Raw genomic sequence first — 121,896 nt, forward strand, 5'->3', positions numbered from 1 at the left:
CGAGTAAGCATCAGCTGGTAATCGACTGTTGTGGATATCACAGCCAACCCCAATCTAGCCCTCACTTGGGGGGGTAATTTTAACCCCCAGGAACGGGTGGGTTGGGGGCGGGCGGGAGGTTAAACTAACAGCTTTTTGGAGCGGGACCGCATCCCAGCTCCAACGTGTCCACTTCCGAATTTGACCCAGGCGTGTTTGTATTCGCGCGCAGACACCAGGAAATCCCACCCCCACTTAAAGTCGGTGGGCCGATACTCAAAAGGGCAATGTACCTCATTGAAATAGTTGAAGTACTTTATTCTTTGTGTATTGCAAAAGTTAAATGAATTTAACCTTACCTGTTCAGGTTTCCAAACACTTCCGATTCACGTCAGGTGAAAGCAGGCGGGAAGGGCCGGATCCATGAGGTGAGGGCCTTTATTGCGCTGCTTGTGGGTCCGGAGGAGCAGGAGTGCTTCATCCAGGCCCAACAAGCTCACCTGGTGCAACACCCCCCCACTCCAATGCTGGACCCCCTGATCCCGATGCTGGCTGACCCCACCCCACCACCCCCAATCCTGATCCTGGTAGCAACCCTCCCCGATTCTGATGCTGGCTGACCCCTCCCCACCCCCCCAACCCAGCCTGTCAATCTGGCTACCTGGTGCGTGAAAAACCCGGAAACACAAATACTCACCTTCAATTGAGTTGCGATCTCAGGTTGCAGTGCACTCATTGGGCTTCTGGGTTCCCCACGCGAATATCTAGGGACGGGCTGGGTTCCTGACTTCAAGTTAAAATCATGCCCCTGATGTCCACATACACACACTTTCCAGCAGGGATAACTGGGAAGCAGTTTCTAACGATAGAGCAGTAGATGCGAGAGAAGGGAAAAATTAGACAGTGTTCCCATTTTTGATCACTGTCTAGTAATTTCCCCTGGAAACTGCATATGATCGCTCACTATCCAGACTCACGCACAGAGAATAGCCCCTTGAACCATGTGCTTCTGTACGTCACTGAAGTGACTACTGACTCATGTGTGAGTCTAGACAGTGAATCACTGCTTACAGGAGAGGGAGGCGGAGGTGGGGAAAGGGTGTATTATACACTGTACTTCAAACATGTGGCCACACCACAAGACGATCTTCTCAAACTTGGCAGTAGGGAAACAGACTAAATATAAACACTCACAGAAAATGATAACAATCACAGACACTTTCATTGAGTCTGAATACTACAGATCTTATCTTAATTTTTTTCAGTTTTTTATGTGATGGTTTATCAGTTGCTTTGCTATCTGTTACGTTGTTATGATGTGGAGATGCCATTCTTCATGGCTGAGCCTAGATAGTGGTTGTCAGCAGGCTGTTCAACCACCGAGAGCATCATAGTTGATCCTGATTCTGATCTCACCCGACATTGACACACATGGTATGAGTGTTGGTATCAGTTACTGGACAGTCAAGAGGAGCTAGAAGCTTGGAGACAAGGGGTAAACATGGAAAAGAAATTTCAAATAATTTTCAAATAATTTCCACATCGTTCACCTGAGGAAGGAGGTAGCCTCCGAAAGCTTGTGAATTTAAAATAAAATTGCTGGACTATAACTTGGTGTCGTAAAATTGTTTACAATTGTTACGTTGTTGAAAGATTTGCTTCTTTCTTGCCTCCTCTCCAAAAGGTGTGGCTGGGTTCTCACAGGCAGGGTTGCAGTCTGGTATCTTGCCCAAGAGGCCATTCTTCATGGCTGAGCCTAGATAGTGGTTGTCAGCAGGCTGTTCAACCACCGAGAGCATCGTAGTTGATCCTGATTCTGATCTCACCCGACATTGACACACATGGTATGAGTGTTGGTATCAGTTACTGGACAGTCAAGAGGAGCTAGAAGCTTGGAGACGAGGGGTAAACATGGAAAAGAAATTTCAAATAATTTTCAATAGCTGCTTCATTTCCATTCTCAGCTTGGCATACCAGTGAATCTAATACAGCAGAACTCCCATAGCCATATAGGGCGTGGTGATTTTCTGCACTATATTTGCAGCTGTGCGGATGGTATCATGAACATACGAATAGGCTTCCATTGTGTGGGGGTACTTGGTGGTGTATTAATGAGACAGTGTAAGTAATTTATAAATTTATATATGCATACTTTATATTTGTGAATTTTTGATTAACCAAAGTGATGGAAGTTAGTACTGGAAAATGGAACACTTTTCCATTTTAGTCAGCATTAAGCAATCCCAGTAAGCCAGTTTGTAAGGTTCTCTATACTCTGCGGGCAATCAAAGCTCACCCCAACAAGGAGTTGACACCTTTGTAAGGGGAGGGCAAAAATTGTAGAGGGAAAATAAACAGTGTCCATACCGATTTGGGTTGTAAAAACTTGAGAAAACATCATATGTAGTGGTTAATTATAGACAATGGACCAAATGGCCTGTTTCTGTGCTGTAAATTCTGTGAAATTCTATGTAATTCAAACATTTAACATTTTTTCACCGAATTGAGAACTGACTGTAATCTGATGATAATTAAATGCATTCTTAATATAATCTTGAACAAGTTTCACAAGACTGGACCGTGACATTTTTGGAAATGGGTGCAGTGTATCTGTTTAGATCAACTCTGATAAGATCACATCCTGCTTAAAGTTATATGAGTGTATAACACTATTTTTATCCACTGCAATTCTAAGATCAAATGCTACTTAAGCTGAAAATAGATAAGAAGTTTTAATGCAAGCATCAGTCTCTGCCTTTCTTCCTGTACAACTATCACTAGTATTCTGTGAGCCATTTTGTTTTTTTTGGAAACCTCACTTAATTATTCCTTTTATTCTTCCCTTATTCTGTCTTTCCTTCTTATTTGTGCTTCTTTACCTTCTTCTCTCTCTTTCTCTCTCACCCCATGCTGCTGTTCCACAGCTTCAAAAGCACTCAAAGGTTAACACCACCACCCTGCCTCATGTGTCAAAGGCTGCGGAGAAGTGTTCTAGTCAGCGACATAGAAAATTCCCATCCTGAGCTACTGGACTGACAACAAACGGGGCCGTCAACGCAGCTGCATAAATTTGAAGGATTTAAATAAAACTGACAGAGAATAAGACTCACAGCCAAATTTATAGCACAAAATCGTCCACAAGCGTTGCCAGCGCCTGAGCAGGAATGAATGAACAGTCGTGCTCACAGGCAGATTGAAATCAGGCGCTTAAGTCAGTCTGGAAAACCTTCCTTAGTGAGGGCAACAGCTATTCTTAAAACAAAACGAAAAAAACTTTGGACCAATTCTGGGGGGAAAAAAACTGAACGGGGGTGAAATTATAAGTGGGCGGGGACGCAAAACAGGCGGAATTGCATCGGTCAACCGTTATATGCCCACCTGATACTCAGTTCTATTGCATGTTGTCAGTTCCTATATCAACATCATGGAATCATAGAATCGTTGCAGCACAGAAGGAGGCCATTCAGCCCATCGAGCTTCTGCCGGCTCTTTGTAAGAGCAATCCAGTTAGTCCTGCGCCCCCGCTCTTTCCCTGTAACCCTGCAAATGTTTTCCCTTCAAATATTTATCCAATTCCTTTTTGAAAGCCATGATTGAATCTGCTTCCATCGCCCTTTCAGGCAGCGCATTCCAGATCATAACTACTCGCTGGGTAAAAAAGTTTTCCCTCACGTCGCCTTTGAGTCTTTTACCAATCACCTTTATTATAGTTTTATTTATGCTGCACTGTTTTTGCTATATTAAATGTGCCTGCCATGTAACAGTACAAAGAAGTTTTTAAAAAAATCTACATACAATGAATAATAACAAGTCCCTGTCAGTGAATTTAAAATACTAATTAAATCACTGGGTGCTGATGTTCATAAACTTAAGTGATGCTCTTATGCTTTATGACACCATAGAAATGCTTCATTGAAGTACTACCCTAGTGTTTCACTGTGGCTGCCAGCCATCTGTTCATCTGTATTTAATTTGTACTGCAAACTCTTAATTTTATTTTTCATATTTTACGATAACTGAGAATATGTACCACAGTGGCTCTCAGAGATGAAACAGAGAATGGGGATATATATTCAATTCTAGCCTTAAATATGGTAAAATTTGTTCAAAACAGGTTAGTCATTTGAATAGATTCTTTCTATTTTATGTATTGTTTTTACATTTTATAAATTGAAGCATACACATGGTGTGAGCAATAACGCCATGAGATAGTTGTCTGATGTACATGGCTTACAGCTTTATTCTGAATAAAATAACAACCTAACTGCGACTGCAGTTGAAAAAAAAAATCAAAGAGCTGCTCAGAATCAGTGAGAGCCAGCTGTAACTATAGCAACCGGGGTCTAATAACTGCACTTGTTCATTGTCTTTTATTCTTGCATAGAGTGAAGTACTATCATATCAGACCAATTTTTAATAAAGGTACACAAAATTGGACTCATATATTGCACAAATAGAACATTGCAAAGAAACTTACTGAATATGTGTGAAAGAGACTTGCATACCTAACTCATGACTTCATGTCCAAGGTCCAGGACCAATCTGTGAGGTGAATATTTAGCAAAAAGGGATAACAGTGGAGGGAGGGAGGGCTCCAACCTATACTAACCTGTTGCTCAGTTCCCTGGAATGAGAGTCAGCTCACATGGGTGTGCCTATTTGCCAAAGCCTTTTATATAAAGAGCTTTATGAAGCAATTGACACTGAGTAAGTCTAGTGCATGGCAATGGCTTGGATGTCTAGAACACCAAGGTGGCTGACACATCTGCCACTTTTCTCCATGGCCTCACCCAACTCTACCTTTGCACTTCTGCAATCTACCCCAGCCTTATGACCGTGCCCTCAAGTCCTCTGATTCTGGCCTTCTGTACTTTCCCCAACCCCTCCGATCCATCAATGGTGGCAGAGCCACTAGCTGGTTCACCCTGCTTCCTTGAACTCCCTCCTCTCCCCTATTGCTCTCCTATTGTTTAAAAGACTCCTTAAAACTCATCTCTTCAATCAAGTCTTTGGTCACATCTCTTAACTTCCCTACAAAGACTCAATGTCCATTCTTTTCTTCCTCTATGAAGTATCTTGGGACATTTTTCGACATTAAAGGCACTATATAAATCCAAGTTGTTGTTATTGCTTCGGTCTTCCTGCCATACTAAAGGCAAATGTCTGTCATATATCTGGAGGAAACTCTGAGGTGTGGGACGACAATTGCTGAAAGGCATTTCTCAGAGGCAAAGTGTGTGAACACATGCTCGTATATCCAGGGTTAGGCCCCGACCTTGATTGTGTCACAGAAGGACAACAGTTATTGCTGATCATTGCACCTCCCACTGGTGAAAGCATCATTCAATGGGGTATCTTATGTGTCCACCGTGTAGTCAGAAAGATGATGGCAATTTTGCACTACTCATGGGGAGTCTTGCCCAACAGTAGCAAATGCATGGTAAACACTCTTTTGGTGGTCAGTTGATAAGAAATAAGGATTGCTCAAAAACGAATCTAAAAATGTGGCATCTTAGCTGAAACATGACAGCCTGTAACAGGAAAAAGTGGCAAAAGATCATTCACAATGGCACGACAAAGCTCAAAGCCATATCCAGCTAGCCAAATAAAAAAGAACCCAAAAGAAATCAAGGAAAGATCAGCCCCTAGGACAATCTGACATCCAATGTCCTGTGTGTGTTAAAATATTCCTCACCAAAATTGGACTTTACAGTCAGAACCCAGAACCTGTATTTAATTGGAGATGGATCATAGGTTGTTGTCATTGACAACAATGGACAAACCATCATCATCAACATCAACCATGCATATCAGAAATTCAGGGCGTGTGTAGCATGCAATTTTTCAATGTGCTCTACTTGTGGGTCAGGCTATCAGTCACTAGCATGAAGCTGGAAAAATATCCCTGCACGATCCACTTACCAAGGGCTCAAATCACTGCTTGTCTGGTGTCTACTGACCAACGAATGACTACTCTCCTTGGTGGGAGGTAAGCAGGATCTCTTTCATGTCTTGATGGCTCCTAGAGGACATTTCTGGTGACGGGAAATTGGAACTGAGTCATTCTTAAGTAGCAAACTCCATTATCCAATATGTGAGCCAGGCAGGTCCACTGACGTCCGGTACACAGTAGATGATTGATGGGACCCAGAGGGGTAGACCTGTTGGGTTTTGCAGTCTTCCAGATAACCTTCCAAGCCAAATCCCCAATGGGTAGGGACAAGCAATGGGAAACTAACCAATGCCCTGTGCTGGTTTTCTGCACTTAGGTAAGTTGGTGTATCTCTATGAGGAGAGCATATGCACTCCATATCGGGCAAATTGAATCTCTATTTAGGAGAATTTCTCAGTGTAGTGGTGGGTTTTCATCCATGTCAGACATTTGACCAAAAAAAAAATCCAGGACCAGACAACTTGGACGGGATTTTCCATGCTACAACCGCCTGATTTCAAAGCAGGAAATGGGCCAGCCACCACTTCCAGGATCTTCTGCTGGAAGTGATGGCCGGTGTAAAATAAGCTCACCATATTTGGTTATATTCACTTGATCGGATATTAGTGGGAATATGTCATCCAAGTATTTTCCTTCATTATAATCTTAGCAACACTGGCCATCAGAAATGCCATAGTGTTCCTGGTATCCAACATTGCTACGGCAGGGGAGGGGAGGTTTAAAAATTAAAGGGCTGCATTTTCTAGAGCGACTAATTGCACATGGGAAAGGATGAGATTTAAATTTTTTTTTTAAAATACACTTTTTTAATCTTCTGCTGGCACCATTGGCCACACCACAGTGTAGCCACCACAGCCAATTTCTATCTCCCAACCTGAGGTGGGTGATCTGGTAGCAGTGGAAATACAACCAGGAATCTGCCAAAAAGCCCACCCTGCCATCGATCTGGTGGGATTCCCACAGGATTGGAAAATCTAGACCCTTGTCCCTTTCGTGTGAAAGTAGTTGTATGATCAGAAGAGTGAAAGCAGGAAGGCCTTCCCTTGAATATATTCAGGGAAGTTTTCCAACTTGGTGCTCCCGGCACAGGCTTGGAGCATATATTGGGAAACTGTGTACCCCCAGCTTGTGATTCTTCGTCCATTAATTGTACTGACCGGAAAATCATTGGCTGGGGAGTGTAAAATTTCCTGATGTGTGTCCCTGGTGTGCACTGGGAATGCCGAAAATCTCCCTATTCAATCTACTGCTAACAATCGTCATCTATACTCAGAAGTATAAAGAATTTCCTGTCCCCACCCCAATTTTTACTCATTAACAGAACCTGTCTGGTGTGGAAATTCCTATGTGTGATATTTTGAAGGAATTGGTTAACATATTTGAGTAAAATTTCAGCTTGCTATTTTACTGAGAATGTCAACTGGTTTAAAATAGATAGTTTAATGACCATGTTAAAATAGAGAACAGAGGAAATTTCACGTTCACGGTCATAAAACAATTCTTCTAATCGTTCAACAAACTGGTGACAGCTTTTATATTTGCCATTTAAAAACCCTTCATGGTTTGTAGAAGCGTCAAAAGATTTGTATTGTGATTAGATTTAGATGGTCTGTCCAGACTTTGCCGGAATGGAGTGCACTGATCGGGGAGTTCACTTTGTGTCCACAGAAACAAAATTCCCACTTTAATGGAATTGTGTGTATGTCATTTTTCATTGTAATACCTTCTTTACAAATATGCTGTGATTTCCCCAGAGAGAAAGAGAAACACCAAGGAGGATGTGAAACATGCTACTATTAGTTTCACTTTAATCAGTTCAGTAAAATGATTGCAGAATTTGGATTATGTTCTCTTCAGGGGAATACCAAACATGAAAAGAGATTGAGCAAACTGGATAGTTTCTAAACACTTTTTTGTAACAAATAGCAGAAGCCAAAGAATACAGTATTTGTTGTGTTACAGTTGTAACAGTAGAGAGTGTCAGTAATGCAGTAGAAACTGCTTAGTGGGATTGCCTTTGGGAATTCCCATTCTAATCACACTGTGTTCATGTGATTATTCCACTAATTGTGAAATGTGTGGCTAGAAACCACTTTCTCATGTGGCAGTCACAGCCTCTTGACTCCGACTGAATGTGATGATCTGGATTGGTTTTGATCGCCTGAAGGGGTCGGAGAGGAATATTTCAGAATTTTCTTCCCCTTACTGGCCCTGGGTTTTTTTCTGGTTTCTATTTTGCATCTCGCAGAAGATCACATTGCTGCAGGGGGGTAGGAAGTGTCTAGCCAAGGTGCTCCAGGCATCATGAGTGTGGGGTAGGTCAGACAGGCTAGTCTTTTCCTGCCCTTCATTTTCAAATGTGAATTTTTTGCACCAACTGCAATAGTTTTGTTGATAGCAGTTCCTCCATATTATGAAAAATGTATACACGGGTTTTACTGCATTTGGTCAGATTACAACCATTGCAGACATAAAGCAGTGGGTCTCACTAACCCAGCTTGCTAGAACTCTACTGTAAATGAATTCCCAGGGTGATAATATAAAATTCAACACTCTTTGTTTTGTTCTTATCGTAGGTTTTCTGCTATTACTTGGAGAAAATTAAATCCTGTGACTTAAAAGCATCCAAAAGTAAGGAGTCAAGGAGAGGAGGGAAGAGAAGAAAACTGCTAAGACAAGAAAATAAAAGAATCTAAATGCAATACAGGCCAGGAGGGTCCTAAGTTCAATGCTGGATCTTTACTCCTTACCAGGGCTATAGTAAAATATGAAACTAGGATAGTCTAAGAGAAATACTCCAGATGGGGAGTTTTAGCAAGGGACTTACAGAATGAGTTAGATTAAATACATAACTGGGTGGAACAGTGGCAGATGAAATTTAGTATGGACAAGGGCAATAGGAACAATATTGGGTGCTGAAATAGCTAAGGGTAAAGTTGAAATAGATCTAAGGGTGACTAATGTGTCCATTCACCTTGGAGCAGCAATCAGTAAAACAAATAGAACACTAAGCTATAAAGCTGAAGCAGATGATTACAAGTTGATGAGGTCATGCTAAAACTGTACAGTGGTCTAGTCAGACCACACCTTGATTACTGTGTACAGTCTGGTCACCATGACACAAGGGAGACATTCAAGCCCTAAGAGAGTGCAGGGAAGAGCCACAAGATTCACCCTTAGCACCTGAGTTATGAGGAAAGACGGGAGAAACTGGATTCTCAGCATCGAAAGAGGTGTCTGATAGGGGATCCCGAAGAGGCACATAAGATAGTTAATAGAAATGAAAGGCAAATCAGGAACAATACTTCAAATTACAGGACAACAAAGGAGTACAACTTCAAACTAATGAATTGCAAATTGAAGACTATCAAGAAATTCTTCTTCACACAAAAGAGTGATCAACACATGAGATAGACTTCCAGGAAGGATAGTGTAGACAAGTCTCTGGACTCATTTAAGAAATAGCTGTGAATGGGGGGACTGTATGTTGTTTCCCAATGGATGAGCCAGGATAGGCCTTCCTCATCTGTGTCTATCTTTTGATCTCACCTGCTTCAGTTGCCCAGGGTTACCTGCTCCTGATTGCATTCCCACAGCCCCTGCTGACAGAATGTGTGTGTGGATATTGGGATCGACAGGATCAGGCTTGGCTGTGTTGGCCTCACCCTTTTCAATAAAATAGCCCGGCAACGCTTACTGTCATGGCCACTTGGGTGAGGTACTGGAAGATCCTCATCACTCATGGAACCAGTAACGAGTCACTGCTTTCAGGAGATGAGGAAAGGGGAGAAAAGTGGGGCAGATATTGGTAAGAGAAATAAAAATGCTGTATTCTGGTGTTGCTCCCAATGTAAAAGTTCGACATATATACTTTCAGATGTCTGCTACGTACAGTATTAATGTTGAAAACTGCACCAATAATCAAAAATTGAATAGATTTCTGAGATTTCTAAAACTTTCTTGTAATGCAGAAAATAAAGTAATTAATTAGAAACCAAAGTTGCAAATAGATTTTGCAGAATCCAACAGATTGGGTACTACATGGGCCCAGTTCTAATTAGCGGCACTGGCATGGTATAAATAGTTATTTATGCCAATCAACTGCACATATAATTTATGTAATTGAAAGAATTGCTACCAAGTAGCTGATCATACTGTATATTCATTCAGATACCTACATGCATGATAAATAGCATTCAAACCACAAGTGCCACTTGGATCCCACTTACCTGTCACTGTCTTTATTACTGTCTATTGATGCATTTGTCCCAAAGCCGGCAGTGGGCTCTAGCATTTGAAGGGAAGGGCATGCTTTGAACATTGATTGCATTTCCTTGCAAAATGGACTTTGTTTCTATGATTGCAGGACAGCTTTTGACAGTGTTATGACTTGATAACATTACTTAAAGAGAGGCTACATTTGTATCTTCTTGAATTAAATGTTTCCTGCTTATCTGCCAGTAGACTTCCTCTCATTGTAAGCTTATACCAATTATTCCTTCTAGAATTTTGGTTCTGGCTTCAGCTTTTAATATACTGACTCTTCCTCTCTTACACAGTTTCCAGTGTTGTTTTGCTTCCTCAGCTCCATCCTTAGTGCCGACCATTGGAATTTAAAGCTCTCAACATCTATGTGACAGCAGCAGAATAAATGATGTATTGAGCACACTGGACTATATTCTGCACTCAAGTGCAATGGTGCATTATATATTCTGTTAAGTACTAGGTCTTCCAATATAATGTTCCTCTCTCTCTATCTCTCTTTCAGGGTCTCATGTACCTTCCATTTTATGTTCTCATGCCCATGTATAACAATTATATTTTTTTCAGTTTTCTCCCTCCTCTCCTGATGGTACTTTGCAAGGTTACAGTTTCCTGGGCCTTACAGTACCTTGCTCAAGTGGCTATTCTTCATTGACCGAGAATGCCATCAGGCTGTTTTGTTGCGGAGGGGATTACACCTTTTGCTTTATGTTCAGAATATAGCCTAGTATGCTAGCTGGGGTTCAATACATCATTTATCCTTTTGCTGTCACTTCACAGAGCTTTAACTTCCAATGGTCAGCATTAAGGATGAAGCTGAGAAGGTGTAACAACACTGGAATGTGTGTAAGAAAAGAAGAGTCAGTATATTAAAAGCTGAAGTCTGAACATAAATCCTATTAGGAATAATTATGTTTTCACCCAAATCCTGTACACACACACTTTCCAGCAGAAGCCTCTTGGATATCAATTAGGGGTTGAAACACTAGCTGGTTTTTCCCCTCCCTAGCCCAGGGCGAATTTACCACCCCAACTGAGATCCATTAACTGTTGTGATCACTATTACCACTCTACTCTAGCTACCAAATTCTAGGACAACAATCCTAAAGACCAAGCCTGATGTTACCTCTCACAAGCTCATAATCGGCACTCTGTAATCTTCAGTTCACAGCTAAACCCTACCTGATCACAGTATGTGTGACCAGAATCTACTAGGACCATTTCACACTATGTCATCATCCTGATCACTCCATATCTTCACAGCATCTCACCAATGGTGAAATGGAATAAAAAACATATATATAAATATTTACGGTTTGTTTTAGCTGTCAAGACTATGATCGATATACTATAATAAATAAAATATAGGATAGGTGAGCAGTGAAAATCCACTTATGACTCAGTCAATATAATTCACTTGTGATTGAGGTACTGTTGTTATGTAGTCTGTTGCTCAGTGATTTGTATGCCATAATTCACTGCTTCTAAGTAACATGCAATTATATCTGCCATTATGTAGCTCAGTTAGTAGCCTCTGAATCAGAAGTTCATGGGTTCAAGTCCAATTCCAGGGACTTGAGCACAAAATCCAGGCTGACACTCCAGTGCAGTACTGAGGGAGTGCTGCACTGTCGGAGGTGCCGTCTTTTGGATGAGACGTTAAACTGAGGCCTCTCAGGTGGGCGTAAAAGATCCCATGGCACTATTCCGAAGAAGAGCAGGGGAGTTCTCCCCAGTGTCCTGGTCAATATTTATCCCTCACCTAAAAACAGGTTATCTAGTCATTGCTGTTTGTGGGACCTTGCTGCACACAAACTGGCTGCTGCGTTTCCTATATTACAACAGTGACTACACTTCAAAAGTACTTCAATGACTGTAAAGCACCTTGGAATGTCCTGAGGTCATGTAAGGCACTATATAAATGCAAGTCTGTCTTTCTTTCTATTGTCTCATTCCTAGCTAAATGAATCATTAAATGCTTAAAACCAATGCTTTAGTAATACTCTACAGAATGTGTTTTTCTACAGATTTGGTCCCAATGAAATTGGTTACAATGATGCAATTAAATTTGTTTCAGTGTTTTGTGCAGATCAAATCAGAGTTTAGTCCATTTGTGGAAATAATGTTCATAAAGAAGTCAAATTGTCTTGAACCAACTTTTTACTGCCATTAATTAAAGTAGAAAAAGCGAGTCAGACAAAATAGCTTCAAAAGGGAATTGGATATATTCTTGAAAAGGAAAATTTTTCAGGACGATGGGGAAGAGCAGGTGAGTGGGACTAATTGGATATCTCATTCACGAGCCGCACAGGCACAATGGGCAAAATGGCCGCCTTCTGTGCTGTACGATTCTAAAAATTTACATCTGGATAGAACGCAATCTCCTACTTGAGAACAAAAATGAAAACCACAGCACCACAATTCCTTTGATGTTGCACTTTATGGAGTGAACTTGTGCTGTTGTGATCCTAAGGGAAAAAAAAAAGGCTTCTATACCTGAGCTGCAATACTTCTCCGGCAAGAGAGGAATAAAACTGTATGGCAAAAAAATCAGACAGAACATCATTTATTGCTAAAGGCTTCAATGACTTGTACTCAACTGACGTACGGACTGCCAGCTTAGTTATGTAACTTGGTACAGAGAAACCTTGCATGCAGAGGACCACATGACATTGGCTGTTTGATGAACAGCAGTGGAGATGATAACAAACCAGCATGCCATAATTGTATGTTATTCAATGTGCTTTACTTGGATTCTGGCAACACAACAGAAGATTAATGTCAGGCACATGATGGTTGGAGGCAGAATACACAGATATGAAAGCACAGCCATTACCAGATAAACAAATACGATGCATTATCCCGAGTCCTTGTGTTTCGAAAAAATACAATTTTCATCCATTAATAATAGATTTTTGTAATCGATTTAAGACTAAAGTAATTGGCAGCGTTGCCACTACAGGCCAGCATCTTGCTAAGATACTAATGACAGGTGGTTTGTGTTGGAATACTTCAGGTCCATAGAGAATCCAAACCTTCTATAACAACACGTGCTTTTACTTGCAAGGGATATCATGCATGCAATTAAAATAATGTATAAAAAGTGACAAAAATAAGTAATGACTAAGCACTGTTTTATAATTATATTAAAGGTGAACTTAAATACTAGGCAAATGCACTGTGGTATGGTGCAGTACAAAGCCATGAAGGCAGAAGGTCATAAGCTCAATCCCTGGTTATTGCAGAGTTTTTTATTCATTCATGGGATGTGGGTGTCACTAGCAAGGCCAGCATTTATTGCCCATCCCTAATTGCCCTTGAGAAGGTGGTGGTGAGCCGCCTTCTTGAACCGCTGCAGTCCGTGTGGTGAAGGTTCTCCCACAGTGCTATTAGGGAGGGAGTTCCAGGATTTTGACCCAGCGATGATGAAGGAACGGCGATATATTTCCAAGTCGGCATGGTGTGTGACTTGGAGGGGAACGTTCAGGTGGTGTTGTTCCCATGTGCCTGCTGCCCTTGTCCTTCTAGGTGGTAGAATTTGTGGGTTTGAGAGGTGCTGTCGAAGAAGCGTTGGCGAGTTGCTGCAGTGCATCCTGTGAATGGTACACACTGCAGCCACTGTGCGCCGGTGGTGAAGGGAGTGAATGTTTAGGGTGGTGGATGGGGTGCCAATCAAGCAGGCTGCTTTGTCCTGGATGGTGTCGAGCTTCTTGAGTGTTGTTGGAGCTGCACTCATCCAGGCAAGTGGAGAGTATTCCATCACACTCCTGACCTGTGCTTTGTAGATGGTGGTAAGGCTTTGGGGTGTCAGGAGGTGAGTCACTCGCTGCAGAATGCCCAGCCTCTGACCTGCTCTTGTAGCCACAGTATTTATGTGGCTGGTCCAGATAAGTTTCTGGTCAATGGTGACCCCCAGGATGTTGACGGTGGAGGATTCGGCGATGGTAATGCCACTGAATGTCAAGGGGAGGTGGTTAGATTCTCTCTTGTTGGAGATGGTCATTGCCTGGCACTTGTGTGGTGCGAATATTACTTGCCACTTATCAGCCCAAGCCTGGATGTTGTCCAGGTCTTGCTGCATGCGGGCATGGACTGCTTCATTATCTGAAGGGTTGTGAATGGAACTGAACACTGTGCAATCATCAGCGAACATCCCCATTTTTGACCTTATGATGGAGGGAAGGTCATTGATGAAGCAGCTGAAGATGGTTGGGCCTAGGACACTGCCTTGAGGAACTCCTGCAGCAATGTCCTGGGACTAAGATGATTGGCCTCCAACAACCACTACCATCTTCCTTTGTGCTAGGCATGACTCCAGCCACTGGAGAGTTTTCCCCCGATTCCCATTGACTTCAATTTTACTAGTGATCTGATCTCAGCTATGCAGCAGCATTGATGCTGTGTGGTGCTCTGGGCTAGGGTGAGGAAAAATCAATCCCTATGCTGATTGCTATCCAGTGAACTTGTGTGTGTGTGTATGCGTGTGTGTGTATATATACAAGATTTGGCTTAGCTTTGATGCCTTCCACTATCAAGTAGCTTGCAGAAACTCGGGGCAGAATTTTCCAAAGGTACTGGAAGGCTGCTGAGGCCTGTGAAGTGTACCCCAGCAAGGTACTGGATAGCTGTTAGGGATCTCTGGAAATGTAACCCAACAAGAGTTCAGGAAAGGAGGAGAGAAAATTAGAGGGGAAAAAGACTAAAGAATGAACTTGAACCCAAATTAACACCACTTAAAAATATAAAAACAACAGTTTCAAATTCTTTCTCAAACAGAATTTTGGACCAGAAATTATAACATTATTTCTAGACGCATACAAGAGTGATAACATCATAGTACATTTCTGGTTGTGCAACTAATCCTTCTGTTCATTCCTTTTGGAACTCAACAAATCTGTACAGGATACTGAGCAGTAGAATAGTGACGATTGTAGCACAGTTCTGTCACAGCTTTTGTGTACAGTTTATGAAGCTGGCATGGTATTCCTCCTCTCCATGTGGAACATATGCTGTTCAGAGTATGGTCTATGTCGTTTTGATTGTTGCCATCACAGAGTGTTGTTGCTGGAAGCGGAGTTTCCTGCCAGATAAGGACCTGGAACCCTGAGAATGACCTGCTGTGAAAATTCAGCTGATACTTTACCTCAACGGCTGCTGTGGTAAAAAAACTTAACTGGGCAAAAATGCTCCCTTTTCCGCCCCCCCCCCCCCCCCCCGCCCGCCCCCCTTTCTCCTCCTCTTCTGAAGCACTTGTGCAGAGATACAGATCTATGGGCACTGGCAACCTTATGGTATCTCACTCAATTGCAAAGCTGTTAGCATTAGTTGTGATGAGTTTTGTTAGTTCTCAACTGAGTGACTGGAGGTGCTTTTATATTAGTACATTGCAGCTGGCAGCAAACGCTCCGCTATCAGCTACACTTGTAAATATAAATATCCTGGCCCCTCATAGTTCCAGCACCAGTAGAGACCCACCTTCTCATGGGGACTTGTGCACTGTTATTAAATTCATTTGTTCTTCTTCTGGCTTACTAAACATGCAGAATTGGTCTAGCGCATTTGATGCCCTGATGTAAATAGCCTCAAAGCTGCCCATTGAAATGCTTATTCTAAAATAGATAGCTGTAAAGATATCATTATGGACATTTCTTTATACTTAGATGTCCTATGGGTTTACAGACACAACACCAAGTGAGATAAAGTAAACCGCAGCCAATAAATCATAATTTAACTATAAAAATAATTATCTGTATATTAAATAACCACTGCACCATTTTTGTCCAATACTAACAAATTTTTTTTGTACAGAATACCTCTGCACTTTTTTTGGGATTTTTTGTTAGCAGCATGTTGAAGCCTCTCATTCATGTTCCACCCCAGAAGGGAAGATGTTTGGATGGCCCGTTACAAAGACATATCTTGTCAATTGATTACACAACAACATTGTGAAAAAGACTGTGGTCAAGACTACAGCTGTTTAAAGATGTGAGTCCCAACTTTAGTTCTGGGCAACAGACCTTCCTTAAAGCATGGGGAAAGTCCAAAACAAGCCAGGCATGGGAAAACTACATTGCTGGACTAGGTGATAGGCCTACTTGTCAGGAAAGATGGCAGCTTTTCCCTTCGACAGCGTTTTACCACTTGGGGACTTGCTGCCTATGGAGGTACCTGTGAAAAGCTCCTCTTCATGTGGATTGTGGGTGCTGTCTCATTTGCTTCATGTGTTGTTGGTGAAGTCAAGTCTGCCAATGGTCATCAGTGCCAGATGGCTCATGCTGATTTCAGATGCAGAGTTTAATAAAACATATCTATGAGATACTTATGTAGCTAGATACCTAAATACTACTGTGTTTTTATGAGCCACAATGCAAGACGTAGTTAGAATTTAAATGTGTGAGTACTTAAACAGTGATAGGAAAATAATACCCTTGCTTTGTAGGAAATAATTATTTCCATTTGTCTACTATAATTATGCTAATGTGAGTGGAACAACTGTGTAATGAGTGTAAAATTCACAAGAATGATTAAATACAGCAGGCGTAAGTTAACAGTACAAAATAGTAACCATTATCATTGTATTGTTGGATGATATCATGAACTTTTGCAGATCAGATATAATAAACCATCTTTTAAAACACTGAGATCAACAGCCCAAAAGTAATGCCTCCCCTTTCTTTTTATAACAGCTAAGTGTATAAGAAATATATTGATCAAAATGATTATAATATTTCATTGGTTATATCTGTCTGTGACATGAGTTTTGATTAAGTTTAAAGGCTATTGATAATTAGTAAAGTAATAATATAAGAAAAAAATGAATAGAAAATTGTGGAACGCATAAAAATAATTTCATGACTGGCATTGAGAAGGTATAAGAAAGGATCATTAAAGCCAAGAAATTGCTACAATCACTTTCTTCTCTCTGTTAATAAATGCAAATATGCTGGTTTCTAATCTAAAAGGAGCACTGTTGTCAGGAGTGAATGAATGAATGAATTAGGGGCTAATTCAGGGGTAGAGAATGCCAGTCACCATGCAAATCTAGTATAATTTCTGCAGTTATGTTTTAAAAAGATTGCAAAACATTTTCATTGTGAAAACAGGGCTTGAAGTTATGGTTGGAGGGAGACCAGTTCAGGTCTTTGAAATGCTGACAGCCATAGATGATGTAGATAGATGTAGGCTGTTTGAATTGGACTGAGAGTTTAGAACTGGAGGATGCAGGTTTAAAATTAACAAGCCTCAAGCGAAACTAGGGGTTACAGGATGTTTTCCCTGAAAGGAGAGTGGAATTGTGGAACAGATTCTCAGAAAAAGCATTGGATGCAGTGCTATTTTACTCCTTCAAGTAAGAAGCTGGACAAATAATGAATTGAGAATGGGATTGGAGATTATAGCCTATTGGATAGATGGGATGATGATCATGGGAGTGTTGTCATAGAGGGTAACAGCCAGGATTGAATAGTGGAAAGGTGGGAATTGATAAATATTCTATAGTTTCCTTGACTACCTTTGGAGATTAGGAAATATTTGTGCAGAACATTCCTTTGAGAGATTAAATAAGTGGGATAGAGTCCATGATAGGGTTGATTATACATCATCTGCGGAAGGAGTGGCCTTGGTGGGCTGAATAATTTTTCCTCTTTCCATGCTTTCTTATGGTTTTATGTTCTTAACCTTGATTGTTTGGATGAACAGTTTGTTAAAGAATATTTGAATGGGACTGAGAGTGTATTAATTGAGCACTAGTTCATTCATTAACTATTTTCTCCTATTTCTTTTGAAAGGTATTTGTATTGTTTTATTTTATTTCACATTAGGTCTCCCATGCATGATTCCCAAGTTGAGTGAGCAGCTAACCCCCACTCAGACCACTGTCAAAGTCATGAAATTGCACAATAGTGGTCCAGGGTAGCTAATTCTTTATTTTTCCCTGGACGATGAGGTATTCAGTTGTGAGGGACACTGTAAATGAGCCCAATTCTCTCCTTATCTAGTCTCTCCACATCTGCACAGCCAATAGGAATTAACATATAGCAAACAAAAGCAGGAACCATGGCTTCTTACAGTTTCCCCTCCCTAGAATGGTGATGCTGAGTGCAATTGGAGGGACTGCATTACTGCCTTAGCTGAGGTTGGCTGGTGTCATAGGTCAGAGATGGAACTTGGGACCTTTAAAGTCTGTATGGTGGAAGGGCAAAATTAAGGGTACAAGAAATAGCTAAAATTTAAGGAAACAACTTAACGAGAGACTGAAGGTTGCTGTGAATTTTTAGGTTAGGTATAATAAATAGAGAAAAACACATTTCAATGTGAGTCAATATGTAATGCTGTTTGGCAACACAAGGTTTACAGTATAAACCCTATTCGCCTGTATTTTATGTCTTATTATGCTTTTTCATACTGTAACCTACAACTAGAGCAATTAATTGTGCCAATACTTCTGAGATTGTCCTCAATTTGGCCAAATCCGATTTCTCTCCTCTAGTTTGATATTGATGGTCAACGTTCTTGGTGGTCATCTCTGGCTGCCAATGAGGCTCTTCGATTTGTAACAAGGGTAAATGGCCAACCTACCTACCTGTTGCCATGTACTAATGGTACGATTTCACTGGTCATAATTACAATTTTTCTCCATAGCAGATTGTGTACAGGACAGTCAGAAATCCATACAGGAAATCCATCTCAGAAGGTAGCGCAAAGTGGGTGGTATCGAATCGGCTGCCCGTTATACGCCCAGTTCCATTTACTTCAATGAAACCGAATATCAGGTGGGGCATATAACGGGTGGCAGATTTGATACCCCCCGCTTTGCACGACTGCCCGAGACAAATTTCTACCCTTGTGAGTCTTACAGTGATGGAAAGCAATTGCTACAATCAGCTAAGAAGACAATTTTATTTTGAGCAAGTTCTTTGGTTGTATTTACATTATGTAGTAAAGCAGTCAGGTTGCAGCCAGAAACAACTGTAACGAGGACAGATGTTTCATGAGTTGGACCCTAGCAGCTGGTGAAAGCAGATTACTTGTAGTGGAGGCTACACTCTACCAGGCACCATTACATCCCGAGCCAAGATTGGTTATCTCAGTATTGGCAGGACATTGCATCTTTAATAATTTTCACACTTATTAATATATTTACAGCTGAAAGCAACTCTGAATGAACTCCCATCACAATAAATAAATCCTTAAGGTGAAAAAGGAAATTATTAATATATTTTTAATGTCTTATTTATTTATTCACATACTTTCCCAAATCAGAATAACTCTGAATTGCCATAATAATAAATCCTTGAACCTGTAAAAACATAAGAAAAGTCTGGGTTAAGAAAGGGCTGATTTTTCTCTGCTTTGTGCTGCGGATATGCCTATTTCTCAGGCACAAATTAAAGTAAAGGAAAAACATGGAGAGATCTAAGGTGCTGGGCTTCCGGGGGTTTCCCTGCGTTGGGGCAGATCACTTCCACTTGGATCAGGTGAAAGTATTCAAATGGCATTGTAATGAGGCAGGAATGATGTCAACTTGCCTCCTGCCTCATTTTCCTGGGTTTAAACAGGACTGGTCTGGCAGACACCCAGAAGCCAACTTGCCCATTGCAAGTGAGCCTTTGACATTGTGATTAGCCTTTTCAGATTGGTGGATCTGAAAGAGAGTTGCCAGCAACCTCTTCCCATCTCTAAACAGATACATTTCTAGGGAGAGCAAGGAGTATGTGTGAGGCAGGAGGCCTTCTGGCTTCTGGTTTTGGACAGCAGCCAGTGGCCATTGAAGAAGACTGTAGCAGCAGTCCACCTTCATTCCCCAATTTTGGGTGCAAGGTCCTTCCGAGGGGCATTCCTATTATGGGGAAATGTTAGGACCACGATTAATGACCTGAACCACAAATTCAGATAGGTTTAGGTTCTGGACTTGCTTGGGGCGGGGGGGGGGGGGGGAGAGGAGCTCTTCCATTATGGCATCTAATTGTACTGTGAATAACCCTAATGTTTTTCACCTCTTTTATCTTGCTTGGTCGATTATTCCAAGCATTTATCACTCTTTGAGCAGGAGGTGGGAAAGGGAAATTATTTTTGAGACACACATACTGTGTATATGAGTAATATGTATGTCTGCATGTATGTATATGTATCTCAACAATCCAGAGTCCTTGTCCCTTTAACAGTCACGTGACGCGGACTGCCTGCTCCCGCTGAGTATTGGAGCGGAGCGGTGACGTCAGCGGGTTCTCGCCCTGGGCTGCTGGATGCGGAGCGCGAGCGAGCGAGCGAGCGGCCGGCCGCCATTTTAGCGATTGAGCCCGGCAGTGGGAGAGGGATCGGCAGCATGAATTTTATCAGATGTAAACTCTCCGCCTCGTTAGCTTGGCTCTTGCTGACCGTTTTAAGCGGCGTTTCAGCCGGGAAAGGTGAGGATGATTCCCGTTTCTGTGATTAATCACAGTGTTGGGAGAGAGGGTTTATTTTTTTTTTCTCCTTCTTCTTCTCCATCATCTCGTCCCTCTTTTTTGTGCGGCTGGTGTTTTGCTCTCTCTCCTGGCTCCGGCCATGTTCTTGTGGATGCTTTGGGTGTTGATGCTGAGGAGCAAAGGATGGTTTCTTTTAATTTTTGTCAAGATTCTGTGGACACATAGTATTTTTAAACAAAATGTTTTAATTTATTTTAGTTGGGATGAGGAATCCTTCCCTCCCCCCATTCTCCATCGGGATGAGGGAAAGGGGCATCTAGCCAGTCGTAGATTTATTTTTAATTAAAACGTTTCATCCAGCACAGGAATCCGCCCGCCTTCCAGAAAATACTTGGAAAATATTTGTGTCTTTATTTTTTTTCTGCGCCGCTTGGTTATGTGCCTGATGATCGGAGATGCGCTGTGAGGGGAAGCGATCTTGCCTGCCTGCATCTGATTTTAAAATTTAAAACAACTGCGTTTTCAAATGTTTTGGAGGCGTGTAAATTTAAAATTGATTTGAAACGTGTTCTGTTTCCTTGGATGGATCTCACCTTTAAATGTTTCTTAGCGTGTAGTTTTTTCACTGTGGGTTGGTTCTAGGGTTAGCAAAGGGCTAGGCTTTGTTTTTATATAGATCCAAATGACGTTACTTAAAACTGCAGTAGCAGTGTATATTAATCTTAAATATTCATGGTAATTATAGGATTTTCTGTCTCCCGATGGATTTCCAGTCTACCGTTGAATAAACGCTCCACATTTATTTTTTGCCATTCCCTCCTCCAAAAAAAATGTTTCCCCCTTAAATTAAGGAGTTCTGTTAAAAAATCTCCGTTCTCATTTTGCATAGTGCAACAGTACTGCACCAACGTAACATTTTAATCTTGTTTAAATAATTTAAACACGAAGCCTATGCCTTTGCCTTTGACCTTTTTATGAAGAAAAGTTTTTTTTCGTTATTTTGAGAACTTGAACGCAGCTGCAAGAATTAAAAATGGTTCTGTTCTCTTTGCAGTGTTGGTCATTAAGTTTTCTAAGACTTATTGATAAATGACCAAGTCATCCAGACTTTGAAAATGCTTAATGGCTCATATTAAATATTGATTATCCTTTTAAAGCACAAAAGTAGACGCATTGCAGGTTCTTTGATCTGTACCGTTGTTACTTGATGTAGTTTAATGAAATGATTAAATACTAAAATTTTCATGTTGAAATAAGTATCTGACTTGCAAATTCAATTATTTTGAGGAATTAGTGCATGTAGCAGATATATCGTGGATGCTTCTTACTGAGATACTGCAATTGAAATATTCACTGCGTTGGTGTCTTTAATTATAATTAGATGCTGCATTCTAATAGAGCCTGGGTATTAAACTTAATGAATTTACAGTCAGCTTCTCGCTCTCTGAAACATTCTTGATGAAATCTGAGTTTTTCCATAAGTACTTGTGCTAAAGAATACAATTCTGCTGCACCCCTCTTTTTGTATTAGAGTATTTTTATTTCAATGAGGAATGTTGATGACATCAACTGCTTGGAAGGAGTTGCTGAGCTCCACAATGTCAAGGAAGCTGAAGTAACAGTGAAGAAATCATTATTAACCCAGGATGTTCTAATCTTGTAATTTCAAATGTTAAATCTGCTTCACATTAATGAACTCAGTGACTTTTAGTTTTGCCCCTTTCCACAATGCCATCACATTTGCTGTTGTCGCAGAGGAATTCCTGAAAAGCAATAGATAAAATTTAATGGTTGTTGAAGATAACTTGTGTTCCATAGAAAAGGGGATATTGATGCTGAGAGCCGCCTGTTATAGATGAAGTTTTTAGTTCTCAATTCTTATAAATGCTAAATGATAGACATCTGATATGGTTCAGTATTTTCTGGGCACATTGAAGATTGTGAATTGAGTGGTGAAAAATCTGGTCATTGTACGAAAAGACAATTGAACAAGTTTAAACTATTGTGTTTTGGACAGCATCAAGTAGTATAGATCGATACTTGAATTTGTACAAAATGCCTACTAAATAGCAAAAACCTGTTTCCCGGCTAATTGAGGTTTAAAAGTGTACTTTTCTTTGACTTCATGTCCAAATGGAACCGAATATTCAAACTATCATAATTTGTAGTATCGTAATTTTCTTTTGGAATGGTGGCCTGGTTAATGCTTTTGTTTAGGGTGATTTAAGATTCCATTCATTATGCAGAGCATTTCAGGAATTTAAAAAGTCTGTTACTGATTGCATACAACAGTGTATAAACCATGGTGCTAGATTGAAAAGAGCTAACCTATTTTGTACCATGTTACAAGATTTGTTTTGACTAGATGATTGAGATGCTCAGTCACAAGAAAAAGCTGCTTTTGCTTTAAAATGTCTTCATTTGTGGTCTTCACTATTTCACTCTTGCTTTATACATGGTTAGTGAGAGGGGGAGAATCATCTCAGAATTTACTTTGCTCATATCTCTCCTGTAAAATTCCTTTTCCTGCAATATGTTTCATTTCTTTACCCTATATTTTGCAGTGTCCATGGTCAGATGTTTATCTTTTCACTGTAGATAATAGTGAATGATTGCCAACAGCTATAAAGAATGCTTCCATTCTTTGAAGTGGATTGGTTTCTTTTGCTACAGATGCCTCCCATAGAATTGCTACTTGCCGAAAAGATCTGCACGAGATTGATAAGTCTATTGTAAGTTTTTTTTATTAGTGCATTAAGTTCTAAAATAATCCAGATTGGTTGTATAATACTCCCAGGTTACAGGGGTGTGTCTTTTTATTTTACCCTGATCTTGTACTAATCCTAAACAAATGTTGTAAAAGTATTTATTAGAGATCCACTGGGAAACCTGGAATAAGCTTTATATTGCATTTCTCTCTTTTTTGATGAGACCTGTGAAAATCTGCTCCTGTAGTTCCAGTATTTAGTGGACTGTAAATTTGCCTGCAAGAGCACAGGTTACACATTCAAAAGCAATATAGTATATAAGATGACTTCTACTTTTGTAACTGATCTGGAACCCAGATATATTTGACTAATCAAATTTTTTGCTGTTCTGGCTTTGTATTTAAGCATTTGATCTTCAACATCTACAATGACACTTACCAATTGCTCTACTTCCACAATGACACAAAACAATTCCTCTACTTAAAGCTGCTGGAGACAAATGTAAAAGAAATGAAGTGAATTTTGTTTTGGATCATCTTAGTGTGAACAAAATGTTACACAATGCATTAACAAAATTAACTACTTTCATTGCCAAGTGACATAGTATAATTTATCCTAAGGTCACTCATTTTCAGTGTTTTAGTCACAAGAAAGATGCAGAATGTTATCCCATGGATTAGTAGGATGCAGGTTTGTATCTGGCTGCTTATATAGTAAATTTCTGATCTTGGTTGTACCCTCATAGCAACAAGTGATTTGAGGTCAAGTGCGAGGGAAAATGAGGTGTGGGATGTAATGAGATGCCTATGAAGAAGTCATTATTTTTTAAGATGGGGAGGGAGGCTGAATTGTGCAATCTATTTATTAAAAATCTTGCATTTGTGTGCACTTCCTGTCAGCTTTTTCCATTATAAATTCCTATGTCCACATTTATAAGAGAAACTTCCAAAGCAACATGTCATTTTGTAATTACACCCTCTCCATCTCTCTTTCTCCCCCCCCCCCCCCCCCCCCCCAAATGATATCACCACTGGTAAGAGAGTATGATCACCGCATGGCAAGTTTACATACAGTTCCCATTATAAATAGGGACTGATTTACGTCTGTGCACCCTAGTCAAAATATCCTTTGGCCTCCAACTCTGCTTCACCTGAAGATTTCATTTGATCTTGATTCCCTATATGCAACTAGTGAATGTGTAAATTTTTAGGACTACTCTAGGAAGACCATGAGAAGCCTTGTGTGGTGGAGTTCGAAGTTGCCATATCTTTTGCAGTCTAGGTCTCAATTCAGTTCGGAAGATTGTCTGTCTGCTGGTTGTCAGTGAATGAGCCTGGACAGTTGCTGAAGTACATAACATTGAATTGACAATCTCACTCTAGTACTTGTTGATGTGGAGGGAGAAAATTAATCTATTATGGAGATAAGGCGGAGGAGCGGGACTAGCTGGATTGCCCCTTCATAGAGCTGGCGTGGACTCGATGGGCCGAATGGCCTCCTTTGTGCTGTAACCTTTCTATGATTCTACTCTGATGTATTGCTTTGTTGGAGCAGCATTGGAGGCCTTTATCTGACTTGGTGCTTGTCCGATGCTGACATTTGATCCAAATGTTGTAAGATGTTCCATTTCTCTTCTTGCCCCCTTTCCCTAACCACCGATTATGGATATAGAATAAATTCTCCCAGAAAGTTCAGTAGAGTGTCATGGTATGTTGGAGCAGCTGATTCTGATTGATGCTGTGCTTTGACCTGCAATTGGTGCATGTAACAAAAAAAAATTGTGGTTGCCCTGTAGTCTATATTTGCAACAGTTATCTTGCGTTTACTAATCACGATACTGGGCTTTGTCTTAAGATAACAAGTATCTTCAAGCCTGGTTTAACTATTATATTGGTTTTACAGAAAGGAAGTCAGAAGTTGGATACTTAATACAGATTATGCTACCTTATCTTCACTCTTTGTAAGCTTCCAAGGTCAAGGCATGTGCAAAAATCAATATATAAGTCCCCTTTTATTAAATTTAATATTTCTATCCATTTTGTAGTATACAGTGCGGAGCTGAGATTGTATTCTCAATTTCATACTACAATTATGTGATTTTTGATTTTACACCAAAGTGGTTAGGGATTCAAATGTTTGGTTAATATTCGAAACAAATTAATGTGATTTCATCAGCTCACAAGAACATAGTTGGGTTTATGTATCGGATTTTGCATTGATAGTGGGAAAATGTGCGAATAACCTTTTTAATTTATCAACATTTTAATGAGTTAAATTGCTAATATTCAACAGCCTTGTGAGAAGAAACTGAAAACCATATGGAAAATTGAGGGTTAGAATTTTAATCACCATTTAAAAATATGACAAGTCCTATATTCTCCAGCATTACTTTCTGAAGAAGGCTTAAATTTTTCAAATCGCAAGTTTATCTGACTTCGTTTAGGTTTGTGTGAAGAATCACATTCAATAAGTCAAACTATTCTATATAATTTGTAGAGGAGACTGAATAGAATGCATAATGTTTGGCACTTGGTATGACATTGAGTTTTGCTAGCTCATATAAATGAATTTTTAACAAAATATTCTTAAAGCATTATGGACTAATTCTGGAATGTTCTATCCCTAAAATCTTTAGGGTGGATGTCATTTTTCATGTTTTTGTTTGATTCCAGTATGTTGAAGTACAGCTCTTTTGACAACCCAAAACTGGCAATCAAATTTCAGTTTTTGACTCTTGAAAATCTTAATTTGTCTATAACTATTTTGTCCAATAGAAAGCAAACCTCTGATGAATTATCATCATCTGGTCATTAATGTCATTATTTTAGAATCCTGGGTTTTGAATATTCCATTGGGGTACCAATGCAGCTTCATAATGCTGATGCAATTCATGTTGGTTGTTAATTGTGGTTGGTTTGAATGAGAGGTTGAGTTCTTCAACAAAAAAATTATTTTGGGAGGAAGAGCTTGTGGCCTGCTGCCAGAAATTACTTTTATCAATTTTTTTTGAACAGATATAAAATGCATATTTTTCTAAATTGAGTAAACCAGCAAAGTAACTTGCCATTTGATTTTGAGGAGAAATGGTATATATTCAGTTTGGGAAAAACGTTCTTTAAATTTTCTTTCTGTGATAGATGAGATGGCAAATTGTTCAGAAGCTTCTATGTAACTAGCAGCTAGGATCCAGAATTTTTGTAAAAAGTGAATCTCATGCTCATTCTAGAATTACTAAAACTTGAAAAATAAACTTTTCTGTATCTTTCACTCATCTGAAAGTGTTGGCTTTTGCTGGGTAGCCTCTCACAACTAACCCAAGTAGTCATTCTTCATATGTGAGTCTAGACAATGGGCGTCTGCAGGCTGTTCTATTGTAGCTGAGCCTGATCCTATTCTCGCCAGAGGCACACATGGCTCTTTCTAATGAGGGTCAGTAGGTAACAATCATAAACGGGAACCCGAGCTGATATTTAAAAAATTATTTTCTCCCTCCGAGCTGGGGTGCTGGGACCAATTGTGCACTAACTTATGCCCTGACTAAGACCAGTTAACCCTGCATAGACTGGATCAAACCTCGGACCTTCTGGGTTTTAGTGCATTACTCACAAACTAATTGGGGAAGCTTAAGAAATAACTAAATTGAATATAATAAATATTTGTGGCGAGTCATTATAAGCAGTATAAATTTAACATAAGAAATCCACATGTCTTTTGATTAATACTCTTTCCATCAGTCTTTCCTTATTATTGCTTGGCCTCAGAATTTACTGGTAACTTTTACTTTTGATTTCGATGTGACAAATAAGAACTCATTATATTGTCAAGGCTCTTCTAAACTTGCCAAAATATCTTAGTTCTCTCATTGTATATCCCAGGTATTAATAAAGGCTTTTATTATTACCTTCCCAAAGGTTTTCTCCAGAGACTTGATTTTGATCGAATTATCTGCATAATTTTATTATCTTGGATTACTCCAACTTCTAGCAAAATGCCTGCCAGTAGATAATCTGCCATGTTGTACATGAGGTAGTAGTCAAGAGTGTGTTGGATGTTTATAATCTTGTTGGCTACAATAGACATCTGGTTCCAAATTCTCAAATAGTTATGACACAAGAACAATGGAGGACTGCATTGGTGGGTGATTGTTAAAGGCATTACCCAGTGTAGCACTAGATAAACCGTGGAGCAGATAAAACCAGCAGAAGAAAGGGAATCAAGGCAAAGAACGTACCATAGGTCTGGAAGCCCATATGAAACAAGTAGTGACTCAGCAAATTGAAATGTTTTTGTACCAACTAAGAGTTGTCTAGTTCTATAAGGTTTACTAAGGTCCCTGAAAAACGTGCTTATGGAGAGGTAATGTAAGCATTTGAGCATCATGTAAGATGCTTATTATTGTGAGAACAATGCTGGTGGTGCCGGTCTCCTGAAGCATGTGCCTTGCTTACCTAATATCAAGCCAAATGCAAAATTGGCAGAATTTGGCAGGACTGGTTGCTGGGAAAACGTGTTTTTAGCCAGTCTTCCAGGCTGCTGGCTTTGGCATGTCCTGGGAGTTTTACATTTGGTATAATCTTAGAATAAGGGGCTGCTCTTTCAAAACTGAGATGAGGAGAAACTTCTTCACTCAGAGGGTAGTAGGTCTGTGGAATTTGCTGCCCCAGGAAGCTGTGGAAGCTACATCATTAAATAAATTTAAATCAGAAATAGACAGTTTCCTAGAAGTAAAGGGAATTAGGGGTTACGGGGAGCGGGCAGGAAATTGGACATGAATTTAGATTTGAGGTTATGATCAGATCAGCCATGATCTAATTGAATGGCGGAGCAGGCTCGAGGGGCCGATTGGCCGACTCCTGCTCCTATTTCTTATGTTCTCATACAGCAGGATGTGTGATTTGCACTTTGGGAGCCAGGTGGCAATAGTGCATATAAAAGCACCTTAAGAAAGGCAAGACTGTGGAGTGTTGTGAAATGTTTTTAAATTTGCAACCATGAAATGGGAGTAACAGGAGATGTCTGGAACAGAAAAGTTGAGCAACTAGTTGCAATTTTGGAGAATTATATAAGTCTTTGATCAGAAATAGGTGAATAAAATATTGAGTCAGAATCCGAGTTGAGGGAGAGACTGCTTAGCAAAACAGATAAATGCTGATTTTATATTGCATAGGGTGCCTGGTTTCTCTTGGCTGACAGCAACTCTCAAATATACTTGACAGATTTACTTGCCTAGTGCTCAGGAAGACCTTTGTTTACGAGAACAGCACGAAGCACAATATAAAGGTAGCTTTAAATAGGTGCAATCGGAGCTCCCTGGAGAATTCAATAGAGCCTGGTCGCAGTTGATGCACTAAAGCAGAAAGTGAACCAGTACATTCTTGCAAATAGTGGTCTTGTGTATGAAACACAGTCCCATTATGATTTGAAGAATCAGACTTTAACATGGTAAATTAGTAAATCTGAGTAGATCTCAGCTGGGACAGTGATTGGAGGGCTATTATTGTCCTGAGTACTGTGGAAGGGGAAATCAGCCTGGATTTGCATTACTGATTGCTATCCAGTGACTGGCTGTTGGGAAGTGCACATGTTTGGATGTTCGTGAGAACAGCGTTAGGTTTGGATGTAATTTCCTGCCTACTGTTATTTACTGTGTAACTTTACATTTGAAGAATAGCCATTGGATAAAATATTAGAGGGCGTGAGGAACCATAAGAGCGTCATCTTTTAGGGCAGTAGGGGAGAAACTTCAGGGAGGGGAAAGCAAACACTGGAGATTTGAGATAATTTGAAGTATTGAGGGAGCAAATGCATGCATATATGCTTATTAACCAATATTGCATTTCATTTACTTGTGATTTAAAAAAAAAAATCTGTTCAGATGAGGTTTGTTTACCACCTGGGCATTGAACATTTTTGCATTCCAGACCCCCTAGTGTCAGCATCAAGCACTGTCAGGTCAGGGATGATGCAGGTGGTTGCAGAGTAAAATTCTCTACTGTCTCATCAATGTGCCTTGGTCTCAACCTCAGAAAAGCACACGCCTAATGCACCCACATGACATTTGTATCTCCCACAGTAGCCAACTTGTGGCCTTTGAGTGAAGTTGCCATTTATTGTCAGTTTTGTTCTGTGGGTATGTGCCCACTAAGAATTGGGATGAGGCTGCAGAAATACATTTTGCATAGTACCCTTAGTGTAACAGACTAGAAGACTTTAATCCCAGCAGTCTGTTGTATTCAGATCCAGGTCGCAGAGATTTTTGAGTAAGCTAAACAAATACGATTAATCTGAAATGGTAAATTGTTAGAATCCGGCAAACATTCTGAAACATGTTTCTGGAATGGTGGTTACTAGGTAACGCTCGTATGAGCATTGGGACCCATATGCTGATTTAGTCACTGTTCCCTTGGTAGCTGTAACAGCTCTCTGAAAGCAATCTATTGGTGTGTTAAATGTTCCTTGCCTAGAACACTGGGGTAGTTCCCTATTCCAATTATTTACACTTGCCTAAAATTAGCTACTAGTTAACTTGATATAGAAAGATAACTGTTAACATTTCTTAACAGTTCACCAAACTGATTTCTTCTCTTCCCATCCCTGGTATCCCAAGCTACCTCTTGCCAAAAGGATGTTGTAGTGGTTCAGCTTGCATACCTTTTGGTTCTCAACTGTGCCGATAGGGAAAATTGCATTTAAGCCAGTAATATTGTATGATCCCCTTAATGTAAAGTTACTATCGCCATTAGTGATAAACTTATAACCATCTGTACTTTTGCCCTACTATTATAGCTGAAAATACTCTTTCCACATTTCTCCCAAGTTTGGAAAGACGATCTATCATTTTACGTACCAGCAATTTCATTTTACTGAAATCCTAATGACTATTTTGATACCACACTTACTTTGCCCTCTTAACAGCAACGGAGCGCTGGTTGGCAAATAGATAAAATACACTTAGTGGCGGTTCTGCAGTCAACAGCATGAAACATCTCAAGTAAGGGATCTGCAATTTACCTCTGGCACCTCTTTTGATCACTGTAATATAAATCCCTCTTCAGCTACAGGAGAAGAGACAGCTCTTGGGTGTGTCTAGTCAGTGCATTTCATACTGATGTCATGATGTGCTAAATGCAGGGAGGAAAAATTGTCAGACTGAAAAGGAGGATTAATATCTAGACTAACTTTAAAAGCAAAGTTTAAAAGAACACATGAACTTAATTGGCAATAATTTGAATACTAGGGGTGAGAGGATTGCATATCAGATGGAGCTTTTTCTCCTCAATGCAATGGTGTGAGAAGTACAGCAATTTAAATTGTGCATGAGTTTGGGCATTATGGAGGGTTTTTGTTCAAGGGAAGTCGTTTGGTATGAAAAAGGAAACAGCTTTTTGGAGGTAACTTCAGGTAGATTTGCAAGCTATGTGAAGATGCAAAGAAGCTATCTTTGAAAAATGAAAGGAAACCAGATTCTCATCGCCCGCTTTGCCAATTACTAGGAAGAAAAATTGTGTTGAAACCATTTAAGCTGCAACTACCTTTTTCATTCTGCTGGTTCTCTAAATGTTAGTATTCACTCAGAAGTATAGTCACTCAGAAGTGTAGTTGGGGATTGCAGTTTCTGATGGCAGCTTACTTCAACAAAAAGCTTTTCAAACACAGTAATTTTTTGCTAATTGTTGTAACCATCATTAGTAAAACACTTTAATTGAAGCCATTTTCTCAGCATGACAATTTGAAGTGACTCTGTACTAGGGCTTTTATTCCCTACAAACATATTTTTAGCCTCTATAAAAGCACCTGAATTCTGAATTTTCACTGGCGTAAACAGACCCACTTCATGAGTTAGTTGTGTGTTGATACTCCTATGGTCATGTAAACCAAACCAGGACTTTACTATGCAATCTCTCCCATTCTGACATGCTATAATTAAATCATCTGCGTGGGCATGCAATATTCAATATATGCAGCTATCTTTGTAAAATTTTATAAACAAGATACAGGAGAGGAAGCTTTAGGCATGCATAAGTGCCAACAGGACTGTGGTTAAACCAGCAAAAATTTGCACCAAGTCTCAACACAAACTACTGAATGCAATTTGGGCCCATATGTACTAGAGATTTGGTGAAATATAGAGAACAAGAGGAAGCAATTCGAAGGTTTGGCATGAATGTTGAGTTGGCATCGGTGTAACATCAGCCTAGTTTATACCAGAAATGATTCAAAGTCCATGAATTAGCCAGCATATGCTATAATAGAACATCACTCATCTGCATATGGGAAATGACACCTTTTTGTGCAAATAATGAGATTATCAGGTAATCTCCAAATGAATCTTTTTATTATGTGCACAATTTGTAAATGGAAACCTGCATGCAGTGTGTGGTTGGAGGCCAGTTCCCGACCCATTACCAGTCTTGGTAGCCATGTTCAGCGAAGCCATTAAGTTCTATATTTGTTTTCTTCTCCCTTTTTAGTTTGTGTGTGGTGGGAATGATTATAATATTTCAGAAACTCCCTCATGGCTGTTGCATGTCTTCAATGGTTAGTTTGCTTTTAATTTAAATTTAGTAATGTGCTGTAGTGAATGCATCTCTTCGGCCTGTCATAGTAAGTTGGCCCTCCGGTAATGGCATAGGCAATCCTAATCTAATCTGTGTCAGAGTAAAGTAGAGGTAGGAGTAAGTCATGCAATTTGCATATAACGTATATGAATTGAAGTCTAAAAGTTCTGTTACTGCCTTTAAACATGCCAGCAAATCCTCAGAGCTGACATTAGGAATCCTTTCTCTCTCTCCTGCCCCCTTCCCAACCAGGCCTTTAATAGTTAATAACCTGCATTTTGTTTATTTCACTGCAATAAAATGGTAGTAAATGCCTATTTTATTGACATCACTGTGTGGGTTTAACAATGGGTGGACTGACTATTTAGCGCAAACAATGGCAGCACTCAATAATTCATTCTGCTGGCTTTTCTTAAGCAATGAAAATTACATTCAGGAGAAAATTTGATGTTAAACTATGGCACAACGAACATAGTCTAGCTCACTAGATTTTGTGTTTAAATGACTTGGCTGAGTTCGTTACATTACAATTTTGTAAATGCCTCCATTTGCTATTTAAATCTATTCTTTATATTTTGATTCTGATTTGCTGTGAGCGTCCTCATTTGGCCTCTGACAGTTTTCGTGATAGTTTGAAGGGAAGAAATAGGAAGCCAGTGGATGTTAAATTTTGGATCATGGAACACCAGTGATTTAAATACATAGTAACTGCACCATGTTTTGAGTAATTGAAATGGGTTAACACTTAATTTCTAGCAGTGTAATTTAAGTACAATTCCAACAATTTTCTTGCAGTTATCATTTTGATCTCTTCTTGAAGGTGACTTTAAAAAAAAATCCTGTTCAGTTTTCTTCCATCCTCTGGTGAAGGTGCTAACACATGCTTAGAGCCTAGAAAGCAATTATTGGCAGGTTATTTGACTAAAAGGGGACAGACATTCAGCGCTCACCTGATGTTTACATGCGCACCTTTTAGCAGGATTCGCTGGATACTCTGGAATGGTGGAGTTGGAATGCTACCTTGTTTTTTTTCCCCCACGATAGTCCAAGGCAGCTGAGGCCAAGTATAGCATCCCTACTGCTGAGTTTCACCAACTCGGTATAGAGTGGTAATTGAACCTGGGACATTCTTGATCTTTATGACTCAGTTCCATACTAGTCCATGTGTTTACGGGAAAAAAAATGCTGAAGTACACAGCAGGTTAGTCAGCATCTGTCGAGAGAGGTTCTGACATTTTGAGTGTCGACCCATCATCAACAACTTGCATTTATATAGCGACTTTAGCATAGCAAAACATCCCAAGACACTTCAGAGGTGTAATCAATAAATGGATGCTGAGATAAGGGAGGAGATATTAGAAGTGATGTCCAAATGATTGGTCAAAGAGGTGGGTTTGAGGGTCTTAAAGGAGGAGTGGGAGATGCAGGGGTGAAAGGGTTTAGGGAGGGAATTCCATAGCATGGGGCCAAAAGTGGCTGGAGGCCAATGATGGGGGATGGGGAATTCAAAAGAAACTGATGTCAGGAAGGGGGTTGTGTTGGCAATGGTTACGAGATAAGGAGAAGTGAAACTATAAAGAAATGTAAACATAAGAATTTTGGCTTTTGGGAACTGGGAGCCAATGAAGGTGAGCAAGGGCAGGGTGATGGGTGAGCAGGACTTGATGCAGGATAGGATATGGGCAGCAGAATTTGCATGTGCTGGTTTACAGCGGGTGGAGGATGGGAGTCTGGTTAGGAGAGTATTGGAATAGTCAAGTCTGGAGGTGACAAAGGCGTGAATGAGGATTTCAGCAGCAGATAGACAGAGGTAGGGTTGGAGGTGCGCAATATTATGCTGATTGAAGTATGCAGTCTACGGGATAGGGAGGATAAGGAGCTCAGTTTTGGGTCGAATAGGACACTGAGGTTGCTAATAGTCTGGTTCAGCCTAATAGAGGCCGGGGAGTGGGATGGAATCGGTGGCAAGTGTACAGTTAATAGCTTTGGTCTTCCCAATGTTTAGTTGGAGGAAATTGCGGCTCATCCAAGACTGGATGTTGTGAAACAGTGACAACAGAGGCAAGGAAAGAGGAAAGGGCGATTGACGATGAGACGGTAGTTTTAGGATAAGTTGATCAGCAGTGGGTTTTTTTTTGGTGGGAGGGGGTAATGGTGGTTCTGAAATGGAGGGGAACCATACCCGAGGGGTTGGGGCCATTTACAATGTCAGCTAGCATGGAGGCCAGAAAGCAAAGTTGTGTGGTCAGGGGTTCAATGGGATTTATAAAGATTTAGGAGCAAGCCTTCAACAAAGGGGTTATATGGCAGGGGACAGATCCCTTGTTTTTCTCATGCTTAATCAAGTGCTGTTAGGTTGGGCTTCTGTAACTTGATTCCAATACATCCCTTTCACATGTGTGATGCAAGTGGTTTACAGCCATATGAGTTTGTGTGTCGTTTCGTAGTATTAACTAACTATATTTTTGCACTAAATTAACAGTTTAGTTGAAGGTCATAATGATAACTGGTGTGGGAAATGTAATACTGAAGCACTGGAGGTATCCTGGATTTAGGTTTAAGGTATGTTGAATCAGCATAGGAACTATTTTGTTCAACTGCATCCTTTCTATTATGAATGCTCCTCTGAACTTTTTTTTAAAAAATTCTAAATTTAAAGACATCATGCTACACTGTTCCTCCCTCCATCTCTTCTGACTTGTACTTTCCCAGAATCTGAAACTCCTTGCCTTCCTCGTTCTGTCATTCCTCCTATGATCTTCATTCTTATAAAAACCCAAGTTTTGCATCACCCAATTACTACTACTTGATTTACTTTGTTATCTTTTATTCTTTTCAGCTTTGCTGTGCACAAAAGGCCTCAGCCCTTCACCTTGGTTTTCAGTTTTTTAAAAAAAACTGTCAAGCAGGGACTAGATACAAACAAACTTGTTTCTCATAATGTATCCCCATATTTGAGGTTTTTTTTGACTGATGTTGGCCATGATTGTAAATGTGGTATAAATTTTTTTTAAATCATTTTTTCCCTGGATTTAACAATTATGAACTCATACTACCAGATATTAATTTTTAGTGTTTACTATATTCGAAAATTAGCATTTAATAGCACCGTGTCTGAAATCTGAATTCACATACAATGAATTACTTTAATGTACTGTAATATAATGTGTGCAGTGCAAAATTTTATGCATTCTATTAATTGCGGACCTTGAATCTGCAATTGTTTCTTACCGATGTTTTGTATTTTGTATGTGACAGTAACTACGTGCATGCTTTTGCTGTTGAATTTGTGTGTGAGGTTTATTGTGCTGTAGTTTTGTTCCTGCAGGAAGCTTCTCATAGACAATGTAATCGGCCCTATTTACTTAGCAGGATAGATTTAGTTACAGGTATAAAAAAGTTACATGATCTGGCCATGAGCCTTCCACGATATTGGGAAGAAATATACAGGTCAGGAATGGAACAGGTGCATTAGTGGCTTGTATAATAGCCTGCCTGCCTGTGGCCAGAAAAATTGCCACCTATTGGTAGGTTGTAACACCAGAGGTGGCAATTTAATTTAACTGCACTTGCTGTTTGAAGTAATTAGGTCTCTGATCCTCCACTCCCTTTCCATTAAGTGTACACTCCTAGTCTTTGAATTTTTTCTCCTAAAATTGCAATAGCTCCCATTATATTGCATCTGCTTTCAATTTAATGTGGAGGATTGTTCAGAACACTCCGTTTTTGTTTACCATTATTTTTAATGATAACTGAACATATATACTTATTTGTTTCTGGGAATTATGCTGTAATGTGTTGCATTCAATTAGTGTAGAGTGCAATAAAGCTATATATTAACCAAAGGAAGAGTGTTTTAATACTGTTAGTAAAAAGCTGACACATTTAACCCTCCTGCAATTAGATGCAGGATAAATTAGTGGAGATTGAACATAATGTTGGCTTTTGTGTTCCCGCTCCACCCACTGCCACCCCCCATCAAAACTATAAAAGTACTTTAGGTCTCTGAAGTTTTATTGTTGTCTAAACTGATCAGCATGTGTTAGCATTTTTGACCTTCCAGGTTAGCAATTGAGATTGGTTTCCTATACAACAAAAAAAAATTCCAGTCCGTTTCCCTTCAAACAGTCTAGAATGTGTATTTAAAAAAAAATTTCAGTATAAAGTGAGCAAAGTTTTTTTTTCTCGCACTTCCGCTCCTCAGCACTCTTGCTCCATGTTTCTCCTCCCCTCCATCTTCCCCTCCCCCCGTTCCATCTCCATCCTCCCCCCCCCCCCCCCCCCCCCCCCGTTCCATCTCTTCCTCATGTTTATCTTTGAGTGCTCTAAATGAAAATATCCCATAATGTCTGACAGTACTACTTCAATGCCTTTTATTTGCAGAAACACTTCCACTTGAGGTTATGTTATATGCTGGAGCTGCTGGTTCTTGGTATTATCTATTCTTCTGCATTGTAAGGTGTATTACACATTAAAGCATTCATAGTTATTTAAAAGTTACAATCTTGATTTTTCTTTTCTGGCATCAGGCCTTTTAAATGGTGTCTGGGGAGGCAGGAGGCTACGACAGAAAGGGGATGTTTAATGGTGAAAATAACAGTCCTGAGGAGAGCCTGGTGAACATGAAACATCGACTTCCTGACCTTTTACTCCGCAGATGCTGCCAGACCTGCTGATTATTTTCAGCTTTTTCTATTTTTGTTTTTTTGGAAATTGCACTGCTGAACTGTATGGACATGACCAGAGAAAATTACTAGTCCGTGTCAGGCATTTACATCTGTAAGTCACAGCAGTGGTATCTCCGAAAGGATCATTGGAAAATGTACTATTTCATAGAATCTTACAGCATAGAAATAGCCCATTTGACCCATCATGCCTGCTCTTTGGAAGAGCAATCCAATTAGTCCCACTCCCTGCTCTTTCCCCCCAGCTCTGCAAATTTTTCCTTTTCAGGTATTTATCCAATTCCCTTTTAAAGCTATTATTGAACCTGCTTTCACCACCCTCCAGATCATCATAACTCAACGCGTAAAATTTTTTTTTCTCATCTCCCCTCTAATTCTTTTACCAACTATCCTAAATCTGTGTCCCCTGGTAACCGACCCTCCTGCCAGTGGAAACAGTTTCTGTACAGAATGCAATGGTTCCATGGATAATTGCACTATGTGGTGCACTGAGCTGAGATCAGGAAGTTCCCAGATTTGTTCCTCTTTTGGGCAGTGGTGGGAGTACTCCATGGACTAGAAACCTTAGTTTCTACTCCAAATCACTATCTAATGGCTCCTACTGGAAGTGTGCATGTATGGATGTCTGGCAATGACTGGATCAATTTGAAGTGGTTCTCTGGTTCTGGTAGAACTAGTGGTACCTCATTATGTTACAGATGGCTATAAAGGGGCATTTTTTGTAATAGCAGTACTATAATGAAGGTGTAACCTTTATATTCTGGTTGTTGCTAGTTCTGGAGTATTGAAAGGGATTGCAGGTAATATCAATGTACTGCATAAACTACTATTCTATGTTGAGAGGATGTGCACAATAAAGTCCATTTCTATCTGTGGAGTTCAAAGTATATTCTACTACTCAACTAGACTATTGTGAATTTCGCTTACTTCCATTTTTCTGGGATCTAGTACTATAATCCTGGGCACAGTATGTGGAAATACAGAGGATTGATTGGGGTGCACCAGACTTGCATTAGAATTGGTTACAAGATATGGGTTTTATTCTGAAATGGATGTAGTTTATATTCGACCAGATTCAGCTGCTGCAATTCAGATGGATTGTATGGTTCATCAGTGGTCCAGTTCGCTCCAGAGTTATCCATTATCTGACATTCTATTCATATAGTACAGCCAGGATAGTCACTAATTGACTCTATAGATAACAATGATTTGCTGCTGTCCATATACCCTGCTTTACATTGTTAACTGCAATATGGAACCCTCCAAATTTCTTTTGCAATCTGGATTCCACTTGACAACGAATAGTCTATTATTTTTCAAACTGGATTGGATTCTTGCTGTTGGTAGGTGGTTTGAAATCAGTTTGTGGAGATTACTAGCTGCAGTGAAACTGACCTCCACTGGTTTTGGGCGCACATTTTACATAATGTCAGCACATCAATAATCTTGCAAGGACATTTTCCAAAATTTCAAAGGGCTGCAATATAATCCAGCACACTGGTTAGTGTTATGATAGTTTGGAGATTGGCGTTGAATTTCAGTAAATTCATTTGTACTTGCTTTTTTTTGTACCATTTTTCTTCCTCCTTTCTGAAGGTGCTGACTCTTACTGGGGTGCAGTTCTTTGGGTGTGGACCCTTAATACATCACCCAAGTACTTTTTAATGTGTGAGCCGACCCAAGTGTTGGTAAGCTTTTTGACATAGAGGGTACTATAGCTGATCCTACTCTTGCATGATGTTCACGTGCGCTTGCAAGTAGAGGTCACTGGATAACGATCAGAAACAGGATGCATAGCTGGCTTTTGTTTTAGCCCAATTGTAATGCTCCAGTTGCTGCCACAGCTAAGATCTGACTTGGCAAAGAATGGGAATTCTATCTGGGACCTGCTGGCTTGTATGGCTGCTCCATCAAGTAAAGCCTTCAGCCACAAGGCGATGGAAGGGTTGGGACAAAGCCTTGGTTTAAACTTTTAACTATTGCTCATCTAAATAGTTAAAGCTTAACTTTCCCAATTGTAAAAGATAATTGGTTATCTCTTTGAGAAGAAAATGCAAGGACTGTCTCCTCCCTGAGGAGGATGATAACAGACGTCAGAAGGGTATGGACAGACTAGTGAAATGGGCAGACACATGGCAGATGTAATTTAACACAGAAGTGTGAAGTGATACGTTTTGATAGGAAGAATGAGAAGAGGCAATATAAACTTAATGGTACAATTTTAAAGGGGGTGCAGGAACAGAGACACTGTGGGAGGGGGGTGGTGTGTATGTACACATATCTTTGAAGGTGGCAGGACAAATTAAGAAGGCTTTTTTCAAAGAAAAGTATATGGGATCCTTGGCTTTATAAATAGAGGCATGGAGTACAAAAGCAAAGGAGTTATGCTAAACCTTTATACTGGTTAACCCTCAGCTGGACTGTTTTCAATTCTGAGCACCACACTTTAGGAAGGATGTCAAGGCCTGAGAGAAGGTGCAGAAGAGATTTACTAGAATGGTACCAGGGATGAGGAACTTCAGTTATGTGGAGAAGCTGAGGTTGTTCTCCTGAGAGCAGAGAAGGTCAAAAGGAGATTTGATAGAGGTGTTCAAAATCATGAACAGTTTTGATGAGTAAATAAGGCAAAACTGTTTCCAGTGGCAGAAGGGTTGATAACCAGAGGACACAGATTTAAAGTGATTGGCGAAAGAACTGGAGGTGACATGAGGAGAAAAAAAATGTACACAGCGCTTTGTGTTCTGGAATGCACTGCCTGAAAGGGTGATGGAAGCAGATTCAGTCGTAACTTTCAGTAGGGTATTGGATAAATACTTGAAGGGAAAAAATTGTAGGGCTATTGGAAAGAGCAGGGGAGTGGGACTAATTAGATAGCTCTACCAAAGAGCCAGTACTTGCACAATGGGCCGAATGGTGGCCTCCTGTGCTGTATTATTCTTAGCCATTATCAACACACATGCACCTAATAGAATGGATTTGTAGATCAGCATATGGTGCATTAAACATTTCCTTTGATTAAAATGGAGCTCTCTGGGGGGGTTATTGGTTGCAAAGAAAGTACTCCTGCAACTTGCCTGTTTGATGGTGTGTGGGGAAGCAATACAAGTTGTCACAGAAGAATCCAATAAAGAGGAGGCAGTCTGTTTAAAAGGGCCAGAAGCCTTTGGAGATGGTTAATTCTGTAACTGGTAATGTAAGTTTTATATATGTTTTTTTCATACAGTACAGAATCTACACTGATGGATATCATTACATTTTGGCTGTGTGATGAATGTGATCTGTTAAAATGAAGCTGTTGTATTTTGTTGACTTCAAAATACCTTAAGGAAAATAGTTAAGATAAATGATGGGACTGATCTAGATTGTGAAACAGGACAGTATTCTCAAAAATGAACGAAATTTGATCAAATTTTGACTGGCTGAGCATAGTCTATTTGGGCATATTTATAATTTTTATTGAGATACTGTACTGAATTAACTTCATTGATTATGATGTGGAGATGCCGGTGATGGACTGGGGTTGACAATTGTAAACAATTTTACAACACCAAGTTATAGTCCAACGATTTTTATTTGAAATCTACAAGCTTTCGGAGGCTTCCTCCTTCCTCATGTAATGTTCAGGAGCTCCTTGAAGCCTACGCATTTATACATCACAGAACAATACATGGTGTTTACAGACTGCCCCTGCAACTGCCCGTTGCCAAGGCAATCACCGTGTTCAGACAGAGAGGTGTCACCGACAGAACCCCCGAATACACATTCAACAAAAAAACAAACAGGAAAAAAAACACAAAGAGGTGCAGAAACATCCGGAAGGCAGAGAAAGCCAGCAAATGACCCATTATATTAAAAACAGATAGCTTTTGTTCGCTGGTGGGGTAACGTGTAGCGTGACATGAACCCAAGATCCCGGTTGAGGCCGTCCTCATGGGTGCGGAACTTGGCTATCAATTTCTGCTCGACGATTTTGCGTTGTCGTGTGTCTCGAAGGTCGCCTTGGAGAACGCTTACCCGAAGATCGGTGGCTGAATGTCCCTGACTGCTGAAGTGTTCCCCGACTGGGAGGGAACCCTCCTGTCTGGCGATTGTTGCGCGGTGTCCGTTCATCCGTTGTCGCAGTGTCTGCATGGTCTCGCCAATGTACCATGCTCCGGGGCATCCTTTCCTGCAGCGTATGAGGTAGACAACGTTGGCCGAGTCACAGGAGTATGAACCATGCACCTGGTGGGTGGTGTCCTCTCGTGTGATGGTGGTATCTGTGTCGATGATCTGGCTTGTCTTGCAGAGGTTACCGTGGCAGGGTTGTGTGGTGTCATGGACGCTGTTCTCCTGAAAGCTGGGTAATTTGCTGCGAACGATAGTCTGTTTGAGGTTGGGTGGCTGTTTAAAGGCGAGTAGCGGAGGTGTGGGGATGGCCATAGCGAGGTGTTCGTCGTAATTGATGACATGTTGAAGGCTGCGGAGAACATGGCGTAGTTTCTCCGCACCGGGGAAGTACTGGACGACGAAGGGTACTCTGGTTGCGTCCCGTGTCAGTCTTCTGAGGAGGTCTATGCGACTTTTCGCTGTGGCCCGTCGGAACTGTTGATCGATGAGTCGAGCGTCATATCCCGTTCTTACCAGGGCGTCTTTCAGAGTCTGTAGGTGTCCATCCCGTTCCTCCTCGTCTGAGCAGACCCTGTGTATTCGCAGGGCCTGTCCATAGGGGATGGCCTCTTTGACGTGGTTAGGGTGGAAGCTGGAAAAGTGGAGCATCGTGAGGTTGTCCGTGGGCTTGCGGTAGAGTGAGGTGCTGAGGTGCCCGTCTTTGATGGAGATTCGTGTGTCCAAGAAAGAAACTGATTCTGAGGAGTCGTCCGTGGTGAGCTTGATGGTGGGATGGAACTTGTTGATGTTATCGTGTAGTCTCTTTAGTGATTCTTCGCCGTGGGTCCATAGAAAGAAAATGTCGTCGATGTATCTGGTGTATAGCGTTGGTTGGAGGTCCTGTGCAGTGAAGAAGTCCTGTTCGAACTTGTGCATGAAAATGTTGGCGTATTGGGGTGCAAATTTGGTCCCCATGGCTGTTCCGTGTGTTTGGGTAAAGAACTGGTTATCGAAGGTGAAGACATTGTGATCCAGGATGAAGCAGATGAGTTGTAGGATGGCGTTTGGAGATTGGCTGTTGGTGTTGAGTATTGATGCTGTCGCAGCGACGCCGTCATCGTGGGGGATACTGGTGTAGAGTGCCGAGACGTCCATCGTGGTGAGAAGTGTTCCTGGTTCAACTGGTCCGTGGGCAGTTTATTTGTTCTTTGCTGGTATCCTGCCTTTTTTACGCGGTGTGATCATTTTTTCTCTATACTTAAATCTCCAGTTGGAGGGATTTTTAAAAAAATCTGGCTGCAAAGAAAGGAATAGGTTAATGGCAGATTTGCAGCAACTACCAATTTTTACATTTGATGCTCATTTGTTTCATGATTTATGCATCTCTGCAATGGTGTAAATATATAGTCCCTCAGCTGCAAATAAGCAGTTTTGGTAAACTCATACAAACCAGTTCTGTGCGCTCCAGTCTTGTGTCTGTGCTAACTTTGAGTTCCAGTAACATCACAATCCTAAAAGCTTGTGTCAAAACTAAGATCTGACTGATTGCAAATACTGAAAATCCTCCTTTGTCTTGGTGTCCATTTTTGTGCCGGGGGATGGTTTTCAATGTTAAAGGTGCTATATAAATGCAAGTTGTTACTGTTGCATAATTCATTGCCAATGAATAATAGGCACCTGGTGGCAATGGAATCATAGGCCTTCAAAGAGACAGCAAGTGTTAATAAAACTAGATTGATACTTACCATTGCAGTCAGCTGGTAAGCAGGTAGACACAGGAATACTGAATTACTGATGTCATAGATTGGTTTTATGGATTGGAGACAAAAATAAACTGACCTTAACATGCCTTCCATGCAATATTGGATGACGTGCTCAATTCTTGTATAACCAGGAAATACTGTATAAGAATATTTACAAAAAATTATAAGTAACATGAAGCTCACCTCTGTTACAGAGCAAAGATGAGGATGGTAAAGACACATTTGTGGATGTGGGCAGTATTAATGTCAAATATGAAACTTTACAGTATATTGTGTACTCAAACTATAGCTGTGTCTAGCATCCACACTCTAAACGTGATGAAGTAGCTTTTTCTTTCAAATAAATGTACGGTTGCGCAGAGTTCACTGCGTGGTTTGTGTGCTGGTTATTTTGTTCAGATAGACTAATGACTACTTATACTTTATGAATTCCTGCTACCCAGCTTGTGCTCCTGTTATCTTTCTTTCTCCGCCCCCCCCCCCCATATTGGTATTGCATTAGCTTTGAATTTTATCCAAAAATTATATTGATAGAAGGATCTGCGCAAACTTCCTCTTCTTTACTACTCCCCCTGCACCCCCCCACCGCCCAAAAACAAAACTACACCCAACCAGTTTGAGTCTTCTCACAACTTTATCTCTGACTTTTGTTCAAACACATTTTACATTTGAGGGTTGATAATGATATTGAGAGTGACTTAAGGCATGATAGAATTCATTCAAAAAAGCTTTGCGTTACCAGAAAGTACTAATTGTTTCTTAGGATAAATTTGGCTTCTGGTCATGTAAGAAATGACAGCTGTGTTGTCATGGTTTCAATAGTTAAAATTGGGACAGGAAAACAAAATCCAACCAGAGAATCATCTGTGTCCATTTCATTTTTTAACACAGCATAGAGGTACACCATTGACTTTATGCACACCATATGAGAATTGTACTGGTGTGCAAACCATCTCAGGCTATTCTGCTGCACTTCCTGATAGATGGATTAAGTAGAAATGCTAGTCTTCAACTGTGAAGAGTTGAGGAGGAAGAGAGAAAGAAAAAAGGATTGATAAATTCAGTTCCACTTATTTTGCTTTTATTCCTCCTCTTCTCCTCTCCCTCACCCCCCAGATTTTAATCATTTATCCATCATGAAAATGGGACTCATGTTGAGATACAGTTCCTTGGGTAATTGTACCCAAATGGGTACTTCAAAACTTTTGCTGCCCAAGCTATTTGACCACGGAGCAGTTGGTATAGTAACTAAGCCTGGTTCTATTGTAATCATGGGGTCCATGCTTGCACCAGAGGGCAAATTCCCCCCCCCCCCCCCCAACCAAAAAACAAAAATTTTGCACTCTGATTAATTGTTCTCGCACTGCCACCATAATAGCAGTTGACTAACTCAGCATAGCTATGGGATTGATTAACTATCTGGCTTGATGCAGTTGCCATTCAAGAGCCTGTGATTCAGTTTTGCTTTTTGGTTCACCAATCTATATGTTCTGTCCAGAGGGGTGATATTTCAGGTTTTACAAAGGTATGACCAATATTGTGTTACTAGATTTCTTTGTTAATACCGTCCATGAACATCTGTGTTGCTGCTAGAGACAACAATTTGGAATTGCAACTAGCTTCATGAGCATAATTGACTTTCTTCATCAATATGTTCAGTCCTACAGCTGTGGAGTTTGTCACAGCTGCTGTACATCTATGCACACTGTAAAAGCTTTTGCAGCAGTGATGGTGAGTGACAAATGTATTTAACACTCACCAGTTCGATACAGTTTTATGCAAAATCATGGATATATTGGTTGGTCCATCCTCTAGATTTCTCTGGATTTTGTTGAAACATTTTGTAGTTATTGGCTGTTTAACATTGTGCTGCATATTAACAGGGAAATTTGCTTTTTTTTTCATTTTGAGGCCTCAAAGCCTCCCAGTTGAATTCTGCTTCCACCAATCTTAATCTTGGTTTCACTAAATGGCAGCCACCATTTCTTTTATGTATATGACTGAAACCTTTGCAGGTTTGTCAGTTCAACCATAATACAAACGTCCTAATTTATTTAACTATTCTAGAAAAATTGAAATATATTGTAAGTGCATTTAATTTTCAAGACTGTGGCTTCTTTGCACCATGCGCCATCAATGGCCCAAAAGGGTGAGCAACCTGCTCCCGTCCTTTGGCTGGATGGACACAAGAATTCTGGGAGTGACTGTACTCTGATACATTCCTTCCTCGTGTCGGTTTGCTTCTGTGGTAACACTCTCGCCTCAATCAGAAGGTTGTGGTTCCATCTCTCAAATCAGGACTTGAGCACATAAAATAAGCTGCTGCTTTGGTGCAATACTGAAGGACTGCTTCATTGTCAGAGTGGCGTCTTTTGGATGAGGCGTTCAGCTTGGGCCCCATTTGTCTATTGAGGTGGATATAATAGATCCCTGGCATAATTCAAAGAAGAGATGTGCTGGCCAACATTCATCCCTTAAGTAACCACTATAGACAGATTAACTGATTAACATTTATCTCTGATGTTGATTTGGGCTTTTGCTGTGCACTAATCGGCTACTGTTTGTATGCAAAACAGTGACTATGCCAATAGTAATTCATTGGCTGTTAAGTGCTTTGGGATTTCTGATGGCATGAATGACACCATTCTGAATAGAGGGGGATTGGATGAACCAGTGTACGGTCTCTTCAAGGCAGTGAATCGGAACTTCTCACTTGTAATATCATATGCTCAGCATATTTAAAAATTAGCTGGTGATGCAGTGTTCTGGTGTCTCTTGCCACATAACGCTAGGATGAAAACTTACACCATTTCTAGGCTGAGACTAGCTAGAGTGGTCCCTGATGGGGCAGAAAAACTGACACGCATCGCCATTCTGATGTGTTCATTGTGGCACTGGCAGGTCTAGAAGCAGCTAACCAACCTGACTCCAAGATGGAAGGCTTGAAAAAATTTAAAGAAAGCTCTTAATGTATTTCAATTTTCAAATCAAATGTAATGCCGTAATAGTTATGTCAGTGTTTTGAGCAGCAAACCTCCTGTTTTATGAAATTTATAGCTTGAGGGATTATGAATAGTTGATCTGTGAGAAGTAAAGCAGGACTTTATAGAAAATGCCATGGCATTAATATTTAATGTCTGGGTGTGTCATTTTGTGGTTAACATCTGCCTTGCCTGCTTAGACAGTCCCTGTTCAATAGGTGAGTGAAGTAGCTTATTTCAGCAAGTTAGTATGGTTGGTTCTATTTTTTTTTAGCAATCCCGAAGCTGTTTTTAGAACCTGTGCATAGTACTCGTTCATTTCTAACTGGATTAAGAATAGTTTTTCAGCTGAGTTTGAATTGTGTTTTAGTAAGTACCCATTTTATACTTACAGAATTTTAAGTTAGGGGTCAGCATTGGCTCTGTTTGCACTTTCGCCTCTGAGTCAGAAGGTCATGGGTTCAAGCCTCACTTCGGAGACATGAACGCATAATCTAGGCTGACGTTGGAGTGCTGCACTGTATGGAGGCGCTGTCTTTCGGATCATACGTTAAACCGAGGCCCCGTCTGCCCCCTTAGGTGGACGTAAAAGACTGCGTAGAACTATTCGAAGAGGTGATGTGGAGATGCCGGTGATGGACTGGGGTTGACCATTGTAAACAATTTTACAACACCAAGCTATAGTCCAACAAATTTATTTTAAATTAAATTCCACAAGCTTTCGGAGGCTTCCTCCTTCGTCGGGCGGATGGTGGAAAATATCATTTCCACCATCCGCCCGACGAAGGAGGAAGCCTCCGAAAGCTTGTGGAATTTAATTTAAAATAAATTTGTTGGACTATAACTTGGTGTTGTAAAATTGTTTACAATTATTCGAAGAGGAGCAGGGGACTTCTCCTGATGTCCTGGCCATGATTTATCCCTCAACCCCAACAACACTGAAAAGAGATTAGCTGGTCATTTATTTATTGCTGTTTTTGGGACTTTGCTGTGCGCAAATTGGCTGCCGCATTTCCCTACGTTACAACAGTGGCTAATTAATTGGCTGTAAAGTGCAAAGGGACCTCCTGAGTTGATTACTGTAGCAGCTCTTACAGTATATAAATGCACGTCCTTTCCTTTCATTTAACTCGTACAGAGTGTTGTAATCAGTCTCATGAATAGGAATCATTCCAGGGAGCGGCATGGGGTATTCTATTTCACTTAACTTTTTATCCTTGTTTATTTAAAAATGTCAACTGAGAACACAAAGCAATTTGAATGGGCACTTATTTCTTATGACAATTTCTTGTGATTTGTTCCACAAGAACAATGAAATTTCCTGTGAGGAAGTATTCATTTCCTTCTCGAGTAATGTGAAGTGGTATATTTTAGTTTCCTGAAAACATGAGAGCAGTGTTCTAAACCCATTTCTGCAGTTGCTTGCCCAAGTGGAAAGCTGAACATGAGTATTGCTTTTTTTAAAAAAGAAAGAAATGATTCTCTCCTCTGCAAACTGTTCTCTGTTCTGTTTAATTTTCTGTTGTGGCCACAGAAGTAATGCTGTTAAATATCCTTTTGACATTTTCTGCATTTCTTTTAGGGGTGGTAGTGTTGCCTAGTAGTGAGGTGTACATATCTTCGCCCCTCAAATTTTATCTCATCGCATGTTTCCCTGTGGCCCTGGTCCTTATGTGGCTTAGAAAATGGGTGAATGGTTTACTTCTGGACCATAGCCAATGTTGTTTTTGGCGAGCTTGAAGGAACAGGCCAGTGCCACAAATGAGAGAGCCAGTAGCTGGCAAAAGCCAATAATCATACCTCCTTCCAGTCTGGTGTACAGCACAGATACACCTTTTTGTATGTTGCCTCCCCCTGACTTTATATATGGTTTAGCATCTTATATATTTTTATGTAGTATTTTGCATTTATGCAACCCCCTAATTCATTAAACTACATTAAAGTGTAGTCTAATACTGCAAGCCTTAAATTTTGCACAGCAAGCCTAGACAAGTTGATTTGTGTGGTGAAAGTCCTGTGATATCCCATCATTGGCATGTTTCAGCTTACTGTGATACCAGCTTATTGTATTTGATATTCATGTAAAGTGGAGTATAGGTTTGGAAACAGCACCATCTAAGATATCAAGAAAGCAGTACCAAATCTGAAGTTTGCAGCATGAATTTGTTAGAGGAGATATGTCCAGATGTGGGGAGGTACTAAGGGGGTACCTCTTGGATTGGTATTGGGATCCCTGCAGTTTCTAAATTACATCAATGATTTGGATTCAAAATCTTGATGCAAATTTGTTAAATTTGCAGATAGGAAAAGAAAGATTTGCATTTACATAGCACCTTTCACGCCTTCAGGATTTTCCAAAGTGCTTTGCAGCCAATGAAGTACTTTTTGAAGTGTCATCACTGTCGTAATGTAGGAAATGTGGCAAGGCAATTTGCGCACAGCATGGTCCCACAAACAGCAATGTGATAATGACCAGATCATCTGTTTCAGATGTTGGTTGAGAGATAAATATTGACCAGAACACCGGGGAAAATTTCCCTTCAGCCAGCCTTTTGTGCATTGCCCTTTCCCTTCGCCCCACCATTGGTTGCAGAGCCTTCAGCTGCCTGCTCTTCGCAATTTCCTTCCTAAATGTCTCCACTCCTTTTTTAAAAAAAATCTTCTCAAAACTCATCTTCGACTTCAGTCACCCTTTCTTCCTGAATCAATGTCCATACTCCTTACGCTTATCCAAAGTGCCTTATGGTATTTTTACATTGAAGATATGATATGAATGCAAGTTGTTAGTCCCAGTGGTGACAGAGACCAAGCTCTAAGTTTCTTGTGCCACTCGTAGTGCTTCTTGTTGCTTACCGTTTTTTGTTTGGTTTTAGCTTTGGGTAATAGAATTAGTTCTTAGCCCACTCATAAAGGACAGCAAATTTTAAAGTCGCAAATAGAACTTCGAAGCTGAGTGTGTTGGCAGATGCTCGGAATTGCATCCTGCAATGTGAGTATAAATGGGGTGAATCGAGAGCATCAAAGCATTTATTATATTGTTTACCTATAATATGTCCATCAGTCAGCCTAGAACGTATGAATTCATGATGAATTCAATCAGCCAATTGAACCTCAAAACAATATGACATTACGCATCTACTGATTCGACACTGGTACCATTTTTTGATTAGTAATGAAACTTGCCCCCCCCCCCCCTCCCCCATCTTTTCTACAAAATAACTTGCACTGAACTAAATATTACTCTCTGGTGAGGCAAAAGACCATTCTTTTGCAGCAACACATTTGCAGTATAACTGCACCAAAATCATGCTGGTCTGCTTCACTATCATATGGTTATGTTTAGCAGAAGACATCTCAGGACCAATCTCATTCTGTAGGATTACACAATTCAAAGCAGTTATACCGTACCCAAATTTGCTTACAAGCATTGCAATGCCTGCAAGAGTCATCACAATGGTGCAACTCATCACATGCAAGATTCTGCAGGGTAAATTAGTATGGAGAAACCAGCTAGTTGCTTTACTGTAGCTGGTTTTCCAGCAGAGAGTGGACCACTGAGGAATGGGGATCTGCCAGTTTGGATTGCTTCCAAACCATTTTTAAAGATCTGAATTAGGCTCATCAGCTGACTCTTCTTCATTCCCAGTGTACATTCCAATACACATACCCTTGTTCATAGTTTTTTGTAGGAGTACTCAGTTCAATGCAATCTTTCTTGCAGAAAAGATTTTAAAAATCCCATAAAATCATTGAACTTTGATACATCAGAAGTCCTAAACTGCTGCAGTATTTAAAACTTATACTGCAATGCAGAGAATAGTAAAATGTTTGTGATCACATTTCACAAAATGTAAAAGGTTGTCTAACCTGTAGCAACTAGAACTGGATATCAAAATCTTCACTGTATAAAACCAAACTAAGGATCTGCCTTGCACTAGCAGTAACCAACATAGCCATAAAACTCTAAAACTGATATCAAACTGCAATGATCGATGAAAGTTTTAAAAGGTACCATTTTGTGGTATCAAGCAATCTTGTTTAAAGGCCATTTGATTAGAGGAAAAAAAGATGAAAATATCAAGTAGCATTAACACTTCCCTCCATGAACAGAAACAGTACAAAACATGACTTCTCGTCTGTTAACTGGTCCCAGACAGAGAAACTCTGAAACTTTCTTAATTTCTGTACCAGTTAGAATCATAAAATCTTGCCGCACAGGAGGCCATTTGGCTCATCTTTCCTGTGCCAGCTCTTTGAAAGATCTGTCCAATTAGGCCTTCTCTCCTGATCTTTCTTCATAACCCTTCAAGTGTTTCCTTTTCAAGCGTATATCCAGTTCCCTTTTGAAAGTTACTATTGAATCTGCTTCCACTACCCTTTCAGGCAATGCATTCCAGGTCATAACAACTCGCTGCGTAAAATAATTTCTCCTCATCTCCCCTCTGGTTCTTTTGCCAATTATCTTAAATCTGAGTCATAGAATCATAGAAAGTTACAGCACATAAGGAGGCCACCTTAGGTACCTGTCCTGCTACCTTCAGGGATCTGTGGACATGCACTGCAAGGTTCCTGTGTTTCTCTACACTTCTCAGTATCCTCCCATTTATTGTGTACTCCCTTGCCTTGTTTGCCCTCCCCAAAATTGAATTCCATTTGCCACTTTTCTGCCCACCTGACCAGTCCATTGATATAGAACCATAGAACCATAGAAAAGATACAGCACAGAAGGGGGCCATTCGGCCCATCGTGACCGCGCTGGCTCGAAGAACAATCAGTTGCCCATTCTAATCCCACCTTCCAGCACCCGGTCTGTAGCCCTGCAGCTTACAGCACTTTAGGTGCAGGTCCAGGTACTTTTAAAAAGCGTTGAGGGTCCCTGCCTCTACCTCCAATTTGGGCAATTAATTCCATACACCCACCATCCTCTGGGTAAAGAAGCTTTCCTCATGTCCCCTCTAATCCTTCCGCCAATCAGCTTAAATCTATGTCCTCTTGTTCTTGAACTCTCCGCTAGGGGAAACAGATACTTCCTGTCAAACTCTATCTCGGCCCCTCATAATTTTGTACACCTCAATCAAGTCACCCCTCAGCCTCTGCTCCAAGGAAAACAACCCCAACCTATCCAATCTCTCCTCGTAGCTGCAATTTTCAAGCCCTGGCAGCATTCTTGTAAATCTTCTCTGCACTCTCTCCAGAGCAATTACGTCCTTCCTGTAATGTGGTGACCAGAACTGCGCAAAATACTCCAGCTGTGGCCTTACCAGCGTTTTATATAGTTACATCATTACATCCCTGCTTTTGTATTCTATACTTTGGCAAATAATGGAGAGCATTCCGTATGCCTTCTTCACAACCTTATCTACCTGTACTGCCACCTTCAGGGACCTGTGCACATGCACTCCAAGGTCTCTCACTTCCTCCACCTCAATATATTCCCATTTACTGCGTTTGCCCGTTTACTGTTTGCCCCTCCCTAAGTGCATTACCTCATACTTCTCTGGGTTGAACTCCATTTGCCACTTTTCAGCCCACTCCACCAACCCATTGATATCTTCTTGGAGTCGACAGCTATCCTCTTCACTATCAACTACATGGCCAATTTTTGTGTCGTCTGCAAATTTGCCAATCATGCCCCCTACATTCAAGTCCAAATCATTAATATATACCACAAACAGCAAGGGATCCAACACTGAGCCCTGTGGCACACCACTGGAAACAGATGTCCATTCGCAAAGACATCCATCGACTTTTACCCTTTGTTTCCTGTTACTGAGCCAATTTTGGATCCAATTCGCCACATTTCCCTGTATCCCATGGGTTTTTACCTTTCTGACTGGTCTGCCATGTGGGACCTTGTCAAATGCCTTACTAAAATCCATGTAGACAATATCCACTGCACTACCCTCATCAATCCTCCTTGTCACTTCCTCAAAGAATTCAATCAGATTTGTAAGGCTGAACAAATCCATGCTGACTATACCTGATTAAACCATACCTTTCCAAGTGACAATTTATCCTATTTCTCAGTATTGATTCTAATAGTTTGCCCACCACCGAGGTAAGACTGACCGGCCTATAATTGTTCGGCCTTTCCCTCGTACCCTTTTTAAACAATGGTACTACGTTTGCAGTCTTCCAGTCCTCTGGTACCTCTCCTGTATCTAGTGAGGATTGGAAAATGATCCTCAGAGCATCCGCTATTTCCGCCCTGGCTTCCTTCAATAGCCCCGGAAACAATCCATCCGGCCCTGGTGACTGATCAACTTTCAAGGATTCCAGTCCCTCTAGTACTTCCCCTCTCGTTATGTTTACCTTATCCAATATTTCACACCTCTTTAACTGCTACGTCCGGATCATCCCTTTCCTTTGTGAATGCGGAGACAAAATATTCATTTAAAACCCTACCCACATCCTCTGCTTCGACACACAAGTTACCCTTATCATCCCTGATAGGTCCCACTTTATCCTTAGCTATCCTCTTGTTCTTAATATACTGATAAAACATCTTTGGGTTTTCTTTAATCTTACTGGCTAATATTTTTTCATGCCCTCTCTTTGCTTTCCTTATTTCCTTTTTTACGTCATCCTTGTACTTTCTATACTCTTCTAGGCTTTCTGCAGTATTTAGTTTTCTGTGACAGTCATAAGCTTTCTTTTTCTGCTTTATCTTGCCCCGTATACTTCGAGACAACCAAGAGGCTTTCTGCAGTCTACAGCTTTCCTCCTCACTATCAACCACATGGCCAATTTTTGTATCATTTGCAAACTTCTTGATCAAGCCTCTGGTTACCGACCCTCCTGCCAATGGAAAGGGTTTTTCCTTTTTTATTCCATCAGCGCCCCTCATAATTTTGAACATATCTATTAAATCTCCCCATAGCCTTCTCTGCTCTAAGGAGAATAATCCCAACTTCTCTAGTCTCCCCTCATAATTGAAGTCTTTCATCCCTGATATCATTCTGGTAAATCTCCTCTGCACCCTCTCCAAGGCCTTGACATCCTTCATAAAGTGTGGTGCCCACAACTGGACAATACTCCGGCTAAGGCCTAACCAGTGATTTATCAAGGTTTAGCATAGCTTCCTTGCTTTTGTACTCTTTTATACCTCTGGACATGCACTCCAAGGTCCCTTTGTTCCTCTATACCTTAAGCCAAGGATCCCATATGCTATATTTTATTTCAAGTTCCATTTTAAGTGACTCATTCTGAAATTTCTCTTGCTCTGTTACTATCCCTTAATGTTGTTATGCATATGGATACACATATAGCAAAATAGATTTGATGGTCAGCTGAATGTATTGTACAACTGAAGCAACATCTCTTAGCCTTGGTTCAGTGGTAGCTCACTCTCCACTCAGTCAGAGGGTCATGGGTTCCACTCCAGAGACTTGAGCACAAAATTCAGGCTGACACTCCCAGTGCTGTACTGAGGGAGTGCTGCACTGTTGGAGGTGCAGTCTTTTGGATGAAACGTTAAACTGAGGCCCTCCCACGGCACTAGTCTAAAAAGAGCAACGGAGTTCTCCCGGTGTTCTGGCTAACACTTTTCCCTCAACGCACACCTAAAACCGATTACCCGGTCATTTATTTCAATGCTGTTCGTGGGAGCTTGCGATACCCAAATTGGCTGCCACATGTCCTAAATTACAACAGTGACTACACTTCAAAAGTACTCCACTAGCTGTAAAGTGCTTTGGGACGTCCTGAGATCGTGAAAGGCGCTATATGAATGCAAGCATTGACAGCACCTCCCAAAGGCTTCTTCGACACCACCTCCCAAACCCGCGACCTCTACCACCTAGAAGGACAAGGACAAGGGCAGTAGGCACACACCATCCCGACTTGGAAATATATCGCCATTCCTTCATTGTTGCTGGGTCAAAATCCTGGAACTCCCTATCTAACAGCACTGTGGGAGAACTTTCACCGCATAGTCTGCAGCGGTTCAAGAAGGCGGCTCACCACCACCTTCTCAGGGGCAATTCGGGATGGGCAATAAATGCTGGCCTTGCCAGCAATGCCAACGTCCCATGAAGGAATTTTTAAAAAAGACTTCTTAATCCACCCTCGTGGATTTGGTGTACCTATTATAGATTATGCCTCTAGATCTCAATATCTGCATTCAATATTTTTAACTGTCGGGCGTTTTTAGCAGAGATTTAAAATCTGCCTCCCTTTCTTTGGTACTAGTGATGATGAAAACTTGTTGTAAATTTTACTGTTTAGAATCTAGAAAGAACTACCTGCAATGGATGGTAGTCACTTGCAGTGGCTGCACTTGTTTTGAGATAGAAGTATGGGAAGGATTGTTGCTGCAACACACTCCAATGCAAATGGCACTGCAAAAATGACATTTTTGTGTGTGCATGTTTGACTTGCACGAAAAATGGTCACTTGCGGTACTGAAGGGCCGCATACACCTGTACCCCAGTAAGAATCTGAAATAGAGAACATTGCAAAAACCCAACAAAATATTCCTTTTCACTTTTAAATGTCCTAGTTACAGAACTTAACATTGGCAATATCTTGATTACATTTGCAGTTGCCCAATATGCTTACCTTGTTCCAGCATTTATTTTGTTTGTGTTTGGCCTTAAGTATGACAGAATCCGGTCTTTTGCACTGCAAGTTGCAGTGTAGTAAAATGCTGAAGTACCACTTGGCCTTTACAGGCACACATTCTGGAAAGTGTAAGAATATTTGAACTATGCTAATACAGCTATCTTAGAAGTTGTTTGTAAGTGTTTTTTTTGGGAATGGTCATGAATTTTCTCTCACTCTTCAACCCCTTCTCCCATCCTACCAAAAAATGAAGCAGCTTCCCTTAATGAAACTTCTAGTTTTTGTTTAAAAGCTTTTTTCAAATCTTATCTAACCCCAAAGATGTAGCTATAATATCTTGGCTTCGGGGAGATGTCGGGAAAAAATACAGCAAGGTTTTCTGCTCAATCATTACTTATCAATTCTATTAATGGATATGTGGATACTGAGTGACTTTACAACCAAGCTCTTGTTGTCAAACTGATCTCTGCTCACACTCCAGTCTTGCGCATGAAGAATAGCTAGTTGCTTGAGGTACCAGAAAGCTGTTGATGAGTGAAACCATGAGAGGCCATTGATATAGACTATGGATAGAAGAGGGTTGTTTAGCAAAAGCTACAGCAGCATCCATGCTGTGGCCATGAGACATATGCAACCCATGAGTTCTGGCAAATTATTTTCTGTTTGCGCTTATATTTGCTCAGCGATTTGTCTTCATTTGAATTTTGTGGGTCTTTCGTTTGGATATTTTTGGTCTAAATATTCTTCCTTTTCCTCCCCTCCTTTCTTGCAAGGGCTGACTCTTGCTGGAGAACAGTTCTACAGGTTTTGAGGCCCACCTGTGCCTTGGCCAAATAACTTTTCATGTGCAAGTCTAGACAGTGTGTTGATAGGCTGGTCATTGTAGCCAAGCCTAATCATGGTCACATTCATATGTACACTGTGCAATAGGAGTCGCTGGACAATGGTCAGGAGTGGACTTTTGGGGTGTTCATACCCCTCCCCCAACTGAGACCATAGGAATGCTGAGGCTAATTGTTCTGAAAATTGTACTATCACCCCAACTGACTTCACCAAGGACAGGGACCAAACCCGAAGCCTTCTGGTGCATGTAGCTCAATTATACATCTTTATCATCTAAGCTATTCTGTAAGCTTGTCCAAATGTTTGGCAGTTTATTAGACTATGTGCTAAGTATCTTTAATGCACCTAATTTATAAAGCATAAGTGGAAACAGGCTAGTAAATAATTTTGTTTGGTATGATTTCAAACCTTTCCCTCAGCATAGGCTAGATGGCAAATGATCAGGTAACAGGGCATTTGGGTACATTTGTGGATCAGGAGTTAAGCTTTTAATTTACTTTTTAAAGTTTGATATTCTGCACAATTGTATGTTAATGTTGCATTCAAACGTTGTACAGGTCACATGATTGACTACTAAAGAATTGCATAGTCCCTGGTACATCCTGTGCACGGGTCTAAATAAATCAGAAAACATAGTATGTCAAGAATTTGATTGTAAGCCTATTTTGTACTTGGTGTAGATCAATTGTCTCCAAAAGTTTAAATGCAGTATGTGGCTGTTGATTAAATATTTGTCACATGCCAAGGCATTGCATTTTGCAGAGTAACAAAATGCAGGAAATAAATCCTCTGGAGACAGCACCAAATCTCCAATGTAACTGCAGTCATGCAGGGCAGGTGTAGTTATTGTAAGACCATTCTACCCAATCTAGCACAAGCTTCTTGCATTGTAAACTTTGCTATAAATCAACAAATCTCTTGCATTTTAAACTTTGCTATAGATTTTCTTGCATATAACTGTTTTGGTAAGAGGCCAGTTTTCTCAGTTTTGGTCAAGGGCTTCATGTTAAACCTGATCAGAAATCCTCAAGCAGGTGCAACTTTAAATGGTGGTGGGATTTTGCTTTTTGATCATCAAGGGAAGTGCGGAACAGAAGCTAAGTGTTGCTCTTGGCAAAGGAAATTTGTACGGCAAGTTGCCACATGCCAAACCACATGAACAGTTAAAGGTACATTGTAGAGACTTGAGATCAATTTGCTTACCTGATGTAGGGTAATAATGCTGCTTGGGGAAAATTTCAGTTCTGCCACTATGGTAACATATATATTCGGTTTTGATCAACATGGTTGCCCACCACCGCCTAGGACAGCTAAGGATGGACAGCAAATGCTGGCCTTGCCAGTCGTGCCCACATCCCAAGAATGAATTTTTTTAAGAAGCTGTTAGTCTGGCATTGCAACTTCTTTTTGCATAAGACTTCTAAATCAGAGAGGTGTGCTGGAGATTCTCTAACTGGATTCAGTAACTGGAGAAAGTGGTAAGTGGATCCCTGGTGCTCCTTCCACAAGAAGGAAAAATCGCCATGGACCCTTTTTGCGCTTTTCCGAGCAACTGGTCAAAGTGCCAGTAGTAGAGGTCTAGGAGTGGTGCAGACAACTTCCTGGGCACAAAAGGTACGAAACTGAAAAATAGAAGCTGCTGGAAAAATGGAGGAAGACCAAGTCTTAGTTCAAATTAGTAGACTTGTGGCTCATTGCTCCTTGCATTACTTCTTTAATCACAACTAGCTGTGCACTCATTCTTCTGTCCCATCTGCCTGATGATGAGAAAAGAATTTTAGCAATGTCGTGTTGGAGGCAATTTTTATTTTACAAGAAAATATTTAGTGGGGCAATCAGCCAATAAAATTAATTTGGTTCCACTAAATCTGTCTACTTGATTTAAATACTGAGGTTGGATTATGGCTGCAGAAATTCAGCATAAACAAACTTTTTAAAATGTTTCTTTTTACTACATGATTCACAGCACACAATTTGCTTTCTGTTTTAATTTTTAAAAATGATTTATCTCCAGGCCTAAGCATGTGTAAATTGTGGAAGCTGTAAGCATATTTTTCTGCTGTAGAGGTTTACTAAAAAACTTAACCAATAAATTACTTTTGAAGTGCAGTAAGTGTTGAGTAGGCAAACGTGGCAGCCAATTTGCACACAGCACAGACCCGCAAACAGCAACTGAAATGAATAACTAGTTAATCTATTTTTGGTGGAGTTGGTTGAGAGAGGAATGTTAGCCGGGAAACGAGAGTGGGCCCTGCTCTTTTAATAATGTCACGGAATTTTCTAAGTTCATCCTGTCATCGAAAAGAGAGTACCACTGATAATACAGCACACTCTGAAGTAGCAGCCTAGATTACATACTCAAGTCCCAGAGAGCGGCTTGAACCCACAACCTTCTGACTCGGGTGTGAGAATGGTACCAACTGGGCGAAGTTGACGCTTACATTTAAAATTAATCGAAGATGCAGGTTAAACTGAAAAGAAGCTTGCAATTAGAAATGTTTATTGATGCATCATCAAACTAATTTTGTTGTTCATGTAGGCTTCCTGTTGTTGCAATTATGTGTTCTAAGTATAATGAGCATTGAAATGAAAACTTAATGGAGCATAGTGCTTGAACGTTCCCCTTTTGTCTGAGAGGCTGGGGTTCAAATTCAAGTCCAAATAGGACTCTTATAAAAGGCATACATCCCAAAGTGAGTTGAATTTGGTCATTCTCAACTGAATTCCTAGCAGGTCTCAGTTTACAGTATAAAATTTCCCATATATTGGCAGTTTTGGGGTATAGTAACTGGTATGAGAAATGGGAATGCCACATTGGTGGAGTAGGGAATGCTCTTCTGAGTTTAGGCACGTTGAGGTGCCTTTTAATGTATTAAACATCCCAGAAAACTTCACTGAGGAATGGACAACAAGTGGTAGGAGAATGATGGGGGAAATTGACCAAATGGGACTGTCGAAAAGCTAGATTTTAAGGAGTCTTTTGAAGATGGTAAAGAGGTAGTGAGGTGGAGAGGTTTCGCGAGGGAATTCCAGAGTGCAGGGTTAAGACCACAGAAGGCTTTGCCAAGATGGTGGAGCTGATTGATTGTCAAAGAACTGCACAATAAGCCATAGATGGAAGAATGGAGAGCAAAGGCAGAAGCATATGGCTGTAAAGGTTGCAGAGGTAAGGTGGGCGAGGCCAGTGCAACTGCATTTCTCCTCCAGAGTGCATTTTTAAATTGCTTGTTGTAAATAAAAATGGCAGCTTTTCAATTTTTTTAAAACCACATTCATTTGTTAAAGGTAAAATATTCTCCATGCAATTGCTCATATTTTACAAATGTTACAAAGAGAAAGTACAGTTGTGTTAGCTGGGTATTATTATGCTTGGGAGCTGCTGGTTGAGGTAGCCTGCGAATAAACATTTTGAATGGAATTCCTTCTGATAGGCATACGTGAAGTTCTGCTCCATGGACAAGAAGAGGGAATATTGCGGTTGCTTACTGTTACATTGGATTGAATTTAATGATCGATTAGGAATTATATACAGAATGACTGCTGACCAGCTGCCTTCAATATGATAATTGTTAGGATTTTATACGAATGGATTCAGACAGAGGATACAAAAAACAACAGTACTTTATTCCAAGATGATTCTCTGACAGTTTCCACCTGTCTCACCAGCCTGATGTGTTCTCCTTGTAAACAGTCCCAACTGGTCTGGACGAGTTCCCCCTCTATTTTACACTCAGCACTACCCATTCCCCTCTTTCTTTACATTAGACATGAACTGACTTCTATAATTGTTATTTGGTAACCCTCCAGTAATGAGAGGTGATATTTGCACTCTGATGCTTGATTTATGTCTGTATCCATATAAATCCAGCACCAAGCTGATGGCTCAGTAGTATGGTATATAGATTTACATGGAATTGATGTCTCTAATGCTTGAGTGGTCTAGCTGTATGTTCATTATATTGTTCTCTCTTGTACAAAACCTGAACTCCATGTAAGTGAAATCCAGTTTTTTTTTATTTTGCTGTTAACCACCCCAATTCCCACTCTTCGCACCCAGACAGTAGACTTGCTCAGATTAATAGGTTGACTGTGTGCATAGCTGGATGAAACAAGCCACACAGATCCAGTGCTACTGTTTTCTCCTGGAATGGATTGAGACTGGGCAAATATAAAATGGCAGGTTTGAGTTAAAAATGTCACACTAGTGTGGTGCTTGTGTCATTTATATTGCAGTCAAGGGTATAGCAACAGCTTTGGAGATCAATAATTGTTTAGCTGTCTTCTTTGGAGGATTGCATAATGTCATTTTGAAACTATTTGGGATACCTGGTCATTTAGTTCTGCATTTGCAAGGTTTGGATTGAGCAAAAACCACCAGAGGTTTTATTTAATGCAATAAATATAAATATTTCTCATAGTATGTAAGTTCAGAATTAAAATGCATACAAATTCTTGCTTTGGTCAACCAGTGATATTTTTTTCTTTCCCCTGTAGTTAACAAGCACAAGCCATGGATAGAAACCACTTATCATGGTATTGTGACAGAAAATGACATCACAGTCCTGCTGGATCCTCCATTAATTGCCCTGGATAAAGATGCGCCCCTACGTTATGCAGGTATGTAAATTGGTCTGCGTGTGTGCTGCTTACATCTAAATGCTAAATTATGTTCCACATTTGAATTGGCAAATGTATTATAAATATGGTGCAGAAATTTTGTTTTATAATTGGGCTGGAGACTGAAATGGTCTCGAATATACATCAATGAACATAGGTATGACTGTGATCTTGATTTAATTGATCTCTGTTAATACATGGGTTAGTGTTGGAATCCATGGATTTCTTAGTCAACTTTGCTAGACAAGTTTTCTTTAGTGGAATTGCAGATCTTTGCCATTAAAACAGTGGACTTATTAAACAAAAAGCTGCATGTGAACTATTGTGTTGATTCTTACAGAAATCTTGGACATAGGCCGCTCATTTATTCTGTCACGTGTAAGTGCAAAATTCTGCAGATGCCTTGTGGAAGGTTTTCTACTGACTGATCATTCATTGCTGACTTTTGAAAGGTTACTTTAAATATTGTCTGTTTTGAAGTACACATGGAATCCTTGATCATGTTAAACTGCAGACTAGTGGGACAACACATACATTCAGATGTTTAAAAGATGGATTTCTAGGTGGAAATGTAAGCAAGAAGTCATTTAATATATAAAAAAATGCATGATACAGACCGTAATCCATTTTTAATAAGATCTGGGCAGCTGGAAAATAGCTTTTCTTTGTTATTTTGGATTAAATCCTCAATTTTACTGTAAACTGGGTTAAAATTTTGTGAGGAGTATGGTAAATTCAGAGTTTGTAGAGCTGCTTACAGAATTGCTGATGCTAAGTAGTTTGCAAAGCTTAGATGCTGCAGTAACTTGTTTGATCTAATAGGTGTCACCCATGGTTTAGTGGTAGCACACTCACCTCCGAGTCAGAAGGTTGTGGGTTCATGTCCCACTCCAGAGACTTGAAAACAAAATCCAGGCTGACACTCCCAGTGCAGTACTGAGGGAGTGCTGCACTGTTGGAGGTGCTGTCTTTTGGATGATACGTTAAACTGAGGCCCCATCTGCCCGCTCTGGTGGATGTAAAAGATCCCACTGTACTATTTTGAAGAAGAGCAGGGGAGTTCTCCCTGGTGTCCTGGCAAATATTTACCCCTCAACCAACGTCAAAAACAGATGATCTGGTCATTACCTCACAGCTGTTTGTGGGAACTTGCTGTGTGTAAATTGACTGCCATGTTTCCTACATTACAAAAGTGTCTGCACTTCAAAAAGTACTTCATTGGATTGCTTTGGGACGCCCTGAGGGCATGAAAGGCGCTATATAAATGCAAGTCTTTAGCTCAGGTTAAATAAAATAAAAGAAGTAATCATGATATTAAGGAATTAGCTTTATTGAATTTTAATTCGAGTATTGTTCTGGTTGCAAAAAATTAGTTTTTATACATAGTTTGCAAAATTTTGTAGTTAATAAATTACTTTTAACACTTTCATTATTAACAAAACACAAGCGTTTAGTTCCATAAATGTTCATACCTCAAACTAAAATTATGTAGTTTTAGTTATGAACATTTTAGTTAATTGAAATTATTTTTCATGATTTTTTTTGGAAGAATACAAGTTCCAAGTTTTTGATTAAAATAAAGACTTTTACATTTACTGAAATTTTAATTAAAAAATGTCTTTGTGAAAAGAGGTTGACAAAACCAATACTTGAAAATTAATCCAGTTGTCAGTATGATGAGTTTTGCTAATGGTAGGCTGACTTGCTATCCATCCTTCTGTTGTATGTGCAGTTCTGTGTTTTTTTGCAGAGAGCTTATATAATCATACATCTTAGTGAGTGCCTAATGATATGCATTACTCAGGTTCTACTGCTTCAACTGCTCCTTGTTTATTCAGGCCATGCAACAATGATGTGCAGCCTATAATAAGGAACAAGTTGTGTAGCAGAGAAACTGCAGTCATGCTATTCACAAAGTAAATACAAACCTCCATTTTAAAAAAGGTGAAATGCTTGCAAATTCTGAAATATAGCATTGGTCGAATGACAGCACATTTCCAATGGTGGTGAGGGGTTTGGGTCTAAGACATTTATTAAAATACAGAAGAATTTATACAGCTAGAATGCTTTAATAGAACTGTGAACAAGACATTGGTGAGAATAATTCAGTGCTCAGTCATGTTTCACATCAGTTTTCCCTTTTCTTTGGTTCCGTAACACTTGGACTCAAAAGCTTCAAAACACTGGTTTGTTACATTCTTGGTTTTTGCATACGCTAGAGACAATAGGAAATGTAAAAATAAATTCACCAGAAGGCAGGTCAGATCCCCTTGTGCCATGTTTTATGCAATGATTACCTTAAACCTAAGACCTTCACGCACAAAATGAAACTATACCAAGTAACTAAGTTTACTTGAGAAAGTTGCTACACTTAAAGCACTTGGGTGGTTAGTTCTGTTCACTTGTATTTCTACACTTAACATGTTGATCGCATGTATTTGTTCTTTTCCTTTCATCTCCCCATGTATGAAGTGGTGGTTCTGGCTAAAACAACTTCCAGTCCCATACAGCACCAACTGAATGAAGCAGGGTATGAAGGTCTCTATACTGCAGGAGTGTGAACTCAGGGCAGTCTCTGCATGCTGCAGCATTGCTCACTATTTAGCAACAAGGCAGCTGGAGAAATAATTCTCTTTTTCCACAAATAGGAGATCTTGTAATTGAATTGAACCAAAACTTAAAGCAACTCTTGCAAAAGCACATAACTGCTTAACTCCACTTAAAAGCTTAGTCTGCACACGAGGCTATGGGTGAAATTTTATTTTTATATTTACTTGGGTAAGCCTAAAGGTACAACTGATATTTTAATAAAATATATTTAACTTTCTGTTGAACAATTCATCAGGCGAAACATAACTTCTTCAGCTAAGTATCCAGGCATCATGAAATTCTCATTCCAAGTAGCATTGGGCATAAAAGTGCAGTTATGTTGTTTTTAATTTCTTTTCTTTTTATTTTAAATGCTGCCGATAGTCACTCACTGTAGTGTGGAGATTCTATACACTCCCTTTCACTGAATTTGAAATGGTTTCCCTCTGTAGCTTGCAGTACAATGATAATACATAAATGTATTACTGGTGAGTAGTGAGGTTTCAGGGAGAACTCAACAAAGTACGTAACTTGTGAAACAAGAATCCTCCACAAAGTTTTTACACTTTCTCAATTTGGAAATATCAAACATCTGAATTACTGATTAGCACCCTTCATATCCACTGTTTGACAATCCGTAACTTTGGTTTGTTCTTATTGCCAGCAATTTTACATTTATATATAACATTTAAGATAATCTATCATCATTGTTCAATTTACTGTGTTTATGCCAAATAAATTAACAGTTTAGACACATTGAGTGTCAGATGGTGTTCACATCCCAGCAGTTGTGTAGAAATTCAATAAATGCTAGGTATTAAGTCTTTTGATCCCCAAGAGCTTGTTGAATGGCCCACGATCCAATTAATTCAAATACTGCAGGGTTCTAAGCAAATTATGCCTGATGATCCATCATGTATTCTTACTCTAAACTACAGTGGGGGAATAAAAAGCAAAGTTTTAAAAAAAAAACATGTTTGTCGTTAGCTGACCCTACACTCTCTGTCCATCTATTGAAAGTCCTGCCATTGATTACCACATTCCTTTCATATGTATGCTAGCATATATGGCTGATGTGAAAGATTACCCAACTCCTCACAGTTTGCCTGAGAAAGGCAGCCCTGCTTAATTAAATCCAGGAAGGGATCGGCTGAGCCCCTGGACCCAGATCCCTAGCTAGCTGGCCCCCCTGATGCTCTTCAACTGCTTTCCAGGTTTGATTTTCTTCATTCGTCACCAATCCACAGATTCTTTTCCTCATCACCAGGCCCAGATTTCCTGAATCACCTCCCGTCCTCGGCTCTTTTGTTTGGCACCCATAACGTACTGTATCACAGACATTCGGAGTCATGTATAAATCACCCAGTTTACATATGTAGTCCACTGCCACTTCTCTAAGCAAAATTTTGTTGCTGTCTTTTTCCGAATTGTTCCTCAATTTTTCTTGTCACCTGTCTTCCTGTTCTGGGACTCCACTTGACCCATTGTCTAGATTCTTGGTCTCTGTTATCAGTCGCTTTCCATTTCTGACCATTCTTATGCCTGAACCTATTCCCATGACTCTTTACTGATCTGCCACCCCAGGATTGAGGCCTACCCGGGTGGGCACGTGGCTTCTCTTGGCATTGCCCACTGTACCCATCATAGCTCTTGTTACTAGCTTTACCAAAGCAGTAATCCATATGACAGTGTTCCCCTATCTCAACGCAAAATTCTTCATCTTCCTTTCTGAGAATAAGCATCTGTTTCTCTCTCCTTTGCCCCATGATATTCTGACACATTCTCTTTTGAGCACCTTGCCTTCCACCGCTCCTACTTATCCTGAAATCCTTCCTGTCTACCTTCCTTTCCATCTCCTCTGGCAGCTTCCTAACTGAAGCCTCCTCACTCTACCTCTGCACCAGGTGAAATGAGAAGCGAAATGACTGAGATACTTTTGAAAAACAAATTTTGAAAAATAAATCCTGAAAAGACTATAATGCAAACAGGGAAATCAAAAACTTTGCTTTTCCCCAGGTTAAAACTAAAATATGACTGACGTTACAAAAATAGCCTAAAATTATGGCTAATTATTTTTTCAGAAGACTATAAATGAAGATCAAAACTGAAGGTCCAGAGATGAGACTAAAACTTCAAAATATTTTTTCAAAAAATTTGTTCATGGGATGTGGGTGTCGCTGGCAAAGCCAGCATTTATTGGCCATCCCTAATTGCCCCTGAGAAGGTGGTAGTGAGCCGCCGCCTTGAACCGCTGCAGTCCGAGTGGTGAAGGTTCTCCCACAGTGCAGTTAGGTAGGGAGTACCAGGATTTTGACCCAGTGACAATGAAGGAACTGCAATATATTTCCAAGTCAGGATGGTGTGTGACTTGGAGAGGAACATGCCTGCTGCCCTTGTCCTTCTAGGTGGTAGCGGTCGCGGGTTTGGGAGGTGCTGTCGAAGAAGCCTTGGCGAGTTACTGCAGTGCATCCTGTGGATGGTACACACTGCAGTCATGGTGCGCCGGTGGTGAAGGGAGTGAACGTTTAGGGTGGTGGATGGGATGCCAATCAAGCGGACTGCTTTGTCCTGGATGGTGTCGAGCTTCTTGAGTGTTGTTGGAGTTGCATTCATCCAGGCAAGTGGAGAGTATTCCATCACGCTCCTGACTTGTGCCTTGTAGATAGTGGAAAGGCTTTGGGGAGTCAGGAGGTGAGTCACTCGCCACAGAATGCCCAGCCTCTGACCTGCTCTTGTAGCCACAGTATTTATGTGGCCAGTCCAGTTAAGTTTCTGGTCAATGGTGACCCCCAGGATGTTGATGGTGGGGGATTCGGCGATGGTAATGCAGTTGAATGTCAAGGGGTGGTTAGACTCTCTCGTTGGAGATGGTTATTGCCTGGCACTTGTCTGGCGTGAATGTTACTTGCCACTTATGAGCCCAAGCCTGGATGTTGTCCAGGTCTTGCTGCATGCGGGCACGGACTGCATTATCCGAGGGGTTGTGAATGGAACTGAACACTGTGCAACCATCAGCGAACATCCCCATTTCTGACCTTATGATGAAGGGAAGGTCATTGATGAATCAGCTGAAGATGGTTGGGCCTAGGACACTGCCCTGAGGAACTCCTGCAGCAATGTCCTGGGGCTGAGATGATTGGCCTCCAACAACCACTACCATCTTCCTTTGTGCTAGGTATGACTTCAGCCACTGGAGAGTTTTGCTCCCTGATTCCCATTGACTTCAATTTTACTAAGGCTCCTTGGTGCCACGCTCGGTCAAATGCTGCCTTAATGTCAAGGGCAGTCACTCTCACCTCACCTCTGGAATTCAGCTCTTTTGTCCATGTTTGGACCAAGGTCTGGAGCCGAATGGTCCTGGCGGAACCCAAACTAAGCATCGGTGAGCAGGTTATTGGTGAGTAAGTGCCGCTTGATAGCACTGTTGATGACACTTTCCATCACTTTGCTGATGATTGAGAGTAAACTGATGGGGCGGTAATTGGCCGGATTGGATTTGTCCTGCTTTTTGTGAACAGGACATACATGGGCAAGTTCCCACGTTGTCGGGTAGATGCCAGTGTTGTAGCTGTACTGGAACAGTTTGGCTAGAGGCATGGCTAGTTCTGGAGCACAAGCCCTCAGCAGTACAGCCGGGATGTTGTCCGGGCCCATAGCCTTTGCTGTGTCCAGTGCACTCAGCTGTTTCTTGATATCACGTGGAGTGAATCGAATTGGCTGAAGACTGGCTTCTGTGACGGTGGGAATATCGGGAGGAGGCCGAGATGGATCATTCACTCGGCACTTCTGGCTGAAGATGGTTGCAAACGCTTCAGCCTTGTCTTTTGCACTCAGGTGCTGGACTCTGCCATCATTGAGGATGGGGATGTTTGCAGAACCTCCTCCTCCTGTTAGTTGTTTAATTGTCCACCACCATTCACGACTGAATGAGGCAGGACTGCAGAGCTTTGATCTGATTCGCTCGTTGTGGAATCGCTCAGCTCTCTCTATAACATTTGGTTCCGCTGTTTAGCATGCATGTAGCCCTGTGTTGTATCTTCACCAGGTTGGCACCTCATTTTTCAGTACGCTTGGTGCTGCTCCTGGCCTGCTCTTCTACACTCCTCATGGAACCATGGTTGATCCCCTGGCTTGTTGGTAATGGTAGAGTGAGGAATATGCTGGGCCATGAGGTTATAGATTGTGCTGGAATACAATTCTGCTGCTGATGGCCCACAGTGCCTTATGGATGCCCAGTTTTGAGCTAACAGTCAAAACAGTCATAACAGTCCCCCTTTAATGATTCTAAGGATATTGACTGTTTCCCATTAAATAATAACTGATGCACAGTGATATAGTAAATTTACTGGGAAGAGTTATAAAATGCAATTTTATATCAATATCTAAAATTTTGAGCGTCTTGAGTACTCATTGTTTTGGACCTAATGACTCTCAGTTTGCACAAATGTATTTGGATGATTTTGAAGAGAGGGCAATGCTTAAAATGGAAAATATTATTGATCTAATGTTCAATTTGTATATGTTGCTGCCTTTTATGCAAATGATGCAGCTCTACACACAACTGCAAGGTCAGGAAATGGTGATTGTTCCCAAAATGTGGAGTACTTGCTGGAAAAATTGGGGACTAAATTGTGTTTGTAGCAAAAGGATCAGTATTGGTGATTATTATTACTGTTACCTGAATGAAGTTAAATTCAGGTGACGATTCTGTAATCTGTTGTACTATATGCACCAGTAAGATGAATGTTGATGCAATAACTGTAGTCCATCTGAAAAATAAACTGCAATATGCAGAAATTATTATAATTTTCCAACACATTGCTTAATCCTAAATCATTTTAGATAATTTGTCACTTTTTTATGTAAACTGTGTTTAAAGAGAACCTGGAACTGAAGGTTAGTATGTTTTTAAAAAGCTATATTGCTGTCAATATTTTGCTTAAAATGGTCTCAGTAAACTGAAAATTGTAGTGTTGTTTTGACAAAGATCTGTGCATGAAAAACATGTAATTTTATTTTTAAATTGCTGTTATGAATCAAGCGCAGTACTGGAGTTTGAATATCGGTTGCTTTGTATTTGCATTGATCCTTTGACTTTTTCCCTGTCTTCACCCTTTTGCTTTCTTACCTTGATGACTGACCTCTGTTTATCTTTTCTTCCCCTTATAGAGAGGTATGAGGTGACATTCACCAAAGAAGGTGATACCTGGGTTCTTTCTTTCATTCTTATGAACAATTATATTAACCCACTAACTGGTCATAAAATGGGGAATCAGCACTTAAACAGCAAATCCTGTCATCAGTATTATTCCCCATTATTATCCAGGATTATCCACAAAAATTACTGGATGAGAAGTTTAACATTAAAGGGTTTATTAGAAATATCAGTTGTTTGACATCCTTTCCATTTCAGTCTTTTTAGGTTATATTTAGCCCAAACTCTCCTCTGACTTCAGTGCACAAGATAAATGAAACATCTTCCCTTACTTTGGATACTCATCACTGCTATAGGTTAACCTGGCAGCGTGGTAATAAAAATCTAGTTGCAGATTTTTGGGTTCCTGATGTCTGGCTTATTTTATACTAATCAGCCACTTTATGCTTGCAACTTCACCAAACTGTCTGGGTAATCTGTTACAATTGAAGTATCCAGTTCTGTTTCTTATGCCCAATACTAAATTACTCAGTTTTATCCAACCAGATACTATATTGTTAGATTCCATTGAAAGTTTATTCCACATGCTGTGCCACAGAATGGTAAGATACAGGATACAAGATGTAGTCCCAAGCATAGTTTAGTTTCCAGGGAGTAGTTGAGGGATTGTGTCCATTTACCTCAGATTGGTCTTTTATGTAAATGTCGTCTTGGCTTAGTTGGCAGGTGTCTTGATTGAGTCAGAAAGTTATGGATTGAAGCTATACTACGGATTTGAACACAATCTTAAAAAAAAATTCTTGCTCGCACTTGATGGAGTACCGAGGGAGTGCTGCATTGTTGGAGGTGCTGTCTTACACCTTAAAGAAAGACCCTGTTTGCCTGCTTGTAAAAGATCCAGTTGCACTATTTGAAGAAGAGCTGGGAATTCTGATGTCCTGGCCAACATTCTTCCCTCAGCCAACACCACTTAAAAACTGGTTATTCATTCACTTGCCGTTTATGCATAAATTAGATGCTGCATTTGTCTCTATAGTGACTGCCTTTCAAAAGTAATCCATTGGTTGTAAAGCATTTTGAGATATAACACCATCACTGGCAGGAGGGTGTAATTGCAGCATGATAGATTAATGTCAGAACATAAGTAATAGGAGCAGGAATAGGCCATACGGCCCCTCGAGCCTGCTCCGCCATTCAGTAAGATCATGGCTGATCTCCGACCTCAACTCCACTTTCCTGCCCGACCCCCATATCCATTGATTCCCTTAGAGTCCAAAAATCTATCTGTCTCAGCCTTGAACATATTCTGTGGGGTAGAGAATTCCTAAGATTCACAACCCTCTGTGTGAAGAAATTCCTCCTCATCTTGGTCTTAAATTGCCGACCCCTTATCCTGAGACTCTCCACCCATGGGAAATGACTTCTCCGCATTCTGTCCTGTCAAGCCCCCTTAGATTCCTGTATATTTCAATGAGATCACCTCACCTTCTAAACTCCAGAGAGTATAGGCCCATTGTACTCAATCTCTTCTCATAGGACACCCCTCATCCCAGGAATCAATCTAGTGCACCTTGGTTGCACCGCCTCTTCGGCAAGTATATCCTTCCTTACATTAGGAGACCAAAACTGTCCACAGTACTCCAGGTGAGGTCTCACTAAAGCCCTGCACAATTGTAGCCAGACTTCCTTACTCTTGTACTCCAGCCCCCTTGCAATAAAGGCCAACATGCCCATTTGCCTTCCTTAGTACTTGCTGTACCTGCATGCTAACTCTGTGTTTCTTGTATGAGGACACCCAGATCTCTCTGGATACCACCATTTAATAGTTTTTCACCATTTTAAAATGTTCTGATTTTCTATTCTTCCGACCAAATTGAATAACCTCACACTTCCCCACGTTATACTCCATCTGCCACCTTCTTGCCCATTCACCTAACCTGTCTGTATCACTTTGCAGACTCTGTCCTCCTCACTTTCCCACCTAGCTTTGTATCGTCAGCAAGCTTGGACATATTACACTCGGTCCCTTCATCTAAGTCATTAATATTGATTGTAAATAGCTGAGGCCCAAGCACTGATCCTTGCGGCATTCTACTAGTTACAGCCTGCCAACCTGAAAATGGCCCGTTTATCCCTACTGTTTTCTGTCCGTTACCGAATCCTCTATCCATGCTAATATATTACCCCCAACCCCATGAGCCCTTATCTTTCGAAACAACCTTTTATGTGGTACCTTATCGAATGCCTTTTAAAAATCCAAATGTACTACTTCCACTGGTTCCCCTTTATTTACCCTGCTAGTTACATCCTCAAAAAAAACTCGAATAAATTTGTCAAACATGATTTCCCTTTCATAAAACCGTGTTGACTCTGCCTAATCATATTATGATTTTCTAAGTGCCCTGTTACCACTTCCTTAATAATGGATTCCAGCATTTTCCCGATGACTGATGTCAGGCTAACTGGCCTGTAGCTCCCTGTTTCTCCTTTCTTGAATAGCGGGATTATATTTTCTACCTTCCAATTCACTGGGACTGTTCTAGAATCTAGGGAGTTTTGGAAGATCATAACTAATGCATCCACTATCTCCGCAGCCACCTTTTTTTAGAACCCTGGAGTGTAGACCATCAGGTCCAGGGGATTTATCGGCTTTTAGTCCCGTTAGTTTCTCCAGTACTTTTTCTCCACCGATATTAATTACTTTAAGTTCCTCACTCTCATTAGCCCCTTGGTTCCCCACTATATATCTGGTGTGCTTTTTGTGTCTTCTACTGTGAAGACAGATACAAAATATTTGTTTAATGTCACTGCCATTCCCCATTATAATTTCTACTGTCTCTGCCTCTGAGGGACCAATATTTACTTTTGCTACTCTCTTCCTTTTTACATACTTGTAGAAGCTCTTTGAGTCCATTATATTTCTTGCTAGTTTACTTTCATTTTCTACTTTTTCCCCTTTTTTATCAATTTTTTGGCCCTCCTTTGCTGATTTCTAAAACTCTACTGATCCTCAGGCTTATAACCCTTCTTCGCAACGTTATAGGCCTCTTTTAATCTAATACTATCCTTAACTCCTTTAGTTAGCCATAGATGAATCACTTTTCCCATGGAGTTTTTATTTCTCAATGGAATGTATATTCATTGAGAATATTGAAATATTTTTAAATGTTTGCCATTTCCAAAAGTCTAGCTAATTATTCATGTTTCTGTCCACCAATATCTCCTGTAGTTTTGACCTCGGAGCCTATATGTTAGTGTTGTGAAATCATACTTTTGATCACATCTCTGGCTTGCTAATATCATAGATTGTGAATCAAAATAGTTGATTTAGTCTTGACATCCAGCCCTTTTTGCAGTTTAACTTTCCAATTTGTCCCTACATTCGTGGAAGAAGTTGGTCGGAATGTGGGGATCTGAACCTTTTCTAATGCTGGATCTGTGGTTATATATAATCCTGCTTGCTACTTTATTCTAGTTTCTCAAAATCCATAGAGGGAAATTTGAGTTTTCAGATCAGTTCGAATTAACTCGTGAACATTCTGAACCCAACGGTGATGTTAGAAATTGGCTCTTTCAGGCTCAATGGATGGCCATGGCTACTTGTTGAAAGAACTGGTACACTTAGTGGAATGAGCACCACATATGTGAAGTGTTCTTTCCTGGAATAGGGTATCAAGCTGATATTTCTAATGCCCAATTGCCATCCAGTGGTTTGTCTTGGTTTCCTAATTGTGGACAGATACATTGCACAGGAAGACTTAAAATTCATCACTTTTCAAAGAAATTGACAGAATTTGTGGAACTGTGCTGAACCTATCTCAAACGCTTGTACATCTCCAGACTTTTAACTTTGCACTTTAACTTTTTGTCCTGGTCAGAATAGGCAGTCCAGCTCTGTCCAGTAGCTTGGCATAGAAGATGCCAGCAGCCATGGCTGTATGTTACAAGTTATAGCTGTCCTAAGTACTCCTGTGAAATGCCTGTCTCTCTCTCTCTTTCTCTCTCTCTCTCTCTCTCCTGCATGAATGGATGCAATGTAAACCAGTAGCTTTGAAGGCAGGCGTATGCTCCTTTTACTAAGTCCCAGAACTCACCCGAACAAGGCACAGGCTTTGCTTTCTCCACAGACCCTCACAATAAAAACAAAATCCCTGGCTGTGAAGTTTGGACTGCTGTTGCACATTAAACCTTTTTTTGTTAAATTAGTACATCACTGTTCCAACTCTAACTTGTTGTTTGTTAAACTCTAGGTGAGATTTGTGGATTTAGAATTCATGGGCAGAATGTTCCTTTTGAAGCTGTGGTAGTTGATAAAACCACTGGTGAAGGTGTCATACGTTCAATAGAGAAGATGGACTGTGAGTTGCAGAAAGAGTACACATTTACTATCCAGGCATATGACTGTGGAGAGGGTCCAGATGGAGGAAATATGAAGAAGTCCCATAAGTAAGTGTGGAGCAGAAAAAAAAATGCTGTGGAGACTTAGATTTATTTTGTAATCTTTTGTTGGATCAAAGCACACGATGCAATCAGTGTAAAACCAGAGTTGATAAATATTGCTCATCAGCAACAGGATATAGAAAGTAATGTGGGATGTCTGCACGTTTTTGAAAGATTCTGTGTTCGTCTTGTTTAAATGTACAAAACGGTTCATAGTTGAAACACTATTGTCTCCATATTGTGTTTTGGTGCAGCTTCCAGGTCCCATAATCATAGAATGATACTGCATGGAAGGAAGCCATTTGGCCCATTGTGCCGGATGATGTTCACCCTTTTCTTTTTCTCCTACCCCTAGTGGCAGTGTGAATGGATGATATGTCTGCCAGGATATATCTGTATTTTGTGCCGCCAAATATTTGCTCCTTATATCCTCTACAGCATGGTGGCGCTGCAAAAATGAGTAATGAGGGGACTCCTTTTAACTTGCTCCATTCCACAGCAAGTCACCAGTTGCATGTCAACGCAATTAAGATTTTTACCCGTGGAGTTTTCAAGCACCATTTTAGAGATACATAAGTGTTAAGATGCCAGTTTAAATTCTAGAAAGCAAAGGACAGCAGGATGAGAAGTTCTGATATCATGAATCTTGTATTAAGCAAATTGCATTTCTGTGTTTTTGTATGTTGGTCTTGTCATGTTTAATTTTCTGAAATCTTTTCCTTTAAATATGTCAGCCAAGATGAAGTTGTTGGCAGCAGATTTATAACATGATTTGGTTCTTAGAGTTGAACTGTTACAGTTTCCACTGTTTCATGGAGAGGGGGAGAAATCTATGTTGATCAGTTAGATCTGTTCAGGCTGTTTCTTATATTTGCATGATAACTTCTCTGTTGCTTTAGGCTCAGAGTAGCTTATCCCTCTAGCTACCGGTGAAAGGAGCTCAGTGACCAAAGCGTTCATAACATTTAAATGCAGTTCATCCCAGGGTACAAAAGTTGAGAAAATGACTCATTTTTAAGATTGTTTTCAGAAGAAATTGCAGTACAAGTCTGAGCAAGTATAGAGATATGAAAGCATTTGATTCCATCTGTGGTTTTAATTTGCAAGAAGCAAATCAGTATTCATGTTGAGGTATATTGTTCCCAGGCCAATGTTACTTTGGCTTTATTATAACCAATGGAAGGATTTTCCTTAGCTAAATTTTAAAAAGATAATGTGTTCTAATATAATTCCATCCAGTCAATAGTAAAACTGTTCTTAATCCCAATTGAACCACAGTTTTTTTTTCTTTAAATATTTCCCTCTTTTCTAGCAAATTTCTAACTCCCCTTCTCTCCTCCTCTCATAATGGTGTTCCTTGGGTGCTGGTCACCTGACCAGTATTCGCCCAATTGGCCATTCTTGTTTTAACCGTAAAACTGAGTGCCATCTGACTACTTACCTGCTGGGGGCATCACAGGCACGTCATGTCTTCACAAGTACAGGGCATCTCCTCTGTCTCCCCCCACCCCCTTTTTCTAATCTGGGGCACTGAGACCAATTGTAGCACCTTTACTGGTATCCCACCTGAGCTCAGCTAGTTCAGCATACACTAGGGATTGAATTTGGGATCCTTTATGATCTATAAAGCTCAACTAATAGCTACCTAAACCCTCAAGTCATCAAGAGCAAACTTGTACCACGTATTTCAAAAGTGATCTTAGCATGCTTCCAGCTTCCGCCCTTGTATTAATAACCACCACAGTATCTCTGACCAGTATTTCTGCTTTGCAGGGCCAATGTTCATATCCAGGTGAATGATGTAAATGAGTACTCCCCAGTTTTCAAGGAGAAGTCCTACAAAGCCACAATCATCGAAGGAAAGAACTATGACAGCATTTTGAGAGTGGAAGCAATTGATGCAGACTGTTCACCTCAATTCAGTCAAATCTGTAGTTATGAAATTGTTACTCCTGATGTGCCATTCACCATTGATAAAGATGGTAAGCATCGAGCTACATCGAAACTACAGCACAGAAACAGGCCATTCGGCCCAACTGATCTATGCAGGTGTTTATGCTCCATATGAGCCTTTTCTCTCCCTCCCCACTTAATCTAACTCTACCAGGATACTCTTATATTCCTTTCTCCCTCATGTGCTTATCTAGCTTCCCCTTAAATGCATCAAACTATTTCCTTCAACAACTATTTGTGGTAGCACGTTCCACATTCTTACCACTTTTTGGATAAAGAGGTTTCTCCTGAATTCCCTACTGGATTTATTAGCGACTATTTTATATTTATGGCCTCCTAGTTTTGGACTCCCCCACAAGTGAAAACATTTTCTCTACATCTACCCTATCAAACCGTATCATTATCTTGAAGACCTCTACTGGGTCATCCCCTCAGCTTTCTCTTTTTTTTTTCTAAAGAGTCTCAGCCTGTTCAACCTTTCCTGATAAGGATATCCCCTCAGTTCTGTTATCATCCTTGTTAATTTTTTTGCACCTTCTCCAATGCCTCTATATCCTTTCTATAATATGGAGACCAGAACTGTGCACGATACTCCGTGTGGTCTAACCAAGGTTCTGTACGAGCAATAAGCCGTACAGGTATATATTTAAGTTTAACAAAAATAGACAAATTAAATTTGGGTTTCTATTGCTGAAATTTGAAGAGCACTGGATTAATAAAACAGTTCAATTTCCAAAATTTCAAAAGTCATGTGATCAGACAGAAGTGTTCATATATACTGTGTGGGTTCATCTAGACCAGGGGTGTCCAAACTGCAGCCCATGGCAAGTGGTCCAAGATTCCTGACAATCCAATCTTTGGCAACAAGCACTTCTATATTTCTTATTCGCTGGCTTGTCCTGTATGAATTGTTGCCTCATTGGTGGATAAATCCTACATCAGAACATCAAAATCTGCTAGTATCAGCAATTTTGAGATGTGTTCAAATTAATGGAAACATTGATTTTAAACTTCATACAAGTCCCCTGTGGTTTGTACAAATGGAGCCCACAAAGATGAAAAGTTTGGACACGTCTGATCTAAACTATGATATGATATTTGATATTGTTGTGAAGTTATAAATGACTTCATAATCATGACATTTTTTTCATGTTCTTTTATTTTGATTTTTAAAAATCATTTTAATCCCTAATGGTGATTTCTGTCATTGTTTTCTGTTACAGTTGGATTTCTGTGGATTGCATTTTAGTTTCCATTTTTTGATGGAAATATAACTGGAGAGTATGATTTAATAGATTTCAACTTTTTTTTTTCGCTTTCCTTCCTTTTTTTTCCCTCCTCTCCGAAAGACCCTTGCTAGGTTACATTTCAAAGGCTGCTGGCAGCCCTCCAATAACTAACCCAGGTGGATATTCTTCATGTGTCAGCCTAGACGGGCTATTTGACCATAGAATACATCACAGCTGAGACCAATTCTGATCACAACTGACATTGTCACACATGCACTTTTCAACACAGGTCATTGGATCGTGATCAGGAGTGACAGTCCTGATCATTTTTTTTCTTTCTCCCCTTCATAACAATCTTGTAACTTGTAACTTAGACTAAGAAAGTTCCATCCCTATAAACTGTCAATAAGGTTTTAGTATAAAACTAACAATTTGTAAGCTTTTTTTTTTATCTATATCCTAATGTTACTGTGCTGTCAGAGAGGGATGGAGTATGAAATCTACATTTGGCAAGATTAGCACCATATTTGCTTTTGGCTCTTGAGGACTATTGTGTTGTTAACTGGTGATATTTGCAGGGTATATTAAAAGCTCTGAGAAGATAAACTATGGCAAAGACCGGCAGTATAAGCTTGCAGTGACAGCCTATGACTGTGGGAAGAAGCGTTCGACAGAAGATGTTCTCGTTAAGATCAATATTAAACCGACCTGCAAGCCTGGCTGGCAAGGTAATCAGCATGAATAGAATTAACGTAAAAGTGATAAAATAGTTGAAAAGTTTTTTGTTTTAAATTGTTTCACATTTCAACCGTGTTGACTATTAAACATCGGTGATGCTTTAAATAACTTACTTTCCTATTTAATGTAAGTTTTTAAGATACAAAATAACTTTTTCCCGATCTGAAATATAAAATTAATAGGTACCTCGTAACCTAGTTGTGAAATTAAGATGGCAAAACTTGAAATACTTGAACTGAGTCAACAAAGCACTACAGAAATGCCATTGCACGGTTTTGTGATGGTAATGATGCCTCTTGCAACACAATATTAAGAGCCATTAATGTTTTCATGATACAGGTTGGAGCAAAAGAATTGAATATGAGCCTGGCACTGGAAGTTTGGCATTGTTTCCAAGTATGCATTTGGAGACGTGTGATGAACCTATTACATCCATTGAAGCAACGGTTGAATTAGAAACGAGCCATATTGGCAAAGGATGCGACAGGGACACATATTCTGAAAAATCACTCCACAGACTCTGTGGTAAGGCTTTTTGGTCACTATTCGCATGGAGGCATAGTCAGCACACAATCTCGAAGCTTCCCCCTCCACATCTTTCTCTGAAGAAAAATTTTGGTGAATTGTCCGTTGCGATTATGTCTGTTTCCACATATGCTAAGTGGTTTTACTGCGAGTAACAGTTTCAGGTGTTTTTACCTTTACTTATATAAGATGTACAGGCTACGTGGATTTTTCCTTTGTAGCCAAAACAACATGGTGTTCTTAAACTAGTTTCTGTTGCTTCGGCAAATACTTCAGGATGGAAACTCAACCCAACTGAGTATTAATGAACTTGGCCCCAAAGGTACATTTATGAAATGACATCCTTAAACAATGTGTGGCTTTGTTTTTTGTTTTGAAATGCATTGTCATTTGGACGAATGGGTGAACTTAGCAAAGGAAGTTTATTCAACTATGTCTCATTTTTGTGTATCGTAGCATTCTTTCAAATGTTCAAAAGTGTGTACTGTTAATTGGCATTTTGCTGATTTAATATGGTACTAAATCAATTCTCTTTGTGCCTGATTGGCTTTAAAAGTATATTTTGATTTGTACCACAAGAGAGTACTGAGTCACATTTGCCTATAATAAAGTTAGTTAATCATTTATATTTCTGTACTTCTAAGCAATAAATAACTTTCAACAGGTCAGCGGAGCCTCTTCCCATTTGAACTCTTCACATAACTTGCCTGATTCTTCAAGCTTTCTTCAGATATATTAGAACATATGGGGTACATCGAGGCCATATGGCCCCTCGAGCCTGGTCCGCCATTCAGTAAGATCATGGCTGATCTTCGACCTCAACTCCACTTTCCCACACGTTCCTCATTTCCCTTGATTCCCGCAGAGTCAAAAAATCTACCTATCTCAGCATTGAATATATTCAACGACTGAACATCCACAGCCTTCTGGGGTAGAGAATTCTGAAGATTCACAACCCTCTGAGTGTAGAAATTTCTCCTCATCAGTCTTAAATAGCTGACCCCATATCCTGAGACTGTACCCCCTAGTTCTAGACTCTCCAGGTTTTCAAAGATGGGGTGCACACTATAGAATGCTTCTTGTGGAATTTTGGAAATTTACTGAGATTTAAATGAGGTGTGTTGAATGTAACAAACACATTTTTAGATTTTTTTTTCCCTGCTGTCTGATGTTAAATACTGGTATTACCAATGTCCTGTTAAGAGTTAAAGTTGACCAATATCTTCAGTAATGAGAATGATAGAATCATTAGTGACTTTCATGTCTGTGTTTCGCTCGACATTTACTGAAAAATGGTTAATTAAAATAACTAAACTGTTAAAAAACCTTAGAGATAATAAGTGTACTTTAGGCCACAGGCTGCATAGTATAAATTGTAAATACTGAGGTTCTTGCGAGAAGAGGCTCAGAACACTACATTTTCATTCGATCTGTGCTGTTGAACTGGGCTTTGGCTTGGAATGGATTATTTTTGTCATTCTCCCAGAAAATGTGTTTTTCTAAATTAAGATTCAGTAATTTCAAACCCAATGTGGGTCTGATATTGTAGAGTATGAATCAGTATGAATCAAACAGAACTTTTGTTTAGTATATTTAATGTACCATTACTAAAGATTAATGCCAGTATTAGCATTGTATGTCTTGTAATGCATATATCTAATTGTCTCATTTTCTTTTTGATTTCAGGTGCTTCTTCTGGTACAGTTGATCTCCTTCCCTCACCAAGTAGCATCACAAATTGGACAGTTGGTCTTCCTACTGACAATGGTCACGACAGTGATCAAGTCTTTGAATTCAATGGCACTCAAGCTGTGAAAATCCCAGAAGGTGTTTTGACAACAAATCTAAAGGAACCATTTACTATTTCTGTGTGGATGCGGCATGGGCCCGGTTCTAGTGTTCATGGGGAAAAGGAAACTGTCCTTTGCAACTCTGACAAAAGAGGTATGCATAAGTTTATTTTGAAGAATCTTAAACTTCTCACCCCTCTCTCCTTTTTAAGACCCTCCTTAAAACCTACTTCTATGACAAAGCTTCTAGTCTCACCCCTCCTAATATTCCCTTTGGCTTGGTGTCAATTTTTGTCATCTGTGAAGCCACATGGGACGTTTTCTTGCATTAAAGGCACTATATAAATGCAAGTTGTTGTCAAAAGTTCCCATCGAAGTCCCAAGAGATGTCTGTTAAAGAGGAAAATGGATGGTTCCAAATGCATTTGATATGCAGAACTAAGAATGAATTGTCTTTTCAACCTAATTCTGAAAAGAAATGAAGTTCACATGTTGCTTGTATGATCATGCATGTAACGAGTCTCTCCACTTTTAGAACACTAAAATAAAGACAAAATGATCTGTACTTTATTGAAGCTAGTGAAAAGATTAAAATTATGGAAAAAGTTATGATGGGCTGAAAACACATGCTTTTTAGGTTTAGGAAACTGAATATTGCAGTTTGATCTGAATGCATGATTGAGTGATCAGATCAAACACTGATAAAATTGGGCTGACGTTCCAGATTATAGAAGCCCGATCCAGCTCATAATCACTTGGAGTGAAGTAGATATGATGAACATCAAGACTGAATTTCTGAAGTGTGAAAAGGTGGTGTTTTTCTGTTGAAAATCTTCGGGTGCTACTGAAATGAGTTCTTTTTACTCTCGGGTCAATTAGCTGTTCAAGTTGAAAATCAAAATTGTGTTGTTCAGGTCATATGTATTGCTTTTGTTTATGCAAGATTATACACAATGTATTTTTGTATTCATTCATGGGATGTGGGCATTGCTGACAAGGCCAGCATTTATTGCCCATCCCTAATTTGTGCAGTCACTTTATCTGGCATGAGAAATTGAGTGGTTTAAATAGACAGTGTTAATTTAGTCTTGCTTTAAGATGGGGCTCCCTTCAATGTAGAATTATTAATTTAATTAGTAACTCCCTTAATAGACTAGAGGGTAAAGCACTGCCTGGTGTAGCACTATCCTCTATACCACAATATATTTCCAGTTTGATTTCTTGTCTCCCTGAATTAGTTTATTTATAATTGGCCTCAGCAACCTTGGGCTAAGGGAAAAAAAGTCAGCCAGGTTTCTTATTCCTGATTGGTATCTAGTGACCTCTGCTGGAAAGTGTATGTATTATCTATGTTTGCTGAGAACAGGAACATGCTCTTGTGTTGTCTTCCAAGGTCAAATAGCCTGCTGACAGCAACTTTGAGGGGCACACAAGAGTGGCCACTTGGCTGTGGAATTACCCAACAAGAGCCTTCAGGAGAAGTTGGCAAAAATTGTTTAAAAATAAATTTCTAATAAAATTCTATATAAAACCCTAAAGTGATCAAAATTAATTGTTTAGTTGTGATATCAAAGGTGGCAAATAACAAAATGCTATTTTTTAAACTCATTGTTTACATTTCATATAACCTGAGGTGAGAAATTTTCATCAGTTGCTGGAGCCAGATAGTTCAATGTATTCATCTATAGATGGATGGCTACTTTTGATCAAATGCAGTTGTAATTCTGAAAAGTTCTCCCTTTTCTCCAACTGGGTTCCCTTATGCCACACACCAGCAATCAGGAGATACGTTTGCCCTCCCCACAACAACATGGCTGAGACGGGAAACTATGATGTGGGGGATTATGGTGACAAACCCACATCCTGTAACTTTCTGGTGTGTTTTGATGCTCCCAACATGATTGTCCCTTTAGTTTGTCCATTTGTTGCTCTTCAGTCCATCATTTGCTCTAAATGTCTTTAACAGGAATTAAAATTGATGAACTTTGGTGCTGCATATTTGGTAATGTGGACTGTTTATGCCTTGTGTTTCAAAACCTGCTTACAGAAATGAATCGTCACCATTACTCCCTTTATGTACACAACTGCCGTCTAGTTTTCCTCTTCCGTCAAACTCCTTCAGAGAATGAGAACTTTCGACCTGCAGAGTTCCATTGGAAACTAGATCAGGTTTGAAAAACCTTGTATAAGTACATTTATATATGGTGATTGTGAATAAGACCCTGGTAAAATAGTTTAAGCTGCAACTGGTGCAATTTTATTGCAGGAATTTTTGGCTGTTAATCATGTTTGAGATTTTGACATGGTGAACTCCTGTGTGCACTTGTTTTCATCATGTAGCAGCCGTGTACTTCACTGATAAACCTTGGATACCTTTCCAATTTTTTTTTAAAGCTTATGCTTTTCTTGTACAATAACAACAAAATGAAACGGTACAGTGATGCTGCTCTCCCCTATTGGGCAGAATTTGGATGACTAGAGCCATCTATTTTTCTCATACAGGTAAAACTGCAAAATGAAAAAATGGTTCGTGGATTTATAAAGGATGCCTGTGATAAGTTGAATGAATCCATCCGTGCAACACTATTTAAGTTATAAATGTGTTTGGGGAACTAGGTGGCCCAGTGGGTTGGCTCTGGATTTTTACCTGTGGAGCCTGGGTTTAAATCCTGCTCTGACTGAATGCAAGTTTCCTTTGTGTGATAGCTGTAAGATTCTATGTGACATTGTCAATATGAGTGACCTTGCAAATCAATGCCAAATTAGGGCAAATTAGGGCCATCCTAATCCAGTTCCTAGCATAAAACTGCCCTAATTTGGCATTGATCAGCAAGGTCACTCATATTGACAATGTCACAGAAATAGAAAAATATCATACTAATGCAATAGGGAATACTCTGCTGAAGCTGGGGCTGAGGCACATTTTTGGGCCAAAGTCATTTACTCTCCATCTAGCTGGGTAGATCTGACCTTCCTTTGATTTAACGTGGAGGTGAAGTTGTATTGGAATTTGCTGCAACTCCTGAGATGCAGTCATTGGTAAATGTTCAGACAAGCTAATAATCCAGCATAGAACAGGTGTCTCTGTGGAGAATACTGAGTGGCAACTAAACACTCATGGGACAAATTATACCTCATGAGAAATATTGGAGAAATAGAAAAAGTGCTGACACTATTATTATACTGGGATTAAGATAGTAATTCATTCAAAATAAATAATGAAACTTCTGGTTGAAGCAAGTCGAATGTGAATATTTTCTGCACATTACTTTCTATTTTCTGTTGAGAATTGAAATACCATGCAGAATCCATATAAGGAGATAGGATGTTAAATTTATAGTTTATATAGAGATTAGATTTATCGATTTGAATGAGTGTTTTTGATTCTTTAGATTTATGTCTAGTTGACTAAAATATTTTTTTGCCGAGCAGATATAACACACTTCCTGCCTTTCTTAATGTTGCTTTCCTACATCTTGTAGGCATGTGATAAAGAATGGCATCACTATGTGCTAAATGTTGACATCCCCACTGTGGCCCTGTATGTGGATGGAGTATCATATGATCCATTCCTAGTCACTGAAGATTATCCTCTGCACCAATCAAAGATCGAAACTCAGTTAGTGGTTGGAGCATGCTGGCAAGGTAAAGTGCTTTTGTTGGGGAGGGGGTTAAATGAGGTCAGTAGCATATTGAACTCAATAGATTTTATTCTCTGATGGATTTTTGTGTTTTTAATGGGTATTAAGCAATTGGGTATTTATTATGGTGCTTTTAGCCAGGGTTCCATCAGCTGAGGGTTCCATACAGTAACCACTTCTGGAAAACCTGCATTTGTGGATGTCATGCAAGGAAGGAGAGGATCAAGCTCAACTGTGATTATTTTTTCCTCCCCACCACCCCCCCCCGGCCCAAATAGTTGAATAGCCTGCTAACATTTGCTGTGTAGGCTGTCACTTCGAGCCACATAGCTGAAGTTTCATATGGTTTGTGGATCTGTACTGCAGCATGAGCCACTATCTTCAGAAAAGGAGCGAAGAAAATTTAGGGAGGGAGGAAGGTTTCAGAAATGATTGAATGAAATACAGATGAAGTGGTTACAGATGCATAATAAAACCAGAAATAAATGCTTCATTTTTACAAAATCTGACGTAGGAATTATTGCATCTGGTTTTAGTGACACCATCATACAGGAAATGCTTGTATTTTTTCTTCTATATAAGAGGAAGTCTATTTTAAAACTGTTTTAAATATGAAGACTGATGCTCAAATACAGTTGAAATACAATTTACTTTTTAGGTTAATGCAAAGGGTGAATTTAATAGCCAATGGGTGAGGACACCATGCATTTTAGCACTAGGCCATATCGATCAGAGGCCCCAGTTTGGTCAGATTCCTGGTGTGCCCTTAGCTGATAACGTGCTACAATTAGGCTCAGCACTTCAAAGCTAGGAAGTTGAAATGTCAGCTCGGGTTCCTGCTCCTGATTGCTATCCAGTGGCTCGTACTGCAAAGTGCATAGTTCTGGATGTCAGGTGAGAACAGGCCCGGCTGTCCTTCACGGTCGAATTGTCTGCTAGTTTTCACTATCCAGTCCCGCACAAGAAGAGTTACCGGAGAGCTATTGCTGCCTACGGATCCATACACCACCAAGAGCCAGTGGCTTCAGGAGAGGGGACAGAATGGGAGGGAGAGACAGAGCGATGAATTTAATGCTACTTCAGAGAACTGTTGCTGTGTAATTGGACAAATATGGATAAATATTTAATACATGAACAGTTTTGTTCCATATTTTAGGATTGCCAATAACCTCTTGGCCACAGGATTTTTCCATTATCTTGACATGTGCAATTAGATTCCCCAATAATCATTTGGTCCTTTACCCCCATATTTCCTTTTTTTTTTGTCTTGCTTTTCTACAGAATATACAGGAAGCGAAAATGAAAATGAAACTGTGACTGAAGCCTATCCAGGTTGCTGGGGGTTTCCCTCCTGTTTATGTATATTTCCAAAATTAGCATGAAATGTTCATAATATGTTTTTATCCACTTTGGCTGCATCATACCCTGCTTCTTGACTTATTTCTGCATTGTGCTACTGAGATTTGTTTTTGTTGGGGAACGTGGGGTGGTTGTGGAGGTGGGGTTTTTGTGTGCACACTGAATGGCAGTGAGGTGTTTAAGTAGGGCGGTTTTAAGTGGAGTGGCATTATCTAGGAAAATTTTATACTTAATGGGGCTATTACTTTAAAATGGACATTCCCAGATTTGGTTGACATTTTGGTGCTTTCAGTATGACTTAAGGTTTAAAATTGCACAATAATGCATTTTTCATCGAGAAAATTTGGCTACCCTGAGATTTTGGGCATGCTCTATTTATGTGTGTATTTGGATGCCTTCCCTGAATTCACAAAAGCTTCTGAAAAAGTAATGAGCCAGACCTGTGAAGCGAGTGTTCCAGCCAAATATAGTTCGGGTTCATTTTAGCGTGTCTAGTTAAATGATTGAAATGAAAGAAAAGCTATTGTTTGCTTTTCTCCATTTACATATTTAATTCTATTGCATTTTCTGTTCTAGTACAGAGTATTCTGTGCTCACTTATGGTAATCCAAGTGGCTTTCTGATTCTGGGTGAATGAAATTGAGGGCTTACTGTTTCTGTAAAGCCTACCCGCCGCCCCCCCCCCCACCCCAAATACAATGAATCATTTGCCCTACCCATCACTGATGAGTTGCACACCGTTCCTGTGTAAAGCAGTGACCTCCATAATCCTTAAATAATTAACTCATAAATCACAGACTGTGGTGCTTTATATAAACAAGGTGCAGCTCTGTTCCATTTACTGTACAGGACAGACAGCAGTGTTGCTACTGGAATTTTAGTCGTTGTACACTGAAAAAGTGCTTCCTGGTTCCTTTGTGATCCACCACGTTGAAAAGCCCTGAAAAAAAATGTCATTCCCTTTATCTAAAAATACTTCTTGAGGTAATCAATTTGGTGTGATCAGTGAGTCACTTTGAATTTGGGATTACTTAAAGCCAGAAGAGACATGGCAACAGGAAAACACAAAATCTTACCCATGCACGTAAAGGAGAAATGGAGCTCAGAAGAATGGGAATCGAAAAGTCTGACAACTTCACTGAACCTATTCTGTTAATATTAAACAGTCTTAATATAGCCAAGTGTCCAAGCAGCTAATGCAACAGAGCAGCTGGGTTTTTTTTGGTTATGCAGTCATATGATGATGCCTGATTCTAGACGGATCAGCAGTTCAAGGCTACAATTTTTAAAATATTTTCCAGTTCCCCGGAGGAGTTTTCTTAAATTGGATTCACTATATAAGTCCTGGTCAGTTGCTTAATGTTTAGCAAATAGAATAGCTTTATTCTGATTAGCAGTCATGTACCACCTCACTCTATTAAAGAAAGCTGGCACAACTCCCCCACCCCCTTTCCCTCCATCTTCATAAATTTTACTTGACTACAGTGAAGTACTGCGTTTTCCCAAGTCCACATGCATGAGGTCAAATTCCCTACTGCAGGTCATCCGTTATGCACATGAGACCAAAAGCTAACCATGGAAAGAATGGAAGTTGCACTAACCTGCATGAATGCATGTATATGGCAATTATAAAAGATGGCTAAACATAAAACAACAATGCATGTTTACATTAACTTTTCTCATTCCAGGTGGTGAATTTCGCATGACTCAGTTCTTCCAAGGCAATCTAGCTGGTTTGATGATTCGGACTGGCAAAATTGAGAGTAAGAAGGTGATTGACTGCTTGTACACGTGTAAAGAAGGACTAGATCTCCTAGATTCTGAGAACCTTGACAAAGGCGTGATGGTAAGAGAGCCGTTGAGGTTGTTTTCCTCACATTTAAGCATATGAGACTTTCTGAATGCGGCTTTATCCAGTTATGTTCTCTTGCCTGAGAAATAAGATTTTATTCTGTTCTGTAGAGTCACAACCAGGTATGAGTCTCAACCTTATTGGCTAGATTTTACCTGAAGGGGATAACTCATGCTGGGATAAAATTCCAGAGGAACAGGTTGCCCACGGATACCTTGCTGAAGTGGCCATTTGTGTATGAGCTCGATAATGTTGAGCAAATGGGAGTGTGCTTTGGACACACCCAATTTTGCCTCCACGCATATATTTTCCAACAGGGGTTACTTCACTTATTTTTCCCTACCCTTTAAAGTTTTTAAGATTTCCAAAGAAGCTAATCTGTAGTCAGTGGAAATCCTCAGGCAACAATTTTGTATGTTCTCCTGTTTTCTGTTATAATCTATAAATTTTGAAGTATATTGATTACACCTGTTTATCACATGCCATGGTCAGCTGTCACATCGTCAAATCCTGTTGCGACATCACTTTTTAACTTCCAAGATAGTCACGTACTGATGCCAATCAAAATACCCATTTTTTTTGTTCAGTCTGAGATATAAACCAATGTGCCAAAGCTGGTCAAAAGCATTTTGTTTGTTGAAACACTATTTCAATGTAGCCTTGTTCTAAAGGTGTATGCTGAGATGAATGAAAAAGCTATTTTCAACTGCACGCTGTGTGATTTATTTAATCAGTGGGATATAGTAGTGGATGACCCCAAGTGCAGGTTATGCTTTGCATGGCTCATGACGAGTTCTTGAAGCTATTGATTGGAAGGTACAGTGGGTATCTGTTCTAATTGCTGTTCTACATTGATATTTTGGAGGTCCTAGTGGATTGTAACTTTAGCCTGGACACAGTCATTTGGGATGGCAGCTGCTAGAAAGCCTAACCTGGAGGCCAGATATGATTCTCCTGGCTGGAGAGGCTAGAACTAGAGGGCATAGTCCCAGGATAAGAGGAATGCCATTTAAGACTGAGATGAGGAGGTATTTCTCCACTTGGAGGGTTGTGAATCTTTGGAATTCTCTACCCCAGAGGGCTGTGGATGCTGAGTCGTTAAGTATATTCAAGGCTGAGATAGATAAATTTTTGGACTCTAGGGGACTCGAGGGATATGGGGATCAGGCAGGAAAGTGGAGTTGAGGTTGAAGATTGGCCATGATCTGATTGAATGACTGAGCAGATTTGAGGAGTCGTATGGCCTACTCCTGCTTCTATTTCTTATGTTCTAACAATACACTCTTTTATATTTTATGTTGTATGTGCTACTGACCAGGCTACGAGTGAGGAGCTCCTGGTATCTGCTGGTGTCTAGTGAGAGCTGGAAGCCTTGCTTGTCAGTTGTATAATGGCCAAGTGGTATCCATCAAAAAGGGTTCTGTTTGGGGTCGAGGCGGCTCCAAGATGACGTGAAATGGTGAAAAATCAGGACTAAGTCCACCTCTGTTGCAGATTCAAAATCAGATACATGAGCCAGGAAGGTCTGCAGTACTGATGATCAACCAGTCAGGCTGGCTCATTAACAGGACCTGGAAGGATAGATGTGTCTCTGGGAGCTGGAATTCTTTCCAAAACCCTGGTTAGATAAGCAGTGGGAAGCATAATGTTGCTCTGTCCTAGTGGGCTGCAGAGTTTTAGATGGTCAGTCTCTAGTAGTAATCCTGTGCACCATTAAAGGTGCCTAATCTTAGGCTCTTACAAACCTGTGCCTGAGCTCTCTGAACTTGGTCAAGTGGGACATGCCTCTGAGTGTGTGCTTTCCATATTGGGTAAACAAATTCCATCTGTGGAGATTTTTCAGCAGCTTATTTTGAAAACTGTTAAAGATGGTGATGGGTTTCCATGTACATCAGATATTTTACTGACAAAAAAAAATGTTTTATTGGTGGGAATGTAACTTAAAAGTTGATTAAATTTCCTCACAAAATTTATCAGAATTTTCAGTAAGTTTCTACTGACTTTGCTTACCTCTCAAAATTGTCCTGACAAATGCTACTGCAAATAGCTGAGGGCATCATGAGACCAATAATGCGGTCCCAGGACTGCTGAGAATCAGACACTGTCCTTGCCTGCGCCCAAATGAACTGACCTTGCACAGTAATGAGATCAACATTTAAATATTTTAGTGGCTCTAGTTGCCTTTGATGCACTGGGAGAAAACCAAGGTTGTAAGGGGGACAGAATTTCAGTGCTGGCAGTTCGGAGTTGCTGGCACTTCCGACTGTACCATTTCTTTTGGGGAACAGTGATGTTCATCGGTGACAGCAGCCACAGTCCACGGGCCTTTTGAGACCAAGCCTAGAAGAAATGGTGTAAAAAAAAAAGTAAATGCAAAAAAAATTCAAACCTTCCCCATTGCCCTCTCATTTGTAATCACTGCAGAGCAACTGATCAATCTGATTCAGCAGCAACATTATGGGGAGCAGTAAATGGGGCATTGATGAGCCTTGTGCACAGCTGGTGTACAGACTTCTGGTGCTCGAGGACTTTCTGTCCACATTTCCCTGTGCAGAATAGGCCTTTGTGCCCAGTAATGTGGAGCCCAGAGGCCCAATATACTAAAGTGCACCATTGGCCCTTGTGAGTCTCTGTGGGCAATGAAGTAAATCTTACAGGGATACTGAAAGCTCCAACTCCCTATTTAGAAAACTGTTGTGAACCACATTGAAAACAATTGAATAAACCTTTATTTTTTAGGTTCATTTCAATCCCACCCAGTCAGTGGTTAGCATGGAAGGGGATGATATTGAAAACTTTGACCGGAGTATGCAGCATGTGTCTTACCTCAACTCTCGGCAGTTCCCAACACCTGGAATCAGAAGGTTGAAAATCACCACCACTGTGAAGTAAGTTGGATAATTGAAATTGGTTAATGCTGACATTTAGGCTTTTATTTTTTCAGTAGTTTAGGCTGCCATTTACAATTTTGTATAGTCTGAAAGTGTGAAGTTTTAATCATTTAAATGCACATCCTTTTTTAACTCTTAAGGTGTATGTTATAGTAACCAAGACTTTGTGCAAGTTTTTAATGTTTGACTATTCTAAGGTAGAGCTAGAGAATGGTATAGCTCTATTGAATATCAAGTATTTTATATAGTAATTGTTGATTTGAGGCAAATGCAAAATTTACAAGGAAATACATTTAATGTGCTTACATAGAATAGTCACCTATTTTTCCCAAGAGCTGCACTACAATTTTTAGCCTTCCTATGATTACTATCAGTGAAAAGGAATGGTTTTACTTAGAACTTTTGAAGTTTCACAATACACCATTCCCATTTGTTACCCTTTTTAATTGTAGGGTGGTAGAATATGGGTTGTTGCTGGGTAACTGTTTGATATTACCCGTGGTTCTAAAGGAAATGCTTCTCTAAGGCACAGCAGTTTGTCATCTTGAAATGCCTGGGAGCAGGAACCATGCTACAAAAATATGCTTGAGTTGGGGAAGGTACACAGAACAGTAATGAGACTGATCTCGTGTGAATAGGATGCACTATGAGAAGAGATTAGATGAGCTCAAGCTCTACAGTCCAGAAATATAGTTAAGGAGTGACATCATTGTAGTATATAAACTGTTAAATGGTAAAGTAAATTAATGGACCTCAGAAGCACTCTTAAGTGGAGGGAGGCTTACATTTTCCGGATCGATCAGCTGACTTCCACAATCTAGCGCAATGGGAAGCTCTTGGGAACTTAGGAAACAAATTGCCTAGAATGCTGAACACTATTGTTTCTAAGTGGGGGGGAAAACATAGAACCGTTACTGAACAGATTAGTAAACCAAGTTGTAAATGCATCAGCTGCTTTTATCTGGCAGGGCAAGGAGCGTCTGGCGAAGTTGGCTCATTCTGCTTGTGCTATGATACTTAGTGTGCCAGTACCGAGAAGACGACTTCTCTTTCCGCCCCCCCCACCCCAACCACCTCACACCTTCAATTCAAAAAGGAGTAACTCTTATCAATATATGGTACTATGGCAAAGCAGGCATTTGAGTATTAGATGGTGAGTAGACTGTTAATCTGGGATGCAGGTGCCCATCACAGATCAACTTTGCGTTCTTGGTGTGTGTTCGTGCAGCAGAGTTTACTGATGCTGATCAGAATTGGGAAATCTGGCATTTTTCCTCCTTTCTAACCCAAAGATGCTGAGGCCAATCGTTAGCAGTCTTACCTGACTTGGGCTCCCACAGCACACATAAAGCATCAAACTTGGGACTTGCGTATTCAGCCTGACTCAATACTACAGCATTGCGGTGCATTTACCTATTGAACTATGGGGGTTGATATTTGCTAAAGAGATATTTGAAGCAATTTTTGTACCAAGGTTTGCGTTCTGATGGCATGTTGGGGTGCTGCAGTCCTCAACATTTAGGTCTTCCGGTCCATTTCCAGCCTTTGTACTACTTTCATGTAATTCTATATGAAGGTTAAATAAATGAGGGTGAGTATTGAATGACCCATTGTAGATATGGCCATCTTGATTCCTGTAAAGAATTTCAACATCCACATGTGAAGATCCTGTTCAAGCTATCAACAACAACAGCTTGCATTTAACATAGTAAAACGTCCAAAGGCGCTTCACAGGAGCGTCATCAAACAAAATTTGGCACCAAGCCACATGAGATGTTAGGTTAGGTGATCAAAACTTTGGTCAAAGAGGTAGATTTTAAGGAGCTTCTTAAAGGAGGAGGAGAAGTAGAGGGGTGAAGAGATTTATGGTGGGAATTCCAGAGCTTGGGGCTTAGGCAGCTGAAGGCACGGCCGCAAATGGTGGAGCAATTAAAAATCGGCAATGCGCAAGAGGCCAAACTTGGAGGAGCGCAGAGATTGTAGGGCTGGAAGAGTTTAGAGATAGGGAGGGGCGAGGCTGTGGAGGGAATTGAAAACAAGGATGAGAATTTTAAAATCAAGGCGTTGCCAGACCATAATTTATCTCTGATCTGGACCTGCTACGGTAAAAGTTTTGTGCAGTTTGCTTGCATTACCACTTGATCGCCACTTCCTATGGTTAAAGAGTCACAGATGTGATTCAGAATGACATCTTGTGTAAAGTGGAGTGGGGGAAGGTCACCTGGCCAAAAGGACAGAGCAAAGGTAGAAATTTAAGGTGTTGTGTTATTGGTGGTTCTTCCCCCGCTGGATGTTAGAAAATCTTAATTGTGCAGGCCAAATTTTGAAAGCATGCAGAAAACATACTGCAAGCTAGTTAACATTCTTGGAGAGCACGGCATTAAATTATTTTTTTTATTCCAGGTGCTTCAATGAAGAGACTTGCATCACTGTCCCAGATGTGGAGGGCTATGTAATGGTGCTTCAACCCGACGAACCAAAGATAAGCCTGAGTGGTATTGATCACTTTGCACGTGCTGCCTCTGAATTTGAAAGTAATGAGGGTGTTCCACTGTTCCCAGAGCTGAAGATTGTTAGTACGATTACACGAGAAGTGGAGCCAGAGGGAGAGGATGAAGATGAGCCTACAGGTAAAAGTCCCAATCAGCTATTAAGTGTATATAGTTGATTTTTCCTTATTAGTTTGTCTTCTATATATCTTTTAGCGTAGAATGATCGTCCAACCAAGGGAATATTATTTAGGCAGTGCTCATATCAGATGTTGGTGTAATTACCTCAAGATCTTCCTCAGGTCTGCATACTGCATTAAAAACTTTGAACACATGCCATCCTGTCCCTCTTCTTCCCACCCCCCCAAAAATTATCTTAGCATGAAAGGTTTGAGCCATTAGGTTTTAGGAAATGTTGATTTGACTCTTAATTCCATCTCCATTTTGACTTTGAAAATGTTCTGTTTCGCTAGATGTCTGCCTCGATTCTGGAGTATTGTTATTTTAAAATCACAAGTGAAATTCTTGTAGCCTGTTACTGTTACAGTGATGCCTCGAGATAATCCCTAAAGTGTTACTTAATCATGACAACAGGAAATAAGTGTGACAAATACTCAGGCCCCGATATTTGAGGGGAGCGGAGGTGCAGCAGCTGGGAAATACGGGTAACCCGTAGGTCCTGCCAAATTTAACAGCAGCACAAAGAACAGAGAGAAACAGCAATAATCTTGATGCAGCACCAAATGGCAACCTTTTCAGCAAATTCTGCATTGTATTTATTTTGTCTCATTCTTACCCTATACAGCTGTTAATTGGGAAAATGGTGAATGAAAAGTCAACTCAGCAGCTATTGCACATTCGTTTGACTTGTGTTGTGGACATAAAAGGGTACACAGATCACCTGTTTTTCTGCACAACTTGTTCCTCATCCTAGCTAATTCCAAGAACGTGCCATGTGGGAAATCAACTGGTGTAGAATTGAGTTCTCTTACCTGGTTGCATCTTGTTCATCAGTTAATTAAATTAATATTGCTGTGGGAATTTTAAAATTGACCAGTATTGGCATGATGCATTTTCAGTGAATAATCTCTATTGAACTGAAACGTACTCTGTCTTGAATGGCTTTTTTGTTTGCAGTCCAAGAATCTATGGTATCTGAAGAGATAATGCACAATCTGGATACATGTGAGGTCTCTGTTCTTGGAGATGAGCTGAACGCAGAACAGGAGAGCTTTGAAGTTGATCAATCTCAACTCCGACAAAGGGGTATGGAAATGAGTAACTCCTCTACTGGCATGACCATCACAGGTGAGTTTTAAAATGTGGGAGGCTGAGGGCCGTGTTCTACAATTACTTGAGAGTTACTTGAGAGATGTGTAGGGCATGTATTGGCATAGTGTTGTCTTGAGCATAGGTTTTCAAATTGAGGTCCCTCATGCCTAGTGAGTTCACATGCAGTTCCTGAGGCCATTGGATTTCTGCTTGTCCATAATTAAATTTCTGCATTTTTGTGTTTACTGACTTACTAGTATGTTGATATTTCTGTATACTAAAAAATACATTTTCTGCAATAGTTTTCCTTTGAGTAGCTGAACTTATCTGTCAAAAGTTAGGATAGGGGCCCTAGGGAAATGCCAATATTTGCGGGGGATCTTCAATACATAGTTTGAAAACCACCAGTTTTGGGGATTACAGATATGACTGGTGGTATCTTTTTTGAGTGAGGCTTAAGGACACTTACTTTAAAGAATGTTTTATGAAATGGGAAAAGTATTAATTTCTTTATCTTATCCACCTCGCTCCCCAAATGGTGTCGTCGTAACCATGGACATCAAGAAAATTCTATCTTTTTTGGGGTGGCATTGCAGGTGCTACAATTGGCCTCTGTTCCTATTTTGGGGAGGGGAAAAACAGCTGGAGTTCATGTTTCCAATAACTAACTATCTGTTGACCTCGACTGGAAGTGTGTATGTAATGCCAGGCGAGGACAGAACCAAGCTCAACTGTGATTATCTGAATTTGCAGACGTTGTCTGTCCATGCAGAACGAGCATTTGAATGAGGTACTGAAGGGCCACCTGTGGAGCTATAGCTGGAGTATTGGAGAAAGGTTGAAAGGGAGAGAAAATTGGATGGGAGGAAAGTAATGTTTAGGTATTACCTTGAGCTTAAATGTGTATTACTGCACTATCATGTAACCAATTTAAAGCATAAGTACAAGTTACAATGCCATCAGATACTGAATTTGATTGTATTAGCAGTAGACAATTTAGTACGGCAAAAATGCTTGCCATTGATCTCTTTTCCCCTCAATTTGCTGTAGTTAATTCATCAAATCTTTTTTGAATGTTTTAACTCCTTGTTGGGATCCAGTTCCACAGATGCCAGTTGCCCTCTAGTCCCTCATCCATTATTAAGTGTGAGCCTTGGCTGTAATTGCCAGCAAACTATTTGACTGCAAGAGTTATCACTTGCAGCAAAGATCAACTGGTCAGCAATCAGAAATAGCAACCCTGACTGTGTTTCCCTCTTCCCCCTAACTCAGGGATGCTAACGCCAATATTAACACTACCATCCCCATCTGGCTGAGATTAAATAACAGACCAGGGGTCATATCCAGGACCTTTCTAATCTAGTTCAGCTACTCACTGGATAAACATGCTGAGCTATCAAGGAGTTCGGTCTGTTTGAGTCTGCCTTGCAACAATTTTGGAATGAAAATCCTAATACTAGCTATCTTTTGAAATCTGCTTCATGTTCTTGCATTATTTTAATTTGTATAGGTGTTGACACCATGGCAAATTATGAAGAGATGCTGCATTTGATCCGTTACCGAAACTGGAACAGTGAGTCACTGTTTGAAAGGAAGTTTAAACTTGTTTGCTCAGAGCTGAATGGACGTTATGCCAGTAATGAGTTCAAAGTTGAGGTAGGTGAAAACTCCTCTAGACTTTGGTGGAAAAAGCTTGCAAACTTTTGTTGCATTAGTATCTTTAAAAATCGAGTACAAAATTATTGGGTGATCAGGAGATAACATCTCAACTTTAAAGCATAGTTTGTGTATTTGACAGCGAACAAATAAAAATGAAATTTATCTTTTGCATTGGTACATTGATCTCAAATAATCTGAATTTTATCCATGACTGTACAAAATTCTTGGTCTGTTTGGAATTCTTATTGCGCACGTTTTACATTAGTAACCTATTCACTTTTGAGGTTTGAATTGTAACAAAATGGGACCTGGCTTGATCTGTTATGTACAATTTTAACTTTACACACTTAAATTGATTGCACGACTCAGATTAGACTGAGATTTGTATGTTATTTTCAGGTCAATGTGATTCACACAGCTAATCCAGTGGAGCATCCCAATCATGTATTGGCACAGCCACAGTTTGTTCACCCAGTTCATCATGCTTCAGTTGATTTGTCTGGACACAATCTTGCAAATCCCCATCCATCCTCAGGTACCTGGAAAAGTTTAATTATGAAAACAAGTTGGATTTTGAAATCTCTGCCTTTTCAGATTTCAGTTTTTTTCAAAGCTCTAGGCAATAGCTTTCAATTCAGTAGAATTTTTGATAAGACCTTGGTTTAATCAAAAGTACTGTACTAGATGAAATGTTTTTGTATCCTAGTTTATTTAGCAAATAATGTATAAGCAGCCAACCTAATGAGAGAAATAAAGGGGACACCAAGCCATTAAGTCTACATTAAGAGGGTTGTGAATCTTTGGAATTCTCTACCCCAGAGGGTTGTGGATGCTCAGTCATTGAGTATATTCAAGACTGAGATCGATGCATATTTGGACACCAAGGGAATCGAGATATGGGGATAGGGCAGAAAAGTGGAGTTGAGGCAGATGATCAGCCATGATCTTATTGAATAAGCCTCGAGGGACTTTATGGCCTACTCCTATTTCTTATGTTCTTATGTACATCCTTACAGTATGCAGTATTCACGATTTTCCTGAACCTGCACTGTATGTAAGGCCTCCTTCTCATGCCACCCAAGGGTGTTGTTAAATCAATCCCAGTATTTGCAGCAGGAAAAGGATTTTTGGTTTGCCTCTGGTTAATTTCTTGAAAATTCATTGTATTTATTAGAATGCAGCTATTCCTCTATCGTAAGTTTTTAAAATCAAGATCTTAACAATTTGATTTGACAACATTGTTCCCATCAAAGCCTCACTTCAACCTTCTTAGTACTAGTGGCAGCTAATGCCAGTAGATGACCTAAAATGCATATTCTGTCAATGGACCTTTCCAGCAACAGATGTCCATTAATGGACTTGTGTTGTCTTCAAGAACTGCATAACTACTTGCAGTGCATGACCTATTCCAGAAACTCTGGAGCTTATTGTGAACATTTGGAAAACTTGAAATGATCTAGGAAGAATGAATGTTTTCCTTGCCAGGGGTTGTCAACCACCCACCCCAGTTTGGCTTATGTTCAACACCAAGTACAGACCGAATTAAGTATGGACATTTTATTTCATCTTCCTATTACAATAAAGGCAACTGCAGTTTTATTCTGGGTCAACTGGTGAAGATGTTGAAGTCATATGATTCTCAACCTCCTCTGACTGCAGTTTCTGCTGGAGGAAAGACCTCAGAGGTCCTAATATTAGATATGGGGCCAATCTTCCAGCAAATGAGCCTTGACTTTTGGTTTATAAATAAACGATTGTCAAGTATCAACTGAAATTTGGGTATATAGTATTCCGTTCCTATTTCTGTTTAACGTGGAGCTTGAATACTTTTGTGTTTACCTCGTCACTTCAGTTACTGCTGCTTCCTGCACTGAGGTGCTATTCTAGGTGCCTTTTGTGTATAATGTAGGCTACAACAGATTATGAGATTTACTTGGCTGCAGAGTGATATCTAAAGAGTCTGTGCTGTCATGAATTTTCCTGTTATTCCATGTGGAAAAAAATGAAGATCTTACCCAAGATATGCAATTTAACATTTGTTAAAATCTGTGTGCTCTTCCAGCATCAGGACTGAGAGCAACCTGCTTTTAGGCAGCAACCAGTTCTGCTCTATAACTTGTCACCTACCCCAGTATAGTTGAGATGCTGTTTCACATTGGGTAGAAATCCCCCATGGTTTCCTTCGATGACTTCCTAAAGGTTTGGAGCAAATTGCTTTAACTGGAGAATGGTCTGGAGAGCCTAAGGATGAGGTTAAAAAAATGAAGTTTACAATAAATGCCAAATATCCACAATATAAAATCTAGTTAATTTGGTGTTAAAATACGGCTAGTGCAGTTCGATGTGAGTGTGGAGCTGGAAAAAAATACCATGCTGTTCCAAGCAAGTCATGATCCTTTATGAAAGTTAGTTTTAGTATGTAGATACTCTTGTGAAGCATGTTCTTGACTGTAGCTAGTTGCCTTTTTAGTTTTAAAAAAATGTTCTTTTTGTTTTGAAGTTGTGCCCAGTGCAGCAACAATTGTCATTGTGGTCTGTGTAAGCTTCCTGGTCTTCATGATAATCCTTGGGGTTTTCCGAATCCGTGCAGCACATCAGCGGACTATGCGGGACCAGGAGAATGGGAAAGAGAATGAGATGGATTGGGATGATTCCGCCTTGACAATTACAGTGAACCCTATGGAGGTAAATAGCTGTTAATCCAAAGCCATTTTTGACATTCCTATTCATCCTAAAAAAAATTACTGAGTCTGTGTGTGTATTTGTGTATAAATAAAAAATATTTTTTATTTTACATTTTGCGGGGAGTGAGGGGTCATTAAATTGCTTGTAGTAATTTATTATGTTGCCTCACTAGACATATGAGGACCAGCATAGTAGTGAGGACGAGGAGGAGGAAGAAGAGGAAGAAAGTGAGGAAGGAGATGAGGAAGATGACATTACTAGTGCAGAATCTGAAAGCAGTGAGGAAGAAGAAGGTGAGCAAGAAGACCAGCAGAATGTAAACAGACAGCAGCAACTTGAATGGGATGACTCAACTCTTACCTATTGATTTTCCTGCTGACCCTTTGTGCTTTTGGAGACTCCGTTGCCCACTCCATCTTACCTAAGGAACCATCTTGCACTTTTTTCTTGTCATCTGATGAGTGACTCTAGCTGGACAATACACACGGTTTTCAGGACTGTCCCTTTTGCTCTAAGAGGCAGCTTTGCTATTTTCTGTTTCCATTGAAAGAAGAACAATTGCATTGAGTAGCGTTTAAAGTTGCTTGGTTTTGGCCTGGTCATAAATTTTTTTTCTAGTGCATGTGGAAAAAAATTGCAGAAGAGGTCGATTTATGTAGAGGAATAACAAGATTTTTAATATTTTGTAAATATATTGAAATTATGTAATTAATGTCATTGTGGTAGTGAAAACAGGGATTGGACAAACTTGAGTTTGAAAAGCAAACATTTGAAAAGACAGTGTACCTTTTACGTTGGCCTTTTGAGGCTAAGTCAAATCTACTGAACATACTTTTAAAATATTCTGGCTGTCTTGTAACTAAGTTTAATTTTGAAAAAGTCACCCTTACTGATGCTACATAAAAGTACTGCTGTAATTTACATTTCAATGTGTCCAACTGTCAAAGCTGAAGTAAGGGGAATTTTTTTGTGGCAATTTTAACTGCTTAACCAGCATAAACCTATAGTTAAGCTTTAAGACTATATGCCCTTTGGCATAAAACATTTCGATATCTTCAAAAAATATTTATTTCCCCAGTTAAAATGAAAGTAAAGGTTAACCAGAATGTAGAATTGACAACCACTTAGTGACTGTGTAAAGGTTTCACTATGCATTGGGTGGGTGGACTGGCATAGAGCAGGCCCTGTATAGACCAAGCAAAGGTGATACTGTCTTTTTAAAATGGAGGTTTTACAATGGGGAGAGATCGATTCATCAAACCAAGAACTTAATAGATTTTCTTTGAGAACCATCCCTGTTGGATCAATACACATTTCAAATAACTACCAATAGTTCCTGTACATTGAATTGTACTGTAGTTTTAAGCTATTTGTTTACATTTAGTAAACTTCGGTTTCTCCTGGTAATATTGTAGTTGAAATTGTACAAAGAAATTGGCTCATATTTGTGAATCATGTGTTTGGTGGTTTTAAAACAGTGCTCTGCCTCCGTTTTTTAAATTAATTTTTAATTGATATGAAAGAACGTTTTCCAGAAAGGTACTAAAATCTGCAACTTTGAGATGCACAGAGCAGGCCTGGCTGAATGAACAGAGGAGAAATTGAAAAGGATCTCTGAGGATCTCACAGGAGTATTTGTGGTCAAATTGATTGGCAAGATTATAGCTGTTGCAGAATTTATGTGAGGACTTTTATTGTGACCAAGGTAATGTGTAAATGGTTAGAAGGGATGAGATGAATTTGGCTTCTCTCAAAGAAAAAGCAGGACCTGGTGGGAAATGGATGTAATGGCTTTTCTGTGCTTTTGCGTCCTTTTCTTATCCTTGCATTACTTAGAATTACAAAAGTCTTGCTAGAATAAAAACTTTTGCAACATTTCTACAATTTAAAAGTATCTGAATCTAGGGAGTGCTTGATTGAGTGTTTGCCATTGCAGTTTCAAATGGGAATGCTCATGGCATTTCAGTATCGAATAGAAAGATGAGTTTTCAGGTCTGATTTACTTAGGGTGAACCCTAGAAACCAGAATGTGTACATCAAGATATATTCTTGTTTGAGTGCAAAGAATGTAGTTAAGCATCATTTATGATATCAAAGCAATGTGAAAAGGCCAGCGTCCCAAAGACATCTCAGAATGGGGCCTCTATTAGCTGCTACCTGAATGACAATATCACTAATTGTTACTGATTTTTGTGGCTAAGAAATTAAGTCATTACACTGGCTAAAGTGAAAATGCCGCTCTTTCACATAATCTACAAGCCTTCCACTGAAATCTAAGGCTCTGTTTAGTAATGGGTTTTTCAAGAGCCTGCCTGGCTTTGTGGCTAATAAACTAGTGACTAACCTTTGTAGAATTGGCCTATTGTTTCACATAGAGAGATAATTGCTATTAATGGATAATTGGGAACGTTGTACACCAGCATCTTAACCAGTTGTGTTTATACCACTAATTGAAAATATATTTGCGTGTTGCCAAATTAGTGATTTGTTAGTGGTTGAAGATGAGATTTCAACTGAAGTCCAGACACGAGGATGCGAGGTTCTTATTTAAATGGAAGTTAACAATGTAGAGTTTTTGTACAGAATGTGCATTTAATTAGGATTTTCATAAATCTGTACCAGCCGTACAGCATCTAATTCCATGCTGTGGCCACAGTCATCCCTTGAAGCCAGGTCTGCTTTTTTGCATCTTGCTTCTCCCATTCCATGGATCAAGATCTGTCCTGGGCAGAAACATGTAATTTAAACTGGATTGAGATGAGCTGGTTGGGAGTGCCTTGACTTTTGCAAATAGCATAACTTAATGATATACATCCAGGAAGTGGAATAGTCTGAAAATAATTATTTTGTAACTTTATTGTAGATTTCCTAACAGAGGGGGGAAATGGTTTTACTTGATTTTTTTTTGTCAAGTTAAGAAAAGAAGTGCTAGTTTTTTTTTTAAAAGGTGGAAAAGTATAAATCCTATGTTTAAAGTATTTGTCTGACATAGATGTCTTGTGTTCATGTTGTATATGAGACTTGAAGTCTATCCATATATTGTCATCGTAGATAATGTATTAGACTTAAAGGCTATCATGTTAAAAGCTAACAAAGGTGTAATCATGTTAAAAATTGTGTAGCCAATATGGGTATTACTTACAGATCTGTATGATAGGTCAGTTTGAACAGTCTTTGAGCTACAATAAATTTCCAGCCCTAAACACTACAATATTGTCCAGCATGTTTTAATGAGTTCTGTAGTGTGCAATTTCTTGGGGTGATGAAACTTGCTGCCTGTTGCACTACAGTGTCAAATAAAAAAAAGAACACTTAAAACCAATGTTTGTCTTTTTAGTGATTGTGTAAAATGGCTCAAACTCAAGTGTTCCTTTACCATTTTGTTTCCCACAGATGAGCTGCAATCTGTGACTGTTGCATTGTATGTGGGTGTGCTCAGTGCAAACAAACTACTTCAAATCCATGTTTTGTTGAAATGCAAATATGTAGAATCCTGGTAGAATATTGTGTGAATGTTCAATATTAATGTCAGTTACTGAATTTAGCTGTACACTATTTGTTCACATCACATGAAATATAAAAGTATAATCCAGGAGGAAGTGCACCTGGAGGTGACTGCACATGGTTGATTTATGACTAATCAGTTTGGTGGTAGTAAAGCAAACATGTGTTTTGGTGATCATGTGCTGGAATTGAGTTGGCATTTACTCTTGAGAAAAATCTTAACCAAAATTTGATCTCATGAAACCTTATTGGGAAAACCATTTCCATTCACTGAAATGTAAAACATAGTTAAAATGGAGTTAAATTTCTCTCTCAAAAAAAATGAATAACTGGGGTAGTGGGAGGAACAAACAAAAATTGTGGAATAAAACAAAATAGTGAAACGTTCAGGTCAGGCAGCATCTCGAGAGGAAGATTGGGTTAATGTTTCAGGTCGATGACATTACGTTGGAACCCTTACCATGAGGGTACTGGATTGTCATAAAAACCCAACTGTTTCACTAATGTCCTTTTTAGGAAATGAAAACTGCCATCCTTACCTGGTCTGGCCTATGTGATTTCAATCCCACAGCAATGTGGTTGAATCTTAACTGCCCTCTGAAGTGGCTTAGCAAGCTACTCAGTTCTAGCAAACCACCAGCGGTTCAAGAAGGTCTACTACCACCTTCGGGCAAATAGGGATGGGCAATAAATGCCAGCCTTGCCAGTGATCCAAACATTGAGAATTAATTTTTTTTTATTTCAGATTTCCAGCATAATTTTTGCCATTGTTTTAACCATAATTGTGGGTTGGGTAAAGAAAGGCTGAAGATGTCTGAAAAAAGTAGAAGTTTTGCATCATCAAATAGGGAAAATTTCTGTGTTTTATGTTGATCAGTTCTGAAATATCTAAAATGGAAGCTGTTTTCACAACCAAATTTCAAAATGGGGACTGGAGCTCAATTAGCTGAGACAGGCCAAGTAGTGAAGATACAAAGTTTGAGGTGCTAATCAAATTGTATATGGTTAAAGCATTGATATGAGACCTGGATAAAATGTGAACACCTCATTAGCATGAAATACAAACATCTACTATTGTCTTAGAACCTGTGACAGCTCTTTATTCAGAGGCCTTTGCATCTGGAATATATAGACTTCTCCCTATGTTCAATTTGCTTGTGAAGTTCAACTCAGATTGACTGAGGAATCTCATCACTCAGTTATAACATTGCAACGGGCAGTCTGCAAAAGACATTAAACTGCAAAACATTTTATTATCTGAACATGAGATACATTGTAAAGAGAATATTTTAACCCCTTGTGGACTGATTATTTTTGTTTGAAGTATTGTACTATTCTGTGTCTTATTGCTGTGCATTATTTTAGCTGTAAATAAATCTGACTATTAGCCGATACACATTGGTCTCATGGTGTGCTATTTACTGCCTTTTGAGAGACAGAATGTGGTGGAGATCCCACGTGATCTCTAGTGTGTTGTACCACAATTCAGGAATAATTGTTAATCCTGTAGCATGCTCTCTCGCTTATGGAATGCATAATTGTTGGTGCGTACCCATGCCTTTCTTTTTCTCCACTGCTAACCCCTCCTCCCACACTTAACACAAGTTGTAGTTCCCCACTTACTGCACTTGCTGAGATCAGCTAACTAGATACACCAGGCCAGGAGTGCCATTGATATTATGGAGCTTAACCAATTATTCTAATCTCAATGGAGCCAGTGATGTTTAATGGAAAGGAGAGAAGAAAATAATTCATAACTGGAGCAGGGGTTGCAATACAGGAAAACAGTAACATGATATTGCACTCAAAAGTTTTCATTCAGTGGCAGGGACATCAAAAGCCTATTAAAAGGAAGCAGGTCCTTTCCTCTCGCTCACAAACGTGCTAAATTGAAATGTGCTGGACAACATTGTAGCTTCCTCACTTTAAAAAAAAAGCCCACAAAGGACTCTCCCTGCGCCGCCACCACCCCCCACTCCATTATAATAGATGAGTTCAGTAGTCCCTCCCCCCACCACTATGGTAATAAATGACTGGTAATATTGCTGGGAGCTCATGGTAGGTCTGTCACTTGACTCTGGCATTTATGCTTGAAACTGAATTTCTTAAATTCCAAACCTTTTTTTTTGCTCCCTCTTTTCCCCCCCCCCCCACCCCCACACCAATGGTTGGGAGATTTTAATTGCAGGTTGCTGCCAGAAATGGATAGGTTCCTGCCTTGAAGTAATGCATCTTGCTGGAATTTGACCCATGGAGACAAGTGGCCTAGCAAAGTCTTTTTCCTTCTGCTCTCATCCGCATAAATCTCACTACCAGACTTGAATACTTCATCTCCAGCGAGCTTTCAGGGTCTAAGGCAGTACAGAATAGGATCAAATGGCATATGGATACCCTGTTGAGCTAAATAGCCAGAAGTCCAAGATACTTTATTATACTGTTTTTCTGGGGGTGGTGGTGGGAGGGTGTAGGGGTTGGGCAGTTGCTGTTTTTTGAACAGCTTTTCCAGTGAGTCATTTGTGACCTGTTGCAGGAGAAGTTGGGTGGGGATAACTCTGTTTTGAATGAGCTTGGAATTTGTCGTCTCAATTGGGAAAGGATCCTGAAACTAACATTTAGGACACAAGATCAAAATATGTCATGGGAAGGGAAGAGGATTGTTCTGACCTGGAATACTTTAGTTAGAGTGGTGCTTTGGAACTCTAGAACCAAAAACGGGTTCTTGTGGTTCAGTAGGTAAATGCACTAAGCCATTCAGACCAGGAAAGCCCTGAGTTGATGTTGAACTTAGCTGGAGAAGGATGTAACAACCATTAGGCTGAGGAGGAGGAAAAATCAGATGGGGTTGTAAATCCAAATTTAAATCCAGTGCCCACTGTTGGATAATGTACACATGTGTGTATCAGCTAATGAAAGCAGTGTGGGCTTGGATGGAATACCACTATAGCGACAATATTTAGACTCGAATATGACGAATGGCAATTTGAATGAGCTAAGGAGGGCTGATGACACCTGTGGAACCTTATACCAGAAAAAAAAGTCACTGCTCAAGATAGTGTAGCTTGAAAGGTTGATTTCTATTTTTGGCCACCAGAAGAGTTTGTAGCACAAGCATGCAATACTGCTGTGGTGAGGGTCAGCGGGTCAATTTCCTCCATGCTGAGGTGGTGACCTCTGCACTCCTGTGCAGAGAAAGTGAGTGGAGACTTAAGACACTTCCAAAAAACAAGATGTTGGTGAGCCATCGTGAAGGCCTTGGATAACCCCATGGTTTACCATAAGAGATATGTGACCTGGAGACCAGGGTACTAAGAAGAAGAAAAACAGTCTGACAGAAGTGCCATCTTCTGCTTTTGTTTCCTTTTCAGTTTTCACAGCTTTCTTTGCTCAGAGGGTGGCCAGGTTCGCTTTTCCCTGGCCTATGCCAGTGATCCAATGTAACCTGTGTGCTGATATTCTCTTCCCTTTTTTGTGGGCAGGGTTTCTTTTTAAAGTTATGTTCCAGTAACTCCTACTGGCCCAGTAAAAATCACTGGCAAATTCCAGATACTGCTAACTGTTGCATTGCTCTGACACACTGGCCTAGTGATGTTATACCATCTTTTAAAATAAACTTATACTGATGTGCAAGGGTTTGATTTTTCTTTGTCAAGTATGTATTTGTAACTTACTGTTGAATTTATGAATTTGGAATAATTTTATTCAATTATGAACTTAGATTAAAACTTAGCTCAGGGACTTTTGGGAATGAAGTTCATAGTAAGTATTTGAAGATCAAGAGGGGGAAAATGAGGCTGCAGAGTGTAGTCACCTCACATGGAAAGCAGGACAACAATGTATAATAAATTATTCACAAAGAAAATGTGCAGGATGTACAGCAGTTTTTAGCTGAGATCCTTAATGTACCAACTTTTTCAGGCACTGATTACACAACATATTTAAATGTTAATGCGTGTTGTATTTCACGGATGTGGTTCATCTTGGAGACATGTTACTAGTGGTATCCCTAGGGAATGGTCCGAGGCCTGCTACTGCTTACTATCTTTATTAATAACCTGGACAGTGGTGTTGAGAGTGTAGTCAGTAAGTTTGCAGATGGCATCAAAATCTGTACAAGGGTCAAGACTGTAGAGGAGTGCAGTCAAATAGAAAAAGATTTAGATGTGCTTGGGGAGTGGGCCACACAATCGCAGATGGTTTCTAATTTAGATAAATGTAGCGTCATGCGTGTTGGTAGGGCCAACACAAAATACACGTATCATTTGCAGGGAACAATACTGAAAGAGGTTGTGTTATTGTGCACAGATCACTGCAGGTTCATGACCAATGTAGAGAAACTAGCTAAAGCTAACAGGGTATTGTGTTGTATTAATAGAACCATTCAGTATAAATAAAAGGACACCATATTGTCACTGTACAGGCCACTGCTCAGTCTGCATCTGGAGTACTGTGCCCAGTTTCGGTCCCCCTATATGGTGGGTGATATAGTGGCCTTGGAAAAGGTCCAGAGGACAGCTACAAGAATGGTTCCTACCTTAAAGAACCTCAGCTACTCAAATAGGTTCAAGGACCTTTATCTATTTACATTAGAGCATAGAAGTTTTAGAGGTGACCTGATAGAGGTCTATAAAAATAATTAAAGAGCTGGATAGTGCGCCGAATGATAGATTATTCCAGTTTGACAGGTTGGGGAGGACCAGGGACACGAGTTTAAACGATGTAAGAGTAGGAATAGACTGGATGTTGGGTGGTTTTTCTTTTCCCAGAGAAGTGTGAGCCTCAGGAATATATTGCCGGCTGGTGGTGTGGGTGCTGACTCTCTGTTTGCTTGGAGCTCCACCAGTTCTTGACTGGGGCAGAGATCACATCATATCGAAGGTAAGTGTCTTTATAGATAACACTTGATCCATGTGATCTCCTGGACTGGTTTTGATTGCCTGAGGGAGTCGGAGAGGAATTTTCTAAAGTATTTTTTTCCCCTTATTGGCCCTGGATTTTTTCTTTAGTTTTTTGCGCCTCTCAGGAGACTACATGGCTGCAGGGGGGGCGCGGGAGAGAGGAAAGTGTTTAGTCATGATGCTCCGGCCATTGTAGAGTGGAGCAGGCTTGATGGACCAGCTGGTCTTTTCCTGCCTGCCGATTTTGAATGTTCATATGTCACCACTAGGAGCTCTTTTAAAGTCAAACTATTACAAAGAGGAATGATTGGTCTTGATTTGGTTTTAATATCTTAAGATGAATAAGTAAATTCTCTGCTTCATCTGTCCAAAAGGGCCACGAGTATTTTCCTGCAAGTTCCCCAGTTTTTGACTGCAAATTACCTGAAAACTCTTATCACATTGTTGAATTCTGCCTGTATTTGGAATCTTATGAAGGATGACAAGAGACGTAAAACTGGAGTTTCTGGTGGACGAAATCCATTGTCCTCTCTTTCATCCCTCTGCGCTCCACACCACACCACACAGACTTGCAGGAAACATATACACTATTCATATGCTGTAACTTCTCCTAAACAATGAATTCCTACAACTGAGTTTCCATGATTATTTTCTTTTAGATACTGCACAATTACAGTGCACCAAAATGTCCTGACCAACATTTTTACCTCAACCAACATCACCAGAACAGATTATCTGGTCATTATCACCTTGCTGTTTGTGGGACCTTGCTGTCTGCAAATTGGCTGCTGTGTTTCCTACATCAGTGATTACAATTCAAAAGTACTTCATTGGCTGTAAAGCGCTTTGGGACGTCCTGAAGTTGCGAAAGGCGCAAAGTGAATACAAGACTTTCAAAATGTAAATGATTCAACAATTCCCATTTCCTGTTCAGACTTCTATGCACACACAAAATTTATAACTCTTTCCTCTCACTTGCAGCAGGGTGAGCAATGGCTGATGTCAATGGTAGTGCAGCAGGAGGAAAATGTCACGGGCAAATTTTAGGAGCTGGAATTTGGCGGTAAGCTTCCCCATCCTATTTTCCTTTGAACAATGCTCTGGGACCACCTGAAAATGGGTAAATTCCCAGATGAAATCCAAGCCAGCTGATCTCCCGTCCTCCATTTTGTAATTTGGTATGGAAACATTGCTTCCATTTTAATTCCAGCTCATGAAAAACTGCATAATTTATCCCCAAAACACTCTCTCTTGTCACATAAGCAATATCCCAATTGCCTCCAATCCCATCTGAAGTAAGCTGTATGAACATGATAAATGGTAATGGAGAGGTGGATGAATAGGAAGATATTTAAAAATTTTTAAAAATCACTTGCTAACCAACCTTATCAGCATTAGTAATAAACAAATCATTTGGTTTCTATAAAGTATTTATTGAAAACAATGTTGCACAGCAGACTCCAGTCAACAAAACCACTGAAAACCTTATTTAAATTATTTTGCTTATTACAAGATGTATCATTTAAAGTGTTTGTTAAAGCAGTTTCCCTTTATTGGCAGCCGATCCAAGATTCATCTTTCTCCCCCCTCTTGTGAAAATGGGGTCTCTTTATTAGGGTTCACTCCCACCACTGCCAGCCGTCCTCCAGCACTTTGCTCAAATGAAAAATCTTTGAGTGTGAGCCCGGACTGCCAATTATTCCAAAGGTGGGGAGTTTGGGAGGGAGAGAATAACGGCTGAGCCAGATCCTGCTTTTGTATCCATTTACTTTTTATACCCCATCCCTCGCCCCAGGGACACTGAGATGAAAAAGATTTAACAAGTATTTTCTACAGCTTTTAATTCAAGATTAGACCTTGTTTGAATCTGATTATCATACTTTATAGTATGGTATTCTTAAAATACACTGGGCTAAATGTAGCCTGATGACACAGTACTTTGAAATACCAATCCTTGATTTAACTGAGGACTGGCAGGCAGGTTTGATCTCCCACTGTACCAGGTTTCTGATGTCAGTCTCCATTCTGAAAGAAGGAACCAAGCAAGGCGGGAACATCAGGTGAGGAGTCTCGCTTGTGGGGCTCGCACGTGCCTCTTAGTGGCTGGCCAGTAGCAGCATAGGCTATGGTCTGGAAAGAGAACATTCAATCTGTTTTGTTGGCCAAAGTACATGTGTGGCTTAGGGGAGGTCTTCAGGGAAAGATAATACCTGCCTTGAGAAAGAAAAACCATTGAACTTTATCTGCATAAAATAATATCCACAGTACTTTTAATTGTGACCAAATGTGAGGTACAGAGAGATTGGTGCATAGTGGTAGACAGCTTATTAAAACAATCAGCGCAGTGTGCAACAGCAGTAAAGGCAAACAAGACCTTAGGATGTAGCCAGAGATATAGAACATAAATTCCAGTGGGTCACAAGTGAGTTTGTGTAGAGCACTGGCTTGGCCCTTCCAGGAGTATTGTGCACAATTCTGGTCCCTATACTACACTGGTGGGGCATCCTGGCTTTGGAAAGGGTACAGAGAAGGGCACCTGACCTGCAAAAGAGAGACTGAGGAATCCGGCAACGTTTACACTGTGGAAACGCAGCTTACGAGGGACCTCAGTGAAGTTTTCAAGGAGTGTGAATAAACTGAATCCTAGGAAGTTGTTTGACAATCTGGGTAACTGAGAAGAGGGAAGATATAACTGGGGGTGAAGAAGGGGGAAGGTATAACTACAGGGTACAGACTCGGGTACAGAAGAGGGAAAGTGAATACAGAGTTTAGATTTAACTACTTCACGCACAAGGTGGTGAATGTGTGGAACAGACTGCCCAGGTAGACAGTGGAGGCAAATTTAAGTGGCAGCTGAATAGTCTAATGGAGAAAGAAGCAATGGGGTGTAGAAGAGATAGAACAGAGTGTGATATTTTTGTGAACTTTGGGCCAGTCACATGGTCTCTTACAATCCTACAAGTTCCTATGACATAGTCTCGAACAGTTAGTAAGGGAGTAAAATACAGTTTATCAAAAAGTTATTTTGTCATAAACTTTAGCGCTCATGTAAAAACAATTCACTTAATTGTCACTGCCAGCTGTAAATAAAACGGAGTCTTGATGTAGTTATTTAACAAGAGATGGGATGCTAACAAGACAATAAAACACTCAATGCAATGTTGTATTTTGAAAGACAGCACCTCAGTGCAATGAACATAGGAGAGGCCTCAGATAGGAACAGATTACATATTACATCAAACACCACCCAGTAGGAAATATACTACTCAGTAGTAACACAAGGAGTCATATTATTGTGAATCTTGAGTTTTGTCAGCATCACCTCAACTCCCATGCTGTACTACTGCTTAAAACACATTACTGTTGGTGCTGTTCTGTATCATATATGATTGGAACCCATGCCAAACTAATTCCTGTTTCCTTTGGCAGACACAATTTCATGTAGACTTGAGCAGTATGATATTGCAGAGGTCTCAATTTTAGTTTCTTTGGTAATGGGCTTGATTCAGACCTACTGTTAAAGGCCTGGCTTTAAAACAGCCAAAGAACCTTTCAAACAATGATTATCTCCGAAAGCTTGTGATTTTAAAATAAAATTGTTGGACTATAACCTGGTGTTGTAAGATTCCTTACATTTGTCCACCCCAGTCCATCACCGGCATCTCCACATCATCCCTCGGATTAGAGAGAGGGGGAGAAAAATCACTTGCACCTGACTGCTATCCAGCAACCCTTGTTGGGAAGAGTACGCAAGTATGTCAGGTGAGAACAGATGCTTGGCTCCCCTGTGAGTAGCCCATCAACACTCTGTCTTGACTCCCACATAAGACAAGAATTAGGATACCAGAAGGCTGTTGATGGCTGTAAAAACACACGCCAGCAAAAGTCAATAGCTTTGGAAGAGCAGGGAGGAGTTTAATTTTGAACAGAAATATTTTGTGGTTTCTGCTACGTGATACCTGTACAGGTTGTCACCCTTAGCGTTATACAGCACCATAGAGTGGCAGCATGTGACTACCCTCACCATCCTCTCCACTCGCTCATTTACCAGCCTCATCCACACTGCTATAGGAAGCACAAGGCACTCGTGTATCGTGTATTTTCAGGCAACCACAGTCCTCAGCAGGTTAAACAGCTCCATTGCTCAAAATATATCAATAAATAAAAAGCCTGTTGGGTTTCTTGGGAGTGCTTCTTGTATACAAATGACAGCTGGCTGCTGCAATTTCTTTAAATTGATTTGAAATGGTCTAAACTTTATAATATAGCTGACATAGAAACAATTATTCTGCAAATGAAGCTGTTGTATTGCAGTGAAGTATATTAAACCTACAAAGCAAACACTGTTAACAAATCCAGAATTTTTTTTTGACATAACCCGACTTGGGTTGGTTCCACTGGAATGGCTCAAACTCTTGCTGGTGGAATGTTCCAGAAGCTCCTGTTGCATGGCAACCAAATGCATTATTCATGCTGGTGTTCTTTTTTGAGTGCCTTCATTAAATATGCCACAGATATGAGCAGCGAGCAATTGGCTCATGGCAGATTCCAGCTCGTGATCGCTGATTTAAAACCATTCCTGGGTAGAAAATGTTGGCGAGCCAGAACGGTATCAAGAAAATGATGAAAACTGTTTTTTAAAAAAAAGAATATGAACAAAGAAAGAAGTATTAGTGGAATTTTCACCACAGTAAGACTTGAAAACCACTGTCACTAATCATAGACTCTTAAAGCATCGAAGGAGGCCGTTCGGCCCATCGTGCCTGTGCCAGCTCTTTGAAAGCGCTATCCAATTGGCCCCACTCTCCTGCTCTTTCACCATAGCCCTGCAAATTTTTCCTTTTGAAGTATATATCCAGTTCCCTTCTGAAAGATACTGTTGCATCTGCTTCCACCACCCTTTCAGGCAATGCATTCAGATCATAACAACTCGCTGCGTAAAAGAAATTCTCCTAATTTCCCCTCTGGTTCTTTTGCCAATTATCTTAAATCTGTGTCCTCTGATTACCACTGGAAACAGTTTCTCCCTATCTACTCTTGTCAAAACCTTTCATAATTTTGAACACCTCTATTAAATCTCCCCTTAACCTCTCTGCTCTAAGGAGAACAATCCCAAATTCTCCAGTCTCTCCACATAACTGAAGTCCCTCATCCCTGGTACCATTCCAGTAAATCTTCTCTGCACTCTCTCCAAGGCCTTGACATCCTTCCTAAAGTGTGGTGCCCAGAATTGGACACAATACTGCAGCTGAGGTCTTGTACTTCCTTCCTTCTGTACTTTACGCCTCTATTTATAAAGCCAAGGATCCTACTCTCGTGAGGAAGTGAGATGGTTTCCAGTATGGCCTCTGTAGTTGTTTATTTCTCATGAACCTTTAGTGAAACCCCAGAGGTTATTGCAGGGCTATGGGGAAAGCGTCGGGAATTGGGACAGCTCTTTCAAAGAGCCAACACAGGGACGATGGGCCAAATGGCCTCCTTCTGTGCTGTAAGATTCTATGATGGCAGACAACCAGGTCTAAATGATCTAAACTTTAATATAGCTGACATAGAAACAATTATTCTGCAAATGGAACTGTTGTGTTGCAGTGAAGTATATCCAGAATTTTTTTTGACATAAACTAACTTGGGTTGGTTCCACTGGAATGGCTCAAACTCTTGCTGGTGGAATGTTCCAGAAGCTACAGTTGCATGGCATGGATACTTTTTAAATTACAACGATTTCTTCCACAACTTGCAGTACAGGCGTGTTCATAAATGTGTCCAGGGTCTAACGATAGACAGAGAAACAGAGGCAAACAATTCTCAGCCCCGGTGCCACTTCAGTCTGCCCCCATGCCCCTGGGTTGCAGAGTTGAAGATATTTTTTGTGCTCCAGTTGGCAAGAATCCTGATTTTGTCTGACTGGGCCAGCCATCTTCCATGACAAGCCTTCAGTGCCTTGCCCAATTGGCCAGTCTTCATGTCCGACCTTATACTTCTCCCTGTCCTGATTTGGAGCCCTGAGTTGTGTGTCCAGCAAACTTTCAGGGTTCAGGGTTCAGTGTTGTAAATGGCCAAGCGAGATGGCATTAGCAACGTGAATGGGGAAGCAATTGTATCACTTTGTGGCAGGAAGTTTGCAATTGCATTGTGATAGCCAAATGTTGACATAGGTTTTTCCCATAATAAAATATTGACAGGATTTCTTCATTATAAAATGTTGACGTAGGATTTCTTCATTATAAAATGTTGATATAAAAAGCACGACTCAAAAATTATGACACAAGAAGTAAGGTTAATTTGGATAGGAAATGTCTGCCATATATTGGGAGGGAAAGTGATGTGATAGAAGCTTCCTCTCTAAAAGCAACAAAAATCAAAATTCCCAGCCACAAAAGGACCTTGGTTTAACATTAACTGATCCAGCTCACTGAGACCAAACAGTTGGAAGAAATGTCACACTGGCGCAGACTGGAATTCAACGAGCTTGTTGGTAAAACTTAGTTCAAGCTCTACAATCTACCGATGTGGGAGGGCTGGCGACAGACTTAAAGCAGACTTTCATTTCTCGCCAGTCTGACCACATAATTCACCCACACAAAAATCCCCTTTAACAAGGTTGTAAATTCCAAATGAAGGAAACAATGATCCCTGTACATGGCTGAGGAGTGGAACCATCTTATTAGATCAACACAATTAAAAATAAATAGAAAATGATTAGATTTTTCCAAAAATTATTTTACTGTATATTTTGGAATACAAATCCATAAAACCAAGGGAGGGGGACATTATGTCTATAAAATGATGTCATTAAAACTGTGGAACTCCTTTCCGCTCAGTCGTCCCTTCCTCCTACAATCTATAGACCATTAAAACTCAAGATTGGGATTATCTAATCACTACTTCCTGGCCTTTTATTCTGTTCTTACAACCTTGGTGATGAACTGCACTGTGGCCCTTTATCTACGTTCCTTAATAATAACGAAGTACACACCTGTTGCAAGCACACTCAATACAGACAACACAAGGGACAAGTAGTACAGCTCAGGAGTTGTGTTTGCCTAAAAAAGATAAAGAAAGAAAATCCTTTCAGTGTTAATCCTAAAATCAGTATAAATCCAGTTCTGCAATCAAGATTTGCTATTTCCCTTACATTCAGGTTCTTAACCTCCAGATTTCCTTGTGTTACACAACATGTAATGATAGTATCTTTCCATACTGTATTTCTATTACCAATTTTCTCTTTTATTCTCCAGATGATTTTGAGTCTCACAGGGACATTGTTCCACGGGCACTGGCAACCGTCCGGCACTTTGCCCAACTTGCCATTTTTCATGTCAGCTCGTACAGTTGGTGTTTGCTGGCCGTTCAACCGTGAAGAGCATCACAACCAAGCCCGGTCTTGCCCTTGCCTGACACTCATATGCACATGCTTTCCTGCAGAGCTCACTTGATGGGTGATCATGATTGGGAAGTCTGGTTGATTTCTTCTCCTCTCTAACCAAGAGGCACTGAAGCCATTGTCTTAACTGCTGCGCCAGCTGAGATCAGCTAACTCAGCACAGACTCTGAACCGAACCTGACCATCTTCTGGTCTGTACCTCTATGAATATCATTGGGCAGTGCCTTTTCTCCAGAGATTTGAGCCTATAATCCAAGTTGACACTTCAGTGCAGTACTGAGGGAGTGCTGAGGCACCGTCTTTCAGATGAGACGTTAATCTAAGGCCCCATCTACCCTGAGGTCCCTGAATAAAAATTCCATGGCATTATTTAAAGAAGAGCCGGGGCATTCTCCCGGTGTCCTGGCCAACATTTATCTCTCAACCAAAACAGATGATCCGGTCATTTCTTTCATTGGTGTTTTTGGGACATTGCTGTGCACAAATTGGCTGCCTCAATTCCTACATTATAGCAGCGACTACACTTCAAAAGTACTTCATTGGCTGTAAAGCTCTTTTGGATGTCCTGAGGTCATGAAAAGTGCTATATAAATCCAAGTTCTTTCTTTTAGACTATTAATGGAGCAACTCCACCATGTTTGAAAAGTAGACCAGAGTTTCTGGTTAAACATAAAACGGAATACAGCACCTGACAGTATAATCATGACATAAAAAACTGCAACAGATGATAAAGAAAAACTTACACACTGAGGTGCAGTAACAGTGAAGGCAGTAGTTAGGATTCCCTGTGCAAAAGATCCGACTCCATATACATGAAAAGCCACTTTCACCTCACGAGGGATTGGGTCCATCAAGGTCAAAAGGACTGTAAATCCTAAAGAAGATTCGCTAGAATTAGATCAATTTGTCCACTTACTTACAAATGACTTTAACAACATAACCATTTGTTTTATTATTTTCGTATGACACAGCTCTAATTTAAATCCAACATGGCTGGTGATGCTAAAATTGATCAACCTGCTCTCTGTTTAATCACAATAGATAAATTATTTTCCACATATTGCTAATCCAGTCAACAGTAAGTAAAGAAAAATTTCTACTTTCTAGACCAAATTTTCACAAGAAAATGCTAATTTGAACTTATTTAAATGAAACAAACTGTTCAGTTTGCAGCACTGTAGGAAAATATTTGTTTCTCTCAGCACACTCCTTCCAATTTTTTTTCCATGTGTTGCTTTTTACACAGTCCCACAGGTTTATGGGTCAACCTATGTGATGCTATCCATGTCCTGTTGGGGTGCTTTTTGAACTAAATACCTGTTTGAACATGAAACTTCTTCATGCAGAAGTCCACAACTTAAGTCTTTAAAGAAAACATTACCTGTGACGATTCTGCCGGACAGTTAAATAGTTGAACAATCCCTTTACTCAAATCTGAAGAATACATAGAGAACATGGTCTAAAGCTAAAATGTCTAATTGCAGAGTAGGGTTTGACTCTACATTCTATCTTGACTTTTGACATGTGATGATGCCAGTGGTTCTTTATCTACTGGAAATTAATTCCATGTTTCACCACAGAATCAAGAGCCAAAATCCTACAGAAATATATGATCCTAAGCTATGGGTAATTAACAACATTGTAGACACTGCAATGTACATACAACACTGTTAATAGACTGCAATAGATATTTACTGCAATAGACATTTACAGCACAGAAGGAGGCCATGCAGTTCATCAATTCTGACCTGGCTCTCCGCTGGAGCAATCCAAAACCAATCTCTCTGCCTCACACTCTCCATCTGCTTCAAATATTTGTCCACTTTTCCTTAAAAGGTGCAGTGGCCTCTGCCTCAACTATTCCTTATGGCAAAGCATTCCATTCTCCAACAATTCTGTACAAAAAATTAATTCTCCTAACCTCTCTCCTCACTCTCAATGACAATTTTAAATTGATGAGGCCTTGTCACTGATTCCCCAACCTGAGGAAATACTCCTTCCCTATTGAAAACCCTTCATAAATTTAAAATCTTACATTAAATCTTCTCTTAGCCTCCTCTTATCCAGTGAAAATAGCATCAGTATCTCAAGTCTCTCATCCTAAATATTGTTTCCATTCCTTGCCATTGTCTTGGTGAATCTATGCAGTAGACTCTCTATGACTTTAATATCCGTTCTCTGAGGGGGCACCCAAAACTGCACACACAACTTTAACTTGTAGTTCCATTGCCGTGGATGAATTTACTAATACCTCTCTACTCTCGTACTCTCTTTATAAAACCCAAAATGAGAATTTTATCTCAAATTATGGATGCCAAGAGTGAGAAATACTTCTAAATACTTCTTTTACTTAATTATCATGGATTGTAAAATCAGTACTGAAAGATAGTGATGGCTACCTGCCTCTTACCTGTCATAAGGAAAGTGAAGATTATAAAACTGGTCAGGTTGTTGAGGAGGGGCTGGTCACAGTATCGGGATGACTTTGGTCTGAAAGATAAACCACAAACAAGAAACCAGTTTAAGAACTTGATTTTTGTGTGTGGGGAGGAGTGGCGAGGAGGTGGGGCGGGGGGGGGGGAAAGAGAATGGGTGAAGAACAAAAAAACACAAGAGTCTCAGGTTACTGATCAACAGAATAGCTTATCCATATCTTGGAACAATGATAATTACATAGAATTTACGGCACGGAAGCAGGTCATTCGGCCTAACTGGTCTGTGCCGGTGTTTATGCTCCACACGGGCCTCCTCCCACCCTACTTCATCCAACCCTATCAGCATAACCTTTCCTTTCTCCCTCATCTACTTATCTAGCTTCCCTTAATTGCATCTATGCTAGTCACCACAGTCACTCCATGTGGTAGCAAATTCCACATTCCAACCACTCTCTGGGCAAAAAACGTTTCTCCTGAATTCTCTATTGGTTTCATTAGTGACTGTCTTATATTTATGGCCCCTAGTTCTGGTCTTCCCTGCATGTAGAAACATCTTCTCTACGTCTACCCTATCAAACCCCTCAGTCTTCCTTTTTGTGGTGCTTCTCCTCCCAATGCTCTCCGAGTTGAGATTGACCAGCTCAGCACAGACCAAGGATCGAACCTGGGATCGAACTGGCCCGAACGACTCACTATCAACCGTTTTTGAATGAACCATCAGGTAGGGTCACATTTTGTTTCAAATGTTTGACTTACCTTACCAGCACAAATATCTGAGGGAAAAGGAAGTTGGCCACAAGCAGAACCACCAGGATTTGACTAGAAGCAAATACAAATTAGTAACAGTATTAATAATTGTCACTTTTTGTAGAGAATTAAAATGCAAATTCATTAAAAAGCTGCATGAACTCACCCTGCCATCAACCCCCTCCTAAAAAGCATTCTGTGCTTGTTTCTACATCTGCCTCAGCCAGGATAGCAGAATGATCTGGAGCAGGAGTCTCCAAACGGCATCCCTAAGGCCATATGTCGCCCCTGAACCCTAGCTACTCAATCCCATTTGGGCTTGGATTTTTTATTTGCTGGTTTGTCCTGTTTGTAATATGTGGGCCTGGAGGTTCGGGAAGGGCTGTTTTTAAGCTACGTTGCCTCACAGGTGGATCAATCCTCACGCTGAATGCACCAAAATCTCATAGTATAGGGAGGAATGGACCCCCCACCCCCACCGCCTTCTGACTTAAATCTGGAACAGATGAAGGTCTGGGGCCAGGTTGTCTGCCATCTTCCCAGTGAGTGCATGGTGCAGGGAGACTAAAGAGAATGAAAACAGGATTAAAGGATAACATCCCTTCTGAATGAACTGCACTGTAACTTTGAACATAATTTCAAACACCGTCTTCCATACACGACTCCCTCTTTAAACGTACCCTGGCTTTCATGTACAGATTTGGTAGAATTTTCTAAATATTCTTGGTTTAAGTGTTTATAAATACTGCAATTTGATGCGCTCAGCACTGTGTGCTTAACTGAGCTCCAGTACAAATGCCTGCAACTGTGTGAGTCAGTACTAAAGGCTGTTGTGTTGATGTGGGAATTAGAAAAAAAAGGAATGCAGTATCAACATGAATCAAAACATATTAGCAAGAGGCATTCCTGTAATATCCCTCTATTGTATAGAGAAGGACACAGCTACTGGAAATAGAATTTCCCGGTCATTTCACTGTAAATTATTTTTCTCAATGGAAGTGACAATAACTTCACAATGTTTTATTTCATTTCTTTTTCTTTCGCTCCTGAAGGTATCAAATCATCCTGGGGTTTGGTTCCGCAGACACAGGCAGCCCTCCTGGACCAAGTGGTCATTCTCCTGTGGAGGGCATCACAAGCCAAGCTTGATCCTGTCCTGACACATGTACACTTTTCAGCAGAGGTTAGTGGATATTCAGTTGGTGAGGGTCACCTGCCTGATTTTTTCCCCCTTCACTTAATCCAAGGGCACTGATGCCAAATGCATCGCCCCTCCTCCTACCCTGGCAGAGGTCTGCTAATTCAGCCCAGGCAGTTCCTGCTCTGTGTAATTTAATGCAACATCAGGCACAAACATCAGAATGGTTAATCCTTGGGTTATCAGACACTGATGACACGAGGTGCACTTGAAAAGTCAGTCAGCGTAAAAATGGATCCAAAATGGATTTTTAAAAATTGTTTGCCCTTGTAAATACCAATTTGGGTTTAGATAACACTCCTGATTTTTTTTTTCTTTCCCATGTAAGGTCTGCTCCAACAGACATTAATTGTTGAACTGGGAGGCTGGACAGAAAATTACCTTCCCAGTAACTGGTAATGTTCCTCTCAACCGCTCAGGGAGGGGAGGCATTTTGCTTTTTTGAAAGATTTTGTAAGTTCAGTACATCACTGGGATATATTTTCTGCTGTTCTTTGACTATTAGTTCTGCTAATTTTATCATTCTCAGTAAACCTGATCAGCAGTTTATAGCCAACTGCCTATTTTGTCTGTCAGCTAGAGAAGTCTGAAGTTATTATTTAACACCGATCTTATCAGTTACACAAAGGAATTCATTATTCACCCGGCATGCTACCTCCCAAAATACTTCATGTATAAATGTGGGCTTGTCTATGGAAAGCAGTCTTTCGTGCTTGGTTTGAGAAAAAGTATCTGAAGAATGTCTGAATCATAACACACAACATTGGCACACCCAAGACCCCAAACTCATAGCTTTCCCCCAATCGCCCAGTGAGTTTATTCCAATCAGTAGCTGATCCAAACATATCGATCAGGTAGGTCCCAGGTTCAGTCCCCGGTCTGTGCCGCAGCAGCTGAGCTCTGCCAGGGTGGTAGAATGCATGCTTCATTTGGGCTTCAGCATCCTTATGTTAAGAAGGAGATAGTTGGCCCAGGTTCCTGCTCCTGACTGGTATCCAGAAACTGCCGCTGGAAGTGTGCATGTGTGGAGTTTGGGTGAGGGAGGAATTGGACTCAGTTGTGCCAAATTAAGATAATTGGCAAAAGAACCAGAGGTGTGGGGATGAGAAGAATTTTTTTTTAACGCAGCGAGTTGTTATGGTCTGGAATGCACTGCCTGAAAGGGTGGTGGAAGCAGAATCAATAGTAACTTTCAAAAGGGAACTGAATAAATACTTGAAAGGGGAAAATATGCAGGGCAAGGGGGAAAGAGCAGGGGAGTGGGACTAATTCAATAGCTCTTTCAAAGAGCCAGCACAGGCATGATGGGCTGAAAGGCCATCTTCTGTGGTGTATGTTTCTATGATTCAATATGCCATCCACACTTTCAAAATAGCCTCCCAATATTTACTGTCACTATTGATATCTGACGAATGGTACCGGATTGTGCACAAAGCCCATGGAACTGTATACCAGCAAGGAGAAGTGGGGAGAGGAGAAAACGAACAGAGAAAATTGGCAAGAAAAAGCTTTTGAAAAAAACTCAAATTCTCAGAGATATGCTTACAATTTTGCTCTACTGCGCTTAGGCAGCTGTCTGCTGAAATGATAGGCAGTGTGAGCGAGGCAGTAATGCAGCATCGTATGGCCAATCAGTCCTTGATATCTGAAACAAAAAAAAGTTACCAAACAGACAACACAATGATCTGTCAAATAATTATCATTCCAATAAGATGCATGTCTTGGGAAATGAAATTGGTGGAGTTGTTGAAAATCAGCTAGATTACACATGGAGCAGGTTCAATGTAAAATGGCCTTTTCTCCTTACGTTAACATATCACCCCTTAAACTGGCCACTGAAATGCTCACCAAGCAATTTCCCTTCCTGGCCCCCTTGCTAGCTGATGCTGTAAATGTTTCCCTCTCCTTAGATATTGTCCCACCTCTCTTTCAAAACCACCGTCATCACCTCCCTCCTCAACTAGCCCACCAATAACCCCTCTGTCCTGGCAAACTACTGCCTCCACTTCCAACCTCCCTTTCCTCTTTGAAGTATGTGAATGTGATGTGGCCTCCCAAATCCATGACCACCTCTCCTGCAACTTCCTGCTTTAATCTCTCCAATCAGGTTTCCGCCTCCTCCGACACTATCAAAACGGCCCTAACCAAAGTCACAAATGTGACTGTGGTACATCGTCCCTCCTTATCATCCTCAACCTCTCTGCAGCTGTGATGTGGTCGATCGCGCCATCCTCCTCCACTGACCTGGGACTGCCCTTGCTTGGTTCCACTCTTAGCAATACAATCATAGCCATAGCAATGGCATCGCTTTTCTGTCCTTATCCCCCCCGGACTCCCTCAGTTACATGCTGCCCCTTTGCGGCATCATCCAAAGTCATGAGGTCAACTTCTACATGTACACTGATGACACCCAGCTCTACCTCTCCACCACCTCTCTCAAACCCTCCACTGCCTCTGTGCTGTCAGACTGCTTTGTCATCTCCAGACTCGACCATTCCAATGCTCTCCTGGTCACTTCCCAAACCTCGGCCTCTGTAAATGTCAGCTCATCCAAAATTCTACTGCCCGTATCCTATCCTGCACCTAGTCTTTCTTGCCCATCGCCCCTGTCCTTGCCGACCTACATTGGATCCCAGTCCCTCTATCCCACAAATTCTTATCAGTCTGTTTAAACCCCATCATGGACTCACCCCTATCTTTGTAACCTCCTACAACCCCCCCCTCTCCCAACCAAAATCTCTGTTCCTCTGATTCTGGCTTCTTGTGCATACCCCATCTGTCAGCCCACCATTGACAACCATGCCTTCAGCAGCCTAGAGCTCATGCTCAGGAAGTCCCTCCCTAAAACCTCCTCTCCTCCTTTAAGTCATCCTGAAAACCCACCTCAAGCATTTTTGATTACCTCTCCTAATATCTCATTTTTTCGCACTGCGTCCATTTTTTTAAAATTACAATTCTATGAAACACTGATACATTTTTCCACGTTCATGGAAGTTACTGTATGGTCCATGCAACATATGCTGTGACTAGTACAAAGAATTCCATACAAACTTCGTGAAGATAGTAAAGAATGAAAGCATGATGTAAACCCTCACTTATTTATCATTGCATCCACTGGCTGTACTCAGCACATCTAAGTTAGGCCCATGGGGATACTGGGTTTCACATATATTAAGTCAAAATTCCTTAAGGCCAGGGTCCAATATTTCAATTGATCTACCTTTGCATCTGTCTTGGGTTTCATTGCAGTTGGCAGGTTGTGTTTTATAATCATTTGCCCCTGCTGCTATCTCCCTTTTCCTCTTGAAGACATTGATACTTATTATATAATTCCATGGGAGTCAATTGCCATTCTTGTGTCAGTCCGGATAGCGAATGCTTGCAGGCTATTCAAGCATGGAAGGCATCACGGCCGAGCCTTACTCTGCTCTCACCTAATGTCTACATACATGCACTTTCCAGTAGGCCTCAATCAGGAGTGAGAACCCTAGCTGATTCCCCAGGGGCAGTTAGTCCATCTGGGAATGTGGAATGTGCATGGCTGATCACCACAGCATCAGGGAAACTCCTTAATCTTTGCTTCCAAAAAACAAATTCTCCACACACAATCCATTTTGTGCCCTCCCAAATGGGCAATTAGAAATAAAAAGACAATTGCAGAGCTTGGAATTAGCCAGGACTGGGCAGATCCTGGGTCCCAGCATAAACAAGGCACAAAATCTAATCCCCAGTGGGTATAAATTCCACAGCACAAAAAAAAACCCATCAAATTTATCTTTAATTGACACCAGCGCGTTTCAGCAACTGCTGAAGAGATACATGCCCTAAATTTCTTCTGAATAGCGAGATTAAACTCCCTCACCTGTGAAAGAATGGGCAAAACGCTTGGAAATGGTGAAATCAACAACGAGGGGGACATGGCTGTCTCCTAGCAACAGAGACAATTTGAAACTAAATATCTGGTCTCAACGTTCGATGATTCTTTTTAATCTACTCTTTGTCTCCAGTGTAAAACTTGTCAAATGATCACATCCTCTGTCTGTATATAATCGTTAAAAAGAGAAATAAATTAACATAATCCCCGTAGACTGGAAATGTACAGAAAGCAGAGGGAGAAAAATAAATAAATTTTTGGTTTAACCGGTTACTTTACAAACTTGCAAAACAACTTTTTTTCTTTTTTTGGTTTAACTACCAGTTGAGACTTTACTACTTCCAAATTTATTTTAATTTTACTTTAAAAAAGGAAAGGAAATAACTAATCGTAACGTTCAGATCGCGTCTCTTCCAGGAGCCACCCACCAAAAGCCGACTCGCCAACACTGAGTTCTGGAAAATGCTGCCATTAGTTCAAAGTTTCACGCCCCGTTTGGCGTAAAAAATTGCAAAGAAAGTACCGGGACTGAGAGGATCGCCTTCATTGTCTGCAGATTTTCTTGTAAACAACAGTCACCGCCTCAGCGCTTTTGACCACCACGAAATTGGCGACTAGGAGGAGAATGAGAAGTAAAATAGCCAAGGACTGAGCGATGACTTTCAACATGTTGCCAGTCTGCGGTCCAATGGTCGATCTGATCCAGTCAGTCCGACTCCCTCTCTTTGATCCATCCTCTAACTAACCCAGATCCAGGTTTTATCTCTCTCTCTCTCTCTCTCCATAGGTAGGATCCCAGGGACCTTTTTTTCCCTCTCTCACCACATTTCTTCCCTCCCATTCTCGGCCTCAATCCCTCCTTATCTCTGTAACCTCCTCCAGCTCTACAACCCTCCGAGAACTCTGATCCCCACCATTGGCGGCCATGCCTTCAGCTGCCTCGGCCCCAAGCTCTGGAATTCCCTCCCTAATCCTCTCCTCCTTTAAGATGCTCCTTAAAACCAATCTCTTTGAACAAGCTTTCAGTCATGCCTCCTAATGGCTTGGTGTCAATTTTTGTCATCACGCTCCTGTGACACGCTGTTGGACGTTTTCCTCTGTTAAAAGACGCTATAAAAATGCAGGTTCTTGTTGTGGAAGGTATTGTTTTCTTAGACACTTCAGCAGGCACTGATTGCTCTCAGTACCTGGCCCATGTGGACTATTATTCACGTGTGAGCCATTCGGCCCATCAGGTCCATGCCGGCTCTGCGCGGGAATGGTCCGGCCAGTCCCGCACCCCCGTCTTTTCCCAGTGGCCTTGCAATTTTTCTCCTTTCAAGTACTTGTCCGGTTTCCTTTTGGGGGCCACGGTTGAGTCTGCTTCCGCCGCCCACTCTGACAGTGCGTTCCAGATCATAACCACTCGCTGTGTAAAAAAGTTTTTCCTCATGTCACCTTTGGTTCTTTTGTCAATCACCTTAAACCTATGTCCTCTGGTTCTTGACCCTTCCACTAATGGGAACAGTTTCCCTCTATCTACTCTGTCTTGACCCCTCATGATTTTGAACACTTCTATCAAATCTCCTCTCAACCGGCTCTGTTCCAAGGAGAACAACCCCAGCTTCTCCAGTCTATCCACATAACTGAAGTCCCTCATTCCTGGTATCATTCTAGTAAATCTGTTCTGCACCCTCTCTAAGGCCTTCACATCTTTCCTAAGTGCGGTGCTCAGAACTGGACACAATAATCCAGTTGTGGTCGAACCAGTGTTTTATAAAGGTTCATCATGACTTCCTTGCTTGCCATAGAGGGAGTGCAGCGAAGATTCACCAGAATGATTCCTGGGATGGCAGGACTGTCATATGAAGAGAGATTGGGTCGACTCGGCCTGTATTCACTCGAGTTTAGAAGAATGAGAGGGGATCTCATTGAAACATATAAAATTCTGACAGGGCTAGACAGACTGGATTCAGGGAGGATGTTTCCCCTGACTGGGGGGTCCAGAACGAGGGGTCACAGTCTCAGGATATGGGGTAGAACATTTAGCACTGAGATGAGGAGAAATTTCTTCACTCAGAGGGTGGTGAACCTATGGAATTCTCTACCACAGAAGGCTGTGGCGGCCAAGTCACTGAATATATTTAAGAAGGAGCTTGATCGATTTCTAGACACAAAAGGCATCAAGGGGTATGGGGAGAGAGCG

The 121,896-nt window shown here is 40.4% G+C and overlaps 2 protein-coding genes across 8 annotated transcripts; one reads left to right on the forward strand and one right to left on the reverse strand.

Annotated features, from left to right (window-relative positions):
- Nucleotides 1–20,474: 20,474 nt before the first annotated feature.
- clstn1 (calsyntenin 1) lies at nucleotides 20,475–100,572 on the forward strand. 4 transcript variants are annotated; one of them, XM_067970351.1, is made up of 19 exons: nucleotides 20,475–20,601; nucleotides 59,285–59,407; nucleotides 67,166–67,195; nucleotides 71,402–71,597; nucleotides 73,365–73,573; nucleotides 75,352–75,501; nucleotides 75,851–76,036; nucleotides 77,723–77,980; nucleotides 79,874–79,995; nucleotides 81,309–81,471; nucleotides 82,749–82,799; nucleotides 84,515–84,672; nucleotides 87,418–87,566; nucleotides 89,973–90,199; nucleotides 91,196–91,366; nucleotides 92,841–92,986; nucleotides 93,389–93,524; nucleotides 95,490–95,674; nucleotides 95,847–100,572. In XM_067970351.1, exons 1-19 carry the CDS (start codon nucleotides 20,520–20,522, stop codon nucleotides 96,039–96,041), a joined length of 2,937 nt encoding a protein of 978 aa, XP_067826452.1. In that variant the 5' UTR covers nucleotides 20,475–20,519; the 3' UTR covers nucleotides 96,042–100,572. The 4 variants fall into 4 exon arrangements, with proteins under 4 accessions (XP_067826452.1, XP_067826454.1, XP_067826453.1 ...); XM_067970353.1 differs by lacking the exon at nucleotides 82,749–82,799; XM_067970352.1 differs by lacking the exon at nucleotides 67,166–67,195.
- A 4,913-nt stretch (nucleotides 100,573–105,485) lies between these two features.
- On the reverse strand, nucleotides 105,486–120,433 carry LOC137301017 (uncharacterized). 4 transcript variants are annotated; one of them, XM_067970356.1, is made up of 8 exons: nucleotides 120,140–120,216; nucleotides 119,700–119,876; nucleotides 117,384–117,482; nucleotides 114,649–114,711; nucleotides 113,868–113,947; nucleotides 112,201–112,331; nucleotides 111,050–111,116; nucleotides 105,486–108,703 (listed from the first exon to the last, which is right to left on the reverse strand). In XM_067970356.1, exons 3-8 carry the CDS (start codon nucleotides 117,455–117,457, stop codon nucleotides 108,573–108,575), a joined length of 546 nt encoding a protein of 181 aa, XP_067826457.1. In that variant the 5' UTR covers nucleotides 117,458–117,482; nucleotides 119,700–119,876; nucleotides 120,140–120,216; the 3' UTR covers nucleotides 105,486–108,572. The 4 variants fall into 4 exon arrangements, with proteins under 4 accessions (XP_067826457.1, XP_067826459.1, XP_067826456.1 ...); XM_067970358.1 differs by lacking the exons at nucleotides 119,700–119,876; nucleotides 120,140–120,216 and adding an exon at nucleotides 120,235–120,433 and having other exon boundaries at nucleotides 105,486–106,283; XM_067970355.1 differs by lacking the exons at nucleotides 119,700–119,876; nucleotides 120,140–120,216 and adding an exon at nucleotides 120,235–120,432.
- Nucleotides 120,434–121,896: the final 1,463 nt, after the last annotated feature.

The sequence above is a fragment of the Heptranchias perlo genome, chromosome 32 (genome assembly GCF_035084215.1).
Source record: "Heptranchias perlo isolate sHepPer1 chromosome 32, sHepPer1.hap1, whole genome shotgun sequence".
In the NCBI taxonomy this organism is placed as follows: domain Eukaryota; kingdom Metazoa; phylum Chordata; class Chondrichthyes; order Hexanchiformes; family Hexanchidae; genus Heptranchias; species Heptranchias perlo.

Coding starts and splice junctions, on each gene's coding strand:
- clstn1 (XM_067970351.1), top strand. CDS start 20,520: ATGAATTTTATCAGATGTAAACTCTCCGCCTCGTTAGCTTGGCTCTTG. Junction 71,598..73,364: donor AATATGAAGAAGTCCCATAA/GTAAGTGTGGAG, acceptor TCTGCTTTGCAG/GGCCAATGTTCATATCCAGG. Junction 87,567..89,972: donor AAAATCACCACCACTGTGAA/GTAAGTTGGATA, acceptor TTTTTATTCCAG/GTGCTTCAATGAAGAGACTT.
- LOC137301017 (XM_067970355.1), bottom strand. CDS start 117,457: ATGCTGCATTACTGCCTCGCTCACACTGCCTATCATTTCAGCAGACAG. Junction 114,712..117,383: donor AAGCGCAGTAGAGCAAAATT/GTAAGCATATCT, acceptor ATTTGCTTCTAG/TCAAATCCTGGTGGTTCTGC. Junction 113,948..114,648: donor CAGATATTTGTGCTGGTAAG/GTAAGTCAAACA, acceptor TTTATCTTTCAG/ACCAAAGTCATCCCGATACT.